Here is a 140,000-nt window from a genome sequence, read left to right on the forward strand (position 1 = left end):
CGACTTTCAAACATTAGGCCTCACCGAGGCAATGAGTAGTGACCGAGACCTTTGGAAATATGCAGTGCATGAGAAGATCCGGCAAGCCAAGTGAGACCATAATCCGAGACCCCTGCCAGGGGTGTAGCCAGCCCACTTATGTGTACCTTTCCATCATTGGACACTAAACTCCGCTTGCGAAGACCTGTTGAGGCAAGTGAAATCGAAATCGAACCAAATTTGACAACTGGCTCCTATGCCACTCTCCTTCATTGGACACTAAACTCGGCTTGCAAAGACGTTTTGGGGCAAGTGAAATCGAAATCGTGATTGAACCAAATTTGATGACTGGCACCTGTGTCAGTGGAGCGCTAAAAGCACCATCCGAGTGTGATCATTGCCAGAGCGGCTGTCTGGCTTGCATGCCAATGGCACGTAAATAGCACCATTTGAGTGTGATTGTTACCAGCGTCGCCCTACTGGCACTTGTGCTGGTGGCACATGAAAAAAGATTCAAGCGAGGTTGTTACCAGTACTGCTGGACTGGCTCCTGTGCAGGTGGCACGTAAAAAAACACTATTTTGAGCGTGGCCATTGCCAGTACCGCCTGACTGGCCCTCATGCCGGTGGCACGTAAAAGTACCCACTACACTCTCGGAGTGGTTGGCGTTAGGAAGGGCATCCATTTGTAGAAACTCTACCAGATGAGATTGGAGCCTGGTGCAGCTATCTGGTTCGCCATTCCTCAGTCAAATCGTCAAACCCATGCTAGCATGGAATGCGGACGTTAAACGATGATGATGATGATTTATATATGTACCTCTGTGTGTGTGTGTGGTGTATTTATATATATATATATATATATATATATATATATATATAATTTTGCTTAAAAGAGTTCCAACACTGTCTGTTTTTTATGTTTTATTTATATTCCTGCAGAACTAATGTGGGGTATAGAATATGGAATATACAATATATAATATGCAATATAAAATAAAATAAAATAAAAATGGATGGCACCATGAAAGAAAGTATTGAATGTAGATGAAATATTGAGTGTTCAATATAAAGGATCAAATATATAAATATATAAAGGCGACTCGAGTTTCAGGGCTATTTCCCTTCGTCATGGCTGGTATGACAGACTTTAACAGTCTGTTAAAGTCTGTCATACCGGCCATGACGAAGGGAAATAGCCCTGAAACTCGAGTCGCCTTTATATATATATATTTATATTTATATATTTATATATTTGATCCTTTATATTGAACACTCAATATTTCATCTACATTCAATACTTTCTTTCATGGTGCCATCCATTTTTATTTTATTTTATTTTATATTGTATATTGTATATCATATTATATATTGTATATTCCATATTCTATACCCCACATTAGTTCTGCAGGAATATAAATGAAACATAAAAAACAGACAGTGTTGGAACTCTTTTAAGCAAAATAATATATACATACATATACACTTTGGGTATGGTAGATGAGTTCAGCAAAAATTTAGATTCAGATGAATATGGTACTTAGGTTGAGGCACCAGAATTTAGTACGGTATTATCCATGCAATTTCAAAGTAAGGATATCCTTGTTGCTTATTTTGATTATATATATATATATATATATATATATATATATATATATATATATATAGCTCATGAAGCCAGTATGCTCCGTTGGATGTGTAATGTCAATGTGAATACCCGTCAGAGTGTAAGTATCTTGAGAGAAAAGCTGAACATTAGAAGCATCAGTTGTGGCGTGCAAGAGAGACGATTGCGCTGGTATGGACATGTGGTGAGAATGGAGGAGGATAGCTGCGTGAAAAAGTGCCACACCCTAACAGTTGAGGGAACCCGTGGAAGAGGTAGGCCCAGGAAGACCTGGGCTGAGGTGGTGAGGCAAGACCTTCGTACATTGGGCCTCACCGAGGCGATGACTACGGACCGAGACCTTTGGAAATGGGCTGTGCGTGAGAAGACCCGGCAAGCCAAGTAAGATCGTTGCCAGTGCCCCTGGACTGGTTCTTGTGCGGGTGGCACATGAGATGCACCATTTTGAGCGTGGCCGTTGCCAGTACCGCCTGACTGGCTCCTGTAGGATTTTCGAGCGAGATCGTTGCCAGTGCCCCTGGACTGGCTTGTGCGGGTGGCACATAAAAGACACCATTTCGAGCGTGGCCGTTTTCGTGCGGGTGACACGTAAAAGCACCCACTACACTCTCTGAGTGGTTGGCGTTAGGAAGGGCATCCAGCTGTAGAAACTCTGCCAAATCAGACTGGAGCCTGGTGTTGCCATCCGGTTTCACCAGTCCTCAGTCAAATCGTCCAACCCATGCTAGCATGGAAAGCGGACGTTAAACGATGATGATGATGATGATGATGAATGTCTGAGAATTTTATGCATTGGCACTTATCAAGCTAGTGTGTACATGAGACTACATCTATAGAAAGTTTATAGATATATGCTCAAACACACATGTATAGGTCTTTCTTCCTGTCCCATATATAGGTATTTTCACTCTTAGACCCTTGCAATTAAAGAAACTCTCTTATGTGTTCACTTGTAGATCATTACAAACTTATATCTCTCTTTCTGTCTATCTCTCTATCACTCTCCTCACCTCAATCTCTCTCTAAATATGTACTGGAGGAAACAACAGAATAAAGATATCTCAAAATTGGATAAGCGCAGAATTGAAATTATTTGTTATTTGATAAGTGTCAATGCATGAAATTCTTGGACTGTTTTTTTGTTTTTTTTTTGCTAAATATTTATAAAAATATACGTGCACTCATATTTTAAGTTTTATTTTTCCTGTTTGCATCACCATACCTATATATATATATATATATATATATATATATATATATATATATATATATATATATATATATATATATACACATATATATACATATATATATAAGTGAGTTTGGAGGGATATGCTATCCAGATGCAAACCATATTGGCTCTCAGTCGAGTTCCAGTTAACAGCTAACCACTTCAATCAGTATATAATATTATTAATAATAAAGAGTATAGAGACTCATTCATGAGCAAAATTTATTTTATAATTTTATAAAGTTATTAGCAAATGCTCCCATCCATTGGACGGTTTGTATAGATGAAGAGGGTTAACTTGGACGGTGTTAAGCTGTAGAGATGCTTCGTGATTGTATGAGGTTGTTACTTTTGGTTAGGACATTAAAGATTCCTGAGACATTAAAACTGTTGACTGTCTCTTCTAAATAAGGAAAATTGATTAATAGTGAATCTTAACACAGTGAACCTTTTCAAAATTGTCATGAGGCCAATAAAATGAAGGAAAGCTGTTCAGCCCACAATATATACAACAATGTGCAATAAAATAACATAAGCCATGTTCTTTGCAAATCAATTTTATCTCAAATGCCACTTATTTTTTTAAGTTGGATGAGAAACAATAGGCAAGGTTTTAGATGTAAAAAGGATAAGAAAGTTTAACTTTCTTACCAAGTTTCAAGTTAATATTTTAAAATTATACATACTTTTCGTAAATATGAAGAAATATTGCTGATGAGAGTCATACATGGAAAATTTAGATTAAATTAATTTTTAAAAATTAATTTATTTAATTTGAACATTTAACTCGAAACTATAGTCCACTGTAATTTTGAAAAGAACTTTTATTCATCTCACCTGCTTTACAGCTATTTCGTATCAAGGCTATTATTTTGTATGTTCATTGGAGCATCTATTTTTCAACATGTAAGGAAGTTACTACCTTCCTCTCTCATTCTCTTTCTATATCTATATATATATATATATCATCATCATCATCATCATCATCGTTTAACATCCGCTTTCCATGCTAGCATGGGTTGGACGATTTGACTGAGGACTGGTGAAACCGGATGGCAACACCAGGCTCCAATCTAATTTGGCAGAGTTTCTACAGCTGGATGCCCTTCCTAACGCCAACCACTCAGAGAGTGTAGTGGGTGCTTTTACGTGTCACCAGCACGAAATCGGCCACGCTCGAAATGGTGTCTTTTATGTGCCACCCGCACAAGCCAGTCCAGGGGCACTGGCAACGATCTCACTCGAAAATCCTACGGGAGCCAGTCAGGCGGTACTGGCAACGGCCACGCTCAAAATGGTGCATCTCATGTGCCACCCGCACAAGAGCCAGTCCAGGAGCACTGGTAACAATCTTACTTGGCTTGCCGGGTCTTCTCACGCACAGCACATTTCCAAAGGTCTCGGTCAGTAGTCATCGCCTCGGTGAGGCCCAATGTACGAAGGTCTTGCCTCACCACCTCAGCCCAGGTCTTCCTGGGCCTACCTCTTCCACGGGTTCCCTCAAATGTTAGGGTGTGGCACTTTTTCACGCAGCTATCCTCATCCATTCTCACCACATGTCCATACCAGCGCAATCGTCTCTCTTGCACACCACAACTGATGCTTCTAATGTTCAGCTTTTCTCTCAAGATACTTACACTCTGACGGGTATTCACATTGACATTACACATCCAACGGAGCATACTGGCTTCATTCCTTGTGAGCTTACGTATGTCCTCAGCAGTTACAGCCCATGTTTCACTGCCATGTAGCATGGCTGTTCGTACGCATGCGTCATACAGTCTGCCTTTTACTCTGAGTGAGAGTCCCTTTGTCACCAGCAGGGGTAAGAGCTCTCTAAACTTTGCTCAGGCTATTCTTATTCTAGCAGCTACACTTTCAGCGCACCCACCCCCACTACTAACTTGGTCGTCCAGATAGCGGAAGCTATCGACTACCTCTAGTTTTTCACCCTGGAATGAGATAGAAGTTGTTTCCTGTTTGTTTACAGTCTTTATTGCACCTGAACATCTGCCACAAACAAAAACTAACTTGCTAGTTAACCTGCCTTTGATGTTGCTGCACCTCTTATGTGTCCATAGCTTGCACCGGGTACATCTTATAGAGTTACTACCTACTCCTTTTCTACATACTGAGCAGGGCCATCTACCTGAAGGGGTTTGTGTTTTATCTACCTTCCTACTTATTAGGATTTTGGTTTTAGCTAGGTTGACTCTAAGGCCCTTCAATTCTAGACCTTGCTTCCACACCTGAAACTTCTCCTCTAGTTCTGATAGTGAATCCGCAATTAGGGCAAGGTCATCAGCATAGAGGAGCTCCCAGGGGCAACCTGTCTTGAACTCCTCTGTGATTGCCTGGAGGACTATGATAAATAAGAGGGGGCTGAGGACGGAACCTTCGTGGACCCCTACCTCTACCCGGAATTCATTGCTGTACTCATTTCCTACCCTCATCTTACTGGCAGCATCTCTGTACATGGCTCGCACAGCTCTCACTAACCATTCTTCTATCCCAAGTTTCCTCATTGACCACCAGATAAGGGATCGGGGGACCTTGTCAAAGGCTTTCTCCATGTCAACGAAAGCCAGGTACAGAGGTTTATCCTTAGCTAGGTATTTCTCCTGCAGCTGTCTCACTAGAAATAAGGCATCAGTAGTGCTTTTACCTGGCACGAACCCAAACTGCACCTCATCTAAATTGATTCGCTCCCTAATTAGTTGGGCTATGACCCTCTCTGTAACTTTCATAACCTGATCTAACAGCTTGATGCCTCTGTAATTATTTGTATCTAAAGCGTCACCTTTACCTTTGTAGCAGTTGACTATGATGCTGCTACACCAGTCATTGGGTATGACTCCTTCATGTATCCCCTGGTTCGTAATACGGGTGACTAGGCTATAGCCAACACTGCCAGATATTTTGAGCATTTCTGCAGTGATTCCTGATGGGCCGGGGGCTTTCCCGGTCTTCATACTCTTAATTGCTTTATCTACCGCGGTACTATCAACTCGGATAGCTGGTCCCTCTATTGGGTCGACATACGGCAGGCTCTCTTCCTCCCATTCATTCCCTTTATTAAGCAATCTATCGTAGTGGCATCTCCAGACCTCTTTCTTTGCATCCTCATTTAATGCAAGCGTACCATCATCCATGCGAACACATTTCTCTCCTACAACATCACTATTCTCTCTCCTACAATATATATATATTTGCTGCCTGAAACTCGGTAAGAAAGTTAAAATTTCTTATCCTCTAACCTTTTCGAATATATATATATATGTCTCCAAGATGCAGATAAGATAGAGATTTTTATTTATTTACGGCCTCAAACATCTCATACCTTCGCGCTTTAGTCTGCCCTCTATTATTTATCTTGTTTCTCTCCATGAAATTCAATTGAATTCAGTTTTTGTCTTAAATTCATACTTATTCATTTTCTAAGCTTCCTAAATTCATGCTACGTATATATTCTATTCACCTAGATTTCATTGCTCTTTTAAAAATTACGATTTATGCATTGTTGTCTCTCAAATATTTAAAATCTACGATTAAGAGCCCTATCTCCTCGCTGATGGTACACCCGCACTCCCACCCCCTCCACCGGAAGTGCATTCCTCTGTCATCCTGTCATCCTCGGCTGTCTCCCAGAACCCATCTAGTGGCCTTGGCCATCCTCTCCCCTACCTTTGGGTAGCGCATTAAGTTTGAGTAATGTTTGCAGGTTGTAGGTACTGTTTTGCTTATGAATTCTTCCAATTGCAAGTTTTCTTTTCAGGTACACGACACTGCTTTTCCCCTTCCCAGGCTACAGGCCCACACCCCCAACACCCATACTGTTAGGATTGGCACTCTCAACGTCGGCACGCTGAAAGGTAGATCTGGTGAAATTGTTGAGATGCTTGAACGGAGACGCGTAGATATGTGCTGCATCCAGGAAGTAAGATGGAGAGGAGGTTCTGCGAGGTTCCTCACAGGCAAAGAACACAGGTACAAGATTTTCTGGGCAGGGAACACTGACGGGGTCGGGGGCGTAGGAATACTTCTAGCGGAGAAATGGGTGGATAAGGTAATCGAGGTCGTTAGAGTAAGTGACAGAGTACTTAAGATCAGACTAGTGCTTCATCATAGATTAGCTACTGTCATCTCAGCCTATGCACCTCAACCGGGGCTACCAGATGGTCTGAAAGACCAATTCTATGACACCCTCTTGCAAACTACCTCGTCGACGAGTGACAGGGACCTTCTCTTTGTGGCTGGAGACTTCAACGGTCATGTCGGACGTCGTGCTGGAGGCTTCCATGGCATACATGGAGGCTATGGCTTCGGTTCCCGCAACGAGGAGGGAACCAGACTGCTGGAGTTCTGTGATGCAACCGATCTTATGGTCTGCAATACCAACTTCAGGAAACCTGCCAGTCACCTAGTCACCTACCGCTCCGGCAGACACTCTAGCCAAATCGACTACATCCTCACCAGAAATAGGGAAAGAGGGCGGCTTATAAATGGCAAAACCTACCCTGGCGAAGAATGTACCCCACAACATAGATTAGTAGTTAGCGACTTTGGGATCAAGGCAAAATGGGTGCCCAGAATTAGACAGGCTTGGAGGAGAAGGGTGTGGAAGCTTAAAGACCCTGCAAACGGACAGAGACTTAGAGACAAGTTACTTGAAGCATTTAACGAAATAGAAGGGGATATAGCATCATACAACGTGGAAGACAATTGGAGATTTCTGCGGGACAACCTGTTGAAAGCCACCGACCAGATTTGTGGGTGGTGTAAGGTCCCCTCCCGACCCAGAGTAACGTGGTGGTGGAACAAGGAGGTAGACAGGGCTATTAGACAAAAGAAACAGGCTTGGAAGGACTGGAAGAACGGTGGTAGCAGGGAATTGTACCAATGTGCCAGAAGGGAGGCTAGGCGACAGGTTTATTTAGCCAGAGGGGAAGCAGATAAGGAAAGATTTGCCAATGTTCTGCGCCGTGAGGACCAAAGACTCGAGGTATTTCGTGTTGCAAGACAGTGTAGGAGAGAGAATAGTGATGTTGTAGGAGAGAAATGTGTTCGCATGGATGATGGTACGCTTGCATTAAATGAGGATGCAAAGAAAGAGGTCTGGAGATGCCACTACGATAGATTGCTTAATAAAGAGAATGAATGGGAGAAAGAGAGCCTGCCGTATGTCGACCCAATAGAGGGACCAGCTATCCGAGTTGATAGTACCAGGGTAGATAAAGCAATTAAGAGTATGAAGACTGGGAAAGCCCCTGGCCCATCAGGAATCACTGCAGAGATGCTCAAAATATCTGGCAGTGTTGGCTATAGCCTAGTCACCCGTATTACAAACCAGATGATACACGAAGGAGTCATACCCAATGACTGATGTAGCAGCATCATAGTCAACTGCTACAAAGGTAAAGGTGACGCTTTAGATACAAATAATTACAGAGGCATCAAGCTGTTAGATCAGGTTATGAAAGTTACAGAGAGGGTCATAGCCCAACTAATTAGGGAGCGAATCAATTTAGATGAGATGCAGTTTGGGTTCGTGCCAGGTAAAAGCACTACTGATGCCTTATTTCTAGTGAGACAGTTGCAGGAGAAATACCTAGCTAAGGATAAACCTCTGTACCTGGCTTTCGTTGACATGGAGAAAGCCTTTGACAGGGTCCCCTGATCCCTTATCTGGTGGTCAATGAGGAAACTTGGGATAGAAGAATGGTTAGTGAGAGCTGTGCGAGCCATGTACAGAGATGCTGCCAGTAAGGTGAGGGTTGGAAATGAGTACAGCAATGAATTCCGGGTAGAGGTAGGGGTCCACCAAGGTTCCGTCCTCAGCCCCCCCTCTTATTTATCATAGTCCTCCAGGCAATCACAGAGGAGTTCAAGACAGGTTGCCCCTGGGAGCTCCTCTATGCTGATGACCTTGCCCTAATTGCGGAGTCACTATCAGAACTAGAGGAGAAGTTTCAGGTGTGGAAGCAAGGTCTAGAATTGAAGGTCCTTAGAGTCAACCTAGCTAAAACCAAAATCCTAATAAGTAGGAAGGTAGATAAAACACAAACCCCTTCAGGTAGATGGCCCTGCTCAGTATGTAGAAAAGGAGTAGGTAGTAACTCTATAAGATGTACCCGGTGCAAGCTATGGACACATAAGAGGTGCAGCAACATCAAAGGCAGGTTAACTAGCAAGTTAGTTTTTGTTTGTGGCAGATGTTCAGGTGCAATAAAGACTGTAAACAAACAGGAAACAACTTCTATCTCATTCCAGGGTGAAAAACTAGAGGTAGTCGATAGCTTCCGCTATCTGGGCGACCAAGTTAGTAGTGGGGGTGGGTGCGCTGAAAGTGTAGCTGCTAGAATAAGAATAGCCTGGGCAAAGTTTAGAGAGCTCTTACCCCTGCTGGCGACAAAGGGACTCTCACTCAGAGTAAAAGGCAGACTGTATGACGCATGCATACAAACAGCCATGCTACATGGCAGTGAAACATGGGCTGTAACTGCTGAGGACATACGTAAGCTCGCAAGGAATGAAGCCAGTATGCTCCGTTGGATGTGTAATGTCAATGTGAATACCCGTCAGAGTGTAAGTATCTTGAGAGAAAAGCTGAACATTAGAAGCATCAGTTGTGGTGTGCAAGAGAGACGATTGCGCTGGTATGGACATGTGGTGAGAATGGATGAGGATAGCTGCGTGAAAAAGTGCCACACGTTAACAGTTGAGGGAACCCGTGGAAGAGGTAGGCCCAGGAAGACCTGGGCTGAGGTGGTGAGGCAAGACCTTCGTACATTGGGCCTCACCGAGGCGATGACTACTGACCGAGACCTTTGGAAATGTGCTGTGCGTGAGAAGACCCGGCAAGCCAAGTAAGATCGTTGCCAGTGCCCCTGGACTGGTTCTTGTGCGGGTGGCACATGAGATGCACCATTTTGAGCGTGGCCGTTGCCAGTACCGCCTGACTGGCTCCCGTAGGATTTTCGAGCGAGATCGTTGCCAGTGCCCCTGGACTGGCTTGTGCGTGTGGCACATAAAAGACACCATTTCGAGCGTGGCCGTTTTCGTGCGGGTGACACGTAAAAGCACCCACTATACTCTCTGAGTGGTTGGCGTTAGGAAGGGCATCCAGCTGTAGAAACTCTGCCAAATTTGACTGGAACCTGGTGTTGCCATCCGGTTTCACCAGTCCTCAGTCAAATCGTCCAACCCATGCTAGCATGGAAAGCGGACGTTAAACGATGATGATGATGATGATGATGATGATGATGATGATATATATATATATATATATATATATATATATATTTATAAATTTAATCACAATATATGGATTCAACTAACCCAGTGGTACTCATAAAAGAGCTCCTTAATATATCATTCCGCAAAACATAGACTATATAGTACAATACAAGGGAAAACCATTTATTTTATTACTAGCTGGCCCCATGCTCTCAAAAATGATGGCTAATTGTAGTATTTTATATATAAATATGGATGGTAAACCAAATTAGTACACTAATTTTTTTTTGAGATGTGACATCAACCATTGTTTTTTACTGAAAGAACGCTGATTCACACATACAAACATTCACATACTTCCCTTGTACATGCACACACATACTCACATAGAGCTGAAAAGCTGTTTGATTTTTTTGTCAGTGTTGAATATTCACCATCCCACTTCCATCACACACACACACAAACATTCACATACCTCCCTTATATACAATATCTTAAAATATTAACTTTGCATTCTTGAAACAAAATGTTGTGGGAATATTATTTAACATGGACATATGTATATAAACTCATCCACAACCATATATACATTTGCAAAAGGAATGGTAGAATATAATAAAAAAAATCATAAATGCATTCATAGCTATATATACATAAAGAGCTGTATGAGCATACAGACAATCTGCAAAATGAAATATAATACTTAAGAAATAATGTATATTTTTATATTCACAAATATGTGTAAGTATTTGTATACATACACACACACACACAAAACACTGATAACATATGCAGGGCAGTGTATTGAAGTGCTTTCAGCTATGACATTAGTTCCAATTAGTTACATGTAATATATTTAATTTGGCAACATTGTCGAGGAAGGAGGAGTAATTAACATACATGACAGGTGGTAGGGGAGGGGAGGCGAAAGTAGACAACTGTTGGGTATTTTCAAAATTGAGAGAGTTGGAAGGAAGGGTGTTACATATGTAATAAGACGTCTATGCAAAATGTAAAATTGAAAATAAAAAAAATAACGAGTATAAACCTATGCTTATATTCACATGTATATGCACTTGCAAAAATGTATATCTCTATTCATATACATATATCGAGCAGCATCAGACAAGAGTAGGAAAAAATTTTCTGTTGGAACCACTATACTTCTTAGTAAATCATTGATGATCTGAGCATGACTGTGACAGTTAGAGCTGATTTGAGTGGCAAACAGTTTATTAAGAACATTTTTTGAGGATTTTTACTGATCAGTAAGTGCATTAACACTTCCAGTTATGGTGTCTAGGTGATGAGACGTTGAACGTACAGCTCTGGGTGCCGAATTAAATAATCTACTTCTGACGAAAAGATGAGCTCAAGGGAACAAAAATCCCAATCCAAATCAGTGGTTCCCAGTATAAAATCGGACCTAATAGTGTGATGGACACAGATTTACCAGGAGACACAATCAGTGATTCGAAGTCGGCAGACACCATGTTGATCTCGAATTATATCAAAGAATTCATTCAATCACAAACAGTGGAAATCCTCAACTCATTTGCCTCTGTAAAAGCTGATTTGGAACAACTGAACATTCAATCGAAATGGAACAAGCCATTGATTTTAACAACATAGCGGAAACACAAAGTAAGTTTGATGATAAATTCATGGAGTTTGAACTTTACTCTCACAGATCAAACATCCTCATCTGTGGAATGAAACATATTGGCAATAATGAATCTCCAAGCCATCTTGAACTGTTTATTTTTGCTCTTAAAATTGATGAGAACAAAGCCAAAGAGATGTTGCTTGCAAACATGCACTGTCTACCTCAAAGAAAAACAGAGCTGGATAAGCCAGATCCAATCATAGTCAAGTTTGTCAGTGTAAGTGATTGAAATTTTTTACTGGTCTTTTTTACTACTCATAAATCCTTCAAAGTTCTATCAGAGAGGAAAGTTGGAATTCACAACAACCTCCCACAAGTTCTGAAACAATTTAGAGCCAAACTGGTACATCAAGACTGTTACCTCAGAAATACCTACCCTGTCCAGACAAGCATTTTCGAGAAAGGCATCACACTATCTCTACAATTCCAAAGAAGCATAGATCACCCATGGAAAACTGTTGGAATTGAGGAAATAAACAAATAAAAATATGTGCCACGGATATCAACTTGGATTTCCATTTGTATTTTTTCTTGCTGAAAAAAGGTGGGAAACCTACTTTGTTTTTTTCTTCTTCTTCACTGGGTATAATTGCTGTGCTTTTGGGATTTTGAGGAAGTGAAGAGGTTTATTTGTGTTAAAATATTTGTTTGGAACTCTGAATTTCTGTTGAGATTTTAAAAAACTGTTATATATCCTAAATGGATGACTTGAATATACCTATATGTTCAGTCAACTGTAGGGGCCTTAATGATTATGCAAAAAGAAATGTTGTTTTGCATTTTTTGAGAGCCAAAGAATATAAAATCTATTTATTGCAAGATGCCCATTTTTATGAAAGAAAAAGAACTTTTTATGAGAAATGAATGGGGTTCTGAAGTGCTATTTAATAGTTATAATGGGCAGTCAAGGGGAGTTGCCATTTTGTTTTCTAATGATATTGGTTATAAGGTACGTGACAGTTTCAGGGATGGCAAGGGCAATCTTCTGATATTGAATATTACTATTTGTGAGAAAAAAATAACTTTAGTCAACTTCTATGGCTCAAATGCAGATGAACCAGTGTTTTATGCTGTGGTGATGGATAAAATCAAAGTCTTTGGAAACTCACATTGTATTATAGCTGGGGATTTTAATCTTTGTCTACAGCAGTCTTTAGATACTTTTAACTATCAATATATAAACAACCTTAATGCTAGAAAGCAAGTGATTGATATGATAGGGGACCTCGACCTTGTAGATGTTGGAGAGATCATAACCCAGAAATACAGGGCTATACATGGAGACATCCAAATCCTATTAGACAAGCAAGGCTAGATTTCTTTCTGGTGTCGCAGAATTTATATTCATTTATTTACCAGTCATCTATAAATGTTGGGTACAAATCAGTTCGTTCTCTTGTCGACATCAAAATAAAATTTCTCGAGAAAGATGACCATAAAAGCACATATTGGAAATCTGATAACTCGCTTTCAAGAGATCCAAAATATGTTTCATCTGTTTAGGAAACTATTTGCAGCATTGTCAAGCAATATACCCACCTCTTTGGAACATAGAGATATTAGTACAGTTAATTTGTCTCAGATTGAATTTGTTGTAAATGATCAATTATTTTTGGAAACTCTATTAATGAAAATTAGAGGAAAATCTATTTCATATTCTTCATTTTAAAACAAATTTAGAGTCAAAATGGAGATTCATAAAGCAAAAATGGGTAGGGGAGCATTATTAGTCGCACAAGGGCCAAAATGAAGGGGAGAAGGTTAGCCATTATTTTTACAATCTAGAAAATAGGAATTTTGTAAGTAAAGGCATGTCCCAGTTAGAGTTGGATGATGGGTCTACTGTAGAAAGTACAAATGATATTGTTCTTGAAGTAACGTCATTTTATGAAGGATTATCTTCTTTCAAGGAACGTGTTGAAAGATTGTGACCTTGATGAACTTTTTTCTGAAGGGGATTTGTATAGGCTTAGTAAGGGAGATTCTGATTCATTGGAAGTCCCAGTGGCTCATGACGAACTTTTGAAATGTTTGAAAAAGGCAAAGGACAATAAAAGTCCAGGATCAAATGGATTCACTTATGAGTTCTATAAATTCTTTTGGGAAGATTTATCTCCATTCCTGTTGAGGTCATTCAATTATAGCTTTGCTAATGGTTATCTGTCAGTGACACAGAAGCAAGGTATCATTATTTGTATTCCAAAAGGAGATAAGTCCAAGCATTTCTCGAAGAACTGGAGACCTAGTTCACTTCTCAATACTGCCTATAAACTTCTTTCATCTGTTATTGCTGAGAAGTTCAAAAGTATTCTCCCAAAGTTGGTCTGTACTGATCAAACAGGATTCATGTCTAACAGATACATTGGTGATAACATAAGACTGGTATACGATTTGATGAATTACACAGAACCCAATGATATACTGGGAATGTTGTTTTTAATTGATTTCAAGAAGGCATTTGGTTCTGTTTCATGGTCATTTATAAACAAGGCATTATCATTTCATTTTTTGGCTTTGGTGAGGACATCCATAAGTGGTTCAATATTCTTTACAATGATGCTAGATCTTGTTTGAGTATTAATGGTACATTTCTCCTTGATTTCCTATTGAGGAGGGCTGTAAGCAGGGTGATCCTCTCTCTCCATATATTTTCATCCTCTGTGTCAAGGTCCTGGCTGGTCTTATAAGAAAGAACAATGATATTAAGGGAATTACAGTTGACAATGGGGAGTATTTGTTGATGCAGTATGCAGATGATACAGAGTTCATTTTAGATGGTTCGCAAAAGTCTTTCAAAGCTACAGTTGACACTTTGAATTTTCTCGTTGATATATCCAGACTTAAAATTAACTATGATAAGTTTCAGGTGATGTGGATAGGTGCAAGAAGCGATAGCCCAGTCAGATACTTACCTTGTTTAAACATACAATGGAACCCAGATTATTTCAAGCTTCTGGGTGTAATATTTTCAACAGATTTATGTTATAGCTAAAAAGAATTTTGAAAATAGATTATTTGAGATCAATAGAAGAATCACACCACCTGGTAGAATTGCTGTTATAAAGTCATTGCTCATTTCAAAATTGAATTATCTCTTCCTTACCCTCCCAAATCCACCTGGCAAATTTCTTCAAGAATTAAACAAAATGTTATTTAAATTTCTCTGGAGTGGAAAACCCGATAAGATCAAGAGAGTTGTTGCTGTTAAAGGGGGCAGACTTGGTATGGTGGAAGCTTCTGCTTATGTCAGTTCTTTAAAGTTATCGTGAATGAATAAGCTGTTGGATGTTAATTATAAATTCAAATGGAAACATTTGTGCTATACCTCCTCCCCAAAACTGCAAAGTTTAGTTGTATTTGGTAACATTTTTCCAAATAAACTCTCCAAGGATATTAAGAATGATTTTTGGCATGATTGTATCTCTGCTTTTGATAAGTTTACAAATAAGACAGAGCCTAGTTCATTTGATGAATTCATAACAGAACCAATCTATCATAATAAGCACTTAAAAATTGGTAAAGAGGTAATCTTTTGTTGTGAGAGGGGTGTTAGTCAGATTCGTGATTTTATCAACTTAGATGGATCATATCGTACCCTTGAAGAATTCCAGAGTACTTTTGAACTTGATATCAATTTTCTTTATTATAATGGTCTTATCATGGCTATTAAAAGCTACCAAACAAGGTTAAAAATAAGCAAACCTACTTCTTTTCAACAATTAGATGATAATGCTGCTGTTCGAAAACTCATGTCTGTTGAGATAGGAGCTAAGTGTTATTATTATATTTTTAGCGCATCTGATATTTGTTCAAAATTCCAACATAAATGGGAAGAGTATGTGAACTAAAATAGGAAAATATATTTGTACAACCTATAAAGACGGCAAGGGATACTAAATTGTGATGGTTTCAGTTTACAATTATACATAGTATTTTAACAACTAAATCTCTCCTTTTTAAGATCAGATTAGCTGAAAACAACTTCTGCACTTTTTGTCAATGTGAAGTTGAGACAATAACACACCTTTTTTGGTATTGTGAACATGCACAAGCTTTTTGGCAACACTTTCTTATATTGCTGTATGGAAAATGCTTGCATGTTCACAACATGAACTTTGACCTACAGCTTATTGTGTTTGGGTTGAGAAAGAATATACATACTGAAGGTGTTTTTGACTTACTATTATTGTTAGCTAAATTTTTTTTATATATAAGTAAAGTATTAAAAACTACTCTTAGCTTCAAACATTTTAGACACTTTTTACATGATAGGTATCTTATTGAAAAGAACATATCTTTTAATAAAAGTGAGCAAGATATTTTTATAAAAAGCGGATGCTCTACCATGATTTTGCAAATGTTAAGTAATCCTTTTCGTGTTGTAACTTCTTGCCTCTTCATAATCATATTACTAGTTTTAACTACATGGAACCCCAAGAACTTATTGTAATTGTCTGAAAATTTTAGGAGCGATTGGTGAGTGAATGTGTTGTAGTTTGTAGTCCTGACTTCTTTTTTGTTTTTTAAAAAAGTCCTGTTTTCTACTTCTTCATCTACATCTTATAACAACTTTGTACAAGATTTCACAGTCCCCTGGCTGTGCTGTCTTCAACTGTAACAAGAACAGGAAATAAATTTTTAATTATAAAAAAAATAAGTACATTAACAATTTTTTGTCATCAGCTGTGTTTGCACTAAGCATGTCAACATATTTTCGGCATGTAGATTGAGATGGCAGTGGCATATCGATAGAATAAAAAAGACTTCTCAAACTTGGATTAGTGAGTTTATGCAAAGGAATGTTGGCCTCAAGAAATGCTTTGGTCACCATTGCACCCCAAGATTTATTGTTTTTGGTAAATGAAAATGATTTGATAGGTAGCTGTTCACTTTTAGTAGTCTATTTAAGATGATTTTTGCTCATTCTATGGGACTCAAGAAAATGCCTTTTGTTGCATTTGACATCAACAAGGCACAGTCTACAGTGTAACTGGTTACTGTGAGTCTACAAGTTCTTTTGAGAATTTATCTGTAAATTTTTTTGCCGCATGACTTCTTTTCAGCTTTGGCATCTAAGTTAAAAATAAGAAAATCCTAATAATCAAACTTAAAATTACTTAAAACAAGAAAAAGCAGCTCAATAAGGTAGTGACAAATGACTCTACAATCGACTTCAAAAAGATCCAGCAACACAACAGTGAGAGAAAATGATTCAGTTCAATTAACCTTGGATAAAAATTTACATGATAGTTAAGAACAAAATGATACATAAAAAATATATATCGAAATATTATTAAGAAACAGCTAGCATACTGTACATTTACATATAGTGAAAAGAATGGCAAAAAGTACTTACTTCGGATGGTAAATTTAAAATTCCTAAATAACATGTGCAAAGAATTAAAACTGTAAGTAAATACATTTACAATTGGATGGTAGTAAATAACTCTATTCTTGAAGAGGCCTGATTCATGAATGGGACAAAAATATGCAAATAATATTAGTAGTTGGTATCGATTACCAATAACTAATATTGGTAAAAGTACCTTGAAGATGGAAGTTTGTCTTACAGAAAAATTATACAGACATGCTAGACATTTGGTTGTATTCAAATGACTGAATGCACATGATGTCAAATAATTTTTAATATCAAAGAGTAAGACAAGTCATAGGAAGTGCTAAAAATAGCTCCAACGTGGTAGTCCAATACAACAGTTCTACTAAAAACTAGCAGAAATATATATCAAATTTAGGTTTAATCAATACATGAAAATATATATCAGCGATATTTTCTTTTTTTCAGTAGCTAGTCAAAAAAAATTTTTCTTTCTAATAAAATTATATTTTTTTAAACCTTATTTCAACCTTATTGCACAATTTTAACTTCAAATTCAAAAGTGATTAATTACAATAATTAATCATTAAAAAAAAAGTCTTTAACCTTGAAATGAACATTTTTATAAATTTTAACTTTTTAGCAAAAAATTGCCTTACTTATCACTATCACCAAAAAATAATTATATTGATTTAAAGTTTTCATTACAACATAAGCTCATCTATTGTGCAAGTTAACTTGGACAGTAGATGTAATTTACTATGTCTGAAATATGCCTCACACTTACAACTGGAAAGTTGAGCAACATTTAGTTTTCATGTTTAATGCATATCTCTAACTTATAAGCTTTAAAAAAAAATTTAGTAAAAATACATATTTTACTTCAATAAATACATTATATGTAAAGTTTGATGGGGAAAATACAAACTCCTCACCAGTTCTTTGGCTATAGTCTTGGTTTTTATTTCCCATAGTATATCAATTTGAGAAATCTACAACCTCCAACATTTACTTAATGAAAATACTTTACTTTTCTCAATTTGAAATATTCAAAGATAAATAAATAAAAACAAAATGTAGGGAAAAAAAGACCCATAGATCCAAAATCCTCCTCCTGATTTTCTATATTACTTGTATGGATGTATAAAAAATGTAAAATATTTATTTTCTGTTTTATTTAGAACTGGAAAGAAATGCTGAATGATGGACTTCATTTATCAAACAAAGGTTCCTGTTTTCTGTTCTCTCTGTTACTCCCTTTGGTAGAGGAACTGACAAAGAATTTGCCATTTATACTCCCTTACTGGGCAGATGTTGACCCAAACAACCTTGAGATGTTACTTGATGGTATTAAATAAAGTTGTACCACAGGCATTTAACTACAGTTATTACTGAAGGAATTTGGGGATCTTTTTATTTTTGTTATTTGTGCCCATTTTGGGGATTCCAAGCTACTTTATGTCTTTCATTCTTTTCATTCTTTCCTTTTTATACACATCTCTTTCACTCTTTCTTGAATTGTGCGTGTATATATATATATATATATATATATATATATATATATATATATATATATATATATATATATATATATATATATATATTTATATATATATATATTTGTTGTGTGCAACAGAAGCATTATTAATTTGAAATATCATACTTAATGCAGACATCATTGAAAGCTTAATTAACAGTGGTATTCATCCTGAGATGATATCTCATAAATGTACTGTATTAAAAAACCACAAAAACCATCAGTAGCAGTGCTAGTAGCATATAGTGGTACAGTTCTATATTTAAGAGATGAGGAATTATGTATATTATTTACATTTGACGGGTATTTGTCCTCATATTTTTCGTTGTTAACACAACATTTCAGGTGTCTTTGGGAAATTTCAAACCTGGGTTCTCATTCCTAAGGTATTTTTCGATGTTGTTGTTGTTGTTGTTATTATTATTATTATTCAGGTCACTGCCTGGAATCGAACTTGGAATCTTGGGGTTAGTAGCCCGCGCTCTTAACTACTACGCCATATGCCCATGTAGTGGTTAACGGACATGTGGTGTAGTGGTTAAGAGCGCAGGCTACTAACCCCAAGATTCCAAGTTCAATTCCAGGCAGTGACCTGAATAATAATAATGGCATCGCAAAATACCTTAGAAATGAGAACCCAGGTTCGAAATTTCCCCAAGACACCTGATGAAGGCTGGAGGGTATATCAGCCGAAACATTATGTTAACAACAAACAAGATGAGGCCAAATATCCGTCAAACGTAAATAATGTGCATGTAGTGGTGTCACTATATGTAAATAGAATACACTGTACATCTATAAGAGATACTAACTCAGAACAAATACCACAGTTAGACTTTCGGGGATGTATCTACTTTAAGTATGATACACTGATCTCTCTCTCTCTCTCTCTCTCTCTCTCTCTCTCTCTTTCTCTCTCTCTCTCTTTCTCTCTCTCTCTCTCTCTCTCTCTCTCTCTTTCTCTCTCTCTCTCTCTCTCTCTCTGTATATATATATATATATATATGTATGCATGTATATAGACATATACATACAGACATATACACATATATAGATAGATAGATATACATGCATATATTATACATATGCATGTAATATGGATCAAAACAGTCTGGTTCAAATTCATTGGTACTCTGAGTTTCAAGCATGATGCTAATCTTCAGTCATTAGGAATTTGAATACATATAATAAGATATATATATATATATAGATAGATAGATAGATAGATAGATAGATAGATAGATAAATAGATAAAACTTACTTGGAAGAGGATGCATGGTGTTCAATCATATAATTATAATATATATATATATATATATGCATATATACATACGTATATGTACATACATTTATATGTCTATATATATGCATGCGTGGGCACAGGACATCATGAAACATGTACAACAAAAAAATACGAAGTATGAATACATGGATTATGAACTATTTTTTCGAACAACGAAAGACACAAATGGAAAACAAGACAAACAACATAAAGAATAGCCCTTCATCAGTTGTTGGCTGTTTTTCTACTTTCGTATTTTGAACATTTAACCACAATATACGCTCCACCTGCATCTAACAAAAAAGACTACTTCACTGGCCTAGGCTGCTGACTATCCTACTGGATGCTAGCTCCTGGTCAATCTTATGGAGTCAATTTGCAAGTATTTACCACTGTAAATGCCCTAGACCAGTTCAACTTTCATAGGTACCCCCAACAAATCAACATCTCTCAAGCCAAACTCTCAGCCTGCCATTGTTTCTGGCACCATGAGGGACTCATCATCAAACCAACTGACAAGGGTGGAGCTGTAGTTGTGTGGTGTGCAAACTTCTAGGGGGTCAAGGCACTCTGCTAACATCAAGACACCTTTTATCATTCTCTGCCCTCTGACCCTATGCCACACAACCAACAAGTCATTTCTTTCACAATCCACGATCTTATTTCCTCCTCCCTCCTATCCCGTACCACCTCAAACCTCATTGTCTGGACCCTACGCACCCCTATCATTTACTTCCTTCCCAAGATTTTTAAACCCAGTAATTTCAGCCACTCCATTGTCTCTGCTGGCAATTACCCTATGGAATTAATCTCCTAATACTTCAACTTCATCCTTGCACCCATAATGGCTTCCCTCACCTCTCACATTCACAACACCACAAGAATAGGGTGGAGAAAGTTCAGAGAGCTCTGTTGGCTACAAGACATCTCTCTCTCTCTCTCTCTCTCTCTCTCTCTCTCTCTCTCTCTCCCTCGCTCTCTCTCTCTCTCTCTCTCTCTCTCTCTCTGAGGTTGTATGATGCTTGTGTACAAACAAGAATGCTACATGGTAGTAAAATACCACACTCTTCATCTTTTCAATTCTCATTCCCTCCCAGACCTTCTTGACTTTTGTTCTCCTTTGACATGAAGTCTCTTTACATTCCTCACACTCAAATATTTCTTTGACTTACATCATGACCCCCAGCCTAGTACTCCTATTCCTCTGAAGTTGGCCGAACTGGTTCTGCCTTTGGATTGCTTTTCTTTCACACGAGAATTTTACCAATGCGTCTCAGAGTGACTATGGGAATGAGAATGAGCCCCACTGTGTAAAACTCATTGTCAGCTTTGCTGAGGTCTAGATATTCATCAGTCCTATTCCAGAGCTGTACAGTCAGTACATCAATGACTACTCGTGTGATCTCACTCCTCTGCAAACAACTCAACTTCTTTCTCTCTTCTATCCAGTCCTTCCTTCTGCCCTTGAATTCTCCTTCTCTCTTTCCACCACCTCTGTTAACTTCATTGATGTTTCCATTGCCATCAACTACTCACTCCTCTCTTATCACCTTTCATTACAAGCCTTCTGACTCTCACGTCTACCTCAACTTCTCTTCCTCCCAGCAACCCACACCAAACTGTTCATCCCTACTCTCAGTTCCTCCATTTCGATTTGCTCTGTAGTGACAAACATGACTTCAAGACACAGTCCCAACTCATGGTGCACCACTTCACCAAATGGGGATACACCCCATTATTATCCGAGCTGCCCTCACCTGCCCTTAGTCTGTCAACTGCACATCAGCAATCACTTTCTGTACCATCCCACTCTTACCTATCTTCCCTTTCCCCTTACTATTCCTTCACTCTATCCCTCCACTTCCCACATCTTTCCCACACCACCTTTTCTTTAAGAAATTTTTCCTCCTATCTATGACCTACTGGTCCATACATCTCTCCCCACTCTTTATACTTAACATGACTCCTTCCCTTGTTCTTGCCCATACTGCAGCACTTGTCCTTTTCTCTCTAACACCACTGTTTTCACCAGTATCAAAAATTACTCCTTCCACATCACTGACTCCTTCACTTGTGCCTTCTGTATCTGATTTATTGCATCCTCTGCTCTCTTTGCCACTCCCCATATAATGGCCAAACTGGTCAACATCTGGCTGATTACTTTGCCAAACATTTTTAGGACATCAAACTCAATAATGATATCCTGGTCTTTCCCTTCAACATCTATCTGTGTTTGGACTGGCCTTGCACAGTGACCACCCTGATTCCCATCTCTGCCTGGAGCAGAGATTACTTTTCTTTCTCCATACTTCAGACCCACATGGTCTAAATTCTCCACTCCTTTTTATTTAAGCCCCACTTTCACAAACACTTACACACACCACCTACCTTTTACTTTCCCACTGTCCTCTCAACTTCTTCCCCATCCCTACACTTTACTGTTGGACGAATTACCCAACACCACACACACCAACACATTCAACCAGCATATACACACATTCCTTCATACTTCACACACTCTAGCACCCACACTTCCATTAGTCACCCATATTTGCAGTAGCAAATATATAATACACCTACATTTCCCAAACACCTGAATTTGCTACCTCTATTCTACTGAATACCATTATCTAGTATGGCAAACATATGCACATTTACACACACATAGACACACACAATATACATACAATAGCTTCATACATATACATGCATAAACATATATATACAGACATACAAACATGCAAACACACAGTATACACACACATGCATGCTCACACATACACATTTTTCAGGTTCACAGTTATTCTTCAAACCATCCACACCTCAAGTCACCCTTCACAGTTGTCCCTCTTGCCACTCATGCCTCTAGCAACCTCTTCCTACTTCTAGTCATTTCAGCATGGTGATCATCTAATTGAGACATGTTTGTTCTGATAGGGAAGAGGTGGTATTTAGAAGAAAGAAGGATAGGGATGGCCAAAGTACCCACTACACTCCCGGAATGGTTGGCATTAAGAAGGGCACCCAGCTGTAGAAACATTGCCAGATCAACCTATGCCAGCATGGAAAACAGACATTAAATGATGATGATGATGATATTAAAGGGGAATATAGTGAAAAAACAAAGGGATAAGTAATACAAACTTTAGGGGTAGAATTTAGAATCAAAGGATAAGGGAGGTAGTAAAATATAACTTTAAAAATTTATAATATTAAAGTGAGAAAATTTTAATCAAAATGTAGAAGAAGGATAGAAATTAAATTTAAAACCTAATAATGAAATACTTTAATATATAAGAAAAAATATTAAGATTTTTCTTAAACATAGTGTATAGATCATGATAAAAGCATTCTATAATGAATGTATAACGGAATTAAATTATCATATGAATAGAAATTCATAGTACATTTTAAACTAATATAAGAACTATTCCCATCATTATGGGTGGATAAATATAAGATATCATAAAAAATGGTATCCAATATATAGGGTAATTGAATTAGAGGTATACTAAATGTATAAGGGAGTACATTCAGATACAATACTTAAACCAATTTGGGTATGTAAACACTTAGTGAATATATTGCATGACTAAAAAATATAATAAAGTTAGAATTCCCATATCCAGTAAATTATATAAAAGAACTTATAAAAAAAAAATAATTTATAAATTATAACCACTAAGAAAGTATATAAAAGGATATACAAATGTATAAAAATATCAAATATAAAATATAATGCATAATTACAAATATAAAAAATATATTATACAGTGAGTTTTATGAAAAGAAATTATAAACTGTCAAATCTTTTATAAGCTATAGAAGCTACACAAATGTATAAGAGGCTATATAAATACATAAAAATTTAATAATATGAAATATAAAAATTTTATGAGGTATTTTTTACAGAATGATATAAGAGGTATAAAAGAGATATAAATAAGGATTTAGAATTTAAAAAAATAGAATAAGGATTATTTTATAAATTATATTGGTATATTGAAAAAAATTCCTACACATGTTATTAATACAATATAAAATATATGTATCAGATATTAATGGAAATAAAAATACCTTTGGAAATGGGTTTATAACATATTTTTAAAATACATCAAAGACACTGATCTAGGTAGAATATAACAGATCTTAGGCAGTATACTTTATACTTAGGAGAGGTGTGAGATTTAGTGATCCAGTGTAAAATTTATGTTATACTATGAGGTAAGAGATTCCCAATACTGAAGTGGTAAATATATAATATAATAATTGGAAATTTATAGATCAAAGGAGTTAAGAGTTATTAGAAAACATTATTGAATAGATTTTGAGATAATAGAGGGTAGGCTATGAATGATATGACACCCTGGATAACTCCTGCTCCCAAAATATAAATGAAGTACTTAATATTAAAAGTATATTTAAAGGTACGGGTAATCCTATGAACACATGACACTTTAAGATCTAATTCATTATTAATTAGGTTTTGTTTACCTCTGTATTTGAATATCTCATATATCTCCATACAACTTAGTTCACATTAATACTGGCTATTTGTGTATGACAGCTCTTTTTTTTTAATATATTTACAGAGCACCCGTTTAAATTAAGTTATTAGTTTCTGTTATTACTGCACATTTGTATATAATATTACCTGCCAAACACTCAGCAAATCCATTCTGATTATGGTCTTACCCCTTATAATTCCTAAATTCTCTCTTAAATACTCATGAAGTAATACACTGGTTCATATCTATTGAAAATGTAAGTAAATACAATAATCCCTCGATTATTGCAGATGTTACATTCCAAAACCCCCTGTGATAGGTGAAAATCCCCAAAATAGAAAATGTACTGTACTGTATATTTTTTTTTATAATCTGTATATATTTATTTTATTATAAATGCAAAACAACACCATGGAAGAATTGATGTAAGCTTAGATAATAAACGACAATATGGCAAGGGATTACTGTACTTCTTTATATAGTTTGATATCAACAGTTAATATTCTAGCATCTCCCCTATTTTCTTATGTAGGTCCCTGGTTTTCACTAAAGGGCTCTCTCTTATAACCTGGGATAAAAACGATATTCTCTTAGCTAGGAAAACCATTATAGAATATGAGGGTAGACTGTGGACGAGATGTGACACACCTGATAATTTTGATATTGAGTGACTCAGCCCGAGTTACTGATTTGGTTGATGCATACCTCCTAAATTGTCTTAGTAGCCAACTCCCTGAACTATAGGGTGGTCTATATAAGGATGATTCATTATACCTAGTAATAGTAAAACCATCATAGAAAGAATGAGGAAGAAAATCAGAAAATTCATCAAAAGCTTTCACCTAGGACTCACTTTTGAATATGACACTGAGGTAGTTAACTTCTTAGATGTTACACTAAATCTTAACTCTGGTTTGTATTACACCTATAGAAAACCAGATGAGGTAACTATGTGAACAGAACCTCTAATCATCCCCCAAATGTATTAAAATCATTAGTAACAGGAATTTCAAGCAGAATTACACAATTATCAGCTAATATTGATATATTTAACTCATACTCCCACTGCTATAACTCTACTCTACTTAAGGCAGGATACAATCAGGAGATTGCATTCCTTAATTCAGAAAGTTTGAAATCAACTAAACAATCAAGAAAATGAAAATGTGAAAAAGGTTCATCTTATCTAGCATATAGATCTACCATAATTGCCCATAACATTCCTATTAAAATAAAGAATAAGATGTATAACAATAATAAAATAGATACTAAGGATGGTAAAATATCTTGCATGCATAATAATACCAATGAGAAGAATGGAGTCAATTCTAACAATAACATAAATGCTGATAATAATAACATTATTAATCTAACTAGAGGTTCAAAAGATGGCAGAGGACTGAATAAGATCCGTTTTCATAAACATGAGAATACTAAGAATAATGATATGGTCTAGTATAGCCTTTCTTTCAATTGCGCAATGTCTACTAATATATATAATAAATTTATGGTGATTTTGGAGAAAAACTTCCCAGCTTCACATTGATATAGCAAACTCTTCTCTTGTAGGAGAATCAGAGTCTCATACTCTACCCTTTCAAATCTAGGTACAATTATAGCCCTCTTGAACAGAAAAAATATAAACTTAGCCTGCAACATTAATAATTATAATAGTAATAGTGGATTAACCCATATTAATGATTCTAATAGCAGTAAGAATCAATAGTGTCAAGTATAATACTGATGACCCACGCTCAGCTTGTAACAATGCAGTCAGCAAAGCTAATATTAATGGAGCCAATAAACCACAAATGAAACACCAAGAAGTACCCCAAATGCAACCATTACAGGTTGATGGCATAATATCTAATGATACAATTCAAGGCAGTAGGGTTAATAAATATAAGTAATAATACCTATTGTAATAACTCTAATAATGGTGACATAACACTTGATAATACACAAAATTTGAGTGGTACCCCAAATGATGACACTATAAATATTAATAATAGGATAAGTAATGCTAATAATAATAATAATCGCAGTTGCAATTGTAGGGAAAGATCCCAATGCCTGCTATTAGGTCAGTGTTTGGCTGGTAATCTATAATATAAATTTGACATGGGCGAACGTTGTATTATTTCTTGTCTTGAGGTTCACAGTCAAATAGCTGGGTGGATTCGCATGAAAAATGGCACACGTGGAGACTGGTGCATAGATTGGAATGCAGTTTGTATTTTTTCCTAGCCACTGCAGTTACCGACAAAATTGATTAAAACAACCTGTATGCATGTGTGTGTGTGTCACTGAAGTCATTCATACATACATGCATACATAACCACTCTCTCTCTCTCTTTGTCAATCACTCACTACAAAAACTGAATAAAAAAATTTCAGTTATCTCTCTCTCATATACACACCATCAACATTACTCTCTCTGTCTCTTCACACACACTCACAAAAGCAATTCATATACACACCACACATTCTGTCTTGCACATCCCATCAAACACACACACACACGCACACACATCAATTCTTCCGTCTCATGCAACTTCAAAAGAACTTCACTCATACAACCACGCTCTCTCTGTCTTTTGCTTTCACGCCGACTTCAAAAGATCCCCTTTTTTCCCCAACCACATTAAAAAAATATTTTCACTTGTCCGGGCATTGCTATTACAGACAAATTCACAACAATTCGACTCAAGAGATAAACACAAACAGCCTCGGGCTGACTGCAAAACTCCTACCAAATTATCTGCAAAGACACACACATACACACACACACGTTCATTTCATATATCTTCTTTCAATTTCTGCTCTCTGATTAGACAAACATCTAATACAATAACTCTCACCTACATTTTATTCTCTAAAAAGGTATGTGTCTATTTTTTCTATAAGCATATAACAATGACTTATTCCATACTTCTCAACTTAGCTTTTATCATCACTTTTCTTAAATCGGATACATCTGCTGTTAAGTTGCAGAACTTTGGCAGTACAGTTACAAATCATTTCTGCTTTACTTCTTACATACAATTTCCCCATAAATTCTTACAGTTTTATTTTTTGGTGATGATTGAAATGTCAAACATTTTCTAACTGTTAAAGCAATTCTTCACGTCAACTTCTTAATGCCTCTTCTATTTTTTCCTAGTCCCCATACTTACCGAGAAAATCGATTAAAACTATTTCTAATGCAAATCCCCTCTTTGTTCCACCATTAAAACAACCAGTTGCTCACACAGCAACAAGGGGACTTCAGCCAAAACTTTCACTATGCTGTCTCTCTTCTTTCACCTCTTTGTGGGGTTAATTATTTTCATCTTTAGTTACAGTTTCCCATTCAAACTACATAGTATGCAGAATTGTCACATTAATACATTAGGGTGTTTTGAGGGAGATTTGGCTGCTATTTCTATCAGGTCTACCTACCATGTAGAGGTCTGAACTTAATTTTTATTCACAGATTTGCATTTCAAAAATTTAACATCTTTTCCAGAAATCAAGTATCGTAAAAATTTTCTACCATGACCTCACATTTTTCTATGTATGTGTGTGTACCTACCATGACCTCACATTTTCTATGTATATGTGCGTACCTTAAAAGATGTGATTAGACAGAGGTCCAATAGAATAGTTCTCAGAAACAGACTATGTACAAATTCTTTCTTCACAACTCCTTGAAGCTGTTTTCTGTGAAGATATTTTGGAAAGACTTCCCTCCCCCATTTTCTCCCAAATGTGTTTAATTAAAAAAATTTTTTTGCCAAAAATCCCTGTTTTCGGATACGGAGGTTCGGGAAAATTGCCAAAAATCAGCATTGTGAAATTTTCCCCCTTTCCCCGCACCAACTTCTTCAATTTTGTCTTTTTTCCCCAACACTAGCCCTAACCCTGACCCGAAAACTGTAACTGTAAGTACAGAAATGTTTTGAAATTTTTGTCCGGATCATAATGTCCGTATTTTTCCGCATATTTAGAAAAAAATATTTTATGAAGATTTTTGGAAATTTTTTTCAGAATCATAATCGTATTTTTCCACAAATTTTGAAAAAAAAATGCTGAAAAATGTTCAAAATGAAGGAAGTGGGGGTGAGGATAATTTAGAAATGTTGATTTTTGCCAATTTTTTTGCAGATTCATATTCCCTATAGCCGAAAAGGAGGGGGATTATGTTGGAAAAAAACAATTTTAAGAAAGGGTGGTTTTTGGGGGTGTGGAACGGGCGAAGCTGTTTTCTGACGGTGGTGGTGGGGGGTTTTATACAGCTGGAGGCTCCAATCGAAATGATAAGGTTGAGAAATACTGTTTGAGATTATGCCTAACCAAAAACGATCACTGCTACATCATCCAAACAGACTGGGTGAAACCGGGCTCAGCTGCTAGTATTATATATAAATGTACAGTATTAACAGAAACTTATAATTTCATTTACATTGAGTGCTCTGTAAATATGAAAAAACACTTGAATAAGCATTTTTCATCCTTTAGACCTAGGCATAAAGCCAGCAGTACCTCATTATCTATGAAAATCTGGGAACTCAAAGATAATAATATTAAATTCAGCCTAAAGTGGGATATAGTCCATAGAGCTCAGCCATATACAAATAGCCAGTATGGATGTAAACTATGTTGTATGGAGATATATGAAATATTCAAATTTAGAGATAAACAAAACCTAATTAATAATAAATTAGATTTTAAAGTGTCATGTGTTCATGGGATTACTCATACCTTTAAATACCTTATAAGCAGGTAATAAGTATTCATTCTGTACTTTGGTAGCATGAGTTATCCAGGGTGTCATATCATTCATAGCCTACCCTCTATTATCTCAAAATCTATTCAGTAATGTTTTCTAATAACTCTTAACCCCTTTAATCTATAAACTTCCAATAATTATATTATATATTTACCCCTTCAGTGTTGGGAGTCTCTTCCCTCATAGTTAGTATATCATATAAATTTTACAATGGGTCACTAAATCTTGCACCTCCCCTATTTATAAAGTATACCATCTAAGATCTGTTATTATTCTACCTAGATCAGTGTCTTTGATGTATTTTAGAAATATGTTATAAACCCATTTCCATTAATATTTGATACATATATTTTATTTTATATTGTATTAATAATAACATGTGTAGGAATTCTTTTCAATATACCAATATAATTTATAAAATAATTCTTACTTTATTTTACTCTATATCCTTATTTATAACTCTTTTATATCATTCTGCAAAAAATATTTCATAAAATTTTTATATTTTATATTAAATTTTTATGTATTTGTATACCCTCTTATACAATTGTGTAGCTTCTATAGCTTATAAAAGGTTTGACAGTTTATAATTTCTTTTCATAAATTTCACTGTATAATATAATATAATATTTTTTTATATTTGTAATTACACATTATATTCTATATTTGATATCTTTCTACATTTGTATATCCTTTTATATACTTTCTTAGTGCTTATAGTTTATAAATAATTTTTTTTTGACAATTCATAAGGTCTTTTATATAATTTACTGGATATAAGAATTCTTATTTTATTATATTTTTTAATCATACAATATATTCATTAAGTGTTTACATACCCAAATTATTGTATCTGAATGTACTCCCTTATACATTTAGTATACCTCCAATTCAATTACCCATATATTGGATACCATTTTTTACGATATCTTGGATACCATTTCTTACGATATCTTATATTTATCCACCCGTAATGAAGGGAATAGTTCTTATATTAGTTTAAAATATACTATGAATTTCTATTCATTTGATAATTTAATTCCGTTATACATTCATTATAGAATACTTTTATCATGATCTATACACTATGTTTAAGAAAAATCTTAATATTTTTTCTTATATATTAAAGTGTTTCATTATTAGGTTTTAAATTTAATTTCTATCCTTCTACATTTTGATTAAAATTTTCTCACTTTAATATTATAAATTTTTAAAGTTATATTTTACTACCTCCCTTATCCTTTGATTCTAAATTCTACCCCTAAAGTTTATATTACTTATCCCTTTGTTTTTTTTTTTTCATTATATTCCCCTTTAATATGATAATCAAAATAAGTATTGGCCATCCCTATCTTTCTTTTTTTTCTTCCAATTATCATCCTTTCCCCATCAATTATTCCCTTACTGCTAACCCTATACCCTATCCTTTTGTGTAGATAAAGCTAGAGATATGTTTCCAATACATTGAGAGTCTAGAAGATTGTCTGACATTAATAGATTTATCATTATTAACTAGAATACAGTTGACAACTCCCAATGGATTTGACTCTAAATGGTTGAAGACTACATTCTACATAAAGTCTTCTAAGTGTAAGTAATTTGGTCACCATTCTTTTTATCCTGACCCCCACTATTTTCTCTGCTACTCTCTAAATTATAGTAGACTTGATAAGGTATGCATTATTTTCTAAACTCATTCTGTCACAGATGACAAAAGAAACAATGTAAATATTTTGAGTTCCATTATTGATATGAATATGTTAAGGAAATGGTTGTATCCTTTATATCTTAAGTTTATGCAGTCATCTGATGAAAACAGTTTCTTTCAAATGATGTAATGTTTTCATTAATCAATTAAAGGAGTTGCATTGTCTGCAAATACAGCAGGTATATCAGATACAAACACTTCTGCACAGAGTCTTGGTATTCAATATTCAGTTAATATTATTTGGGTGTGCAGATTATACTGACCTAGTTAAGGTGCCTCAATTTAAGTACCTAATTCAACAGAATCTTAATTGTATATATATATATGTATATATATATATATATATATATATATATATATATATATATATATATATATATATATATATATATATATATATATATATATATATGCATACATATGCAGATTTTATGTGTACAAATAAATGTACAACTGCTACTGTTTAGTCGATGTAGATTATCATCATTCAGTCTGCTTCCAGTATAGTAGTTTATACTTGATAGGCTACTAATTATGATATACTGAGGAAATGTAGGAGAAATTACAGCAAACACAAGTTTATGTCATTTGCTCCTATTTTAGTAGTATAGTTCTTTAGAACTTTCTTCTAGATGTTTGAAGTACAACTGAATACTTAACCAAAACAGAACTTCAGGGAACACTTAATTGCATTATGTTAGAGAGAGCTAAAGGCTCTTGCTCTCAGTAACATAACACAATAAAGTGTTCCCTGATTATATATATTGTAACATTATACTATAACTTGTACTGTAATTTGATATATTGCTTTCGATTAATTTAATTTTGAGCACTTTAAAAAATACACATAATGGGAAAAAATGCTTTCTGTTGCTAATCAACCAAATGCTCTTCCTTCTGCTCATTTACATTTCTTTGGTTATGTCCATGTTAGAAACCATTTGTTATTGGTACATTGACTAATTTACTATTATTAACACTAATTCCTTTATTTTGAAAGGCATTTACTGTATATCCTGACTTTTTCTTTTTTTATAATCATTATGAAATACAACTCCTAGTGCAAAATTTGACACTATGTTGGGCTTTTTTTTATGTCATTTAAGGATATTTCTTTGCTAATAAAATCAAATCTTTTATCAGATTGTAATGTAAACCATGAGACAATGCTGATTTGTGTCTTTTTTGTAAGAGTTTTATCACACTAGATGTGTTTTAGTATCTATCTTTATTTGTAATTTTGTTTTCCAACCAGCTAAAAAAAAAAACATGATCAAAATGGTTTCCAAAAAGGAAATCAAAATTCTTTAAGTTTTTGTGTAATGGTAAGCTAGCATTGTTTGTTAACTACTGGACTTAAGAAAAGTTTTATGTATTTTCAAATGCCTCTATTAAATGTCTCAAATTACTCAATGTTTTTTAACGTTTTGACTTAGATTCTTAAGTTCATCCACGCACACAAATGTGTGTGAGAGTCTGTATTAATACAGGTAGACTTGGTAGCAAAGAAGACAGACATTAAATGATGGTGATATAATGATAATATATCGTTATATATGTACTTTTTTAATTGTAAGTTATCCTTGTGTGTATATAAATATATATATATTAATATATATATTAAATCTATCATCATCATCATCATCATCGTTTAACGTCCGCTTTCCATGCTAGCATGGGTTGGACGATTTGACTGAGGACTGGTGAAGCCGGATGGCAACACCAGGCTCCAATCTAATTTGGCAGAGTTTCTACAGCTGGATGCCCTTCCTAACGCCAACCACTCAGAGAGTGTAGTGGGTGCTTTTACGTGTCACCCGCACGAAAACGGCCACGCTCGAAATGGTGTCTTTTATGTGCCACCCGCACAAGCCAGTCCAGGGGCACTGGCAACGATCTCGCTCGAAAATCCTACGGGAGCCAGTCAGGCGGTACTGGCAACGGCCACGCTCAAAATGGTGCATCTCATGTGCCACCCGCACAAGAACCAGTCCAGGGGCACTGGCAACGATCTTACTTGGCTTACTGGGTCTTCTCACGCACAGCACATTTCCAAAGGTCTCGGTCAGTAGTCATCGCCTCGGTGAGGCCCAATGTACGAAGGTCTTGCCTCACCACCTCAGCCCAGGTCTTCCTGGGCCTACCTCTTCCACGGGTTCCCTCAACTGTTAGGGTGTGGCACTTTTTCACGCAGCTATCCTCATCCATTCTCACCACATGTCCATACCAGCGCAATCGTCTCTCTTGCACACCACAACTGATGCTTATATATATATATATATATATATATATACATATATATATATATATATATATGGCTTTTTCTTCCACTAAGTCCTTGGACTGGGGCCATGCTGGGACACTGCTTTGAAAGGCTTAATTAAACAACTCAACCCCAGTACTTATTCTATCAGTTTAGTCTCTTTTATTGAACTGTTCAGTTATGGGGGCATGAATAAATCAAAAGCATGATAAAAATGGTTTCCAAAAAGGTTGTCAAGTGGTGATAGGGAAAAACATAAAAACAATGATACACACACACACACACACACACACACACACACACACACACACACACACATACAAACATATGACAGGCTTCCACACAATTTCTATCCACCAAATTCGCTTAACAGGGCATAGTTTAACCTGGGGCTATAGTAGAAGACACTTGCCCAAGGTGCTGCACAATGGCACTGAATCCGAAACTTCACAGTTGGAAAGTAAGCTTTTTAACCACACATGCATATATGGATATTCTTATGCCTCTGTGTGTGTGTGTGTGAATATACATAACTGTTTAGTGTTGACTAGAAAAAGAGTGCTTGATACCATAGGAGGGATAAATTATGTTTTATTTTGGTCAAGACTGTTCCCATCAAGAAAAGTAGATCTAGAGTCAGAAAGTGATATGATTTAATGCACCCAACAGTATCAACATATCAACCAATGTTGCCAGGCACTTGCTTTCTCTCAGGAAAGCACTTCTCCAGTGAGCTCTTATAACAAAATATTCAACAAGACCACAGTTAAGCTGCCTTGGAAATATAGAGTCACAGAAATCTGCATACCCTAATAATTTAAATTTAGCCGTAAAGTTTTAATTTCAGAAATAGTTTACACTGTCCACAGGAAAATAAAGACCTCTCAAAGGAGTTCATCTACGAAGCCAAAGTTTAAAAAAATGGCAATACCAGGAAACACTTTTAAAGCCCACTTCACTTCTCACAACTTCTTTACACAATTTGAAACAGTGGAATAAGTATATTTCACACCTGAAGGATAATGGTATAAGCAACTCTACCATTAATTAGAGCACTTTAACAAAAACACAAATATTTGTGGTCAATCAAGTAGTCATTAACAGCTGATGATGCTTTGGTGATACAGACTTTAGCTTTGTCTCTTCTTCACACAAAGATGTAGTCAATTAAATGCCAGTGATATGATCTAAGTTGTTTTGTATTGAGACTTCAGCCTAAATTATTGTTATTAATGTTAGCTGCAGTGCTGCTGTCACCATTGTTGTCATCAGTATATAACAGCAGAATCAGTAGAGTGCCAAACAAGATCCCTTACAATATTTAGCTACAGTTTTTGTCTGATTTCAAACATTTACTAGAACTGACTTTGTTTTTCTTTCAGATTCATTAAAAAAAATATCAGTCAAGTACTGGAGTAAATTTAATTCACTCATATATTTATATTTTTGGCCTCATACAAATATTAGAAATCATTGTTACTGTATTGTGTCTTCTGTACTGTTCTGATTGTTGTTTAGGCTTTTTTGGCCATTAAATAATTTACTATTATTATCGTTGTTATTAAGGTGGTGTGCTGGCAGAATTGTTAGTGTGCTGGACAATTGCTTTGTGGCATGTCTTCTGGCTCTTTATGTTCTGAGATGAAATCCCGCTGAAGTCATCTTTACCTTACATCTTTCAGAGTTGCTAAAATAAAGTACCAGTCAAGTACTGGGGTTGATGTAATCAGTTTTTCCCCACCCCTAAAAATTGCTAGCCTTGTACTTATATTAGGAAAACATTTTTAATGACTGTGCTTCTCAACCACATGGTTTCGGGTCCAGTCCTACTGCATGGCACTTTGGGCAAGAGTCTTCTACTATAGCTGACCAAAGCTTTGTGAGCAGATTTGATAGATGGAATCTGAAAGAAGCTCATCATGTGTATGGGTCTGTGTTTGTCCCCCGTCATCACTTGACAACCGGTGTTGGTGTATTTATGTCCCTGTGGTTTGGCAAAAGATACTGATAGAATCTTAGAAATTAATAAGTACTGGGGTTGATACATTCGACTAAAAATTCTTCAAGGCAGTGCCCCAGCATGGCCACAGTCTAGTGACTGAAAGAAGTAAAAGACAAAAAGATTATCATTATTAAACCTGGGAATTGTCCAATAAAGGACAAAATATTTGGCAGTAATTGGTTACTTGTCTTTATATACAGTGTTCAAATCTTGCTGGAGTTGACTTTGTTTGTTTTAGCCTTTGTGGGGCTGATAAAAAAATTACAAACCAAATACTTGGGTTTTATCTAATTAACCAATGCCTATGATAAAAATTATTATTGAAGTTAATAAGAATGTAAACTCTTGTTTATTAATGTGTTGTTGATATTTATGAAAATTAATAAGATCTCATTTTTTCATCCTTAAGTTTGCTTCATAGATTTATTGTAACTTGTAGCCTTAAATAGGCCTTAAATATATCTATAGAAATTCCCCATGTTTCAACAGTAGATATTTTGTAGATATATTTTGTAGATATATTATCTTCTGCTGGTTAATTTTTCTGGCCAGCAATGAACTTCCAATAAGTTCATATGATATTTTATAAATATACAGGTATACTTCACTTTCTCCCTTTCTTTCATTCTTTGTTTCTTTCCTTTCTGCCTTCTTTCTTTCTTTCTTTCTTTCTTTCTTTCTTTCTTTTCAGTTCATCAAAGTTTTCTCACCTGTGGAATCACACACAGGGGAAAGAATGAGTGGTGAAGTGAGTCATCAGCTTGCTTCCAACTAAAATATAAAACTCTGTGTTGAGTGTTTTTTCTACTGTTTGTTCATCAAAAAGTGTGTGTGTGTGTATATATATATATATATATATATATATATATATATATATATATATACACACACACACACAGGCAGCAGTAAGCAATGTGTTCCATAAAGGAAAACTACAACCGTCATTAAATATGATCGAAGGTGTTAGAGACACCTACATTGCTAGAAATAAAGACTAAACACTAATGCTGCAGTTAAAGCACATAATTGTATACATACATGGTGACAGACCTTAATCGCCTAAAAAGCAGTGGTTGAGATATTCACATGCACACATCTCAAAAGTATATAGACACCATTTTGAAGGTGGAGAATTTATTGCCTAGAAACAAAATAACCTCAATTGATGCAATTAGATAATTAATCTAATATTTAGTACATGTGCTTTATGTTGTTTTTAATGTTTTAACCCATTTGGACATCATACTAACTAGTATTTTCCACACAGATAAAATGGTATAATGAGGAGTGTCTATTTACTTTTGAACTCTCTCTCCCCCCTCTCTCTCTCCCCCCTCCCCCCTCTCTCTGTATGTATTTAAGTATGCATGTATATACATATATGAAGTGAACAATCATTGAAGGTGACAGTTTTCCATTTGAATATTTACCTACCATGTATTGAAAATTATTTTATTGTTCTTTTTAACTTTGTAGATGGATAAACTCATATTTATCATTAGCTAGTATTTTTATGCACTGTTACTTTCACGAAAGATTATTTACACTTGAAATTGAATCAATATGATATATGAATTAACTACTTTTATTTTCATTTTATATATATATATATATATAATCTATTAAATATACAGTCTATTTTACATGCATGCATGCATATATACATATATACATCAAACATACATATGTGCATTCATGCATACATAACTGATACATGAATATAATTACTTACTTGCCGGCTACAATCATAATGTAGTTACAAGAAGGAAAAGCTGCTATGTTAAAAGCAGATAAAATATGTAAATGAATGGAGGCAGTGCCTATAGTAGGAAAGCTATTTAAAGCTACTGCGATGAAACATGCTATATGGAATGATTGTATACAAGGCCAGCTCCAAAATTCCTAGCACTCTAGTACCAGTAATTGGTACCTTTATGATATATGTAGGTATGAGTCTAATTTCGACAGTAATTTTCTATGATTACCATTGGTTAGGACTGTAACTATATGTACTTGTACTTAAGGTTAGTATTTATAGAGAGTATATTTCTTCACTTATAAACTACCTAATATTATGGTACAACATATTCCTTCCCTAGCTTTAATCTGAACATGATATTAGGTTAAATATTAAGATTACTTTTGTTATAATGTATATTCTCCATGTGAACACTAAGCGAAGCTAATCTTTTTCTAAATCACAAAATCTTTCTAATTTTCATAGTGTTAAGTGGATGAAAGAGATATCTCCCTGTGAATAGGATGTTATTCTACTGTACTCAGTCTTTCCACACTGCAAGAAGGGAAGTCAGTATTGCAAATTTTACATCTGTTCTACAGTGATAACCATGTGTCTTGGCATGGACATAATATATTGTCAGTGTCAGAATATGACCTGGCAAGTACCTGAATACTTTCTGTTAGCCTGTCAACTTGGTTATTCATTCTCTTCCAAGGTACTAACCAAAACCCACTATTGTTACTCTCTAGAATGTATTTCTCAGTTTATCATAATTCTAAATTTATTTCAAACAACTTCTATACCTTGTTGTTTTAAAATTTCAGTCAGATTTATAATGAAACCATTGGCAGTCTTTTCTTGAGTTAACCCAGAGTGTACAACAAGTACTGTATGCTTAAAATTAATGAGAAAATATCTGGGATAACTTAATGTTAGTGAGAAGATCTGAAAGCATAAATGGTCAGATAACTCCCTGGCTCCATAAAAATGGATTGCTAACTAGAAAAAAAATACAGTTGAACTATACCATATGCATTAATATTATATATCCTACTATATGTTGTCATGGAACCTGATATATATAAATGTATGTGCTGGAAAATAACTCAATACTTTGAAAATTGTCTCCAGTATTCTATATTTTAAGCAGCTATTGCTTATTTTTCTATGTATCAATGGCAGCTTCAAATGTTTTGTTTTATCAAGAAAAAAAAAAGAATATATATTTTGCACCAATGAATATAATGCAAAGAAGAGATGAGATTTCATTGAATTGTCTGAAAAATTCTTAACACTTCAAATTTGAAAGTTATCCTTTTTACATATTTTTTTTGTCATTTATTTTAACTATATGCAAAAGCAAGAGCCTGAGGTTTTTATTGTAAAATTTGATATGAAGTTTACATTCACTTTTTTATTGTTTATGTAAGGCAGCTATTTTACGAGCATGATTCATGAGCAATGAATATGCTGAAAGACAAGAAGAGATATTTCATATTTTGAAGGGTAACTTAGGGACACAAAGTCCTTTGAGAATGTCAATATGTTACCCATTTCTGGGATTTTTAAATCCATTTCTACATGTGTTATATGTATCTTCTCTCATCTGAAATTGCCTTCTTTATTCTCAATATTCACTTGCATGCACACAAACACACACACTTGTGTATATTAGATTATAGAAATTGTTGAGAAACAGGTCTCTGTAAAAAGTTGATTTATAATGTGTGATGTTTGAATTTTCAAATGAACCATCGTTAAAGCATTTGTCTATTAAAATGTATGGAGGTAGAATAGTATGAATGGAATTGTTAAAGAATTGTCTATTTTTAGTGTATGTTCTAACTTCAATCTGTCCTCCCTTGTCAATGTAGTGTTATTAAATACAAAATTGAATTTAGTCAGTAGATTAATGAAAACAGGCTAATTCAGTTAACCAAAACTACAAATACAGATAATAAATTGAGTTGATGATCTGGATTTTACAGAAACTGTTTTTATTTTTTGTTTGTTTTCTTTTACAGCTTATATCTAATTTGCCTTGAGTATAATTTTGGGAGTATCCCCCCAAAAATATATATTTATCTTTTTTTATTCTTTTTATATCCATTTTGCTACCATGATTTGGTTTTGTGGTATTTTGTGCCAGTCTAAAATGACATGAAAAATGTATTAAAGTATTTCTTTTGGCAGCTGAATATCAAAGCTTGTATATAACATACCTGGTCTGTTTGACAATGAAAATTCAATATCATAAAACAGGACTTTTATATACTCAAAGGCATTATTGTATCAAGCTATAGATCTTGTTTATAGAGTTTTCTTGCCTTGAATGGGATATTAAAGTAAAACTACATTTATGCTTGCCATTTTTATAATTTTTTCTGCACAACTGCATAATATAGTTTATTTCTATTTTTGTAAATTATGCCAGTTAAAGTTATGTTGTGTTAGTGAAAAAAATATCAATATCAGATGTTACTTTACTTTATAAAAAAATATGATAATCTTTATTATTCACCCCAAATAATGATAGATTTTTATCTTGCAATTCTTCATTTCACTCAAATCATTCCATTTCTTCAGAAGTAGGCATGCTATTTTATCATGGTATATATATCTTCTTATATACAAATGACACTTGTCTCTTATCACCCACTGCCACAAAGTTTGATTGTTCAATATTGTTATCAACAAGCCACTTTGCAATGTTCAGGTTTTACTAGTCAGACAATATGATGTTACAGAGTGTAGGTATGCTCATGGTGATCCAAACTTGCAATACAGTTTTAAAAAATAGTTGTTATATTTCTCATAATGTGTTCCTTGAGAAAGCTATAAATATTGTACAATCTCATTTTCCTGTAAGTCAAAATCTTAAATATTTTACCTATGAAACAAATTGAATATTCTTGAGAAATTCAAAAGTTACTATCTAGTTTAACAATAAAATAGCAATGGAAATGAGTTAGGTAAATATTTTTTAGCTATTCTGAGTATAAAGTCCATTGGATATAGATATAAGCAATTAGTGGCTTGTTTCAAAATGTTTTATTTTATCTGGAATTATCTGATGTATGTTCAGATTAAATAATTCTTAACTTTTCTCTTTTTCTTTTAGAAATAAAATTCTTAAAACTATTTTGTTTGTGAAGTTAAATGCATGAAGTATTGAAAGTTGTGAACAATGTTTAATTTTATTTACCCATTCATGATTTAAATATTTTTTTCAATATTATATCAATAAACTGGCAAAAGTAAAACTTCATTTACAATATTTAATCTCTTTAATTCTGGTGGGAATATATGTACTTTTACAAATCGTATTCTGTTGTTAGACTCATAAACTCTTTCACACATGCAATCCATTTACTTGAACTCCACCATCCAAAATATCACCTGTCTTTCTTTCTTTTCCAAGTAATGCTATTTTAACTATTAGTAAACCACTAGGTCTTTGATTATTTAAGCTACTTTTGCTGGTTATATCATGGAGTACTGGGCTTTGAAACAGTCCTGTTACACTGATTACAATACTCTCAACAAAGGACACAATGATAGTTTTGACACAGTTAGACATGTTTTTATTATTTTAACATATAAATGTGTTTAAATATTAATGTTAATCAATGTGGCGACCCTTGGCAGTGAGCACTCGTGTAGTCGAAGCCCTTCCTTGTGCTGACAGAAAACTTCAGATCATCGACGTTGCTGTGGTGGACCTTGCAGGCCTTACCCTCAAGATATGCCCACATGCTGTAGTCGAGAGGGTTGAGGTCAGGCAACTGCAGCAGCCAAAAGGCCTTCGACCAGAAGTTCATGTTCAACTCCAACCACTCTTGCACAGCCTTGACTGTGTGGGCTGGGGTAACATCCTGCTGAAAGATGTAATCCACCTTCATGATCTTTCTCTCTCAGCGCAGGTCTTTTGTGACCAAGATGTCCCTGTAGTTGGCTGCGGTGAGCCTGTAACCAGCTGCAAACCACATTGGCAGCATGTTCTCGCCATTTGAAGTCATGACATGGAGCATCATCACAGAGGGCCGGTGCTTGGTCATGGACACATAGCAGACTTTAGAGATGTCCTGGCCGAAGCTGAACACACAGTCATTCTGCTTGTTGATGACTGAATCAACCTTGAAGGTTTTTTCATCAGAATAAATGAGAATTCAATTGCCATGACATTTCAAGTCATTGGGAAGGTGATGACTACACTCCAGATGTTGTACTCACATATGGTCGGTGAACAGAGGCTTTTCCACGCACCTCAAGCTCTCACTGCCCTCTTCCTTGATGGCCCTGAACACTGTGGGCACCAAGATGTTGTTGTTCTTCGTGAGTGCAGTCATTTTGGGCTTCAGATCACTTTTCAAGGACTTTCTAACAACCAAATGGTTGACAACTTGAGGTTTGCCTGATTGAGGTCAATCTTTGAGCTCTTTCCATTCTTGAGTCTCTCCATGTTTCTATGGACAGTCATCCAGCTGACATTGAGCCACTTGGTGATGTCCAACTTGTTGTGGCCCTCACATAGGAGAGCAAAGATCTCAATTCTTTTTGGTTTTATCTCAATCATCAGCTCCAGCTCGTATCCAAGCATTGGGTTCTTCAGTCTCCATCCAGTCTCCTCAGCAGATGTTTGTGCCAAATGTGACTTTGGAGTCCAAGTTGGTGGTGAAAGAGTCATGGGCAGAATTCGCATAGGATAGTTGGTGTGGGTCGAGGATGTTGAAGATACTCCTTTCTTCTGTGTTTTACCTCCTCATTCTGTTGTCTGTTCTGCTTGAAGGAGCTGGCTCCATTTCAGATGGCGGTCATCGAGGCTGTCTTATCCATGGCAATCTGTTCCCATGAGGATGGCTGGATGTTAGTTTGAACCAGAGTCCGTTTCAGCTGGTCTTTAAAACGGAATTTCGGGCCACCTCTGGGTCTTGTTCTGATTGCAAGTTCTCTGTAGAGCATGATTCTTGGGAGACGAGAGGGCTCCATATGTTGGATGTGACCTGCCCAGCAGAGATGATGGCAAAGAATGGTGGCTTTGATGCTTGGTAGTGAGGCATAGCGAAGAACCTCATTGTTGGTAATATGATCTTCCCTTTGAATATTGAGGATCTGTTGTAGCTGAGATTGCTGGAAGCATTCAAGGTGCAGCATCCAAGTCTCAAGTGTAGAGAAGAGTTGACAGGACAATAGCACAGAAAACAATGATTTTTGTCGGGATGGTCAGTGCGTGATTGAAGAATACACGTGGCTTAGTCTACCAAAAGCAGAGTGGGCTGCCCTGTTCTGGTTTTCCCAGTCCTTTTCACACATGGGGGTCTTTGAAAGAATACACCCAAGCTATGAGAAGTGTTCAACTTCTAGGAGTTGGCCATTGATGCTAATGTTCATTGGTGGACTTTTCTGGCCTGGTGCAGGTTGGATCAGAGTCTTGGTCTTTAATATGTTTACCTGCATCCCAAAAAGCATTCATAAGCCACGTTGTAAAGATTGGTCATCTATAGTCTGGCTTGGAGTGGCATTGTCATCGGCATACTGCATCTCACACACTGAGATGGCGAAGGTGCTTGTCTTTGCGCGGAGACATGTGAGATTGAATAGTCCGCCATCCAAACGATAGTGCATGTTGATGGAAAGTGAGTCTAATGGGACTTCATTGAACATGGCGGCCATGTACAAAGAGAAACAGGTTGGTGCCAGGATACATCCTTGCTTAAGACCCCCAGTGAAGGGAAACGAGTCTGTGAGGACATTTTGATGGCATACCCTACCCACCATGCCGTTGTAAAGGGAGCAGACCAGGGCAATGAAGTCCTCTGGACATCCAAACCATGCAAGACAGGGAACCTTGTTAAAGGCTTTCTTTAGATCCCAGAAGATGAACATTGCAGGCTGTTGTTGTTCTTGACACTTCTCCTGCAGTGGGCAGACACAAAAGATCATGTCGATTGTGCCTTGAGAGGACGGAAAGCCACACTGGGACTCAAGGAGGACATCTTCCGCAAGGATGAGGAGGTGATTGAGTAGGATATGAGCGAAGATCTTGCTTGCAATACTCAGGAGTAAGATGCCCCGATAATTCTTGCAATCCTCTCAGTCTCCCTTCTTGTAGATGATGATGATAGTTGCATTGCAGAAGTCATTCGGGAGGGTCTTGCTTTCCCAGATCTTGAGGATAAGGAGTGTCAGATGATTTCTCAGCTCGGACCTTTATGCGTGAAAATCTCAAACAGGATGTCTGGTCCTGGAGCTTTGCCCTGTTTCATGCACTTGAATGCCTTTGTTGAACTTATGGGGTGAGGGCGACAGGCACATCCAGTGGTGGATAGGGAGCTGTGGAGTGTTTTGGGGGAAATCGTCTGAAGTGCATGAGTGGTCATTAAGCAGGCTCTCGAAATGGGAATTCCAGCAGTTGAGGATTCCCTGGGTGTTAGTTATTGTAGAGCCAGCTGCGTTCTTCAGGCCACCCTCTGATGACCTTGTGGGGCCAAAGATCTCCTTAGTTGCGGCATAAAAGCAGTGCCAGTCTCAGTCTACATAGTTTTGCATCTCCTTTGCTTTTCTCTGTCACCAGATGTTCTGAACTCCTCTAATTCCTCGCTGGCATTCCACTGATGCTTGCTGGTGTTTTCGTTTGTTCTCCACAGTGGCATGGCTCTTGAAGGTGAGGCGCATCTGGAGTTTAGCTTTTATGAGATGGGAGATGGTTTCATCATTCTTGTCAAACCAGTCTTGGTTCATCTTCCGAGCAAAGCTGATCGTCTCTTCAGCGGCAGTGGTCATGGCATCACGAAGGCTGGTCCAGCGATCCTCAATGGAGGTCGGCTCTGGGAGGTCCATCAAGTGTCTCTCAATGGATTCCCTGAAGTCTTGGGATGCCTCTGAGTTCTGGAGTTTGGCACAGTTGAAGCGTTGGCAAGGTGTGTTTGCTGAGACCTGCTTTGGTGGACGGTGGATCTTGATGTCAAGGCAAGAAATAAGAAGGCGGTGACCCATCCACCAGGCATGGAGCAGGTGATGTGTACATCTCATCTGTCCTTGGATCTTGTCAGAATGTAGTTGAGGATGTGCCAGTGTTTAGACCGTGGGTGTTTCCAGGTCGTCTTTTGTCGGGCAGGGAGACAAAATAGGGAGTTGGTGATGACGAGTTCATACTCAGCACAAAGGCCCAGGAGGAGCTGGCCATTGATATTGCATTTCCCAATGCCGAGATGACTAAGAATGCCGTTCCACAGACAATGGTCACTGCTGACTCTGCCATTAAAGCCCCCTAACAGGACAAGTTTGTCATGCATGGGGACTGTCTGGATGGTGTGGTCCAGTAGATTGTAGAACAAAGCCTTGACGTCATCTTCAGAAATCAGTGTAAGGTATCAGGCATTCGCTGACAGCAGTTGGGACGAGTCTGTGTTGATCTACGAGTTTCATTTTGATGGCAAAGCCAACTCCATGGATGCATGGTTTGTTAGGATTCTTCCCCTTCCAAAAAAATGGTGTATCTGCGAAGCCTAGTCTCGCTTGAGGCTGCCACATTGATGTTAAAACAGGCAAGTTCCTTGCAGACAAGGGCTGTACGTTGCTCCGGACGATTAATGTCACGCTGTCCTGGAAAGTGCGGATGTTCCAGACCCCAAAAGTGAGAGGTTGTGAAACAAAGGATTTAGTAGTCGATGATGGACTCCAGACAGCATCGCTCTCAGAATCATTGGGGCACACAAGCTCTTCCACCATGGCAAAGAATGACTATTGGAGAAGTTACTGGCCGAGTGTGTGCACGTGGCCATTGCGCAGCCTCAATAACCTCAAACAATTCACTCAGTGACTGGCTTCATCTTTCTACTCTTTGAGTCTCAAAAAGAAAAAAAAGCCCAATGCCAATGGTATTGCTAGTGCCAGAGGCAGGTCTAGAAAGCTGGAAGCCTCTAGTCTGTGACCACACATTGGTCGCTCTCCAAAGAATAGCTGTAACATTCGAACTCAGCAGCTGGACTCATGACTGGGCTGACCTCTTTAAGATTACTGCAACCCACCCCTTAAGGGAGAGCCCCTAGAAAAGGTGGGGTAAATATCAGACACGGCAACTCGATCTGGCCAGCATACTGCGGCTGACGGACCTCCCACTCAGTGGTCAGAACTCTACTTCTGCTCATCCATCATTGACTACTAAATCCTTTGTTTCACCACCTCTCACTTTTGGGGTCTAGAACGTCCGCACTCTCCAGGACAAATGTGACGTTAATCATCCAGAGTGATGTACAGCCCTTGTCTGCAAGGAACTTACCCATTTCAACATCAATGTGGTAGCCTCGAGTGAGACTAGGCTTCCCTGATAAGGCAGCATCAGAGAAGCTGGTTCCAAATACACCATTTTTTGGAAGGGGAAAAATCCTAACAAACCACACATCCATGGAGTTGGCCTTGCCATCAAAACGAAACTTGTGGATCAACACAGACTTGTCCCCCTATCTCAATGGAAAAGACATTTTAATGACACATGCTGGAAAAATAGAACTTTAAGTATGTTTGGCAGCACTTTTTCTATTACACACATTAACCTTTCGAACAATCAGAACTGAGTGTAACAGGACTCTTGCAAAGCCCATTGGTGATCAAAGATTCCAAAGTTTGGAACTTATGTGTTTCAGACTACCTCCCTCCATTTGAGGTTGAGAAATAGTAGTTATTGAATTAGTTGTTTGGTATTTGGTTATCAACCGTATAGTAATCATTTCTATAGCTTCTTTTTCTGTGAATTGGAGTTATTTCACAACACTGTTGGATTTAAGCTTAATTCTGCTCCTCACTGCAAAGGAATATAGCTTATTTTTTATAAGATTCTTTCCTTAGGACCTGTATGACATAGTTTGATATGTCAAAAGTAATGATCCTAGCCAGGATAACTCCTGGAATCAAACTACTCAAACTACAAAATTACCCACACCCGCAAAATAATTTAATATTTAATAATAATATTTTTCCTTACAAAAAATCTATGCAAAAGTTTTTAGGTTTGTCTAATGTTGATCTAGTGACAATCTTAATGTTGTGTTTGTGTTATACAATAAATAAGATTACTACTTGGAGTTGTTAGTTATTCTAGTAATTAATTTTGCCAGCATTGAACTTTTCATTGGACATTTCTCTTTCTGTAATATATGTAATATGTGTGTGTGTGTGTGTTTGTTTTTATGTCCAGTTATAATAAAAATAATTATTCATTAATCTGATGGGTTACTCTATACTTTTGTCATAGAGTACAAATTTATTATTCTTATACAAGAATTTTGTTGACAGTGACTTCATAGTTTTGGCTAGCAAAATATATATATTATTCTTGTATAAGAATAATATATGTTGAAAAAGAAAAGGAAAATATAGAAAGTTTCTAACAATACAGAAAGTTTTACAAAAAGCTTTATATTTCAGGTGCAAAGGTCCATCCTCAGAAGGAAGCAGTCCAAGAAACGTCTAGTTACATTGATTTCATTATTTTATTTAAATTGCTCAGCTTTTGGGTTAGTAGCAATAGCATCAACTCTTTAATTGTTGGTCGTTGTGACATATTTTCACATGGTGGGGAAAAATGATGTTAGTGGTGTTTGTTATGATTTTGGTCACAGTTGCTGTGATGTCTTCATAAAAGTCACCAGCCCATCTCCGGTTGATTGTTAATTTTCAGGTTGAGGCAGTGGATCAGTATAGCCTCCTTAATACAAAAATTTCCAATGTTCCTCTCGAAGGACAGTATGATGGCATCTGTCTCTTTGGTAAGTTACCACATTTTCCCAGGTGTTTGTGGAAGGAAGACACATCAGTAGTGAAGTGCTCCTTTATTCGGACATGGAGTGACTGGACTGTGCTACCAATGTAACAGTTGTTGCATTAGGAGCATTATATCTAGTATACTACATATGTGTATAGACACATGTTAGTGTTGTGAATAGGGCAGTTCACCAGTATGCAGGGCGCATGGCCACCTCATTGATGGGTGTTTACATAGAAACAGTCTTGAATGGGTCAGTAGGATGTGGAGGCTTTCTCTGTGGATGGCTTTGTAAATACATCACAATGACCAACGGTTGGATAGTTTTTTGCACCAGTTGTTGCTACTGCTGCTAACCCAAAAGCTGAGTAGTTTAAATAAAATAAAGAAATAAGCATACTGAAAATGAATGGGTTATTTTCCTTGGAAGCTTAAAAATCATTACTCCTACTGTTCACTCACACCCAAATGTTATTCCTTCCGCCATTTACTCGAGCATTTTTTCAAAATCAATTTATACTTAAAACCTCCCCAGACACATAAGCAATGTGTGTGTGAAGTTTAAGAAAAATTGGCCGAGCCATTTTGGCGCAAAACGCGGACATACCGATACACACACACACACTTTTAGTTTTAATATGTAAGATATATATATCAGGTTGAGTGAAAAGTAAGCAACGTTTTGAACCATGAAGAGTTTGCACCAGATTTTTGCAGAGTTTTAAATTGTTTTTAGACATTTTTTGCAATTATCTGATAATACAGACATTGACTTGCACAAATGCATCAATAAATTAACAGTGATATTTTTTTCACTGTTGTTACTACCATCTGAAATGGAACTGTCAAAGCACGATATTCGATCAATTTTGCTATTCAACTTCAAAAAAGGATGTAAAGCAGCTGAAACTGCTTGTGATATCAATGAAACATTTGGTGAGGAAATGACCAGTGAGTGGTCACCTTGAAAATGGTTTAAACGATTTCCCACTGGAGACCTGAGCCTTGAAGATCATGGGCATAGCAGACACCTATCTGTAATCGATGACAGTCAATTGAAGACCATCATTGAAAAAGATCCACGTAAAACCACTCCAGAACTGGCTTTTTCCTTTCCTTATACTTTATTTATTGATTTTTCAAATAGTGAATATATATCTATATATATTCTTTACTTGGATTGTACCGGTGGACTTGGATGTTTGACATCCATTTTATTATTGTTTTGCTACTTCGGTAGTCCTGTGTTATTTGTTCAACCTGGTAGAATGGAAAAGATTGCTGTTGACGTATCTATGAAGGATATTCCAATTCCATCTAAGAAAGAATTTTTGAAAGACCTGGTAATTAAAACTACTGAATTTATTCATTGACTCAGATGGAAAACATTTTATTTCGATAGAAGGACTGAGTTGCCAGATATTGATCAAGGAGCTGTTAATGAAAATATATATAAGAAAATTTTTAAAACTATGAAATTTCCGCCTTTGAATAGTCATCTTACTTGTTTTGAAAATGAATTATGGGACATCATTAAGAATGTTAAGTCTAAAAAATTCCCCATTAAGGGTCAAAGTCATTTATTGAAATTGAAATCAATTGTTTCTGACCGGAAACTTATATAATCGTGACATTAATCTTTATCACAAGCTATTAAAAAAAGGAAATTACCAAAGCATACAAATAGCTGATCAGAATGTTTTGAGGACGAATAATTTAATTGCTAAAAGTATTATGGAAGATTATCATTTGGAGGATTACCATTTCTTCCTAAAAGACCTAGATTCCTTTTAAAAGGCTAAAAGGATAATTTTTATTGTAACCCCACAATGCACCTGATTTGCCCAGGGAAATCAGATTTGGGGAGACTCAGTAAAGCCATTTTAGACAAGTATATTCCAATTCTTGAGGTTAAAATAACGTTGCATCTTTGGTCTAACTCTTATGAAGTTATTGATTGGTTTAATAAAGTCGAGAATAAGGGTAGGAATAGATTTATTCAAATAGATATTAACAATTATTATTCTTCGATTAATCAAGTTGTTTTAAACAAGGCCCTAATATTTGCTAAGAGTAATTCTGACCTAAGTATGGATGAAATTAAGATCCTTTTAGTGGCTAGATGATCTGTTATTGTATTTGGGAATAGGTTTTGGGTTAGAAAAGATAGTTATGACAGGTTATAAAATTTTTATAAAACTTTTATAAAAATTTTCTTACAGTAAAGCTTTTATATTGGTAACTTTTATAAAATTTTCTTACAGTAAAGCCAATGTTGCATTTATTTGTAATAAAGGTTGTTTTTTTTTTCCTCAGCTTGTAGCAACGAGAAAGTTGCAGTCTTAGATAAAGTCTTGACTGAGACTGGCAATGTGGAATAGTTCAAACACACAAAATGGTCCACTGGCATGATCATGCAGTTAGTAGCAGAAATGAGCCAGCATTCTGTAGAGAATTAGTGGACAACATAATTGACAAAATGCTTGGAGTGTTAGTTGTTGATAAAGACACATTTAGAAAGCTCTTACAAAGGACTTTCAGATTGAAGATTATAAGCAACTTCCAGAATTCTATGGCTGTTCCAGACAAGATGTACAAGTATAGCAGTTTGAACTGCAGTCTTATCTCAGATGTAGTTGAAGCATACCTGCTCTCATCAACTGACTGTAAATTCTTCCCTGTGGGCCTACATCAAACAGCTACTGGATCATGTAGGATGAATACAATGCCACGTATCTCCATAGTAAAATTTATGTAGTTTTCTTGTAACAAGAAGGTGGCTATGACAAAAAGAGGGGTGGAGGGCACAAAATGTTTGAGAACTGTTCTTTTCTTTTCCAATAAAGTAAAAGAGGGTAAGAGTAGAAAGTAAGCTTTATGAAAGGAGGATGAAAATTGCAAGTATTTGATGGAGTGGGATCAATGTTTAAGATTTGTTTACAGGAGTGTTTTGCTTTAGTAAGTTGGTGGGGGGGGGGGGGAGAATCAGGCTCTATGTTGAGTATCTTGATTTATTCTACGTAGTTTTCCGTTTTGGATTAATTATCATATCTTGTATTTATAATTATAATTTTGCCTTTGTAATTTTTATTATTATCCGATATAAATCGCGTCTATGTATTTGTCTCTTCAATCAGTGTTGTAGCGGAAAAAAAAGAAGATTATTACAATAATACCATGTGTGTCTTGAGTAACAGTGCTGTGCAATACGAATCTAAAAGTGCAATACGAATCTAAAAGTTTAGCTCCGCACGTTTTTAGCATTCGTCTTCTATATCAACAGAATGGCTCATGAATCTGATTTGACGCTTATGTTTGCTTCTTTCCAAAAATATTTGGATTCTGAACGTGAAATTCGAGAGGTAAAAGGAAGTTAACTAATAATTTGTTATTTTTATTTTGTATGCATTAGTTGTGTATATGTCATAGCTCTAGTGTCTGGCATGTATTTCTCTCTCCACTGTTTTTACTTCCAAACGCAGCGCCTACACGTTTTGATATGCAAACAAAACATGTACTAAATACATGAAGTAGTAGAATTTATTTATTCCTTCGAAGCTGATTTTTCACTCCGCTGTTTCTATGAATTTCTTACTATGTACGATCCTTCAAGTTACAAAAAGATAGTCTTTTTGTTTAAGTAACTATGGCGTGAATGATCCTCTTCGAACGAATGTAAAAATGACAAGGTTCTAAAAAGTGTACATGTTTATATATTATATATGGAAATAAAAATTGATTCTGTATATTTTGGCACTTGATGTAATTGATGTATTTTTACACCCATCTCCTACAAAAAAAAAAAGGCACTTTTTCGTTTAAGCGTGACAGCTTGACCGAGGCGAGAGTTGCTAGATTAAGGCTACGGATCAATGTAAACTGACAATTTCGAGACAGCTAAAATATTATTTAATAAGAAATGAAAATTTAAGCGTGACAGCTAAAATATATTTAATAAGAAATGAACATTAAAACAAAAATACTCAGACCAATCAAAATTATAGATTGTTAACATATCTCACACCAATCAACAGATTCTGGAACGGATCATCATTTATTGTTAAAAATATTTTAGCTGTCACGCTTAAATTTTCATTTCTTATTAAATATGTTTTATCTTTTTACGGAGATGTACTTGCATAGCAAGTGACCTGATCTGAGCTCGTGTACTGAAACAAAAACAATTGCAGCGTGGAGGGTGTTTATAAGCCATTTAAAAACACGCAAAATCCGTTAGATTCACTTCAACATTTAAATTTAATTTGCCAAAATATTTTCGTCGCCATCCACATGCTAGAAATAACAGCCAAATCTCACAAAACTGCGATAACATAATGCAATCAATCTATTCACCTTTCTGCAAAGATTTCTTTCAGAGTAATTTCCCGCAGTAATATGACAAAGTATTCATGCGAAATTAAAGTGTTTTTTTTTTCTCTCAAACTTTCTTTTTTAAACTTTTTTCAAAAACATTTTTGAATTTTTTCCCCATCAATCTACGCGGGAAAATACGGAGATTAAGAATATGGAAAAAAATAAACACAAGTTCAAATTTTAATGAAAAACTTCGACCCCAAATCCCCCCAGCCACCCAGCTGTCTAAATGTGAAAATGAATGGTTGTTTTGTCTGTTTCTGTGTGGGTTCTAGTAAAAGACCTGAGTGTATATATAACCAGCCGAAATTAAAAAGATAATCTGGAACTCGAATGAAGAAAGAAAACTCTGAATGCTCTGTCCTTGTTATCCTTGTATTGTCTGTCTGGATATTTTGTTGTCCCTTTTTTGTTTCACCTCTTGTCCCATTTTTGTATTTGTTTATATGTAAAATATAGCGGCGTACGTACACTTTAGTCTCTTATATGTAAGTATATATATATCTAAATTTTGTACGACTCTATTATTCTTTGTATTCTGTCATTCTTGCCTTCTTTTATCAGCCCTTTCACACTTCGTTCATTCCACTCTTTGTTCTTTCGTTCCCCCTCTCTCACATTTCCTGGCCTTCTCTTCATGCTCACTTTCCCTCCTTCACTTCACTGTGTCTCTTTCATTTTTTTCTCGCCCCTCTTTAATTCTTCTATCCCTCTGCCTCTACCTCTCTCTCTTCTCTCCCTATGTGACCAGTGTTCGGTCAGGCCTGACCTTTCTTTCTTGGTTCCACTACCATCCGTGCAACATCTATATTCCCTTCCGTGCCTGTCAAATCCTATGTCCCTGCCGTAAGGCTTTACTTCCCCACACGCCAGCTTAATTTAATTCGTCCTTAGTCGAAAGACACCTGTTGTTATGTCCTGTTAATTCCATTTGTATTTGTGTAACACTTCTCCGTTTTTTTCCGTCCCTGCTTTCGTATACATTCGCTGCTTTCTTCCAAGGAATCTAATGCTCTTAGCTTATTTTTTCCTTGGGACTGGCAAGATTGAAGCAATCTCGAGTATAACCAGCCAAAATTGCAAATGAGGATAGGAATCTCTGAATGATCTGTCCTTGTTATCCTTGTATTGTCTGTCTGGATATTTTGTTCTCCCTTTTTTGTTTCGCCTAACTATCTGGATATTTTGCATTCTTGTCCTATTTTTGTATGTATATATATATATGTGTGTGTGTGTGTTTTTATTTTAAATTTGAAATTTTACAAACCAATTTTTTTTCAGAATCGTAATCTTCATATTTTTCTACATATTTTGCAAAAAAAAAAAAAAAAAAAAATATTCCGGGAAAAGTGAAAAGTGAGGGGGAATTGAAATTTGAAAATGCGATTTTTTGAAAATTGTTTTTTCAGAATCCGATCCTCCATAACCAAAAACGTGGGATTCTGTAAAAAAGATCAATATATATCCATTATACTAGAAGTTTTGATGCATGTTTTTTTTTTCATTTTTGTTTTCCACATACTTGTTAACACCCTCCAGGCTAGTTAGTTTTTTTTTCCCCCCGGGTGAGGATCTTTATATTGACCACAAAAAAATTGGAAAAATCCCTGTCAAAACGGAGAAAATCTAACTTAGTGGGCGTCCTGATTCCAAACGCTGTCAAAGAAAGAATGTTCATGGCTGGAATATCTTTCATCATAGGCTCAGAGCTGAACAAGGCTAAGCAATACTATTACAGAGTTGATGAGAAAGCATAAATGTGGTCACTCAATCTACAGAAATAGCACCATGCCCTAAATAAAGGACACACTGAGCAATGTAATCCTTTATATATAAAGCGGCTAGATTGCCAGAATTAGAACACCTTCAATATTAGGTCCGCTCGGTCAGGTCTGTCAAAGAGCTAAAGTAACAAGTATACTTGCATGCACATTCCAATGGAAATTAAAGAGAAACTTCGGTAGGAAGTATTTTACAGCGAAAGAAATCAGGTGGACTCGCATATAGGTAAACACATGCATACATATATCAACACTCAAATGGTATGTGTGTGTGTGTGTACATAGGCGTAGGCGTGGCTGTTTGGTAAGAAGCTTGCTTTGCAACCAAAGCCTTGTGAGCGGATTTGACAGAACTAATTATAATTTAGGGTGCTGGAGGGACAACTGCATATATACATATATCATCATCATCATCGTTTAATGTCCGCTTTCCATGCTAGCATGGGTTGGACGATTTGACTGAGGACTGGTGAACCAGATGGCTACACCAGGCTCCAATCTGATTTGGCAGAGTTTCTACAGCTGGATGCCCTTCCTAACGCCAACCACTCTGAGAGTGTAGTGGGTGCTTTTACGTGCCACCAGCATGAAGGCCAGTTAGGCGGTACTGGCAACAGCCATGATAAAAATGGTGTATTTTATGTGCCACCTGCAAAGGAGCCAGTCCAGCGGCACTGGCAACGATCTTGCTCGAATGTCTTTACACGTGTCACTTGCACAAGTGCCAGGAAGGCGACGCTGGGCACAGGTGCCATCACGATTTCGCTTTTGCTTGCCCCAACAGGTCTTCGCAAGCCGAGTTTCGTGTCCAATGAAGGAGACAACGTTGGCATGGGTGCCAGTCGTCGATATTTCTGTATCTCCCAACACTTTACCTTCTTTCCCCCCACCCCACCCTATATAAACTAGCTCATAGAGATTCCGCTACATTATATTTTAATACCTTGCCACACAGAGTAGAAATCAGATGTTCAGATATGCAACCTAGTTTTCCAACCTAGCACACATCTAAGACCTCTTTTTCAGCACAAATTATAATTTCTTTATTATTTCATTTCGTTATTTATCTATTTCATTATCTATCTATGTAAACACAGTTTCTTCCATGCAGTATGTTTAGAGAAAAAACTTAAGATCCCTTCACTCAATCCAACTCTCCCTCTCTCACCCCCTCTTTCACGCTCATTTATTATTGTCATTTATTCATTCATTTACCTAATTTTATCACAGTTTGGCTGACTGAAAACTATGTTATAGTTCTGGTTAAAAATTCAAATGCCCAATTCTATCTCATTATTATCATTAATATTCTCTCACACCGGCAGCCTAAGTTTTTACTGTTTCGCAGTGCGCTTGCCCTTCTCACTCCCACCACCTGTACTGGAAGTCTCTATCCTCTGACCTCTATCAGATATCTCTCCCATGAACACCTCCAATGGTTTAATGTTCCCCCATCCCTACTTAGGGTTTATCTTCTATGTAATGTAGTGATTATGTAGCACATAAAATAATGGTGTAGTGTATGCCAGATGAAGGCATAGGAGGATCTATGCCAAATTTGTCAAGGAAATGACGTCACACACTCCATATGTTCTTCAAGTAATCCTGAATGCGCTCAACACATTGCTCTTTGGAGATTGAAATACATTTGTTTGGAAATTTCTGTGCTACCCCATATTGTTTTTGCCAATCTTTTATCCAGCTTTTTGTTGCTTTTTGAAAAACAAAGCTTTTCCTCAGTTGGTGTGTCTGGGTGTTGGCAAATCCACTCATAAAATTTCTCATCCTGTAATAGGAAAAGAGCTTGTGGTAATCTCGCATGCAGCGATGTTACTACCTCCTCCAGCGACTCTTAAACGTTTCTTTGGATTTTTTCAGCACTGTCAAGTTTGCCTTTTAGATATTTTTCATAGCACTGTTTGGCTACTTTAACTGCAAAATCAAATCAGAGTTTTTGACACCAACCAAATTCAAGTAAAACAAACAAACGCTGTTTCAAGGTGTCTGGGGGCATTTCCTTTTAGCATTCCAATGAGTTTTCTCTTTCATTTGCTCTAATTCAGAATTATACTCCTCTTTGCATTTGTTCACTACAATAGCAATTGTTTGCTTTTCTTCTATAGAATAATTTCCATACGTTACACCACGAAATACTCGTTTTTCTGCCATGATGTTATGAAAAGAAGTTCAAAGAGAAAGTACTTGAGTCGTGTTGATGTTGTTAAATCCTTATTCCGTAAAAAGCTTGCCCTGTAAAGATAAACAGTTCGTCATTGAAGTTCTTAGTTTGCGTGGAATTTGTGTTGGCAATTAGTAGAGAAATTGAAAATGAAGTTGAAAATTAGTAGAGAAATTGAAAATGAAGATTTGTTGACTACAGTGTGGAGTAGCAGTAAAATCGTATGTATGTTACAGACTGGGGCAGTTGTCCAGTCTCAAGTTTTTATAAACTCTGGCTGGTTGTAAAGCATATTTTCTGACAGCAATTTCCTTGTTTTCTATGTGACTGGAAGCAGGTGTGTTGTGTCTCTAAATGCTTGATCTTTTTAGGGTTGAAGGTTATCAGTACCCTAAAATGTTGAAGGCTTACTCACATGAACATTGGCTACATATACTATGGATAAATATTTTTCTTTCATTCGTTATGAAAACAAATAGAACACTCTAGGTTTCCTTCCCATTCCTGTCATCTGTTTTTTTTTTTTTTTGTCATGCTGATTCACAATTTGTGTCAGTCAAAAAAAAATCTGGAAAATTAATTAACAGGGGGAGTGGGAAATAAAAGCAGGTGTGTGTGTGTGTGTGTGTGTAAAAATCTGAAAAATTAATAAGTGGGGGGGGGGGGATTATTCAAGACCCCAGAGTATTTACAACACTACATATTATTTTATTTGACTTTACTTTATTCTTTACTTTTTTACATTATTATTCATTGTAGTTGATAGATTCTGTTACCTAGGTGATCAAGTCAGTAGTGGAGGTGGATGCTCTGAGAGTGTAGCTGCTAGAATAAGAATAGCCTGGGCAAAATTCAGAAAGCTCCTACCTCTGCTGTCAAAGGGCCTCTCACTCAGAGTAAAAGGTAGACTGTATGATGCATGTGTGCGAACTGCCATGCTACATGGCAGTGAAACATGGGCCATGACTGCTGAGGACATGCGTAAGCTTGCAAGGAATGAAGCTAGTATGCTCCGCTGGATGTGTAATGTCAGTGTGCATACACGACAGAGTGTATGCACCCTGAGAGAAAAGTTGGATTTAAGAAACATCAGATGTGGTGTGCAAGAGAGATGACTGTGCTGGTATGGTCATGTGTTGTGTATGGATGAGGATAATTGTGTGAATAAGTGTCACACCCTAGCAGTAGAGGGAACCTGTGGAAGAGGTAGACCCAGGAAGACCTTAAGTCTCATGGAGGTGACGATGAGTGACCAAGACCTTTGGAGAGATGCTGTGCTTGAGAAGACCCGGCAAGCCAAGTGAGACCGTAACTGTAGCCTATGTCAGTGCAGCATAACCGGCCCATTTAAGAGTACCCTGCAATCATTGGGTAATAAACTGTGCTTGTGAAGGCCTGTTGAGTCAAGTGAAATCATTGTCGTGGCCGATGCCAGTACCATCTGACTGGCACCTATGCTGGTGGTACATAAAAAGCACCATTCAAGTGTGGTCGATGCCAGTGCTGCCTGACTGGCTCCCGTGCCAGTGGCATGTAAAAAGCATCATTTAAATGTGGTCGTTGCCAGTGCCGCCTGACTGGCTCCTGTGCCGGTGGCATGTAAAAAAGCACCATTCAAGCATGGTCAATGCCAGTACCGCTTGACTGGCCCTCATGCCAGTGACAAGTAAAAAGCACCCACTACACTCTTGGAGTGATTGGCATTAGGAAGGGCATCCAGTTGTAGAAACTTTGCCTGATCAGATTGGAGTCTGGTACAGCCTTCTGGCTTGTCAATCCTTAGTCAAACCATCCAACCCATGCTAGCATAGAAAGCAGACTTTAAATGACGATGATGATGAATCTTTCTCTTTTGGCTCTATACTAGTTTATCTTGGACCTATTTTAATTTTACTCTATTTCATTCTCAGCAAAAACAACAATGATAGGAATCTTAATCTTTGTGTTTTAAATCAAATCTTAAATTTGGGGGGACATTTTTTGCATTACCTCAGCAGTTCGGATGAAGCAAAAAGAATTGAAGTAGTTAACGAGTCTTTGTCATATTTCTTTTAGGTGTGAACATTTTCAGTACATTAGACAATCAAAAATAAGCACTGGTGTCACCCTGTTTGGCTAAGCCCTCAAGGTGGTGCCCTAGCAAGGCCACTGAAACAAGTAAAAGAATAAAACTGATAACAATAGTATCATCCACATTGATCAGCCTTCATTTTTTATTCATGAAAGAGCTCATGTACTTAAAAAAATATCTCTTTGTATTAATATTTGTTAGTGGAAATTTACCCAATTTCACTTTGTAAAAAAGTCATAGGTAAAGATAAATAAAAAAGTATGTTTCCTAAATATGAAGTATATTACCACTAGCTGATAAGGAATCTTCAAGTCTTTGAAAAAAAGCTAAAAGCCTTCTTTGTGGAACTTGTTTTTTCTTTTAAAGCGTTCACTCGTTACAAGGTCATTAGACCACTGAAAATGTAAGAGCTAGTAGAATAAAATGGATGCTAGACAGAAGTCAGTAGGTGATGATGTACATTACACTTAAAAACTAGAGGTCATATTGAAGAGGGAAACAAAACTGTGGAAGGGATTTCCAAAGTTCGGAGGTGCGAAGGAAGAAACTGGTACTGTAAAGTGCTTTACAACACTTAGGAGGTTGCACAGTATATTGATGAGAACTGGATGCAGGTCTCGTTGATTGCTGATAAGTTCTTAAAGGAGGAACCAGAGAAAAGAACTCAGCTGAACAATGTCCATGAAAATACTTCTAGAAATGAGACAAGAAAGCCACCCGATGACGATGAGAGAGGGAATCCAATTTAGAAGATAGATCAGGACCAATAGCATTACAAATACAGTGTTGAATGCAGTCCAACAGAGTTAAACAATCCGCAGGAGCACCTGCCCATATGTGACAACAGTACTCAATGCAGGGGTGAATGGTGGACTTATAAAGGTAAAGCATAGTCTCAGGAGTGAGATAACTCCTTGAGCAAAGGAGTGGGCCTACCTTCATTGCAGCTGATCTGGCAGTAGATTCAATGTAAGTAATCCATGAAAAATCATTACAGAAAGTCACTCTTAGGAGACGAAGAGAATGACTCTCGGGTAAGTCAATACCAACCATCGAAACCGATGGCAAGAAAGGATGTTTAGACAGAAGTTTAGATTACAATGGATTAACTGTTACAAGCCATTTCCTACCCCACTCAACAATAAATCGAAGAGCATTCTCAAGGTTAGCAGTGATCTCAACCTTATCAGACAAGTTGTCAGATTTGTCCAAACAAGGGTACAAAGTAGAGTTATCAGCATAGGTTACTAGCTGACAAGTGATATGATCAGGCAGATCATTGATAAAAAAAAGAGAGTTGGGCCCAGGACAGATCCTTGAGTAACCCCAACATTAATAAATTAACTAGATGAAGATTGACCATCAAGGACTACCTTGATCCTACGGTTATAAAGGAAAGAGGAGATGATGTTCAGCATGAAACCTGACACATCAAAAGATTGGAGCTTCCATAGAAGCCCAGCATGCCAAACTCTATCATATGCCTTAGAGATATTAAAAGCTACTGCCCTAGCTTGACCAGGTACATTCAAAGTACGATAAACACGCTTGGATATAACAGTGAGAAGATCAGCAGTAGACCATATTGAGAATAAACAATTTGAGTCAAGATATTTTACAAGAGAGATATTAATCAAGGACTCAAAAACCTTATTGATGATTGGTAGTAGACTAATTGGCCTATAATTATGACGATTAGATCAATCACCATAATTCTTAACGACAGGAACAACAGTTGGGAATTTCCACAAAGAAGGAAAACAAGATTCTGAGATACACTTTCAGCAGAGCCTAGATAAGACAGAAGACAACTCAGGAGAGCACTTCTGAAGAACAATGACTGAAATACCATCAGGTCCAGTTGCTTTTCATGGATCCAACTGTGCCACAATGGCTGCAACCTTAGCAAAAGTAATATGACAACTGTGTAACAGTTTATCAGTTTTGAGAAAAACATCAGGAAGTGGATGACCAGAGTTGTCAAGAATAAAGTGAGAACTAAACAGTTGAGCAAAGAGCTCTACTTTATCATTAGATGTTGTCAAGACTTCAGGTCCGTTGAATATAGAAGGAATAGAAGACTTATTGTTACCTCTAACACTTTTAATAATTCTCCAGAAGTCATGAGAGCCTACTTTCTAGGATGATATACGATTATGAATGCACTGCTCGTAGTCTGATTTAGCATTATGAATGACAGCCCTACAGTGATTGTGAGCATTGGTGAGTTTATTCACTGCAGAATTATCTCGCTGAAACTGGTGGAAAAAATGATTACGATGGGCGATAGCAGCAGCACAAGCAGGAGAAAACTAAGGTGAGGAATGCAGTTTCAGCTGGTATTTGTGAGATGGTATGGAGGTGTTATTACCAGCGGAAATCCAAGTAGTAACTTCCCCAGCACAGGCCTCAGCAGGTTTAGCAAACATATTGGTCCAAGGAATGTCATGAAGAAAGTCACGAAATTTATCTCAGTCACCAGGATCATAGTTGAATAGAGTACACTGAATCGGGGACTCTTTGGCAGCAAAACAATTCAGTGAAACAACAACATGATCAGATCCTCCGAGTGGAGAATCTTGATAAGCCTTACAGATATCAGGATTTGATGCCAAAAAGAGATCAAGGAAGGAGGAAGATTGGTCATCACAATCAGGAGTGCAAGTGGGAAAGTGAACGAGTTGTGTGAGTGATTGAGAAAGTGCAAAATTATACTTTTCAATGCCAGATGCACTAGTGCTGTGAGAAAACCTAAGCTACTCTTCATGGTGAATATTAAAATCACCAAAGATGAATATATTCGCAGAGTTATGAAACAAGAGAACCTTATCAATGCTGTCAGAAACAGACTGTATAACAGAACAATTTTGAAAAGATGGCGAATGATAGAGAAAGAACAAGTAGCTAGTTGAGTGCAGAAGAGGAAGTTGAAAATACATGAAAAACTGTGGAGGAACCTCAAGATCTTCCTTACAAATGATGGGAAGACTGACACAAGCAAAGATGCCCAAGCAATGCATATGATTGTGAGAGTCCTTCTGGTAAAGAGGAAGAAGAGAAAGAGAAGCAATATCTTTCAATAATGTACAACTATACAGTTAATATTTAGATTGGCAGAGTAGTCATTTGTTTGTGTAGTTTACTTTATAAATGCATGGTTCTGGATTTGATTCCACTGTGTTGGTATTTGGCAAAGTATCTTTTACCACAGGCTTGGGTCAGCCTATATCTTTTGAGTGAAATTTTGTAAACAGAAACTGGAAACTCACCATAGGGTCTCTTTCTCTTGGCTGGTAACCTATCATCTGGTTTAAAACGATCGCCTGGTCTTCGAGTATCTTTAGCAGATTCCATTCTGTTGCAAGCATTCCAACCAGGTCTCAAGTTATTTTATAACTTATCCCCTTCTTCCTTCCAGTGTAAGAGACTCTAAAATGGGGTTACAAATCCTACTCTTCCCCCTTTATGAAAGCAAAAAATGAAAATGAAAAATGTGTATAATGTTTCAATATCAACTCCATGAAATTTTTGAGAAAAGGCCTTGCTCAATTGAAATTTGTGTTATTGCTTTCTACAGAAAATCAGAGAAGCTGTGAATGACCTGGAAGATACAGCTCGAGAAGTGCTAACTTTACTACAATCAATTCATCAGGTTGAGAACCATGAAAGAGGTATGTTGTCACATTTTCCAAATTATATTTCCAAAAGACACCACAAATGTTTGTTATATATTTTGTACCAGTTTACATCTAGTTCTCCCATATTGTGCCTATAGATTTCTATTTCACAAAGTAAACCTAGCAATACACCAAAGCCAGTACTCTTGGAAGCATTTACATATCAGTAAGGCCATAAACACAATAGTTAGAAATAATGGAAGAACTAGTCAGCAGGAATATATATATATATATATATATATATATATATATATATATATATATATATATATATATAGGTGCAGCATGGCTGTATGGTAAGATGCTTGCTTCCCAACCACATGGTTTTGGCTTCAGTCCCACTGCATGGCACCTTTGGCCAGTGTCTTCTATAGCCTTGAGCTGACCAAAGCCTTGTGAGTGGATTCAAGAGATGGATACTGAAAGAAGCCCATATATATATGTGTGTTTGTGTGTGTGTGTAGTTTTGTGTATGTTTGTGTTTCTCCCCCACCATCGCTTGACAACTGATGCTGGTGTGTTTATGTCCCCGCAACTTAGCGGTTGGGCAAAAGAGACCAATAGAAAAAATACTATGCTTACAAAGAATAAGTCCTGGGGTCAATTTGTTCAACTAAAGTTGGTGCTCCAGCATGGCTGCAGTCAAATGACTGAAACAAGTAAAAGAATAAAAGAATATATACATATATATATATATATATATATATATATATATAGTCAAAATAAGCAACAAGGCTATCCAAAGTTAATGCAGTACGATCATTTCATTCGACTCCATTTAATTAAGCAATGTGAATATTACATCAAATATTAAATGCAGAGTAATCCTCAGCTGCATAAAGATAGAAATTTAATGAAATTACATTTAAACAGAAGGACAGATTTTCATAACTACATCTAAACTCTCCTAGTAGAAAGGAAGAATACAAAAAACCATTTTGACTTAGCCAGACCATATTTCGTGTTGCAAGACAGTGTGTGAGAGAGAATTGTGATGTCGTGGGAGAGAAATGTGTTCGCATGGATGATGGTACGCTTGCACTAAACGAGGCTGCAAAGAAAGAGGTTTGGAGACCCCACGGCGAAAGATTGCTCAATAAGGAGAATGAAAGGGAGAAAGAGAGTCTGCCGAATGTCGAACCAACAGAGGGACCAGCTATCCGAGTTGACAGTACCATGGTAGATAAAGCAATTAAGAGTATGAAGACAGGGAAGGCCCCCGGCCCATCTGGAATCAGTGCAGAGATGCTCAAAATATCTGGCAGTGTCGGCTATAGCCTAGTCACCTGTATTGTTAACCAAGTGATACACGGAGTCATACCCAATGACTGGTGTAGCAGCACCATAGTCAACTGCTACAAAGGTAAAGGTGATGCTTTAGATACAAATAATTACAGAGGTATCAAGCTTTTAGATCAGGTAATGAAAGTCACGGAGAGGGTCATAGCCCAACTACTTAGGGAGTGAGTCAGTTTAGATGAGATGCAGTTTGGGTTCGTGCCTGCGAAAAGCACCACTGATGCTATATTTCTGGTAAGAGAGCTTCAGGAGAAATACCTAGCCAAGGATGAACGTCTGTACCTGGCTTTTGTTGACATGGAGAAAGCCTCTGACAGTGTCCCCCAATCCCTCATCTGGTAGTCAATGAGGAAACTAGGGATAGAAGAATGGTTAGTGAGAGCTGTGCGAGCCATGTTCAGAGACACTGTTAGTAAGGTGAGGGTTGGCAATGAGTACAGTGAAGAATTCCGGGTAGAGGTAGGGTCCACTAAGGTTCTGTCCTCAGCCCCATCCTATTTATCATAGTCCTCCAGGCGATCACAGAGGAATTCAAGACAGGTTGCCCCTGAGAGCTCCTCTAAGCTGATGACCTTGCACTAATTGTGGAAATGAGAACAGCAATGAATTCCGGGTGGAGGTAGGGGTCCACCAAGGTTCTGTCCTCAACCCCCTCCTATTTATCATAGTCCACCAGGCTATAACAGAGGAATTCAATACAGGATGCTCCTCTATGCTGATGACCTTCCACTAATTGCTGAGTCACTATCAGAACTAGAGGAGAAGTTTATGGTGTGGAAGCAAGGACTAGAATCGAAGGGCCTTAGAGTCAACCTAGCTAAAACCAAAGTCCTAATAAGTAGGAAGGTAGACAAAACACAAACCCCTTCAGGTAGATGGCCCTGCTTGATCTGTAGAAAGGCGTAGGTAGTAACTCTATAAGATGCACCCAGTGTAAGCTATGGACACATAAGAGGTGCAGCAATATCAAAGGAAGGTTAACTAGGAAGTTAATTTTCGCTTGTAGCAGATGTTCAGGAGCTATAAACACTGTAAATGTGCAGAAAACAACTTCTGCCACATTCCAGGGAGTAAAACTAGAAGTGGTTGATAGCTTCCGCTATCTTGGTGACCAAGTTAGTAGTGGGGGAGGATGTGCTGAAAGTGTAGCTACTAGAATGAGAATAGCCTGGGCAAAGTTCAGAGAGCTCTTACCTCTGTTGGTGACAAGGGGACTGTCACTCAGAGTAAAAGGCAGACTGTATGATGCATGTGTACAAACAGCCATACTACATGGCAGTGGAACATGGGCTGTAACTGCTGAGGACATGCGTAGGCTCATAAGGAATGAAGCCAGTATGCTCCAATGGATGTGTAATGCCAGTGTGTATACTAGACAGAGTGTAAGTACCTTGAGAGAAAAGTTGAACCTAAGAAGCATCAGTTGTGGTGTGCAAGAGAGACGATTGCGCTGGTATGGGCATGTGGCAAGAATGGATGAGGATAGCTGTGTGAAAAAGTGCCACACCCTAACAGTTGAGGGAACCTGTGGAAGAGGTCGACCCAGGAAGACCTGGGATGAGGTGGTGAAGCATGACCTTCGAACATGAGGCCTCATTGAGGCAATGACTGGTGACCGAGACCTTTGGAAAAATGCTGTATGTGAGAATACCCGGCAAGACAAGTGAGACCATAACCCATGGCCTTTACCAGAGGTGTAGTCAGCCCACTTATGTGTACCTTTCTTTCTTTGGACACAAAACCCTGCTTGTGAAGACGTGTTGAGGCAAGTGAAATCGAAATCGAACCAAATTCGACAACTGGAACCCATACCAACCTTCCTTCATTGGACACTAAACTCTGCTTGCGAAGACCTGTTGGGGCAAGTGAAATCAAAATTGAACCAAATTCGATAACTGGCACCCGTACCAGTGGAACGCTAACAGCACCCTCCGAGCATTATCACTGCCAGAGCAACTGTCTGGCTTCCGTGCCAGTGGCACATAAAAAGTACCATTTGAGCATGATCGTTACCAGCGTTGCCCTACTGGCACTTGTGCCGGTGGCACGTAAACAAAACATTCAAGTGAGGTTGTTGCCAGTGCTGCTGGACTGACTCCTGTGCAGGTAGCATGTAAAAAATACCATTTGAGCGTGGCCGTTGCCAGTAACGTGTGACTGGCCCTCGTGCCAGTGGCTCGTAAAAGCAACCATTAGTCTCTCGGAGTGGTTGGCATTAGGAAGGGCATCCAGCTGTAGAAACTCTGCCAGATCAGATTGGAACGTGGTGCAGCCATCTGGTTTTCCAGTCCTTAGTCAAATTGTCCAAACCATGCTAGCATGGAAAGCAGACGTTAAATGATGATGATATATATATATTGTTATATATACATATATATATCAATTATATATGTAAATATATATATAGCTATATATAGAGGCATCAAGATGTTAGATCAGGTTATGAAAGTTACAGAGAGGGTCATAGCCCAACTAATTAGGGAGCGAATCAATTTAGATGAGATGCAGTTTGGGTTTGTGCCAGGTAAAAGCACTACTGATGCCTTATTTCTAGTAAGACAGCTGCAGGAGAAATACCTAGCCAAGGATAAACCTCTGTACCTGGCTTTCGTTGACATGGAGAAAGCCTTTGACAGGGTCCCCCGATCCCTTATCTGGTGGTCAATGGGGAAACTTGGGATAGAAAAATGGTTAGTGAGAGCTGTGCGAGCCATGTACAGAGATGCTGCCAGTAAGGTGAGGGTTGGAAATGAGTACAGCAATGAATTCCGGGTAGAGGTAGGGGTCCACCAAGGTTCCGTCCTCAGCCCCCTCTTATTTATCATAGTCCTCCAGGCAATCACAGAGGAGTTCAAGACAGGTTGCCCCTGGGAGCTCCTCTATGCTGATGACCTTGCCCTAATTGCGGAGTCACTATCAGAACTAGAGGAGAAGTTTCAGGTGTGGAAGCAAGGTCTAGAATTGAAGGGTCTTAGAGTCAACCTAGCTAAAACCAAAATCCTAATAAGTAGGAAGGTAGATAAAACACAAACCCCTTCAGGTAGATGGCCCTGCTCAGTATGTAGAAAAGGAGTAGGTAGTAACTCTATAAGATGTACCCGGTGCAAGCTATAGACACATAAGAGGTGCAGCAACATCAAAGGCAGGTTAACTAGGAAGTTAGTTTTTGTTTGTGGCAGATGTTCAAGTGCAATAAAGACTGTAAACAAACAGGAAACAACTTCTATCTCATTCCAGGGTGAAAAACTAGAGGTAGTCGATAGCTTTCGCTATCTGGGCGACCAAGTTAGAAGTGGGGGTGGGTGCGCTGAAAGTGTAGCTGCTAGAATAAGAATAGCCTGGGCAAAGTTTAGAGAGCTCTTACCCCTGCTGGCGACAAAGGGACTCTCACTCAGAGTAAAAGGCAGACTGTATGATGCATGCGTACGAACAGCCATGCTACATGGCAGTGAAACATGGGCTGTAACTGCTGAGGACATACGTAAGCTCACAAGGAATGAAGCCAGTATGCTCCGTTGGATGTGTAATGTCAATGTGAATACCCGTCAGAGTGTAAGTATCTTGAGAGAAAAGCTGAACATTAGAAGCATCAGTTGTGGTGTGCAAGAGAGACGATTGCGCTGGTATGGACATGTGGTGAGAATGGATGAGGATAGCTGCGTGAAAAAGTGCCACACCCTAACAGTTGAGGGAACCCGTGGAAGAGGTAGGCCCAGGAAGACCTGGGCTGAGGTGGTGAGGCAAGAGCCTCGTACATTGGGCCTCACCGAGGCGATGACTACTGACCGAGACCTTTGGAAATGTGCTGTGCGTGAGAAGACCCGGCAAGCCAAGTAAGATCGTTGCCAGTGCCCCTGGACTGGCTCTTGTGCGGGTGGCACACAAGATGCACCATTTTGAGCGTGGCCGTTGCCAGTACCGCCTGACTGGCTTCTGTAGGATTTTCAAGCGAGATCGTTGCCAGTGCCCCTGGACTGATTGTGCGGGTGGCACATAAAAGACACCATTTCGAGCGTGGCCGTTGCCAGTATCGCCTGACTGGCCTTCGTGCAGGTGACACGTAAAAGCACCTACTACACTCTCTGAGTGGTTGGCGTTAGGAAGGGCATCCAGCTGTAGAAACTCTGCCAAATCTAGATTGGAGCCTGGTGTTGCCATCCGGTTTCACCAGTCCTCAGTCAAGTCGTCCAACCCATGCTAGCATGGAAAGCGGACGTTAAATGATGATATATATATATATATATATATATATATATATATATATATATATATATATATATATATAGTTTTATATATAAATTTAGTAAATGGAGTAAAACGCATATGTTAACTGCATACTTTTATTTCCAACATATGTTTCGAAGATTACAGATTATACCTTCCATAGGAATAGGTGATGTTGATAAGAATGTAATCTTCTCTTCAGGGAAATGCATGGGAACCAGCTTAAGCGTAAAACATTTTAACTGATATTCGGTTAAAATAGATTTTTATATATAAATTATATATATATATAAAAATTATATCTGTAAATAATAATTATTTACAGATAAATTTTTATATATAAATTATATATATATAAATTATATCTGTAAATAATATTATTTACAGATAAATTCCTCTATTTACATAATATCGAGGTCTCTTTCTTTTGTTGTCTTACCTTTTCTATCAATATATAAATTATGTACATAAATTATATACATATATATATATAAATCATATATAGGCGGAGGAGTGGCTGTATGGTAAGTAGCTTGCTTACCAACCACATGGTCCCGGGTTCAGTCCCACTGCGTGGCATCTTGGGCAAGTGTCTTCTACTATAGCCTCAGGCCGACCAAAGCCTTGTGAGTGGATTTGGTAGACGGAAACTGAAAGAAGCCCGTCGTATATATGTATATGTATATATATATATATATATGTATATATATATATATATATATATATATATATATATATATTCAATTTTTTTTCTCCGTGTTTTTCTCCTTGTCTCCGTATTCTTTCTGTTGAAGAGCGTAGCTCGAAACGTCAAAGACTTTCCGTATTCCCGAGCGTCATACTAATATATACTTTTGTTATTTACACCACCTGTCCTCGTCTGTTGTTATTTTTTGTATATTCTCCCATATATATATATATATATATATATATGTATGTATGTGTGTATGTTTGTGTGTCTGTGCTTGTCACCCCAACATCGCTTGACAACCGATGCTGGTGTGTTTATGTCCCCGTAAATTAGCGGTTCGGCAATAGAGACTGATAGAATAAGTACTAGGCTTCTAAAGAATAAGTCCTGGGTTCGATTTGCTCGCCTAAAGGCAGTGCTCCAGCATGGCCACAGTCAAAAGACTGAAACAAGTAAAAAGTATATATATATATATATATATATATATATATATATATATATATATATATATACAAGCAATGTTAATTCTCTAAATGAAGTATTAACAGTAACTGCACGATAAAGTGTAGTACATTGCCACTTAAGTGTGGATGACCCCTAGGGGTGGATGTTACTGTTGATTTTAGCCCCAGGAGGACATCTCCTCCAGCTGGCTTATCGACACACGACTGTGTCCTGTTTGCCAAGGGAAGTTATCCGTCTCACCATGATCTGTAGCACGAACGGATCCGGATTTCAGGGTTATTTCCCTTCGTCGGCGTTCGACAGCCACTGACCCTGGTGAGAGAGACAAAATCCTGGTAATCTTATATCTCCTTTTCCAGTGAAATTCTTCACTGATATCGAAAAGGTGAAAACAAGCAATGTTAATTCTCTAAATGAAGTATTAACAGTAACTGCACGATAAAGTGAGTGAGAGGGATAACTTCCCTTGGCAAACAGGACACAGTCGTGTGTCGATAAGCCAGCTGGAGGGGATGTCCTCCTGGGGCTAAAAGCAACAGTAACATCCACCCCTAGGGTTCAGCCACACTTAAGTGGCAATATACTACACTTTATCGTGCAGTTACTGTTAATACTTCATTTAGAGAATTAACATTGCTTGTTTTCACCTTTTCGATATCAGTGAAGAATTTTACTGGAAAAGTAGATATAAGATTGCCAGGATTTTGTCTCTCTCACCAGGGTCAGTGGCTGTCGAACGCTGACGAAGGGAAATAACCCTGAAATCCGGATCCGTTCGTGCTACAGATCATGGTGAGAGGGATAACTTCCCTTGGCAAACAAGACACAGTCGTGTGTCGATAAGCCAGCTGGAGGAGATGTCCTCCTGGGGCTAAAAGCAACAGTAACATCCACCCCTAGGGGTCAGCCACACTTAAGTGGCAATATACTACACTTTATCGTGCAGTTACTGTTAATACTTCATTTAGAGAATTAACATTGCTTGTTTTCACCTTTTCGATATCAGTGAAGAATTTCACTGGAAAAGTAGATATAAGATTGCCAGGATTTTGTCTCTCTCACCAGGGTCAGTGGCTGTCGAACGCCGACGAAGGGAAATAACCCTGAAATCCAGATCCGTTCGTGCTACAGATCATGGTGAGAGGGATAACTTCCCTTGGCAAACAGGACACAGTCGTGTGTCGATAAGCCAGCTGGAGGAGATGTCCTCCTGGGGCTAAAAGCAACAGTAACATCCACCCTTAGGGGTCAGCCACACTTAAGTGGCAATATACTACACTTTATCGTGCAGTTACTGTTAATACTTCATTTAGAGAATTAACATTGCTTGTTTTCACCTTTTCGATATCAGTGAAGAATTTCACTGGAAAAGTAGATATAAGATTGTGAGGATTTTGTCTCTCTCACCAGGGTCAGTGGCTGTCGAACGCCGATGAAGGGAAATAACCCTGAAATCCGGATCCGTTCGTGCTACAGATCATGGTGAGAGGGATAACTTCCCTTGGCAAACAGGACACAGTTGTGTGTCGATAAGCCAGCTGGAAGAGATGTCCTCCTGGGGCTAAAAGCAACAGTAACATCCACCCCTAGGGGTCAGCCACACTTAAGTGGCAATATACTACACTTTATCGTGCAGTTACTGTTAATACTTCATTTAGAGAATTAACATTGCTTGTTTTCACCTTTTCGATATCAGTGAAGAATTTCCCTGGAAAAGTAGATATAAGATTGCCAGGATTTTGTCTCTCTCACCAGGGTCAGTGGCTGTCGAACGCCGATGAAGGGAAATAACCCTGAAATCCGGATCCGTTCGTGCTACAGATCATGGTGAGAGGGATAACTTCCCTTGGCAAACAGGACACAGTTGTGTGTCGATAAGCCAGCTGGAGGAGATGTCCTCCTGGGGCTAAAATCAACAGTAACATCCACCCCTAGGGGTCAGCCACACTTAAGTGGCAATATACTACACTTTATCGTGCAGTTACTGTTAATACTTCATTTAGAGAATTAACATTGCTTGTTTTCACCTTTTCGATATCAGTGAAGAATTTCACTGGAAAAGTAGATATAAGATTGTCAGGATTTTGTCTCTCTCACCAGGGTCAGTGGCTGTCGAACGCCGATGAAGGGAAATAACCCTGAAATCCGGATCCGTTCGTGCTACAGATCATGGTGAGAGGGATAACTTCCCTTGGCAAACAGGACACAGTTGTGTGTCGATAAACCAGCTGGAGGAGATGTCCTCCTGGGGCTAAAAGCAACAGTAACATCCACCCCTAGGGGTCAGCCACACTTAAGTGGCGATATACTACACTTTATCGTGCAGTTACTGTTAATACTTCATTTAGAGAATTAACATTGCTTGTTTTCACCTTTTCGATATCAGTGAAGAATTTCACTGGAAAAGTAGATATAAGATTGCCAGGATTTTGTCTCTCTCACCAGGGTCAGTGGCTGTCGAACGCCGATGAAGGGAAATAACCCTGAAATCCGGATCCGTTCGTGCTACAGATCATGGTGAGAGGTAGTTTGCAAGAGGGTGTCATAGAATTGGTCTTTCAGACCATCTGGTAGCCCCGGTTGAGGTGCATAGGCTGAGATGACAGTAGCTAATCTATGATGAAGCACTAGTCTGATCTTAAGTACTCTGTCACTTACTCTAACGACCTCGATTACCTTATCCACCCATTTCCCCGCTAGAAGTATTCCTACGCCCCCGACCCCGTCAGTGTTCCCTGCCCAGAAAATCTTGTACCTGTGTTCTTTGCCTGTGAGAAACCTCGCAGAACCTCCTCTCCATCTTACTTCCTGGATGCAGCACATATCTACGCGTCTCCGTTCAAGCATCTCAACAATTTCACCAGATCTACCTTTCAGCGTGCCGACGTTGAGAGTGCCAATCCTAACAGTATGGGTGTTGGGGGTGTGGGCCTGTAGTCTGGGAAGGGGAAAAGCAGTGTCGTGTACCTGAAAAGAAAACTTGCAATTGGAAGAATTCATAAGCAAAACAGTACCTACAACCTGCAAACATTACTCAAACTTAATGCGCTACCCAAAGGTAGGGGAGAGGATGGCCAAGGCCACTAGATGGGTTCTGGGAGACAGCCGAGGATGACAGGATGACAGAGGAATGCACTTCCGGTGGAGGGGGTGGGAGGGCGGTTGTACCATCAGCGAGGAGATAGGCCTCTTAATCGTAGATTTTAAATATTTGAGAGACAACAATGCATAAATCGTAATTTTTAAAAGAGCAATGAAACCTAGGTGAATAGAATATATAGGTAGCATGAATTTAGGAAGCTTAGAAAATGAATAAGTATGAATTTAAGACAAAAACTGAATTCAATTGAATTTCATGGAGAGAAACAAGATAAATAATAGAGGGCAGACTAAAGCGCGAAAGGTATGAGATGTTGAGGCCGTAAATAAATAAAAATCTCTATCTTATCTGCATCTTGGAGACTTCGTCGTAGTATGTCAGCGGAGAAGAGATTGAGATAATTTAGAATGGATTTCTCATTTATATATACCCAGAACCTGAAAACCTTAAGGGAAAAACTACAAGAGAGAGAGAGAGGGACTGATTTAGAGAGGGATGGAGGGGTAGACAGAGGCATGGCGGGAGAAAGTTCATCATCATCATATATATATATATATATATATATAAAGAGAGAGAGAGGGGAGACCAGTCAAGCAGCACATCACGCTGTAATTCTTGGGCTGAGAAATCAACACTTAAAAGCCATAATTTTAAAGGAGCGATAAGAATTTTTGAATAAAGGAAAATGGGTAGGGGTGGGTAGGTACCATCAGCCAGGAGATAGGCCTCTTAATCGTAGATTTTAAATATTTGAGAGACAACAATGCATAAATCGTATTTTTTAAAAGAGCAATGAAACCTAGGTGAATAGAATATATAGGTAGCATGAATTTAGGAAGCTTAGAAAATGAATAAGTATGAATTTAAGACAAAAACTGAATTCAATTGAATTTCATGGAGAGAAACAAGATAAATAATAGAGGGCAGACTAAAGCACGAAAGGTATGAGATGTTGAGGTCGTAAATAAATAAAAATCTCTATCTTATCTGCATCTTGAAACATCCCCAGTACTAAATAGTAAATATACATACCCCACTACTGACAGTTTATATAGTCACACAAACCCATACACAGACATACCCAAACATGCACACACGAAGAGATAGAGGTGCACAAACACAAACACACACACACAAATATACACACACAAACATGAACACACAAGCACTTGGATATGCAGAATACATACACTCAGACATGCACACATGCATACATATATATATGCATACACACACATACATGCATACATACATATATACATACATACATACATACATATGTGTATGTGCATGCACACTGATGCATGTGCACAAACAAACAGAAAGAAAAGAATGCAGTTCCAATAATTGACAGAATCAACAACTATTGAAAAGCTTGCATGTCACACTGAAAATTTTACTAAAAAATAAGTAAATAAGTGGAAATCAGACCAGTGCATGTTTTAAATTAATAAGGCACTAAAAGGGAATGACTTTCCCCAGACAATAAATTACTCAAAATTTATAAAGATCACTGCACTTGTAGTATTATGTATTTGGAACAGTACAACCCTTACCACCATACTTGTTTTCTCTTACAAGTTATCTTTCTTTATATAATAATGGTGTCTAACATAGGTTGGTATGGAAAAGTGTTGATAGTTAAATTGAACTAAGTACTTAACTGGTACTGATCCTGAAATGATGGAAGGCAAAGTTGGCCTTACGGTATCTAAACTCAGATCATAAAGGATTATAACTTTAGTATGATATTGATGGTTTTCTAGAAACTACAGTTATTTTTTATGCGAGCTTAATTCATTTGTTATAAATATTGAATGGCAATCTTTATATCATACTTAATGTGGATTTATTATTAGAATGACAAATACTATGGTATTCACCTTGAGAGATCCTTTCACATAAGTGTATGGTGTTACGGTCACAGTCATAGGAGGGTGGGCTGAAGAGCTCTTAGTTCAGAGGCCAATTATGAAGAAGTGACGCTAAAGCTGTGAAATCTTGCAAGCAGTAAATTTCGATTCTTATTATTAATAACTGTAGGTAATCTGACATCTGATTGTTTAAAGAAGACTTCAAAAGTAACTAGAAGTGATTTCTCTCGAAAATGGACAAAATTTGGCATCATGGTATTATCAAGTGCCTGCAGAAAAAGGGTTTAGCACTCAAGGACATTCATGCTGACATGGTTGCTCCATTAGGGGATTGACACTCCAGCTTTATCAACAGTGCAAAAGTGGGCAGCTAAATTTAGGATAGAAAAGGAGAGTCTTGAAGATGTCCAAGGTCTGGATGTCTTGCAACTGCCAAGGAAAACATTGATCATCTTCACCACATGGTGATGGATAACAGACAATTGACTATAAATCAAATAACCAATGCTATTAGTATATTCTATGAGAGAGTTGAAAATATTCTGCATAATGAACTTGGCATGACAAAGGTTTCTGCTCTCCTTTTCAAAAGCACACCAAGCTGATCACATCACAGGAAAATCTGACATTGTTTGTGGTGGATCCAGCTGGTTTCCTTGAATGTTTCCTCATTCAGGATAAGTGTTCAGTTAATCACTTTGAGTCAGAGCAAAGAAATAATCCATGCAGTGGAAACACCCCTCTTCACCTGCTCCAAAGAAGGCTAAGATTGTTTTATCTGTAGGGAAGGTGATGACCTCAGCTTTTTGGGATGCAAAAGAAGGACAATGCTCCAGCACACAAGTCCTTGTTATCAATGGTTGCTGTGCATAACTGTGGCTTTGAACTGGTTGATTAGTCTCCTTATTCTCTTGATTTGGCCCCATCTGACTATCATCTGTTCCCCAACATGAAAGAAACACTTGATTGGGAACCACTATTGTAGTGATGATGGTGTCATATCTGCTGTTGATAACTTTTTTGAGCGACAGGATGAAAATGTCTTCACTAATGGGATTGAAGCAGATGAGAACCAGCTGGTGTGGGCTTTGGAACTGCCAGACTACATGATTCCAGTGCACTGCCACTGGTATCCTATATATTGTCGGCAGTCAGATTTGGCTGGTATGAGGCAAGCAGATGCCTGCTACTGAGGAAGGGCAGTATGCTGATATCATGTGATCTGACACCCATGCCAGATGGTTCTCGTGAGTGGATGCCTGCCATTTAGGAAGCACATTACACTGAAATCACATGATCTGGCAGTTCTCATACTCATGCTAGACAGTTCTCAGCTGTTGTCAATGTATATCTGTGCTCTTAGCACCAGTCACTCATGTGAAAGAATCTCTCATGGCGAATACTGTGGGTTTTGGCATTCATCCATGTTAAGTAGGATATAAAGGTTGCCATATGGTATTAATACTGCTTCTATTGCAAATATTTATTGTTTTAAAAATATTGTTTTGAATCAATGTTCATTAAAAAATCAATAATATTAATACGCTAACTTTTAGTTTTTGTATGTACCTGTGTTGTGTGTCACACTTCAAAGAAGTGGCAAAGCGAGAGAGTGGAGGAGAGAGGAAGTAAGAGAGAAAAAGAGAGAGGGAGTCAGAGTGAAAGAGACAGTGAGTGGTGATGGTGTTCGTTTTGTTGTTTTAAATTTTTCAGAGAGGAAGTAAGAGAGAATGAAAGAGATAGTGATTGGTGATGGCATTCACTTTGTCTTTTTAAATGTTTCAGAGTGGGCCGAAGTGAGAGAGAAAGAGACAGTGAGTGGTGACTTCATCGCAAGAGAAGTAGATACATAGATATGTGTACACATTGTTAAACCAAAAGTGGGAGAGAAGAGGGACACAAAGGAAGTGAAAGAGAGAGAGAGAGAGAGAGAGAGATATAGATAGACTCTTCGAAACGCTTAGTTTTAGAATGGTGGCAGCTGATGAAGGAAATGTTTTCTATGTGGCCTGTGTGTTTTCTATACTCTGTTTATCATTTTGTCCACGTTTTTTTGCAACGTCCTGTACCCAGATATGGCATCTATATATACAGGTAGATGTAGGTATGTACATACATGTACATACTCATTTATTATTTGTATTAAGTCAGTAGATACTTACACACAGTAAATATTGGATGTCAGTTTCACTTTTGAAGACAACTAAAACAATTCCAGTCAGTGGCAAAGCAACAGGTAAGAAGAGAGAGAGAGAGAGAGAGAGAGAGAGAGAGAGAGAGAGACAGACAGACAGACAGAGAGGTGAAAACTTTGTTGTGGTCTATCTGACACTTACTGTCTGTCTGTCTGCCTCTCTCTCTTAGGTATGTGTTTGTGTATATGTGTGCATGTATGTGTGGCCCGCTGGACCTCTCTCCGCATACCAGCAAACCACAAAATCGAACCAGCCAGCATCACCACCACCGCCAAGCCCATCATATATATATATATATATGTATGTGGGAGAATGTACGAAAAAAAAAACAGACGAGGACAGGTGGTGTAAACAACAAAAGGATGTATTAGTTTGACGCTCGGGAATACAGAAATATATGTATGTATGTGTGTGTGTGTGTGTGTGTGTGTGTGTGTGTGTGTTTGTCCCACCACCACCATTGTTTCACACCGATGTTGGTGCGTTTGCGTCTCTATAATTTAGCTGTTCAGCAGAAGAGACTGATAGAATAAGCACCAAGATTACAGGGAATAAGTCCAAGGGTCAATTTATTTGACTAACGGGTGGTGCTCTAGCATGGCCACTGTTACAGACTGAAACAAGTAAAAGAATACCAGAAAAACGTTCCATACCACTAAACCAAGAAGGTTCTTTGAATATGTACGATGTATTTTAAGGTTAAATAGTAATTGCGTTTGTGTAACTGAGATATTTTGGTTGGATTATATAGTCATTGGTGTTACATTACTTTCTATATTCTGTAACTGTCACAATATACTTTTTCTAGGCCTGAAATTTTTGTGGGGAGTGGGGCAGTTGATTAGATCGACCCCAGTACACAACTGGTACTTAATTTATCGAGCCACAAAGGACGAAAGGCAAAGTCAACCTTGGCAGAATTTGAACACAGAACGTAAAGACAGACGGTTATAATATACAAACATTTCTCATGGCACCAGTACACTGTTTACAAATGCTTACATTTTTTATGTTTTCCGTGAATTTTTCATGGGTCCAGCTAGTAAAAAATTAATGTTATAATTCAGTATTGCTTCACTGTTTTACTATTCTGTTTCAGTCCCAGAAATTTGTGAAAAAGCCAAAGGTTATTTTAGCAAAATTAAGGAACAATATGCAAACATTGCAAGTAAAGTGCCTGATAACCAATTCTACAGGTAATGTCTATGTTAAATTTTTTGCATGTTTCAACATTTTATTTGAAAGATTAACTACTTAAATTTTTTTGGTATTTTAATGTAATATTTTTCAATACTATCATTAATTTGATATTGATTTTCACTGATGTGAATCTTGCTGATCTTACTGAAATATTCTTCCATACTATCTTCATCAGATGAATATATAGTACTTACTCTCTCTGTTCTATATATGAGATCTTTATGCTCAATTATATTTAACCCTATATATTACTATATTTAATATCAGTCATTTATGTATATAGCAACTACATAAAATGTGTTTTTCATCATTATCATCAGCAACGTTTTAAAATTTTTACCATGTGTGCATGGGTCAGATGAGAGTATGTTGGGACATACTTTTCTATGGCCAGCTGCCCTTCCTGATGCTGTTTCCAGATAAGGTAATAATCTCCCAGTTTGTTGAAGAACAAACAGACTTCAGCATGTTTAAGTGGAGAATCGGAAACCAATGACTCTGAAATGAGTTTTTTGTTTACAAAGATTGTGCATCATGTCAAGACATGTCAAGAAACCTGGACATGTTTTTAAAGTGGGTTACAAACTAACAAACAAACATCTATAGACTTCAGAAATACAGACTAACTTTCACAAATGTACACGCATACACAACACGCACACACACACACATACACACACACACACTCACACACATAATCATGTGTACAAATATATATGTAATATCATGTCTAATGACAATTAGTGCTCAAGGCTGACTCAAAGCCTAATACTCCAACTTGAACTGCAACTAAGAGCAGTGATGTTATAGCTGCATAATGAAGATTAGCTATAGGTACTTTATCAATTGAGCATGTACAAGCATAAAAGGATAAAAGTACATAAACAGGCAAAACAACTGGTATCAGGTTAGATTATGACATATCTTTAAACATGATGTTACATGAGTAAGAAAGTCTCTTACAACTGTTTCAAGAACTGATGCATAGATAGTTCATATTGTGCAAAATAAGCTGTAGCACTCCATATATCAGTTAGCTATTCCATCACTGGAGGGAGAATGAGATGTAGCAGTGATCTGTTCCATTGCTGGAAAGAGAATGAGAACTATAGTAGAAATGAGGCAAAGAAAGTAAGGTCATACTAAGATGAAGATAGATAGAAGCTAACAATCATATCAAAGGATGGATATATAAATTATAAGGTTTAGGTGAAGATCTATAAAGAGGAATGGCCTGTGACAATATGGGTAGGGGGAGGGGATACTAGGTGGTCTGTTGTGAAGGAATCCATACATGTAAGTGGTTACAGAGGTGAGGTACATGATAAAGAATACTTGCTTTGGTATGGTAGTCAGCTCACTGTGTGTAGGATAGGAAGGGTAATTTTAAGTATAGGGAGTTGAGAAGTGCTTTTAATGTAAGGTTATAAATCATCTAACCTCAGATTGGTTCAGATGCTATTGGATACAACTGAGATGTCTATGTTCCTTGATAGTTACCAGAATATAAACATTGTTTATTGTAACAATAGGAATATTTAATTTTAAGTTTATTGAAAGGAATGCATATGTTTAGGTATGTGTGCAGATGGTGAAATTAAGTGAACACATAATGATCTTAAATCTTGTTTATTAGCAGAGAAGATCCAAAGTATAATCTTTAAATACTATGTGGTCACCAAAGAATAGTATTTAGTTAAATGGTTGCAATACAATTTCAGTAATGGATAGTGAAATTTAAAATTATGGAATATGGTATCTTACAGAGTTTAAGAAAGTGGTAAATATAGAATTGGAGAAGTGAGCAAAGATGTTAGAAAGAAAGATAAAGTGAGTCAATATGAAAAGTATTGAGATTAGATGGAAAGAGCTAAGTAGGTGTAATTTTATGTGGGTAAGATCTTTATAGAGATTCAAATTACTCCATATAGATTTGTATTATAAGCTAAATTAAATTACCAGTGAGTGGTATATCCACTTTATGTGGGTGAAATTTGTGTTGAGACTCAATATACACATTTAAATTTGTGATATAGGTTAAATTAGATTTAAGTCAGATCAGCGTAAAAAGTGAATTCAATGTATGTGAGAGATTCAAAGTACTACATTTAGATTTGTTTAAAAAAATGTGGACACATGTAGCGAACACTTTGTTTTGTTTATTCAATAGCAGTAGTGGATTATATAAGAGGATCTGTTTACATTCTTTTAAGCATAACCAGCATGGGGCATTTTTTCCTGATGTGGTGTACAATATCTATGATAGATCAAGTAATATTATATGATACATTGCTTAAGCCAAATACCTGTGCTTATAATTAACTATGGCTTCAATGTATATCTTGATAGAATTTTGTTGAGTGTTAAGGACAATACACTTATAAACAACATTAAATTTTCTGCATTTGCCCTGTAATTGACTTTTATCATGAGATTTACAGTTGTGTCCTTTTCTTTTAGTATCACTTGTATTATGTCTATTTGGGGTAAAAGGTGATCTGTCAGATTTGTCCCCCTCATATATGCTACATTCTAGAGTTTCTAGAACACTGTTAGTGTTATATATTTCACTGTTATTATTATTATTATTATTATTATTGTAGTAGTAGTAGTAGTATGTACTATGGTAGAAGTATTAGCAGTAGAAAGAATGTTCTCAGTGAGGTTACTTTGGCTGTCCACATTCTCACTTTCATCTTCATATTTAGTCAATTTGTGGTGTTATCAATTTCAAAATGCATTATGCTGGTACCAATGTTAGGGTTGCTTGTATTGGAAGTACTATTTCTACTTTTATAAATACTGTTTCCATCACTATTATTATCATCCATGAGGGCACATGACTTAATGGTTAGGATGTTGCACTTGTGGTTTCAATTCCTAGACCAGATATGCATTGTGTTCTTGAGCAAAATACTTCATCACATGTTGCTCTGATTATTTTGACACCTGATGCATAATACGCCATGCACCTGGTCAGGCAATGTCGATTTGATAGAGGGAGTGAGCTCATGTCTAGCACATACATTTAATCACTATAAACATATAATTTGTGCAGGCTATTTGGCAAAAGCTGAACAGGAGAGTCCATTATCATCATCATCATTATTATTACAGTTGTTGCTGTTGTTTGTAGCATGTCTGTACTAGCATTAGTTAACACATACATTTTTAATCTCAAGTAGGCTCAAACACCACTAAGTTTACAGCTATATTTAGTCTGTGATTGGCTGAATAAACAGACTCCCTCTGACAGGCTCTCTTTACTACATCCAATTGTCACTTATATAATGTGGTTGTGGCCATATCTAATTGAGTTCCTTTACTTTGTTTCTCTTCGGATTCGCAGATGGTAGTTTGGTTCTATCGCATTTGTGCTGGCGTCTCTCACACAAACACAACTCTTCGTCTACATTCGCTAGCAGTATCAACCAAACTCAATGCCGTCATCTCCCATGTTTTCTAGAAACACCTCTATCAAGTCTCTTTCTGTAACGTCCTCATGCATTCATTCATTCACCGCTACCTCGCTACAGACATCTCTATAAAACAACTTCTTTACAGAAATCTTAACATTGTACGTAACCCACTGTTGTGAATAAACTTTGCTATTGAACAAGTTGAGTTTTGTCTCTGTATACCAATTACTATTGAACGAACACACAGACACATGTATTCTTTCATGCATTTTCTACCTTTGATGCTTGGTCAACACCAAATTTCTTGCATGTTGGAACTTCTTTCTTTTGCTGCCATCTTCATGGCTTGACTCACTTCATTAATATCTTGCATTGCTACTTCTGTGAGATTATTGCCTGGCTTCTATTAGTCACTGTTGCTTTCTAGACTTCTTGTCTCTGCAAAGTTTTTCGAAGGCAAAACCTTGGCACTGTTACTTTCCATGGCAGTCAACGGTATATCTCTTTGCCCCTCTGCTTGCAGTTAATCTTGGATCTGCTATTGTCACAACAGCCAACATCCTTCTCTCGTGTACTTTAATTTTTGCATCCTGTGATTTCCAATTTGCTGGATGTGTGTCATCATGCTTGCACATCAAGTTTTACTGGCTACATGACTTTCTTCATCTCTCTTTGCACTTTAGACTTTTGCAAGACCTATTGGAGGTCAGACAGCATGATGAAAGTTCTTTCGCACTTTCATGCATTACTCACTCGAAGCACAGTGCTCTTGTGCCTATTTCTTTATCCTTCCTTCCATGCCACATTTCTTTCATTTGTATTTTCATTTCACCTCTGGGAGTGGCTCTTTAGCATGTCTGTACTAGCATTAGTTAACACATACATTTTTAATCTCAAGTAGGCTCAAACGCCACTATAAGTTTACAACTGTATTCGGTCTGTGATTGGCTGAATAAACAGGCTCCCTCTTACAGGCTCTTTCTACTACGTCCAATTGTCACTTATATAAATGTGGCTACATTCATGTTTAATTGAGTTCCTTTATTTCGTTTCTCTAAGGACTCGCGGCTGGTAGTTTGGTTTTATCGTGTTTGCGCTGGCATTTCTCACACAAACACAACTCTTTGTCTACATGGGCTAGCAGTATCAACCAAACTCAATGTTTTCCAGAAGCACTTCTATCAAGTTTCTTTCTATATACACAAAGTACATCTAATGTCCTCACACATTCATTCGTTCACAGCTACCATACTACAAACATCTCTATAAAACACAACTTACTTCTTTACAGAAATCTTATACAAGGCATTAACATTGTACGTAACCCAGTGCTGTGAATAAACTTTGCTATTGAACAAGTTGAGTTTTGTCCATCTGTCTCTGTACATCAATTACTATTGAACAAACACACAGACACAGTGTCAACAAGCTGCTACTGCTGACATCACTTCAACCAGACTGTGAACACTCTATTGGGCAAGAGTATGGGTCACCAAACTGCTTTTGTTTTTTCTTCACCCATTGTTATGGCTACTTAGAAGAGAAAGGTTGATGATGAATGTCACATTTTCAATAAAGAATGGGGAGAAAAGTACTTCTTTGGGGGAACAAACGACCAGAATGCTAGTTGCCTAATATGCAATGAAAGTGTTGCTGTTATGAAAGAGTACAATATTCGTCGTCACTACGAAGCAAAACATCTCTCAACACATTCTAAATATTCTGGAAAATTGCGGTCCGAGAAATTTGAATCTATGAAACGTAGTTTGGAATCTCAAGAATTTCTTTATGAAAAAGTTTGTTGAAAATGAATCTATCACTCGTGTAAGTTGCAAAATAGTGAATAAGTTGGCAAAGCAAGGAAAACCATTTACTGATGGAAACTTTATAAAAGAGTGCATGATGGAAGCAGCAAATAACTTGTGTCCTGAAAAAGCTAACATGTTTGGCTGTATCAGCTTTTCAGCAAGTTCAGTTGTGTGGAGAATAGAAGAACTTGGAGAGAATATACAGTTACAGATACATGAGAAAGCTAAGAAATTTTTGTGGTATTCTCTTGTAATGGATGAGTCTACTGATCTCTCTAGTATGTCATGTCTTGTGCTCATTCGTGGTGTAAATTGCAACTTTGAGATTATAGAAGAAATGGTATCCATTTGCAGTACCTTCGCGCTTTAGTCTGCCCTCTATTATTTATCTTGTTTCTCTCCATGAAATTCAATTGGATTCAGTTTTTGTCTTAAATTCATACTTATTCATTTTCTAAGCTTCCTAAATTCATGCTACGTATATATTCTATTCACCTAGATTTCATTGCTCTTTTAAAAATTACGATTTATGCATTGTTGTCTCTCAAATATTTAAAATCTACAATTAAGAGCCCTATCTACTCGCTGACGGTACCTACCCACCCCTACCCATTTTCCTTTATTCAAAAATTCTTATCGCTCCTTAAAATTATGGCTTTTAAGTGTTGATTTCTCAGCCCAAGAATTACAGCGTGATGTGCTGCTTGACTGGTCCCCCCCTCTCTCTCTCTTTATATATATATATATATATATATATATATGATGGTGATGATGATCTTTTCTCCCCCCATCCCTCTGTCTACCCCTCCATCCTCTCTAAATCAGTCCCTCTCTCTCTCTCTCTCTCTCTCTTAGTTTTTCCTTAAGGTCTTCAGGTTCTGGCTATATATAAATGAGAAATCCATTCTAAATTATCTCAATCTCTTCTCCGCTGACATACTACGACGAAGTCTCCAAGATGCAGATAAGATAAAGATTTTTATTTATTTACGGCCTCAGACATCTCATACCTTCGCGCTTTAGTCTGCCCTCTATTATTTATCTTGTTTCTCTCCATGAAATTCAATTGGATTCAGTTTTTGTCTTAAATTCATACTTATTCATTTTCTAAGCTTCCTAAATTCATGCTACGTATATATTCTATTCACCTAGATTTCATTGCTCTTTTAAAAATTACGATTTATGCATTGTTGTCTCTCAAATATTTAAAATCTACGATTAAGAGCCCTATCTCCTCGCTGATGGTACACCCGCACTCCCACCCCCTCCACCGGAAGTGCATTCCTCTGTCATCCTGTCATCCTCGGCTGTCTCCTGGAACCCATCTAGTGGCCTTGGCCATCCTCTCCCCTACCTTTGGGTAGCGCATTAAGTTTGAGTAATGTTTGCAGGTTGTAGGTACTGTTTTGCTTATGAATTCTTCCAATTGCAAGTTTTCTTTTCAGGTACACGACACTGCTTTTCCCCTTCTCAGGCTACAGGCCCACACCCCCATCACCCATACTGTTAGGATTGGCACACTCAACGTCGGCACGCTGAAAGGTAGATCTGGTGAAATTGTTGAGATGCTTGAACGGAGACGCGTAGATATGTGCTGCATCCAGGAAGTAAGATGGAGAGGAGGTTCTGCGAGGTTCCTCACAGGCAAAGAACACAGGTACAAGATTTTCTGAGCAGGGAACACTGACGGGGTCGGGGGCGTAGGAATACTTCTAGCGGAGAAATGGGTGGATAAGGTAATCGAGGTCGTTAGAGTAAGTGACAGAGTACTTAAGATCAGACTAGTGCTTCATCATAGATTAGCTACTGTCATCTCAGCCTATGCACCTCAACCGGGGCTACCAGATGGTCTGAAAGACCAATTCTATGACACCCTCTTGCAAACTACCTCGTCGACGAGTGACAGGGACCTTCTCTTTGTGGCTGGAGACTTCAACGGTCATGTCGGACGTCGTGCTGGAGGCTTCCATGGCATACATGGAGGCTATGGCTTCGGTTCCCGCAACGAGGAGGGAACCAGACTGCTGGAGTTCTGTGATGCAACCGATCTTATGGTCTGCAATACCAGCTTCAGGAAACCTGCCAGTCACCTAGTCACCTACCGCTCCGGCAGACACTCTAGCCAAATCGACTACATCCTCGCCAGAAATAGGGAAAGAGGGCGGCTTATAAATGCCAAAACCTACCCTGGCGAAGAATGTACCCCACAACATAGATTAGTAGTTAGCGACTTTGGGATCAAGGCAAAATGGGTGCCCAGAATTAGACAGGCTTGGAGGAGAAGGGTGTGGAAGCTTAAAGACCCTGCAAACGGACAGAGACTTAGAGACAAGTTACTTGAAGCATTTAACGAAATAGAAGGGGATATAGCATCATACAATGTGGAAGACAATTGGAGATTTCTGCGGGACAACCTGTTGAAAGCCACCGACCAGATTTGTGGGTGGTGTAAGGTCCCCTCCCGACCCAGAGTAACGTGGTGGTGGAACAAGGAGGTAGACAGGGCTATTAGACAAAAGAAACAGGCTTGGAAGGACTGGAAGAACAGTGGTAGCAGAGAATTGTACCAATGTGCCAGAAGGGAGGCTAGGCGACAGGTTTATTTAGCCAGAGGGGAAGCAGATAAGGAAAGATTTGCCAATGTTCTGCGCCGTGAGGACCAAAGACTCGAGGTATTTCGTGTTGCAAGACAGTGTAGGAGAGAGAATAGTGATGTTGTAGGAGAGAAATGTGTTCACACGGATGATGGTACGCTTGCATTAAATGAGAATGAATATATCCATTAAATGAGGATGCAAAGAAAGAGGTCTGGAGATGCCACTACGATAGATTGCTTAATAAAGAGAATGAATGGGAGAAAGAGAGCCTGCCGTATGTCGACCCAATAGAGGGACCAGCTATCCGAGTTGATAGTACCAGGGTAGATAAAGCAATTAAGAGTATGAAGACCGGGAAAGCCCCAGGCCCATCAGGAATCACTGCAGAGATGCTCAAAATATCTGGCAGTGTTGGCTATAGCCTAGTCACCCGTATTACGAACCAGGTGATACACGAAGGAGTCATACCCAATGACTGGTGTAGCAGCATCATAGTCAACTGCTACAAAGGTAAAGGTGACGCTTTAGATACAAATAATTACAGAGGCATCAAGCTGTTAGATCAGGTTATGAAAGTTACAGAGAGGGTCATAGCCCAACTAATTAGGGAGCGAATCAATTTAGATGAGATGCAGTTTGGGTTCGTGCCAGGTAAAAGCACTACTGATGCCTTATTTCTAGTGAGACAGTTGCAGGAGAAATACCTAGCCAAGGATAAACCTCTGTACCTGGCTTTCGTTGACATGGTGAAAGCCTTTGACAGGGTCCCCCGATCCCTTATCTGGTGGTCAATGAGGAAACTTGGGATAGAAGAATGGTTAGTGAGAGCTGTGCGAGCCATGTACAGAGATGCTGCCAGTAAGGTGAGGGTTGGAAATGAGAACAGCAATGAATTCCGGGTAGAGGTAGGGGTCCACCAAGGTTCCGTCCTCAGCCCCCTCTTATTTATCATAGTCCTCCAGGCAATCACAGAGGAGTTCAAGACAGGTTGCCCCTGGGAGCTCCTCTATGCTGATGACCTTACCCTAATTGCGGAGTCACTATCAGAACTAGAGGAGAAGTTTCAGGTGTGGAAGCAAGGTCTAGAATTGAAGGGCCTTAGAGTCAACCTAGCTAAAACCAAAATCCTAATAAGTAGGAAGGTAGATAAAACACAAACCCCTTCAGGTAGATGGCCCTGCTCAGTATGTAGAAAAGGAGTAGGTAGTAACTCTATAAGATGTACCCGGTGCAAGCTATGGACACATAAGAGGTGCAGCAACATCAAAGGCAGGTTAACTAGCAAGTTAGCTTTTGTTTGTGGCAGATGTTCAGGTGCAATAAAGACTGTAAACAAACAGGAAACAACTTCTATCTCATTCCAGGGTGAAAAACTAGAGGTAGTCAATAGCTTCCGCTATCTGGGCGACCAAGTTAGTAGTGGGGGTGGGTGCGCTGAAAGTGTAGCTGCTAGAATAAGAATAGCCTGGGCAAAGTTTAGAGAGCTCTTACCCCTGCTGGCGACAAAGGGACTCTCACTCAGAGTAAAAGGCAGACTGTATGACGCATGCGTACGAACAGCCATGCTACATGGCAGTGAAACATGGGCTGTAACTGCTGAGGACATACGTAAGCTCGCAAGGAATGAAGCCAGTATGCTCCGTTGGATGTGTAATGTCAATGTGAATACCCGTCAGAGTGTAAGTATCTTGAGAGAAAAGCTGAACATTAGAAGCATCAGTTGTGGTGTGCAAGAGAGACGATTGCGCTGGTATGGACATGTGGTGAGAATGGATGAGGATAGCTGCGTGAAAAAGTGCCACACCCTAACAGTTGAGGGAACCCGTGGAAGAGGTAGGCCCAGGAAGACCTGGGCTGAGGTGGCGAGGCAAGACCATCGTACATTGGGCCTCACCGAGGCGATGACTACTGACCGAGACCTTTGGAAATGTGCTGTGCGTGAGAAGACCCGGCAAGCCAAGTAAGATCATTGCCAGTGCCCCTGGACTGGTTCTTGTGCGGGTGGCACATGAGATGCACCATTTTGAGCGTGGCCGTTGCCAGTACCGCCTGACTGGCTCCCGTAGGATTTTCGAGCGAGATCGTTGCCAGTGCCCCTGGACTGGCTTGTGCGGGTGGCACATAAAAGACACCATTTCGAGCGTGGCCGTTTTCGTGCAGGTGACACGTAAAAGCACCCACTACACTCTCTGAGTGGTTGGCGTTAGGAAGGGCATCCAGCTGTAGAAACTCTGCCAAATTAGACTGGAGCCTGGTGTTGCCATCCGGTTTCACCAGTCCTCAGTCAAATCGTCCAACCCATGCTAGCATGGAAAGCGGACATTAAATGATGATGATGATGATGATGATGGAACAACTGGAGAAGATATTTTCATAGAGGTGCAAAAAACTTTGCAAAACTATAACCTTCAGTGGAATCGGCTTCGGTGTGTTACAGTCAATGGAGGAAAAAATATGGCAGGAGTGAGGAAGGGTTTGGTAGGGTGGATCCAGACCAAGTTGGAGGAGCTTTAACTTCAGCAAGTGCTCTGCAGAAAACACTTAGATATTTCTTGCGTACTAAAACCTGTTACGACTGTGGTGAACTTTATTCGGAATCATGGGCTTAATCATCAACAGTTTCAGGCTTTCCTTGAAGAAATGGATTCTAATTTCTGTGACTTGCCTTGCTACACAGAAATAAGATTATTCAGTTGCGGTAAAGTCCTGCTCCGTTTTTATAAGCTCTGAAGAGAAATAGATTTTTTTCTCATTGAAAAGAATAGAGCTGATTCACAGTATAGGCACAGGAATGGCTATGTGCTAAGTAGCTTGCTTACCAACCACATAGTTCCGGGTTCAGTCCCACTGCATGGCACCTTGGGCAAGTGTCTTTTACTATAGCCTCAGGCTGACGAAAGCCTTGTAAATGGATTTGGTAGACGGAAACTGAAAGAAGCCCATTGTATATATGTATGTGTGTGTATATGTTTGTGTGTCTGTGTTTGCCCCTCCTCCCATCGCTTGACAATTGATGCACGTCCCTGTAGCTTAGCAGTTCGGCAAAAAGTGACCGATAGAATAAGTAGTAGGCTTACAAAGAATAAGCCCTGGGGTCGATTTTCTTGACTAAAGGCGGTGCTCCAACATGGCCGCAGTCAAATGACTGAAATGAGTAAATGAGCTATCAGATCCGTTATGGTTATCAAACTTGTCATTTTTAGTTGACGTCACTTCTCATATGAATGAATTGAACTTAAAACTGCAAGGAAAGAATAACCTTATCTGTGATCTCTACAGAATTATTACAGCATTTCGGGGGAAGTCTATCATTGTTTGAAGCACAACTTGAAGGAGGAAACTTCTCTCATTTTCAGTGTTTTCAAGAGTTTTGCACAGAAAATGTGGAACATGTTAACCTCGAGTTTCAGAAAAAAATTATTCGGGTCTTAAATAAGCATTTTTCTCAAAGATTTTCAGAGCTTGACAGAATTGAGAATAAAATTCTTTTGTTTGACAATCCCTTTGGCTGTTATTTTGATAACATGCCAACTGAACTAGAGCTTATTGACTTGCAAGCTAATACCTTGTTGAAAGAGAAGCACAGAGAAGGAAAACTCATTGAATTTTATCGCTGCTTGCCTCCTGATGAGTTTTCAAAATTGAAAAAATATTTGCCTCAGGTATGGCATCAGTTTTTGGAACAACTTATGTTTGTGAGCAAACTTTTTCAAAAGTGAAGTGTGTGAAGTCAATACATCGAACAAGGCTCACTGATGAACATTTCAGATGTTCATCTTATGGTTGGCTGCAGCAATCATAAAGCAAACATTGATATTTTGCAAGCAAAATGCCAGTTTCATTAACTTCTGTGCTGTTTACTTTTTATGCAATTCAGCTATGTGTGCACGTTTTCTAAAAATTCTAACTTGGTAATATTTTGGTATTATTAAAATGTTTATTGTTTTTATTATTTTGTGTATTTTATGTATTGATAAATAAGTAGGACGACCGTCTTTATTTTTTGTGTACATTCAGTGTATTCTATACTGTACTGAATTGAACAAAATATTTATCTGGCCCACGCTTGGCATTCTTTTAGTTATATCTGGCCTACTATGAAAAATGTTTGGTGACCCCTGGGCTATAGCTACACATTAGCTATGAAGATAGTGAACTCACCATACTAGTGACCCCTTCACTAGACTGGTGTTACCTTCATTAAAGTGATGACCCCTTGGTTATATGTTAATACTGTTGTTAGTATTGTTACTATTTTCACAGTTACTGAAGCTATTGCTTTCATTACCAATCATACTATTAGGCTAGCTGGTATGACCCACCCTAGCTCCCATGCATTATAGATGAAAGTATTATTATCATATCATCATCATCCTTATTTTGTAGTGTGCAAATTATATCTATTAATTTTGCGTCTATTTAATGTTGCTTTAATTGATTCAATACTGGAAGTAGTTGAGTATTCTAATTTAAAAGTGAATGAGTTAAAGATTGAATGGTACTTATGCTGTGGGGGATGGGGGTAGAGACTGGACTTGATAATGCTAAAAAAACTGCTTAGGTAAATCTAAGGAGAAGTTGGGTGTATAGAAAAAGTGTATTCTATTTTATTAGGTAATTTTGGGACAGTATTATTCAGGTTTCAGGTGGATATCTGTCTGGCCTCTAGTTTCTTTCTCCAGGATTATCTATCATGTGTGGTCTTGCATTTAGGATTATGCTGGTGGATATATTCAGTGAAGTCATTATTAGGGGAAAGAAGTTGGTGAGCTGGCAGAATTGTTAGCATGCTGGGCAAAATGCTTAGCGATATTTTGTCTGCAGCTACATTTTGGGTTCAACTTCCACTGAGGTCAACTTTGCCTTTAATCCTTTTGGGGTCGATAAATTAAGTACCAGTCAAGTACTGGAGTTGATGTGATTGACTATCCCCCTCCCACCAAATTTCAGGTCTTGTGCCTATAGAAAAAAAGGATTGTTTTTGCCTTTTATACTTTTATTCTTTTATTTGTATATATATATATATATATATATATATATATGTATGTGTACGCACACATACATACGTGCATTGGTCAGATATTGAAATTTTTGAGATGACTTGCCGATGTATCATCAATGACACCAAGAAGTTTTGCAAACAACTCTAATTTGTTACTGTACCAATTAGTAGTAGTAATCAACAGCCTATAACATTCATGCCAGAAGTATCAAGGCAAAATGTCATAGTTTGAAACATAGATTAAGAAGATAGAAGCAGTAAATTAGAATCGCTCAGAAAAAAACAAAGAAAGACAACTCAAGTCTTTCAACTGTTAAAGTCATTTCTTTTTGTTGTGATACAAGCAATAGCTGAATTGTTATTAAAGAACATAAGACAGATTGGTTTTATATCTGAAGCAAAAGTGTTCACTTTTATACACTCAACAATAGATAAACACACCTTATTAATGCAATATATATTACATCACTTACAGTTTGTTTTCATTTCTGCTAGTTATGCACCAGTGTAAACTAATCCACTAGTCTGATAATGGCAAAGTTAATTATTTTACTTAGTCCCCAAGTGATTACTTTCAGAATCAATTGGAACATTTAAGTCAGTTTGTTTTATTGGGGAAGTGGTCATGAAAGAGCTATGGGAACTGAAATTTGTGTAGCTTCATCTCAGTTTTGAGTGCATTACTTCTGTTTCTTCAAAAGTTGGATATAATTATTATTGATTCATTGGCTAATTTCCTCACAAGCTGCAACTTGGTTTGCATAATCTCTCTATATGATGTATGTGCATCCTGCAGAGTTGTAAAGAATTACATGAAGCAAAGTATACTGAGCCACCAGAGACACACATGTTTGTTTCAATGAAATTGTTTGATAAAATGTTCTAAAAGTTATTTCACTCCTCTGTTATATTCCAACTGAATGAAGTTTGTCATATAATACTATATCATATGGCTAGTCATGCACTTCAAATACCTTTCCATCTATTTTAAAATTATACATTGTTAAATAGTTCAAACTTAGCTAATAGCAAAATACATTAGTGTGTGTGTGTGAATAGGATTTAAGGGCAAGTCAAAATGTGATAAAATTTTGTTATAAAATTGAAGATAATTTAATATATTAAAATGTTTCATTTTTGTTTTAGATTCCATGATCATTGGAGATTCGTCACACAAAGGCTTTCATTCTTGGCTGCATTTTTATTCTACCTTCAATATCATGGTTTAATATGTTATGAAGACACTGCTGAGATGTTAGGGTGTAAGTTGTTTCTTCTGATTTTTCTTTTGACTTGCATAAATTCAATATTTACTTGGTCGGTAGCTACAGTTTGTAAGCACAACAATTTTTCCAAACTTCACAGGAATTTAATGAGGATAGGTAAGGGTGATGGTAAAGAAGTACCAGGAATTGTTAAAGATCTTGGATAAAGTGAAGGCATCTTATTAAAAACACAAAGTGATCTCTGTGTGTGTGTGTGTGCTTGAGTATCTACATATGCTATGACTTATTATGCATATAACTTACTTTCAGTTATTTTTAACTCCAGGTGCATTGTGAATGGATTCTCTTACACCTAAAGTGCAGCCAACCAATGATTTAACAACACCCACACACCTTGTGTATCATCATCATCTTTGTTTATATGCCATGAGCTGCTTCTAATTTGTATTTGAATTATTTCCGTGGCATGAAACATTGGTAGTGCCACTAGATGGTTTTTAAACCATTTAGCATATAGTCATAGTCAGTGATATAGCTTGCAGCAGACCATGTTTGGTATGTGGCATTGAAAAGTCACAACAGTGATGAAACGTCAATGTCTGTCACTCTGGAAAGGGACCTGATGTGAGTTGTCTTGCTTGCCTATGACTTACTTGCATGTGTTTTTAACACCAAGCGCATTGAGAATATATTCTCTTATGCCTAAAACGCAGCCAGCACATGAACTAACAATACACACACCTTGTGTATGTGTGTTTGTTTTTGTGTATATATAATCATCATCATCCTTTAACGTCCGTTTTCCATGCTGGCATGAGTTGGATGGTTTGACTGGAGCTGGCAAGGTGGAGAGCTACACCAGGTTCCAGTCTGATTTGGCTTGGTTTCTATAGCTGGATGCCCTTCCTAATGCCAACCACTTAATAGTGTGTGTAGGGTGCTTTTAACGTGACATTGGCATAAGTGCCCCTTATGTGGCACTGCTTTTTACATTGCACTAGCACAGGACTCTTGCAGGCCAATCTTCTTCACCAGAGGATGTGGCCTTAACACTTCTACTGTGAAGGATGGGTCTTCTTGAGTATAGCAATGTGCCAGGTATCTTGATCTCTTGTTATCTCATCTGAAAGGTTCAGCATTCTGAGGTCGTCCTTCACTACTATATATGAGTGGACAAATGAAAGTGGGATACAACACATTTGATAGGAATTACATATATTATTTAATAACAGTATGATTCACGTCCATGCAACTGAAAGTTTCTTAGGCTTGTTTTACAAGCCTATGAAACTTTAAGTTGCATGGAGCCAAACCAAATTGTTACTAAAATATATATACACCTTCTCCTCGACTTACGACCAAGTTCCATTCCAACTGACAGGTTGTAAGTTGATCTGGTCATATGTCGGATTTATATTTTTCAACATTATTTTCATTCATGCAAAATGCTTGAAAGTGACTGAGAGACAGTGGCAGGCAGTGGATGCCTGGGTCTGGGGGAGGCCTGCATTGGCAGATGCTGCCATAGTTATCATACGTGCAGCTGCCCAGAAAATCTATTTTATTTGTGTATTTTTTTATTCCTTTTTTGTGGTCGCAAGTGCAGATGGTTGTAAGTTGCATAGATCATAAGTCAAGAGAAAGTGTATTTATATACATGTATATTCATGGTATGAATTATATATTTGTACATTATTTCTATCTCTCACATTTTCTGTTTATAGGGAGTCTGTGTAGTCGTTTGGACTCATTATCTTGGAAAACACTGCATTACCCCATGCTGGAAAAAGTCTAATCAATAGACCTGCTCAGTCAGAGTCATCTGGAGTTAAACAACATTATATTTTCTGTTTGTCCAAACATGGTAAAAAACAGGCATTCAAATGAAGATGATATATTGAAGACTCTTCATGGTGATCCGAAACTAAGTCTAATAGTATTTTCTAAAGAATGGTACATTTGGATGGTTTTCTTCACTTTTCCTACTAGGCACAAATCTTAAGAATGATATTAAAAGATTTGGTCACTATTTCTATCAGTTAAGTGCAACTAGATCTGTGCTTAAAAAGAGTGTTGGCTATGTGATTAAGAAAAGCACAGGTATGGTTGAGTGCTTAAAAAGAGTGCAGGTGCTGCTGTGTGGTTAAGAATTTTACTTTACAACTATAGAGTTCTAGTTTCCATCCTGCTGCATAGCACTTGATCAAATGTCCTCTACTATAGCTTTCGGTTAACCAATACATTAACTAAAATTCAGCAAATGGAAGCTGTGTGAAAAATCCATCATGTATGTGTGTGTGTGTGTGTGTGTGTGTGTATATACATATATATTTTCTTTTATTCTTTTACTTGTTTCAGTCATTTGACTGTGGCCATGCTGGAGCACCGCCTTTAGTTGAGAAAATTGACCCCAAGACTTATTCTTTGTAAGCCTAGTACCTATTCTGTCGGTGTGTTTTGCTGAACTGCTAGGTTGAGGGGATGTAAACACATGGTTGCCAAGCGATGTTGGTGGGGACAAACACAGACACAGATGCACACACACACACACACACAACGGGCTTCTTTCAGTTTCTGTCTACCAAATCCACTCATAAGGCTTTGGTCGGCCCGTGGGTATAGTAGAAGACACTTACCCAAAGTGTCACACAGTGGTACCGAACCCAGAACAATGTGGTTGGTATAACCATTCATGTGCATATATATAGAGAGAGAGGGAGAGAGAGAGAGAAGGTGAGGAGAGAGAATTGATCCAGCACCAGACTCATTATCTATTGATGAAATGTAAAGTTGATAGGCAAGGCGTTCTATCCAATGCTCTAACGATTCTGCCAATTCACCTGTGTGTGTATGTGTGAGAGAAAGAGAGGGTGGCATTAAACAAAAATCTGACAAGTAAAAATATATCTGGTGATGGTTACTGCTGCACGAGTTACCTCCCTTTACAATAAGGTTACCCTTGCCGTTTGTTTCTGAGGGAACGGATAAATGGAGTTTCAGATGAAGTATTGCATTCAGTATAATGGACAAAAAAAAAAAGAAAAAAACATGTTGGTGGCAGTGTCAGTCCAATGACCAAAGCCATTTAAAGTAAATGCATCATTTCCTGAAACAAATAATCTGTAGTTGCTTTGAAGTCATAATATAGCAGTTGGTTATGTTCAATAACTTATTGACTTTGCCAGTCTGCTTCAACTTACAGTAAAAGAGGCTGGTATAATACAGGAGATCTAGAACACATAAATTGCATAGGAAACTAAAGAAAGCTGTTATCATAAGTGTATATGTCGTAAGAAGGCCATTTTCACAGGAATATATGTTGTAAATGAGTACAAAATCTAAAACCATAAAAATGTTGATGATTGAGTTGCAATGTTTTTTTTTACAAGGTTTATGTCATGTTTTGCTTTGAAATGGTTGTTAAAGAAAATGTTATTTTATCTGAAGACTATTAGTAATTTTTCCCTTTTTATTTTGTGCTTTTAGTAAGAGTGGATAGAAAACATGGTTTTCACTTGGATCTTGAAGATTTCCTTATGGGCCTTTTACAATTGGCAACAGAACTTGTAAGTGATAAATCCTGTTAGAATCATCATCATCATCGTCATCATCATTATTTAATGTCTGTCTTCCATGCTGGCATAGGTTGGATATCTTGACAGGATCCAGTAAACCAGAGGACTATGTTGAGCTCCAGTGTCTGTTTTGGCATGGCTACTGTGGCTGGATGCCATTCATAATGCTAACAACTTTCCAGAATGTACTGTGTGCTTTTTTTGATACCAGCACTAGTGAGGTCACCTTGTGACTTGTAGGACAAAGAAAAGACCTTGGGGTTATATTAGGGTTAGGGGTGGCATTATGCTAGGTATTGAGAAGTTAATACATGGCAGTATATAAGAATGTATAGATGTAACTGGAAAGAAGATAATAATGGTTAAGATGAGATGTCAGCACATACTCTCAAGATACAAGAAGGTTGGTATAAGGATTGGGAATGATGGATGGATAAGTTCATTGGAATGTAAGAGGTGAGTGACAGATGGCTAGAGTTGGATGTTGAGGTGAGTGAAAGTGTGGTTGCTGATAAATATCAAATTAGTTGAAAGAAGGTGAGAGCAACAGTATAATAGATCTGTAAGTAGATCAGAAAATGTGTAAATGATGTGTGGTGTGGGAGAGTAGGAGTGAGTGGGGAGAAATGTATACTGGTAGATGGATGTCACAGGTATGTAGGGGTGGCTAAAGTGGTGGACAAAGGTAGGAGGAAAAGTGGTTGTCAATGACAGATATACCAGGGTGATGAGATTGATAACAGATAAGAGATGGTGTTAACAATAAGGTAATGGCAGTTCTAAGATGAATCCTGGAAGCATAGAAAAGGGAGATTGGTGGAAAATAAAGTGGGAAGGGATGATGTTAAAAATGTGGGATTGATTTGAAACGGAAGTGGTTTCACGGGCAGGGGAGGTAACTGCTAGTACAAAGGTGGGTGAAATGTGTGCGTATTCTACTCATGGTTATAGGAGCTGTATAGCGCTGTAGTTAGAAGAGTGGAGGGATAGGTTGAAGGTAGATGAGAGGTACAGAAAGCTTGTTGAGAACAGTTTGGGTGCAGTGACAGGGCTCAGACATAAACATACTGCTTTTAGGACCTAATTTTTATTGAGATGGATAGGTTTTCTTGAGCATAGTGAATTGTTAGTCATCCCAATCCTTTGTCATCTCCTCCACGTGGCTTAACATCATGAGATCAGTTTTCACTGCGCATCCCATGCCTTCCTGGGTCTCCTTTGTTTTACAAGTTCCATTACATTTAGTGATTAATACTCATTTATACAACTGTTCTCATCCATATGAATCACATAGTTATATCAGCACACTCTCCCCTCTTGCACATTACATCTGGTTCTGCTTATGTCCAATTTTTCTCTCAACACATTTGCACTTTGGACTACATGAACATTTACATTGCTCATCAAACAGATCATATTAGCTTCATTTCTTTCTAGTCTTTGCATGTCCTCTGCATTCAAGGCCAACTTTCACTACCTTGTAGCATTGCTGTTTGTATATAAACATCATACAATCTTTCACTCTTAACAGAAAACCTTTTGTCACTTACAGAGGTAATAGCTCTCTGAACTTTCTCCATCCTTTTCTTATTGTAGCAACTATACTTTATGAACATCATCCTCAATACCACTTAGGTCACCTAAGTAACAGAAACTATTTACTACCTTTAGGGAACCTCCTGGGTATTTCAGAAAATCTATTTTCTGTGTGTTCTTAGTATTTATTGCTCCTGCACATCTGCCACATACAAAGTCTGCTTTATCCTTTAACCTTCCTGTGATCCCACTGCATCTCTTGTGTCTCCATAGTTTGTCTGAGTACACATTATAGAATTTCTAACTACATCTTTCCTACATATTAAGTAGGGCATTTTCATGATGGGATTAGAATCCTGTCTGTTTATTACATGTGTCTACAGATTTTTCTGTTTGTTTTCCTAACTAGAATTTTGGGTTTGTTAAGTTAACTTTAATGCTCTTTGATTCCAGGTTTTACTTTCACATCTTGGATTTCATTTCTGAATCTACTACAGATTCTACAATAAAAATAAGGTCATCAGCATATAGTAGCTCCTAGAGGCATCCAATCTTAAATTCTTTTGTTATGGTCTGGAGAACGATGATGAATAGGAGGGGACTAAGAACTGAGTTTCATACATTAAATTCATTGCTGTACTCCTTATTAACTCTCATCTTACTGACAGCATCTCTGTACATAGCTTGTATGACTCTCACAAGCCATTTGTCTACACACAGCTTCCTTAGGGACCAATGATTCTTGATGAACCAGAAGCTTTCTCTAACACATTTTTATAACATATTGTTTAATTGTATTTGATGGTTTTTCAAGTACTTGTAAACGAAAACACTTACTGTTTTCATTTACTTTCATAATATATCTAATAATTCTTAAAATTAATCTCTTCCTACTATTAGGAATCTTCTCTCTTCATTGCTGTGTATATCTCACTACTTTGCTTTACAATATGTAGGCCTCTGACATATACAGCATGCCCATTTTTTTTCTTTCTGCTTTGGAGAATTTCCTTTATCTGGCAAAACTGAAGCTCAGTATCTAGTTTTTACTCATTTAGATAATGATACCATCATAAGTAAGCAGGTAAGTGATGCAAGTTGTCTTCTAACTTCAGGAATCATCACTGCTTTTCATGGACTTTTTGTTTATGGTTATTATGTTGTTAGCAACAGCATCAAAACGAGGGAAGCAGAGAGAAGAGAGCTTCATTTGATGACCCCATACACTTGCTGGCGTCTGGTATGCAGAGTTCTTGACTGGTAGCACTTACATGTGCAAGTTGTTTGCAAAACATCTGTATTCAGTACACTTAAAACGTTAATACTTGAAATTATTCTGGTTATATAACTCTATATTTTCTCTATTGTTCCTACATAAGAACCTTCCTAAAAGATTTTAATTCTTCCCACAATCTTTAGTTAATTTCATTTCTGATCTCCAATTTTTCTACAGATCTTTTATAGATTCTGTCTCAAAACTTAGGCCCATTTGATAAAAAGATTATTTAACTGATTAACAAATGTTCACCTGCTGATATACTGCAGTTACTAGCCCTCTGTTTCTTCTCTATTTGCTTCTCTGCTACTCTGTTGGCTAACTCCTCTGAATTTGCAAACTGTGGAGTTGGCACTTCTCAAATCCCACCCAATGTACTGGCCACTTCTTTTATGCTTCCCCTGTTTCTTTCCTTAACTCTACCTTTTGAAATCCCTACCAATACCAACCCATTGAAGTTTAACTTCAGTGACCTCTGGGATCCTTCAAGGATCAAGGACACCATCCCTGTTTCTCCAACTAAATAATTTTAAAAGGAGAAAAAATCCTCTGTGATGTCTATCCTTTAATTACTTCTTTCAGATTTAAAGTCATTGTTTGAAAGCTCTGTTGGTGTGCAACTACTAAAATGCAATTTATCCAAGCATAATAACCTTAACTTCTAATTCATTTCTACTTCATGTGAATAACCATTGAAGTCAATTTGACTCCATCTTTTTTATGACTGTATGGTGTCATTTGAAGAAAACTTCTGTTTTTTTTTTGTAGTTCAAATGACCAAATAGAGACTTCTACATTTGTTTTTGTGTTAGGTTGACAAGACACTTCCATATTATTTCACTTGTGTTCTGCTAGAATCTTAATTGCTGATTGTATATAATTTTTTTTTTTCACTGAAATTAGACTCCTGAAGGTTAGCCTAGTATTTTATTTAGGGAGTCGACAAATTGCCATCTGATATAATAAATGTGAAAACTAATTCTTGTGTGTCAGTGTGTCACATTTTGACTCCCTCTCTCATTATTCATTGACACTCCTACTATTGCTCATATTGGGGTGAGAGTAATAGTAGGCATAGAGAGGGTAGTAGATTGACAGTTGTGATGGTAATGGGGTGATAGTTATAGTATGAGCTGTAGTTGTGATAGAGGCGGAGGCGATGGTGTGATGATGATGGTGGTGGTGGTGGTGGTGGTGGTAGCTGAAGCAGTCAGGGACAATGGTGATAGTAAACAATGTGAAAGACAGTGGTGATGGTGGTGGAGGGGAAGGCAGTGAAGTCAAAGGTATTGATAGTGCTGGCGTCAGATGTCTGAATGGAGTGTATGGCAGTTGTGGTACTGGTGATGGTGATGGTTGGAAACAATCAACAGAGAGAGAAAGAAAGAAGTTAGATCGAAAAAATTTGTACTGACCCCTGAATGGGAAGACAAAAAATGTTGTTTATCATGCAGCTTTGCAATGAGTTTCAAGTCAACAAATTATATCATTGTTTTGATGAAAATCGTTCATTGCTTGAAAACTATTGGTCAAGTTTAATAAAATTTAATATGTGTTCAATGCATGAAGTGTCATTTTGGGGCCCAAGGCCCAATGAAGAACCCTCCACAGGGCTAAATAAAATTAGGTCGGTTTCTAAGTTTTTGAACTTGTGAAATACGTTGGTTAAGAAAAAAAGAATTATTTGGATGCAAAATTTTGCCCGCTCATTGAGAAAGCAAGGGAGTGGCGCTGAAAATTTTGATAATAATTTTTGAGAAGTGGACTGGTTTTATCATTTGAGAACCACAAAGTTCACTAGTGATTGCTTAAGAAGATGTCCAAGACCCAGTTTACAGGAATCTGTTTGTAACATTTCTATTTGAGACAGGAACATTTTTTATCTTTGATTCCTGTTCCTTTTCAGTTAATTTATGCATCCTTCAGTAGACAGCATAAACTAAGTGTACAGCAATCCCTAGTGTTACAGAAAGGTTACATTTTTGAAAGTTTTGCTATAATGTGATGTATTTTTACTAAAATTTTTCAGGATAACCCCCTTCCAAAAAAAAAAAAATACAATTATTTTTGTAACTATAACTAGAGTATATTTAAGAGATTGTTTTTATTTTTATTTATAAGATCTGCTTCTGTTTTTAAAACAAATTTCTGTTGAATTTTTTGTTATACTTTTCAGACTCGCTTGGCTGTAAACTCTGTTACTGCCGGCAATTATCAAGAACCATTATTGATTAAGAAATCTGTCACACAACTGGATGCTGGATTTAGGTTGTTAAATTTGAAAAATGATTCTTTACGCAAACGATACGATGCTTTGAAATATGACTTGAAAAAAATTGAAGAAATAGTGTATGATTTATCAATTCGTGGACTCAGTAATAAAACAGAAAACCAGTGAATTTGGACAAATTAATGAGATGCAACTTTTTTTTTTGTAGGATCTGGATTTAAGAAAACATTTCAAATAATAAACCATCATCTCATATTGTTTTTAAAAGTTAACAACTTGATAATATATTGCATGTTTAGTGTACCACTTAATCATACAAAACTTTTTATGATAAAGAACATGAATTTTTAGAATTTTCTTCTATAAATCATAGGTGGAGGTGAATGATATGTGGTTAAGGAGATTGTTTCTTAACAGCATAGTTCTGAGTTTGATCTGTGTGGCACCTTTTTGTGTTTCTCTCATGAAAGTTTGAATTTTTCTTATGTAAATCTGAAATTGTTTTCATGAAAATCTGAATATCTCAGTTTTCTTTTGAAGTTTGAATGTTTTGAAAATCTGAATTTTTTTTCTCACAAAAATTTGATAGTCTTGCCTCTCATGAAAGTTTATGGCCACTTGCTTGTGTTGTAGCCACCCATTCCTGCCCTCACCATCTACATGGGAAATTTTCTTCCTTCTGTCCTTCTCCCATACTCCTCATTTATATTATCAACGTTATCACTATCACGACTATTATTATTGTTATCACTCTCATCATCACTATTCTTATTATTATTCAACATATGATGGTTGCAAATTTTTACTGCATCACTTGCTACACCTCCGTGTTGCAGAGGTAAGTGCAGCATTGTGTGTTCTTACCTTATTATTGTTATCGGTGAGCTGGCAGAACCTTTAGCATGCCAGTCAGAATGCTTAGCAGCATTTTGTCTGTCTCTATATTCTGAGTTCAAATTCTGCCAAAGTTGTCTTTGCTTTTCATCCTTTCGGGGTTGATAAAATAAGTACCATTCAAGTACTGGGGTTGATGTGATCGACTTACTCCCTACCCACAAATTTCAGACCTTATGCCTATAGTAGAATGGATTATTATTATTATTATTATTATTATTATTATTATAAGTCATGTGATAGAAAAAAGGGAAGAAAGACAGAAAAAATAAAAAAGTAAACAAATAAAATAAAGTGGGGAAAAAGGAAAGAAAATTCACAGCGACAATGCTCTTTTCAATATGTGTGACATTCCAGTTAAGACAATCTTTCACTTCCTGCATGGATGGTAAGCCAGAGATCATTCTTAAATAATTTTCAGTTCCCTTTTTTGATCATTCCAAGAGCTCTTACACTCACTGGTATTGTAACTGTCTTGAGATGTCACATCTTTTTGATTTTGATTAGCAAATTTTTATATTTTCTGAGCTTATCAAATTCATTTGTCGAGATATTATGGTCACAGGGTATGTTCATGTCAATCAATAAACAGACTTTATTGTTTTGGTCTTTCACAACAGTATCTGGTTTATTTGCTTTGACGGTCTGGTCTGTACATACTGGGAAGTCCCAAAGAATAGTTACATTTTCTCCCTCAGTTACAGCCTCAGGGTAGTGCTTGTACCATATGTCAGCAGTTTTGATTTTATAGTGCTGACACATTGTCCACTGTAGATATTGGCCAACTCTGTCATGTCTTAATTTGTTCACTGTAGGTGCTAAAATTTACATCCGGAAATTTGGTGGTCTACTGTTTCAATCCCATCATTGCAGTATTGGCACTTTGGGTCTAGACCATTTTTCATCATATTGGCTTCATAGTTCTGGGTCGATAATCTCTGATCTTGGGCAGTTAAGCCTTCACTCTCTGCCTTTAGCCCTGAGCTCTGTAGCCACTGATGGGTATGCTTTTGGTCTACATCAGCTTGTTTGCTATGGGCCATGTATTTGCCATGCAGAAGTTTTCGTTCCCACCTGTCAGCCAATTTTTCAAACGCAGTTTGCTTTGCTTTGATTTCACCTTCTTTGCAACTACAGTTGCTGCACTTTCATCATGCTGTTCAATCTGGGTATTATGCATAAACTCACTTAATAATTTTTTGCTCTCTTTCATAACAATGAAACTTCTTACATCTCTCGTGGTTTCAACAAACTTTAGCATCCAGTTGTTAGATGTTTCAAGATATTTTGCCAGTCCAATTGTGGTGGTTTTGTAGGATATTTCAAATTGGATCAAGCCTAGACCTCCTTGAGCTCTGGATAGGTAAAGACGATCTGCATCTGCCTTTGGGCGGTGCATCTTATTGCAAGTCAGCACCTTATGGATTTTCCTGTCAATCTTCCTTATTTTGCTCATATCCCAGCTCAACACATTGAAACTGTAAATAACAACTAGAAATGTTAAGGAATTTATAGCTAACACTGTGTTACGTACATTTAACTTAGATTTTAAAACTGCTCAAACTCTCCTGTAATACTCCTTCCTGATCTCTTTTGTACTTGCATGCTGAATGCCAGAGCCCTCATTTATTCCAAGGTATTTGTAAGTTTGTTCTTGCTTGAGTTCTTTTACAACTGTGTCAACATCCAACACCACTGAATGTGAGGTCTTCAATTTCCCTTTCTGGAAAGTTGCTTTGGCACATTTATCAAGACCAAATTTCGTCCCGATATCGTCACTGAATAACCCACATGAACAACTCTCATGAACAACAGGAACAACTCACATGCTCCACACTCATAACCAGTTTTTATCCTTCTTAGCATTAATGAAAGTGGAACCATACACAATAGAAAAAGATACCATGCCAGATTATTTTCCTCAAACTTCACACACAATTCACAACTAATGAGACCCCTTCTTCCTCTTTGTAGCACACAGCCTGTCCACATCAATTTTGTGGTGTAGAACCCCTTGTAGTGTCATCACTTTCCTGGTCTTTCTATCAAGCTCTTTAAGTTCATCATTTCTCCACTCTATTGCACCAGCATTATACCTTAGAGATGCAATGGCCCATGTATTGACAGCCAGTATCTTATTCTTTGTCTTTAACATCAGATTCAAGTTTCTGTTTATATTCCTTTGATATCAGTTTTTTCATTTTCTTCTCTTTCATTTGTTCTGTTTCCAGGATACCTTAGTACTTATACCCATTGTCTTCAATTTCCTCCATAACTTCCTTCCATCTTACCAATTCTGCCTCTCTTCAGTAGTAGCACCCTCACTTTTCTATACCAAATTCTATTCCTGTGTCCATGCTGAATGTATAAACTGACTGTACAAGGAGAGCAATCTGTTCTTAGGATTCACAAAGAGTGTTAGGTCATCCATGAACAGCAGGTAGTTTATCTTAAACTCACATACTCCACACTCGTAACCAGTTTTTGCCCTTCTCGATGCTAATGAAAGTGGAAACATGCACAATGCAAACAACAAAGTCGAAAGACTGTCTCCCTGGAATATTCATCTCTTGATTATTATTATTATTATTATTATTATTATTATTATTATTTAACATTTAGTAGTTTCAAGCAAATTTCTACTATATTACTTGCTACATCTCTGTTTTGCCAGGATGTGTGCAGCATTGTGTGCTCTTTTCTGTTGTTGGGGGAATGCAAATTCTTCATGATATTGTGTTGAGTCAATTTCTGTTGTTATGGGGTCTGGTATAATCTTTTGTTGTGTTAGTGTTTGTATTGTGTGTGTAATGCATTGGGTGTCCAGCCTGCTGTTGGTTGTTTATTTTGTTGGATATTTGTTTTATAAAGTGTGTCTTCTGTTTGTAGATTGATTTGCTTGGGTTGTATTATTAAATTGATAGTGTCTTGTGTAGGATGTGGCCTGTTCCTAGCTGGGCTATTTTTTGGATGGTGTGTAGTGTTACAGATCCAAGTATAGCTTCTACATTTTTATTCATATATATATTTTTTTTATCATGCCAAACGCTGTTGTTTTCACCTTCATGTCCCACATTTTGAATACTTCAATTTCAAAGTCTTTGTACTTTGACAATTTCTCCACTTCTTTTAGGGCAATATTTTGGTCAGAAGGGATTGCAATGTCTATCAATAAGTAAGTGTTTTTTTTTTTATCAATCCTATATTATTATGTGTGGGCAATTAGCTTTTATTTCTTTGTTAGTTTGAAAAGGCATGTTCCAGATGATTGTGGCTTGGTCATTGTCATGTACCTTGTTTGGCACATGTTTATACCATTTACTGTCAGTTTTTACGTTGTAGTGTTGGCATATTGTCCAGTGGATATGACTACTTAGTTATATCTGTATATATATATTCAGATTTGGCAAAGACTGGAAAGCCAGAGATGATGTCAACTGTCTCATTGTGCTGGTTGCACATTGTGCATTTGGTGTTAGAGCCTGTTTTCATTATTTTGCTTTTATAGTTTGTAGTCTGACAATCCAGAGCTTTTGAGTCATTGTTGGCTTTTACTTAGGCTTGCTTCTTCTCTGTTGAGCCTTGCAGAGTATTGGTCATGGAGTGATTTTTCTCTCTATTTCTTCTTTGGTATGTTTTATAGTTCTGTTTTCATGTTGTTTTTTTGTTTTTTTTTTGTCTCTTTGACCATTTCTGCAATATTGTTATCTTTTGTTGCCTCATTGTGTATTGAGTTTTCTTTTCTTCATGTTGCTTTACTACATGCAGTAGTCTTCCACCTTTTGTTTTTAGGTACTTTTCTAGCCTGACTGTGGTTATTTTATAGTAGTTTTCAATCAGTGTTAGGCCACAGCCTCCTTCTGAGCAGGGTAAATATATTCTGTCTGTATCTGCTTTTGGGTGGTGACTTCAGTATGCTGTTAGTAGTTTTCTGGTTTTTCTATCTAAGTTTCTCAATTCACTGACCTTCCAGTTTGTTATTTTGAAGCTGTAATTTATGACTGGTATGACTAGCATGTTTATTCCTATTATTTTATTTTTAGCATTGAGTTCAATGTTTAATATTAGTCTAACTCTCCTGTAATGCTCTCTCCTAATTTTCTCTTTCATTTCTGTGTGTTGTATTTCAGCTGTTTTGTCTATTTCTAAATTTTTGTATGGGTGATTGTGGTTTAATTCTTTGATTTCTGTGTCTATGTTGAGTGCAGTGTTTTCCGTACTGATTAATTTGCCTCTTCTCAGAGTCACTTTGGCAAATTTGTCCAGCCCCATGCTCTTATACTGATATCCTTGCTGGAACTAAGGATAATTTTTAGGTTTCTCTGTTCCATGGTATTTTTAGTGAAAATTTATAAATCATCCATGTACATAAGATTGCTTATTGTTTGTCCATAGCATCTATAATCCATGGTGGTTTCATTAAGCATGTTTGTTAGCGGGGGTCAGAGCAAGTAGCTATCATTATTATTATTATTATTATTCATATACACATGATAGTTCAGACTATTGGAAAAGAAAATATTCCTAACATTGGGCTACAACAAGTACAGTAATCCCTCACCATTATCATGGCTCATCTATCATGGTTTATTATTTAAGCTTATGTCAATTCCTCTGTGGTGTTGTTTTGCATTTATAATAAAATAAATATAAACAAATTATAAAAATAATTAAAAAAAATATACAGTACAGTACTGTTTCTATTTCATGGATTTTCACCTATTGCAGGGTTTTTTTGGAACATAACACCCGTGATAGTCGAGGGATTACTGTAACCTTAGATTCCAAGAACCCACTTAAGTATCCTAGCTCTCCTTAATAACTCTGTTATTCATCTGTTCAAATCCTCTATCCATCTGTTCAAATCTTTAGGAATAGTTTCTAATGCACCTATAACTACTGGGTTACATTTTACCCACACTTTCCAGTCTCTGTAATTCAATGGCTAGGTTTTGGTACTTGGCTATTTTCTCTATACTTCTCATATTGATTTTCTCATCATTTTAGACTGTAAGGTCAATCATCTGGCATTTTCTATTCTCTCTATTACTACTAAATCGGGCTATTCTGTTTATCTACTATTACTAAATTATTATTATTATTCAACATTTGGTAGTTTCAGGCAAATTTCTACTGCATCACTTGCTACACCTCCATGTTACTGGGGTGTGTGCAGCATTGTGTGTTCTTTTTTGCTGTTGGGAGTGCGCAAACTCTTCCCGGTATTGTAATGTGTCAGTTTCTTTTTATTATGGGGTGTAGTGCAGTTTTTGTTGTATTAGTGTTTGTGTTGTGTGTATAGTGCATTGGGTATCCAGATTTGTTTATTTTGTTTATTTGGCATCATTTGTTTATAGTTGGAAAGGTTTTTTGCTTCACCAGAGAAGAGGGGGAGCTCCAAATTATTTCCTAAAGGGCACAATTGAAATATTCATTTTACTTTCATTTGATTTTTCTCTGGTTCGAAATTATGATGGTGTTAATGTTTGAAAGAGGAGAAAGCAGGAGGTATTCACATTGTTTTCAGTTTCAACAGAGAGCAGAAGCTTCACAACAACAACAACATTAATAAAAGCAACAGAAGCAACTACAATTCCTGTAAAGGGAAGGAGAAAGCTACTATAGTTAGAGCTCAAAGTCCAACTCACATAACAGCAAATGAGATAAGCAGTAATAACAGCAACAACATCATTAAGAAATGCAGCAGCAGCAGCAATGGCAGCAACTAAAACAGCAACAACAACCACAAAGCAGTAATAGCAGCAATGACAATAACAACAATGGCAACTGTAGCAGCAAAAATAGCAACAACAACAATAACAAAAATAAGAACATGAATAATGAAGAAGATAGAGAAAGAGGTTGGAGATCTTATGGGCAGATAATCTTTTGCAAAATCAATGCAAATTTTAAAGCTCTCATTAAATGATAAAGAGACTTGACTCAGAGAAGCAAAAACAACTTGTGAAATTGAATGGGAGGAAGGCACAAGTTACTATTCTAACTGAGACCTTGGTAGCAACTGCCTGAAAGATGCTCTTCTGTTGCTATGTGTTGGCTAAAACCCGATGCTTGGAATTGACAAAGAAATATGAGCAAACATGGATCAAGTGTCAAAGGGCTACACAGTTCTGGACCATGAAGCACTCATACTGAATCACTCTACAGTTCCCATACATGACAGGGATTTTACCTTCAACCCAATATATTTAGGAAGAAGGACCTGTCATATTTAAATAGAGTCTCACCTAGGTTTGACATCCAGTAGTTGCTCTCATGTGTCAGTCTGGAGGTCTGAAAATCTTCCTGAAGTGAAGTGGAGAGGGAGTTTTGCTCTAGGACCAAAGTAGAAATCGTCCTCCAAATCAATACAGAGGTGGAAAAGATCCCAGGCCTAATCCATTTTCCCAACACCATATAGCTGTAAGTTGCGGTTGAGGGCAGAAAACTAAGATGCCAATTATTTGGTGCTGAAGGCCACTTCAACGTTTTCTGCTATCAACAACAACAACAACAACAAAAAAAGCCGATGAAAGGATTTCCCCATACTACTGCCTACATCAGTCCTAACAGCAACAGCAGTAGTTGAGCAATAAGAACAACTGTAGCAGTAACAACAGCAAGACCAACAACTACAACATCACAAACAACAGAACCAGGTGCTGCCACCCAGGAAAATAGCCAGCTCAACTCCTGCTCTATTACTGTCCTTCGTTTCCACGCTCTTCCAAACATAGACATACATGGGGAACATACCTCCTCCTCCTCCACTAGCACCCCTATCAGTTCCTTCTGACAAAGAAATATCATCTTGCAAGGAGGAGGTAAAAGAACAATAAAAGACATCACAATCATAACAGCAGCACTGAAACTTCACCCACATCAAATACAGATAAAGCCACATAAGCAACTTCAACTCCATCACTGCCAAGAAGTCCAACATTATCAAGACACACACACACAGAGGAGCAGAGAAAACACACCCACCCCAAACTTTGTTTTAATAAAAAGTAAAAAAAAGAACTGATGTCCTCCATTGAAGAGAAGGAGGGCATTGAAAAAGAGGGGGAGGTCTTCAGGTTCAGCACCTACAAAGTGCCACATAAACTGCAAATAATAAGGCAGGACTTGGAGATTTAAATTGTTGTGGAAGGATTTCCTCCATGGTGTGGGGAGTCCAAATGTAAAGGCTAGCAGTAAGTCCCTAAAAGACTTCCCAAAGGAAAGAAAATACCACCAAACGGTTAAGTAATTCGTTTCCTTCTTTTTCTTTACTTTTTGACCAACTTGGTGACTTTAAGAGTGAGTAACATAAATGCATGTTGTCTGGGGTCACCTTGGAAGCAGGGTTGCCTGTCCAATGACCTTGGTTGCTAGGTTTAGATGTGATAGCCATTAGTGAAACCAGGATGTTTGATGTAGGTGCCTTAACACCTATTTTTGGCAATTTTGAGATTTTTACATCTCTTATTCAATCCGGAATGAGGTGGGGGCAGTGCTATTCTGGAACAGCATAATCCTTGACATACGACCAATCTTCCCGGAGCTGGACGGTAATTCGGTAGTCCTGGATGTAAGCAGTGGCAAAAGTGGTACCTTTAGATTAGCCGCTGTGTATGCCCTAACTGGGGCAGAGCAGCTGGATTTCTTCTGGCATCTGGAGATATTCCTTTGGATGTCCCACTTTGTGGTGTCAATGGACAATCGAAGCATCATCTTGGATGCACATCTGGATTGTGTGGGGATAGCTGATAGGAGAGTGAGGTGTAAAAGTCTTGCAAATCTGTTCAGTTGTTTCAACTGGCTAACGAGTACTGACTGAATTTCCTGAATGCACCAATGGGCTAACAACATCGGGTCATCTAATTATATTTAGTTAGAATATTCTGTTGGCCTGTAGACAGGAGTAGCATAAATTGTTCACAATCCAAAGTTATTGGCTATACAAATAACATATTTGTGATCTGTACACTTACTGGAAACTGAACATGTCTTTCTCCACGTGTCAAGATTACAGGGACCTGATAAGAGGGAGTTGAGGAGGGCAATTGTCAACACCTGATGGTGGTTAGCCCTGAAAAGGGCTATTAGGTTACAACCAATAAGGAAATATAGTTTAAAAGAATTCTGGAGTAGACAGTGAACTAGTTAGAAAGATGCTTAGGAAAAAGCGACGACATTCTCGGGGAGACTCGTTGGACTGGGGCACATGAATAACTTGCAGAAATTCCAGGCCTGGCAGTACTATTGGGTTGGGGAACTACCTGTTCAAGATAAACTCTAAAGGCGTGGTAGTGCTGTCAGCTATGCTTGCCTGAGATGCACGCAGAAAGATGAAACCATTCTGCATGCACTTGTACAGTACTTGAGCATTGCTGTGGAGTTATATTGAACTTCTGCTGTTGTGTGTAAGATGGATCCAACTATTGCCGGACTTCATCGTGAAGATCATTCTTTTTCCTTCCTTTGGTCGGGAAGGTTTAGCAGTTTTTTTTCTGTCTGGTGGCTACAGCGTAAAAGGTTATATGATGGACACGACTGAAAGGGCACAAGCACTTCTCTCATTGGCCCAACCCTTATCTACTTTTAAAGGTTCCACTTGGAAGGAAAGTTAGGGTGAAGAGGGAGGTGGTGTTGCACAGTAAATTTGTCGAAAGATGGGTACATGTAACAAAAATGGCCTGAGCAAAAGCACACACTTTAGGCATGCACCTGTAGGCTGGAATTTACGGAGGAAAGAGGAGCGCTTACCATAGTGCATCTGGTGAGCAGAGTAACACCAGTTCTGTGGAGTTCCTTGGCTACCCCTGGATGGAACTCCTTCTTATTGGGGAATTTCATTGTTTATAATTGTATTGTTATTGTTTACTCTGTGTTCAGACAAGGCAAAACATGTTGAAACGCAGGTGTCCCAGAATGCTCTGCACCAATGAGATGCATGCATTTAACACGCCGTCATTGTAATAGGGAGAAGTTATTCTCTTAAGATAGGCGTCGGCAACCTAAACCAGGCCGCGGGCCGCACCCCCCTTCAAACCCGAAAAAATAAAGTTACGTTTATTCAATGTCAGTATCATGAAAGTAGGACACTGTTCTGGCTGGGGAGAAGACGGCCGCTGACTGGCTCTGTTAAATTTGCTGTCGGTTAAAAAAATCCCACCGGGTCGCGGGCCGCACCTAATGGAAATCCGGACAAGACGCTGCGGGCTGCATGGGAGGAGCTCGTGAGCCTCAGGTTGCCGACGCCTGTCCTATGATATACACAACAGTACTCAGCATATTTTGCGTCTCAACCTACCTAGATGTGTAAAGAATAAATATGCAAGTATTCATTGCAGATCTTGCTGTAGATGGTGCAAATAATAATTTTTTCTATCGGTTGGCAGATGCACTGAGCAGCAAACAATTTGTTCGCTGAAAGCATAAATAAAATCAGTGGCTTTGCTTAGTCTCAGAGCTCGATTACAGGCTGATGTGACAACTTGTTGGTGTCCCAGGATGCCATGTGCCAATGAGTTGAATGTGTTGAACATGTAAAAGGGGAAGTTATTCTCCTTTGACGTACTTAGCATATTTTGCATCTGTTTCTGCCTAGACGTATCAAAAATAAATATGCAAGCATTCATTCCAAATAGCACTGTGCACGGTGCAAATAATGATTATTATTTTTCTTATTCTTTTAACTCGAGTTTTGTTGGAACTTTGGATCTGTGCATGAGAGGCAGGTAGTAACCACAAAAGCAGCAGCAGCACTGGTAGAGGAAGCAACAATGGCGGTAGTAGCAGCACGAACATCATTAGTGGTAATAAAAGGATTGGAGACAGCAGTGACAGAAATAGCAACAGTGGAACAGTAGCAACAAGGCAAAACATGTAGTAAAGACTGTCCGCCAACGCAACATGGCAATCCTGGTTTAGGACAAATGTTGCTGTAATTTAGCCCCAGGAGACATCGTCTCCAGTTGGCTATACGGCACGATCTGTGTCCTTATATTTTCTAATTTATAGATCAGTGACTAGTTGTCACTTTGAAAACTATACATTTCGAACGGGAATTTGGCAGCGACACCTTTAGCCGAATTATTCTGTGCTGATGAAATCGCGATACACAGATATTGTTTTGAGCTGAGTCCGGGTACTAGATTCCCTTGTTCGAAAATATAAGGACACAGATTGTGTCTAATAGCCAGCTGGAGACGATGTCTCATGGGGCTAAATTACAGCAACATTCGTCCTTAACCAGGACTGCCATGTTGTGTTGGCGGACAATTATTACTACAAAATACTGTTGCTAAATATCTCACGTTGTGAGATTTAAAAATAGTAATTTTCTAAGGCAAAACATTTGGAAGCACGGGTGTCCCGGAATGCTGTGCACCAATGAGACAAGTGTATTTAACTCGCTGTCATTGTAAAAGGGAGAAATTATTCTATGACATACACAACAGTATTCAGCATATTTTGCTGTAACAGCATCGCCAACGGCAACAATAATAAAAAGAGACGATGAGCGATGGCTAGAAGAATACTGAGCTTTATTTGATAACCAGTTGGGTTATCAAACAACCTCACTGATATGAGGCCCGCCTCATATCAGTGAGGTGGGTGCGGTGCGCAATGATGCCGTCGAGAGGTAGGCCCTGAAACGGCGTGCATTCTCTCCTGATGACTCCATACACTTACTGGCTTCTGGTACGCAAAGCTTTCGACTGGTAGCACTGGCATGTGCAACTTCTTTGCAAAACATCTATCACTGGTGTGGTTGCCACAAAAGAACTTTTTACTCTCTCTATATCTCTCTCTCTTTCTCTCTCTCTCGGCAACAAAACCTCAAAATTGGTGGATGTAGCTCAATTTAGAAAAAATGAGGGAGAAGGGAAGACCTTGCTCATCCCCTTCTGAAACTCTTGCTGTAACTACCGAGAAAACTGTTCCATTCAAATGCATGTGTCTTAAATCCCAGCGATTGGAGACTTCCACAAATACCCAAATAGAAAGAACCCTCCTAAGATGTAAGTAGAACATCTAGGGCAAGATATTTCGGCGGAGTCATGGTCTTGTTTAAGATTGAGTTCCCTGCAATCCAGCACTCAGTGGCCGCCCGCTACAACGAGATTCTTGTTCTCTTTCCTGCTCATTTAGGAAGATGGGTAGTAAAGATAACTATACTGGGGTTTCCAACAAAATTAGACCTTTGGTGGATTCTTGAATGCATAGTCCTTGAGGGCAGTGATTCTCTCATGATGTTAAAAGAACAAGGAGGGATCGCAGGACTGGGACCACGCTGGAGGTTCTTTTTGAAAAGCCTAACCAGCTGGAGATTCCGGATTTGATCTCCCTGCCGAATAGAGCAGAGTAACGCCTTATTGGAGATAGCAGACAATCGAAATGCCACGTCTGTGAATGATGAAAAATCAACGAGCGTTTTACCCACACAACCAAAACAAGAAAGGGGAAAGGAAGACTAACTGCTGCAGACACCATCACGGACATAACAACAGAACAGTAGCAACAGCAATAAGAGCGAGATTGTGCAACAACTGAAGCAGTACCAGCTGTAGCAGCAAGGAGAAAAAATGATAAAATCTGGGTCAGCAAAACTCACAGTTGCAGCAGAGACAGTCGAAACAACAACAGCCGTAACACCAGCATCAAGTAACAACATCAATTCCATCCGTTGTAGCAACTGATGTGGCAGAGAATACTGACACTCAAAAGATAATTCCCCCCCCCCCCCCCCAGGGAATCCTAACCCTACTCTCTCTCCTTCTGTCCCTGTTTACCCCATACCTACACGCAAAACAAAAATATAATCACAAGAGAAAACATGCCCTTACATCCGAGGCAGAATCTTCCAATCATACATCATGTAAGGTGAATGGGGTGAGGGTGGAAGGGAAAAGCAAAAAAAATCTGGAGAAGGAAAGTAAAGCACAAAGAACATTGTTGATTCCAAACACCAAATACACTATGACCTCCACTAACAGCAACAAAAAGAAGATACACAAACAAAACAACAACAAACATACTAGAAGACAAACACAAGCTGAAACACATCCACAACAACAACAAATTGCAACTGTGTTAATAAAACGAACTACTTTCTTACATAGCACAAAGAGGAGACAGGGAGATTTTCAAAGACAACATAACCAATATCTGTTATAAGGAAATAAGAGAGAGCATTTCCTACATGACTTTGGGAACCCTAGCATCACGGCCTCGAAAAGGCTATTACAAGGTTTCCCCCAAGGAATTTCATATAGAAAATGAATTTTCACATATATGAGTGCCTACCAGAAAGCCTACAATCACTATACTAGCCTCCCTAACATTTTCCACATTTAACAGCTGACTAAAACACTCTGCCCATCTCCTTCGTACATCCTCACTTCCTTTCAACAAATTTCCATTTACATCCTTCACCCTTTCTTTCCTTCCTCCAACCACCTTTCTTTCCCTTTGTACCTCTTTCCAAAACATCTTTTTATTTCCAACAAAATTTTCGCTCAACTTTTTCCCGAACCTTTCACTCGCCTCCCATTTCGCCACCCTCACCACTTTCTTTACCCTCTTCTTCATTTCTCTGTAGCGATCATAAGTCTCTTCATCCCCTTTCTGCAACCACTCTTCAAATGCCCTTTTCTTCTCTGTCACCGCATCCCTTACCTGCGCATTCCACCACTCACTACCTTTCCTCACATCCATTCCAACCACTCGTGTACCACATACACAGGATCACATCTCATTACTGCCTCTCTAAAAGCCTCCCACTCCTCCACAATTCTTACCTCCCGTTTCTTAACATGTTCATATTCACCTCTCAATTTCTCTATATACAACTACTCCTTCTCTCTCCTATACAGCTCATTCACCTTCACAACTTCTCTCTTCCCTGTCACTCGTCTAGCATTCCATTTTGAGCATACCTTCAACTTATTCTGTACTAAGAAGGGATCTGACACTCCTCCACCTTCACCTCTCATTATATGCACATTCACCAACCTTCCTACCACTCTCTTATCCTATCACTCAATTAATATATAGTCCATCAAGATCCTATCCACTTCTGTTCCTCCCTCTACCCTCCACCCTCCACCACGTGAACTTATTCTTCTCCCACTTTTTGAAAAGAATATTCTCCACCACCAACTCCTACTCCACACACATTTCCAACAACCCCCTTTCACTCTCATTCTGACCAGGAACTCCATATTTTCCTACATTTTCTTCCTCATTTCCCACTCGCGTATTCAAATCACCACATAACCACCTCTTTCAATTCCCTCCAGAACTTCTCTACTTCTTCCAGACTCCTTTCACTCCTTGGACCATATGTACTAAAAAAAACACCCATATCTCGCCTCCCCACCTCATCTTAACCCACATTAATCTTAAAGACACTTCCCTCCACTTCACTAGACTCTTCACACGCTCACTCACCAGCAATGCCACGCCCTCGCGAGCCCTCCTCCTCCCAACACTCGTCTAGTCACATTCCCAAACTAATACTTACCATTTCTTTCATCTTAGTCTCGCTCAGTGCCAGCGCATCCATCCTTCTCCTCCTCATCACACTCCCTGTCTCTCTCCTCTTTATCTCACTTGTACTACACCCACGCACATTCCCTGACCCTAATACTTGGATAAGATTGGTGTTAACCTTCTCCCACCCCTTGTCTTTTTCTTACCGTCTTTTTAGGAACATGGATTTACTAGGAGAGGATTCCCAGTGCTCTCGCTCCTGCCTCTTTTAGTTGCCTCTTACGCCACTCAGGGAGTACGGCGGTGCATTCTACCGCCCCCCGCCCAGTCGCAGGTGGGGTTTGCTAGTTAACTCATAGCTGGGACCCTTACAGCTGCTACCACTCCGGGCAAGAGCAGACCAGCAATAGGTGGTCACTATTGCTTGCACCCAGCAATAGTGGCTAAGAGGTGATTCCACATTCCTCAAAGCCTGAAACCAGGGCCCCATAGCTACTTCTGGGGACGTGAAAGAGCACCCCACGTGAACTAGGCTGTACAGGAACAGTGTCGGGATGCATGGAGAGCGATACCTTAAAGTGTCAGCCGCCAGGCACACACGCCTGATCGGCACTTTTCTAAAGGAATGCGAGGTGGTGACAGAAAGAAAAATCAACCAAAGGAAGTCAGTATGGCATCTGAAAAGCCTGATTCATATCGTTCAGTAGCGTCATGGGACGCTGGATGGACGAACCAGTTAAATTGCTAGGGGTCTGGTTTGGCCCGGACTTGAAGATGAACAAGAACTGGGGGGAGGTGACGAGCAGGGTAACCAACCTCATCAGAAATGGGCAGAGGGAAAGCCTTTAGTGAAAGGTTGAGCAGAGGTGGTGAACGTACATATCATCTCCGTCATCGATTACCGCTTGACCTTCATGCCTTGCCTCAGTTCACGTCTGGCCATTCTGAAGAAGGGAACGTTCTGCTTCTCAGGCGCTTCATTTGCTGCTAACACTCGCTAAGTGGAGGACTGGGTATGCCGTAGCTAATGATGCGAGACATACGCTGACGCTACGACATCTTCAGCGTCGTTTCTTTGACAATAAACAGGTCAGGTTACTGTTGGTCAGACTCACATTTCCGCAGCTCGTCTCTTTGACTGGTTCGCAATCTTGGATAAAGCATAGACCAAGGCCTGGCCCCTAGAATGCTATCAGACACTCACAGTCCATTGCCAGTCGTGCAATGCGATTGGTGGAAATTCCACTTGGCCTTCTATAGTTTCGAGAAGGGCAAAGGTAACAATATTCACAGGGAGAGTCTTGGTGTCGATGAGAATCAACTGGCTGGTCTGTAATGGAAGACTTTTGGACCGGGGCCCATGAATAATTTCCAGAAGGCACTGGCCTCGCTGTGCTACCAGGGGGAACTGCCGGTTTGAGATAAACTCAACAGGCATAGAAATGCCATCATTAGGGCTTGCCCGAAATGCGCGCAGAGCGACGAAACTTCTGCCCGCACTTATCTCATGCCAGAGCATTGCTGACTTGTAGGCTTGTGTTAAACACCTGCTGTCGTGTGTAGTACGGATCTGACTTTCGGCTGAGTCCATTATGAAGGTCACCATGAAGCCTTGTTTTGGTCAAGAAGGACTGGCAGTATTTATTTGCCTGGTGGCTTTTGCGAAAGATGTTTTATGGTGGACCACATTGAAAGGGCTGAAGTCAGACACCTTCCTCTTCGGCCAAGCTCTCATCAATTTTACACTTGAAAAGGCAAGTGAGGGTGGGGAGGGAAGTGTTAAAAGGTGAGTGTATGTGGCTAGCATGGTCCGAGTGAACGGTCCTGTTCTGAGCATGTTAGACTCGTTCGATAGTCCCTTGGTTGATGTCTACCGCAATTAGCAGTGGAATGGGAGAATTCACAGTACTGTGAGCCTGTAACTGCTAAATACAGGTTACAAGATTTTTCTCCAGGGTGTTATCCACGACACTGGCGTTTGTCGTTGATAGACTGATCGGTGACGCACTAGATCAATTGAAAACCTCCGATAGAGTCGACCACCAATACTTGGCGGCTGTCCTCATGGCAGCCGGTTTCGATCCTATTTCTAGAGGTTTGATAGCTGCAATGCACAGCAACATCTCTTTGGTAAATGGGCACCTATCGGAATCATTCAGCATTGAACGTTCAGTCCGTCAAGGATGCCCATTCTCGCCCCTTCTGTACGTGCTGGCTCTGGAGCCATTTCTGCAGAAACTGGATATTTCGAGGGGCATCCTGCATGAACTAGAAGGCGGAAGATTCGTCAGTTTATGCGGACGACATCATCATAATAATGCCGGACATCTTGGAAATCGAAGTGATCGACACAACCCTGAGGGAGTACAAAGTGGTAACAAGAGGAAAGATTAACTGGAAGAAGTCAGTGGTCCTGCAGCTCCGCACCTGGTGCGGCAGGTCCGTGCCAGCCGATAGCGTCGTAGCGTGCTGGATGGAAGGACCGGTTAAATTTCTTGAGGTCTGGTTTGAGACCGGACCCCCAGGTGGACAAGAACTGTAGGGGTTGGCTAGTCTCATCCAGAAATGGGGCAAGAGGAAACTGTCCCTGGAGGAATGCTTAGATCGCATCTGATATCTACTACCGCTTGACTGATGACCCTTGCACTGTTTCGTTGTTGATCAAGCTGGAACACTTGATCTTTCACTTTCTGTGGAAAGAACCTGTTCCTCTCATCAGCTGAGAGGAGAACTGAGAATGCTATGACTAATGATTTGTAGACATGCACTGAGGATGTAACATCTTCAGCGTTTCCTTGACAGTGAGTAGATGTGGTCACCATTAGTCAGACTTGCTCTTTCGCAAAAAAGATTTTCCATAGCTCGTCTCATTGATGGAGCTACAGGCCTGGACCAAGTATAGACCTAGGCATGGTGCTTGCACCTGGAGTGTCGGCAAGCGCTCACAGTGCTTTCTGACAGTCAGACAATACAATTAGTGGAAGTTCTACAGGGGATTATATAGGGGATTAGTAGCGGACAAGAGCAACGGCGTCCCCTGGGAAACTCTGGGAATTGGGGGGAAAATCAATTAACTGGTCTTTTCCAGTAGACTTTCGGGCCGGGGTCTATGGACAATTTTCAGAAATCCTTGGCCTGGCAATACTTCCAGAGTGGAGAGGGATTCTGCCAATTCGAGATAAGCTCTACAGGCACAAAAGTGCTGTCAGATAGACCGGTCCGAGATTTGTGCAAAGCGAGGAAACCGTGCTAAATGCATTCGTCCAGTAGCCGAGCATTCCTGACTTATGGAGCTTTGTCAAAGAGCTGTTGTTGCATGTAGGGTGGATCCAGTTATCGGCCGAGTCCATCGCATACCACCGCCTTTTTTGGTCGGGAAGGGCATGCAATTTTCATTTGTCTGGTGGCTATGGTGAAAGAGTTAGTGTGGTGGACGAGGTTGAAAAGACTGAAAACAGATACTTTCCTTTTCGCCCGAGCTCTCATCGACTTTTTCAAGTTTCGCTTGAAAAGGAAAATGAGAGTGAAGAGGGAAGTGCTGCCCTCAGTATTTTTGTTGAAAGATGGGTGAGCGTGGCGAGGAAGGTCTGTGTGAAATGACCTATTGTGAACACGCGCCTGTAAGCCGGAGGGGATGAAAGGGATAGGGATACTTTCCTGGGGGGGGGGGGGGCTGCCCTTAGCGATCGGAGTAATCAAGATGTGGAGGCTTCCTTGGTTGTCCTGGATGAAATTGCACCCTTTTGGAGAATGTTATTGTTTAAATTTTGCAGCTAATTGTTTTTGGTTTTATTGTTTATATGTGTTTTTGTGTTCAGTTCAGCTTGAGCCTTGCTTTTGTAATGCCCCTTTTGTTTTATTTTCGGCCCTTCTGGCCACTAAAGAAAAGAATATTCCTGCCAGTTATATTCTAACATTATATTATTATGATGAGTAGTATGTCATTCTTGTTTCATCATTATCATTCTTTATTTGATTTCACATTATTTTTATTCATGAGTATTATCATTACTTGTAATAGTAGTATTAGCATTCTTAATTTTATCATTACTACTACTGCATTTTCATTTTGTTCTTTTTTTCTTCGTTTTCTTCTTCTGCTCATCATCATCATCATCATCATCATCATCATCATCTTCTTCTTCTTCTTCTTCTTCTTCTTCTTCTTCTTCTTCTTCTTCTTCTTCTTCTTCTTCTTCTTCTTCTAAAATTTGTATGATATCTTTGAGCTCATGTGCGTAAAAGTTGATGTATAGAATCTAGGATGGTGACCATCCATAGGGTAAACAGTCTAAAGTGGCACTCAACGTAGTCGCAGTCCTAGGACTAGAACCAGCTACACAATAAAAGAAAATATGTATGCATGTATGTGTGCGAGAGAGAGAGAGAAGGTAAAAGAAATTTCAGAAATTTGGAATAAATTTGACACAAACCAAGTTTTCTTAATAGAAGAATAGAAAAAATGAAAACTTGCTATACATTTGCTATCAATCCAGCAATTTTCACAGCTTAGGCGTCTGAGGAGTGAGTCGCTAATCCTCGGGGCATTAATAACCATCACATGCAGTTTATGGGGATTACGAGACACCAGAGACAGGAAAAAATAGTCTTGCCGACTGGAAAATATGTAGTTAAGCCTTAGCGAGTGGGACAGAAAAAAGGAAAAATAGCACTAGAGATTTTTGACAAAAACAAATAAGACAAAAACAAAACAACACAAGACACTAGTGCGAAGCTGGAAAAAAGCGGGATATAAGATTAGATGCTCACTGTGAACAGGGAGAAACGTATGTGTTTGCTGGGCGAACAAAAAGAACAAAGGAAGATGATTGACTAGAACAGAAGTAGGAAGACGTAAGCTTGTAAGCTTGAAGAGGAAGGTGGTAGATAAGAACGAGAGAAAGCATAGAGTGAGAAAGAGAGAGAGAGAAAAAAATTTCATACGTTGATATCTAAATAGACATTAAGCACAAACGATGAGTATATAAGAGAAAACTAAAGAAAAAAAGACATGAAATTAACTTTCGTTAGCTTTTCATCAAGGGATTTTTGCAGTTTCAGTCTCCGAAGGCAGAGTCACCAACCTTAGAGACGTCATCAACTATTGGATATGGTTGTCAGGGATTTGTTTTCAGGTGTCAAAATGTCAAAAATCTCTAGATGGACGGCAAATGAAGGATAATATTTCTTTTGGTCTCTATACTTTGTTTGCTATGTGCTCTCATCGTTTGTCCTATATTTTCCTATTTTGATATCATCGCACACAACCTTGTTTTCTTACCTAACATTATCTATCCATCTATCTATCATTCGCCATGTTGGACCATGCTTTTTTTCATTCTTTCTCTGTTTATTTCCTCTTAGTCTTATCTGTCGAAGAGCGTAGGCTCGAAACGTAAAAGGCTTCTCCATTTTTCTCGAGCGTCAAACTAATACACTTGTTTGTTGTTCCTACACCTGCCTTCGTTTTTGTTTTTCTATAAATTTCATCTATCTATCTATCTATCTATCTATCTATCTATCTATCTATCTAAATACATATGTATATATAGATGTATTAATATGTGTGTGTGTGTTTTGTTTCGAATTTATGTGAATGTGTATAGAATAGTATATCAGTTGCATAAAGTTAAAACAGTCTGGTTTTCACTTTTTATATTTAAAAAAAATTAGCGCTTTCATACATAGTGTATTCATCAGATTTCAAATGTGTTTAACTGACAGTTGAATTCTTGACAACTTTAGTACCTCTTAGAACGTTTCAGCCAGCTGAATTTTTAGAATACCTTTTTTGATCAATCCGCAAGCTCTTAAATATCACTGTTTTCCAGGCGTATCGATATTATGTAATTTATTTATATTTATTAATCCACATCATTAACCGGCTGTTGCATTATTGCTGTTATTTCCGTTCAGAACAGGTTTGAACATTTTAATAAACTGTTTTTCTTTTATCATTCTTCCAACCTCACTTGTGTCATGTAGTTTGTGGAAAGGAAAAAATTAGAAACATTTTCTGAGTACATGTCTCTACATGTTCACTCAATGGAATTTGGCGAACATTGGTGTTCCGGATTTGTTGTTTGTGGTCTTGTGAGCGTTCCGATAATGCATTCTCTGTCTCGCCTATATGTAATTCCTCACAATTCGGGCATTTAATGCAGTAGATCAAATTTCTGCTTTTTCAGTTCATATCTGCATTTGCAAAAATCTGTCCATTTTTTATTCTAATGGGTCTATCCGTATGCATGTATTGACACGTTCCGCATCTGTTACATTTACACTTGGATACTGTGAATGTTATCCAGTTTGTTCATGTTGAATTTTGCCTTTGTTAATAGTTTCTTTAGGTTATGTGGTTGCCTTTTGCTTAAGATAAGTGTTTGATTATTTATTATGTTTTTTTAATTTTTCACTTTGTTTTATGATTGGGAAATTTGTTTTGATGATGTTAAAAATGTTTTGGTGTTGCGTATTGTGTGTCACTAGAAATAGTATTGTGTTCCTTTGTTGGGTTCGTCTTTTTCGCGTTGCTCTAAGTTGTTCTATAGGTATCTCTTTTGCTCGTTGTATGCTATTTTCTATAAGTAGGAGAGGGTAATTATTCTTGAGCAGAAATCCTTTGAGTTCTATAAGTCGTGTGCTTCTGGTATTTGGATCATCGACTATAGTACAGATTTTCCTGGCTATGCAGTACGGGATGTTGCGTTTTGTGTGTGTTGGATGGCATGATTTGAAATTTAGGTACTAGTGTGTATCTGTGCTTTTGTAATAAATATCAGTTGTGATTGTTGTGTTGTTTTTAATTATCATTATGTTAAGAAATGGTAATTGTTGTGTTGCTCATTTCTCTTGTGAATTTAAGACTAGAGTGTAGATTATTGAGGAGGGTGGATTAATAAGTATAAACAAGTTACAGAATATCGGCACACCTGGAAAACCGTGATGTTTAAGAGTATCAAATTGATCAAAAAGGTACTCTAAAAATTCAGCTGATTGGAGCATTCTAAGAGGTACTAAAGTTGTCAAGAACTCAACTGTCAGTTAAACACATTTGAAATCTGATGAGTACACTATGTATGAAAGCGCTAATTTTGTCAAAACACCATAATAAAAAACGTGAAAACCAGACTATGTTTTAACTTTACACAATACAAAAAGCATTTTACGCCTACTTTCCTTGCAAAAACAGGGCTTAAACTTGCGTGCGTCATGACTGTTCCCTGTACTGCACTTTATTTTCGAAATCTTTTAAACCTCGTCCTCATTTCCTCCTCCATTATGTCATTTTTGGTTCACATCTTACTCAATTTCCTTACACATTAATTTCTCGCACTCCTTTTGTCAGTCATTTTCATTCTTCTTCAGTACATGATGTATATTCATCTCATTTCTCTTCACAACATCCATCACTAGTAAGTATTAGGGTGTTTGCGATCTTAAAGGACCAATACCTGCCTAAACTCCAAAAATAAAGCTTTAGAAGTTGCTCTCATATGAAAAGACACATAGCATACTAGGAAATGTAAAGCCCAACCGCCAGACCACAAACTACCTTTGGAAACAACTTTACTGTGAATGGCGTCTTCCTTTATGTTCTATTCCTCCTTCATTCGTCACTTTTCTTTCTCATTTCTTTTTCCCCCTATAATCATCTTCCTTAACCTTTTTAATATTCTTCCTTCCATTTTTCTTTCTAGTTTTCCTCTATATTTTGCCTCCCAAATTCACATTTTATCACACTTAAACTTCTATGTTTATGACTTTCAACCAGGAAATGTATGATTGTTAATTAACTGTTATACTGTCTAGTATTACCAGTTATTAGCTCCAGAGCAAATGAAAAAATATAAGGATAAATACAAGTTTATATTGAAGTTCCCGCGCACGCTCCATCATTACGATTGTTTGGAGCCCTGCGATAGAAGTTCCAAATTCATACAGATGCTCATATAGAACCACAACCGAACCTCCGGGAACACATTATTTTATCAAGTTACAGATAACTATGTCCAAAGTTGGATGGATGGCGAGGCAATTTATTATTTTAGTATGGAAGTAGTGAGAAAGCAAAAGAATAAAAAGGAAGTATCCTAGGTACAAGATAGAGATAGAGAGATAGAGAATACAACTAAATAAAGGGGATAAAAAGAGAAAGGAAGAAGAGAAAGAAAGAAGAGGAAATTAAAAGGGAAAAGGAAGAGAAAGAAGGGCATGCAGAACGAATAGAGTAGCTTATTCCCTGATGCAGAAGAGAATTATAATATATATGCAATAAAAATATCAAAATATCAAGCCATATAAACCATATAAAAATATAGAATTAAGATATCTAATTTTTAAAATATATATATAAAAATTATAAAATATGACCATATAAAATATAGATATAAATATGTATAATTCAAAATTATAATATAAGATAAAAATGAATCCATATAAATTAAAATCAGCAAAAAATGAATATTTAAATAGGTAAGTGAATGAAAACAGTTGTGAGATAGAGAAAGTAAATGAAGGAAAGACAACCTCTGGCTCCATAGCTACCAGACAAAGGAAAACTGCCTGCCGTTCTCGACCAAACAAAGACGGCGGAGCAATCTTCACGGTAGAGTTGGCCGATAACCGGATCCATTTTATACGTGATAATAGCTGTTCGACAGCACTCCGTAAGTCAGCAATGCTCGAGTACTGTATGAGCGTGGGCAGGACAGTTTCGTCACCCCCGCGCGTATCTCTGGAAAGCACGGCTGATGGCACTACTACGCTCTATAGTTTATCCTGAACCAACAATACAATTTTTGTGATATTTATTAAAGAAATTTTAGGAAAACTGGAGGAAGAAACAAAACTAAGATGGGCGCTGACTATGTCAAAAGTGAGGACAGACATCTCTATTAATCTAAATAAAGAGTCTCGATTCAAGACAAAATACGAAACGGTGGGCGCTTGTGCCTGATGGCCTTTATTATTGCTAAACAGTAATGAGAGCACGAGGTATGTTTTTGATTTTGCCGCAGTCTCAGCGAACATTTGTTTGTCCGTGGAGTGCTCCATCACCTGTTGTGTCGTCATTGTCGATGTTTTTGTTATTGCTGTTGCTGCTTTACAGCTGCCGATGACGCTATCATTGCTGTTGTTACTGTTCTCCCAACTGCTGTTGTTCTTGTTTCTGTTTTGTTTCTGATGTTGCTTTTGGCGTCCTTGCTTGTGTTGCTAAAAGCGTCTTTCAGTTGTTTTTGTTATTTTTGATGTTACTGTTGTTTTCGTGTATGTTTGTTAGTATGAGATTTTCGCGCTAGTTTTTGCTGAATATGAAATGTGTCACCACCACATTTCCAATCAAGTAAAAAACAAAAACCAGATGAAAAGAAATTAATATTACAAAAAAATTTTCTCCAAAGAATACAATGCTTCAATGCTCTCCTGTCGGAGCATAAACAACCAGCCACCAGTCTGTAAGTGCACATCCAGGACCACCAACTCAGCTTCTGGGTCCAGGAAGATGGCTCTTATCATGAGATCCAGACCTTTCTGGAGCAACACCACAGTTCCATCTTCATTCCTAGTTGACATGGAAGTAAGTAAATCTCGTATCAACCGAAAATTGGCACAAAAGCTTGTCAATTGGGAAGTCTGGTCATCTATTCTTAATAACCTGAGGTCATAGAGTAAACGGCTCTGTTAGTAAGCTGACTCCAGGCTGTGTGCATTTATACTGCCTAATCTGAGCATGGCCATGTTTGTTAGAGAGAAAGAGAGGGAAAAGTGAAGAGAATCCACTTACCCTCTTTCTGTGGATAGAAAGGGGTTTTGTCCTTCTGGCTATTTGTGGGTGTCTCCAGGACCGGATTTAAACCATGGGGATCCCGGGGCACTTCAAGTTCGGTGGACCCCTTATACACAAGAATTAAAACCTTAGAAAATTACCAAATTTAAACCTCAAAACCCATCTGTTTCAAATAATTGAATTTGATAAGTTAGCAGAGAAAGTTTAAATAAATGACTGAAAATGTCGCTTTATAGACAGACTTTTTCATAATTCAAGTTTTGCTTTTTACACATCCACTTGCGCTGTTTGACTTTTCCTTCATTGTGAACAGTACAATGAAAGAAGGAAGAGTTAGGTAAGATTTGTTTTCTTTTAATGTGAGTTACATGTTTCAGAATGTAGAATAAGATGACAGAAAATTACAAAAAAAGAAAAAAATCATTTTTGAGGTTGTTGCTGTTCCAAAGCCATGATGAATGTGTGTGTGTGAGTGTGTATGTGTGTGTGTGTGTGTGAGAGAGAGAGAGAGAGAGAGAGAGAGAGAGAGAGAGAGAGAGAGAGAGAGTAGAGATACCAACATTTAAAAGATGGATTTTAAAAATTCTTCTTTTAAAACGGCTTCCCTTCATTGTTTTGCAATGCATGAAAAAAAAAAAAAAGCAGGGAAACCCCGACAAAAACGGGGAAATTCAAACAGCTATTTCTGGAAGTCTGCTTTTCCAGTTCACGACCTTGCCAAAACTATATGAGCAAAGTAAAGACCTTCTAGAAACGCAGTAAAACCTATAACATATTCTGAACAGAAAATTATCACTGTTCTCTCTGAGCATATAAAAGACAAATTTAGGCGAGGTAAATGGGTAAGACAAGGTAAAGTTACTATGCCCTTCCAGTTCTCCAGAATTAAAGTTGAAAAGAGTCATACACAAACATCCTTCCATAGACATCGGAAAGATCAGAAATGCAGCAAAATTTTAAATATCTTGGTCAAATGAAAGAGGGCTATGAAAAAATTGCACAATATTAAATTAATAAAACTCAACTAAATCTAAAAGCGCACACTCATACACACACACACACACACACACACACACACACACACACACACACACACATACACACACACACACACACACACACACACATACACATACACATACACATACACTCACACACACACACACATATAGGGGTTGGACGAAATAATGAAAACACTTTAAAATTTCAAACAAATTTATTTTAATATGGAGTAGGACTGCCTTTGGCAATAATTACAGCTTGAATTCTATGAGGTATGGACTCGTACAAAGTTTGAATTGTTTCCAAAGGAATTTTTGTCCATTCTTCGCCTAAAATAGTCTCCAGTTGCAATGATGATGGTGGAGGGTATCGACTCCTTACTTGTTTTTCTAAAATGCACCATAAATGCTCAATAATATTGAGATCTGGTGACTGTGATGGTCAGATAAGATGTTCAACTTCACTAGAATGTTCCTCGTCCTATTCAGTGACAACTTTAGCTGTGTGAATTGGTGCATTATCATCCTGAAAGATAGCATTTCCCTCCGGAAACAGTTCCACAACCATAGGATGAATTTGATCAGATAAAATGCTTAAATAGTCTTGACTATTAATTCTGCTACGAAAGAAAACCATTGGGCCGGCAGATTGCCAAGATATAGCCCCCCCCCCCACCCGATCATCACAGATCCTCCTCCATGTTTAACAGTCGGAAGTAGGCAGTCTGGGTCAAATGCTTCTTTTGGCTGTCTCCACACGTATATTTGGCCGGTGGTCGAAAATAAGGTAAAGGATGACTCGCTCGAGAAAATAACATTCTTCCACTGCTCTAGGGAGTGGCTTGTGCTTTCAGGTGCTGGTGCCACTTAAAAAGTGCCCATGCCAGTGCTGTATTAAAGCACCCGTGCGGGTGCTGTGTAAACGTACCTATGCCAGTGGCATGTGAAAAGCGCCGCTTAAGTAGTTGGCATTAGGGAGGGCATCCAGTCATAAAAACCATACCACAACAGACAATTGTAGTCCAGACAGCTCCCTGCTAGCCAGCTCTATGTCAGACAGTTTGTTCTCCATGGAACATGAAGTGGGGGCTCTCTGTCATTGTACCAGCACCAGAGGCGTGTACTTTGTATACGGAAAATGTGAATGCAGAGAATACTCAGTAAACCAGGTATGTAGACAAAGGAGAATTGCAGAGTGTGTAGTGACAGCAGAGAGACCAGAAATGGTTTGTTGATCTGTGCTGGTATCTCTCAAAGGATGATTAATCCTCGTGTACGACAAGGAATAGCGAGAATCAAAATGATAACTTTATTCTTAATATGTTCTGGTATATTTGAATATTGAATATGCTAATCGATTACCATTTGGTAATAATGATACTTCTACAATTGAAGATAATTTTAATAAATAATTTGTATTATGGTATTTGATACTTGTCTTTTGTCTACATTGTTTATATAAATGTCGGTACCAGGCAGAGGTGATTTCCAGCAGTAACAACAGCAACGACAGCAGTAACAGAATCGTAAGAATAAATAAATGGAAATATGTCGGCGGAACAGGATAGTCCTTAAAGACCAGAGTTAGTAACCACAAGTTACCTCTTACAATCTCAGTGTTGTGATGAGAGTCAAGATACCCTCTTGTGAGGAATGTACTGAACCGAGAAAGCATATATGGTTCGTAGAAGTTCGTGTTATTTCATAGTGAAGTTGGAAAGTGTCGGTTGGTTTGCTCATTTGGAATATTTATTGTTGGCTCGTGAGAGATTGTTGTATTGTTACGATCGTATTGCTGTTGCATTATCTTGCTATTGTATAACACTGGTACCGTGTATCATAGGCCATTATCCCAATAGTGGTGGTACTACTATATTGGATACAAACCACGTTACAGCATCTGACGACGAGAGGTTCGAAGCTCACGTAGGTTGTATTTCACCTGCAAACCAAGCATTAAATCCTTTCTTACCAGATTGTCATTCTTATGAAATTCTCTTGTCAATGTTTTTCTTCTGCAGCCATCAACATGATATTATTCAAGATCAACTGTGTAAATCTTACCAGTTTTGAGTAGCCTGCAAAAACCAGAGGCATAGCTCTTGCCTTTCGTCTCAGAAGGAATGCAAAAGCCAAAGACACAGCCCCTTTGTCCAGCCAAATTGTTCAAATAAAACAGGAAAAACTAAAACAAAAAAGCAAAAAAAAACCAACCTCTGCTATTCCTGTGAATTAATAAGCTGTACACTATATCAAACTGAGCCCATATCATCATCTTTAACATGTCTTACAGCTAAAAACCTTGTACTAAATATTTTATCCAATCATTTCTCTCCAGAATGGCAACCTTTACAAGGAGTCACTTTTTCTTCAGACATTAGCTTACAGAAATTGAAAAAAAAAAATCTACATTCACATTAACAGTTTGGGAAAGCTGAACACCATTTTTGCTCTTGCTTGAACTATATAATAGTACTAACAAAAATTTCTAACAAAGGCACAAAGCAAGAAATTTTATAGGAGGACACAATTAGTCAACTATATTGACCCACTCCTTATCTAGTATTTTATTTTATTGCCCTCAGAAACATAGAAATGTGAAGTAAAGTGTGTTCACGTTGCTCACCATTTCATGACATAATTTCTGATAGGTAATTTGTTTCAATTAATCTTCAGTGCCCCTTTACCATACAGTATACGTGGCCATTTACGCTTTAGCATACTATCTAACTCTAATTCTAAACTATAGCTCTAACCCTAACCTAACCCATAACGAGGCATGGACACGATGTAAACAAAAGGAAAAACAATACAAACGGATAAAGATCAAATCAATTTCAGTGCAGGATATTACACTTTGAAATACACTGTAAGATTTCATGGCAGCACATACACAGTTCGGGTGGAGGTGCATATGAGATAATAATCGGGTAGATGTGCAACACATACAAAAGCAGGATACATTGAAAGATACAAGCAGAGATTAAATCAATTTGAATGCAGGATATCACACTTTGCAATGCACTGTAAGATTTCATGGCAGCAGCACAGTGCAGGCAGAGAAGCATAGAAAAGGCTGGAGTAATAATTGGAAATAAGCAAATGAAAAAGAAGAAAAAAAGCAGGCAGGTGTAACAAATAAATAGGCAGAGATACATCAACAAACACACATACACGAATACATTTAAACAAGATTTGAAAATCTTGTAATAACTTTTCGAAAAGATCACACTTTTCGTTACTTCTCCGCCACATAAGCTCGCAGAGATAGGGTAAATCATAGAACTGTCGCTTATTACTCCGTTTCACACAAAAATAAAAGCAGAGTAGTAATTACAAGCAAAAATATTCAAATACACAGCCAAGCTGAAGAACAAAGCGAATAAACTACACGCGGTTGAAAAATGAATTTACTATAGATGACCCAGAGTTGTTGTTTTTCGATTACTTTCACAAACTGCAGTAACTTTTTTCAGCTGAATACACGTCACTGATTGGTTAAAATTACCCAAATACGACAACTTTAACACGAAGTAACTTCTAAAATACAAACTTTTGTCAAAAACGTTAAAAGTATACCGTGTTCTACGTGACAAATCCAACCAGTATCCGAAGTTTCAAACTGTTTAGTTAAATAGAAAATTAATTAAAAAATCTGTGACTGAAATGGAATAGATCCTTCCTCCTAGTGGTTTTCCCAAACGGCTTTCCTCGTTAAACGAGTTTTCATTGTCGGAGAAATCTATGGCAGGGGAATAGGCATGTCTGCACAGTCGTGCATTTCTAAGCTGATGGTCTGGTCGACTGATGTGGGCAGGCATCTCTCGGTTGCGATGGTGCAAGTAATATAATTATTTTCTCTCGGGTGAGGTACCGGTGCATGATGCTGATATTGTTGAGTGGACCTCTCCTGCTGCTCATTCTGTTGATGCTGTTGTTATTTTGGATGCTGCTACTCGTGGCACTGGTGCTGTTGGTGTTGGTGTTGGTGGTGCTGCTACTGTTGCTTTTAATGTTGAGTTTGCTGTGTTAGAGGTGTCTGCAGTGGGGTTTCTTTTTTTTGCATGGGACAGAAAGCCTTTAATTGGTTTGCCTCACAAAAAATGTGGCATCTCGGGTTTCTATTTTCGACTGCTACGAAGAGCTGTGTACTAAAAAGGAAGTCGATCAAGTCAGGGATGACTTCTATAATTTTTTCCGATCGGTCAATGTTCATAGTTCTGTTCCTGTGCCTGACCAATTTTCTTTTCCTATTTTGTGCACTTGGAGAATTGTTATTGTATTCCCTATTCCATATAATACTACCTTCATTTGAACCATCTTCCAACTGGGGTATGTTGGAATTAGCCACAATCCCTCACTTTTTAGGGTTATCGTGGCACTTTTTTTACTTTTTCCTCATTGGGAATCTCACCCCAACTGTGCCAAAGCGTCTCCCGCGGGTGGTAAGATTTTATCCCCCAGACTGGTCTTAGGCATTTTTCAATCTGGGTCTGTGCCGCTCACTCTGGTCACCTGTTTTTTTTTATGAGATACACTTGTAAAAAATAGTATCTTGTGTTTCCTTTGGCTATTCTGTGTTAAGTGCACTTAAAAAAAGAATAGCAGAACAACTTTCTTCAGTTGACGATGTGTTTGTGCAGGACCATTTCCATTTTGTTTAGTGTTGTAGAAGGATTCCGACCTCCTCCACCAAGTAACTAAAGTTGGACTGACTCATTGTTATAAAATTTTAAAAAACTGTGAGCGATTGGCAATTCGGACTGGTAAGCAGTTCACTGTGAGCCGTTGGCAGAGAGCGTTGAGCCTCGTGTAATAGTAACAGTTGTGCGTCGTGTAAATACTTTCGTTTCCCATCTGCTTCGTTGAATTATTTATTCAACACCAGGATATAAAAATTGCGACGAGAATGAGATCCGAAGCTTGCGTTGGACGTTTAAAAAATCGTTCTAACATGGAAGATTTATTGGCCTTCGTGGTACAGTTACAACAACAACTGTAATAACAACAACTACAGTAACAGCAACTGCAGCAGCAACTACAACAACAATAACAACAAAATCAACCGTTGCTGGAGTTAACGTTGAAGAAGTCTGAAAATACTTCAGATTCCTACTTGCCAGACAGCGTAGCAAACTCAACTGAAGAATTTAGCTATAATCTAGAAGGGATTACCTTCTATGCATATTTTCGAAGATACGAAGAAATCTTCAAAGAAGTGTGTAAAAGTTGGTCTCACAAGAAAAAGGACGATTACTTTTAAAAACACCAAAAATATAGTAAACTATATTATCCCGAAGAAACCAGGTGAGATTTGTTTCAACGGAATAATTTTTTATTGCAAATTTTCAGTGAAAGAAGTTCCCTGTTCAATACTGGCTTGCAATGTTTAAATCCGGTCAAAAAAGATGCTGAAGATTTCGTTACCTATGCCGGAGAGGTTAACAGAGAGTGTGAGAAATTCAAATTGAATGAGTTGACTCCAGACATGTTCAAGTCTTTAGTTTTTGTTCAAGCGCTTACTGCAAGCAAAGATGCAGATATACGTTCCCGGATATTAAGAAAAGTAGAACAAGACCAAAATTTAACTCTGCAGACAGTAGCAGAAGAATGTCAGAGGATTATAAATTTATGCAGATAAAATTGAAGCGAAAGATTGCTCGCATGTTCAAGCGTGTCAACCGGTAACGAATAAGAAAAAAGAGAAAAAAATACGAAGTCCGAATCATGCTATGGGTGAAGTGGTCTACATTTTAAAGGTAACTGTCCATTTAAAAATATAAAATGCTTCAAGTGTGGTAAAATAGGCCTAAAGGGCGGTTCAACAAAAAAGATTACGTGAATGGGTTATCGGTGACAATACGAATCTCAAAGAAAGTTTGTGTGTGCAAAAATTAATAACACAAATGTAGAGGTACAATTGGATATGGGCAGCGATATCTCAATAATTAGCAGATATAGGGAAAAAAATGGGGAGGCCTAGGTTAAAAGAAACTTCAAAAATTCCCAGTGGTGTTTCAGTAAAAAGTTTTTGTTAAATAATACGTTAAATTTATTCAGAACTGATTGGATGGAATTATTTAACTCATGTGATCTCCCATAAATCTTTTCTGCGAAAATGTGAATAGTTTTTTCCCCCAGTACAAATAAGTCCTGAGATGAACTAAAAGAATTATTCTTTAATATTTTTCCGGAAGTTCAGTCTGATAAATTAAGTCTGTGCACCAAAATGAAGGTGAAGTTTCAAATAAAAGAAAACGCCATACTGATATTTAGACAAAAACGAACTGTACCGTCCGCAGCGTTAGAACAGATAAACTTAGAGAGACTAGAAAAAATTGGAGTTATCCACAAAGTGGAATATAGTCAATGGGCATCACCAACTGTGTACGCTAAGAAAAAGAATAATAAAATCAGAGTGTATGCTGATTTTTCCACTGGTTTAAATGAATGTCTTAAAATGGGCCACTATCCGCTACCTACTCCAGAATATATTTTTGCGAAATTAAGCGGTGTCAAAATATTTTCTAAACTGGATCTCTCTGACGCGTACCTACAAATTAGAGTAGACGATGAATGCTCTAACAACATACATAAAGGACTGTATAGATACAACATGTTACCATTTGTCTTAAAAGTTGCACCAGCGATTTTTCAACAGATTATGGATGCGGACTATGAATTCACAATGGACGTCGACCAGACCCGTCAAGAGCAGACACAAAAAAATATGCACCTCCCCAACAAACATTTTTAGGACTGGCAAATCATTACCAAAACTATATTACGAACATGCATAAGGTGAGTGTTCCACTGAATAATCTGCTAAAAAAAGATGTGAAGAGGAATTGGTCGGAAAATTGCCAAAAGACATTTGACGAAATAAACAAATAAAAAAATGTCAATATCTGATTCGTCGTTAGCACACTTCGATCCTGCAGCGGAGATTGTTGTAGCTTCAGATGTATTGGAGCAGTAATGCTACATAAATATAAAGGTGGTAACATGAAGGCGGTGATTCATGCCTCACGTTCTTTGATATCAGCAGAGAAAAATTACAGCCAAATCGAAAAAGAGGCTCTAGGGATTATTTTTGCCGTAAAAATATTCAGGTTTTTACCCGGTAGTTTTCGACTACAGACTAATAATCGTCCGTTATTATTGATATATGGGTCGAAGAAAGGAATCCCTACCTCTACTGCTTATAGGTTGCAACGCTGGGGTATAATATCATTAAACTATGATTTCAAGATGGAGTATATGCCATCCAAGAAGTTAGGTCATGCTGATTGTTTGTCAAGACTAATTTTTAAAAATGCGGAACCATTCGAAGATACCGTGGTTGCTGCTTTGCGAGCAGAACATGAAATTAAAAATGTTTTGTGTACCGTCATATGTGAACTACCTGTTACTTTACGAGACATAGAATTAAAATCGGAAAACGATAAATTCATTACAAAACGAAAGAAAGACTGAAAGCTAAAAGAGATAAAAATACGTGCAACACAAACGCGAACCATTTCTCACTGTATGACAATGTGTTGATGTATGCACAAAGAGTCGTAGTACCAGCCACATTACATAAGCGATTGTTAAAGAAATTTCATATTGATCACCCAGGGATTTCGAGAATGAAATCGTTAATGAGAAGTTATGTATATTGGCCAACAATGGACCGTAACACTGAATAATCAATAAAAGCATGCAGAGGCTGTGCCTTTGCTGCAAAGTGCCTATCACTAAATAGCAACCGTGGCCAAAAACAGATGTTCCATGGTCCAGATTGCATGTTGATTACGCAAATCCATTTAAGGGTGCATATTGCCTTCTTGTGGTGGACAATTTTTCAATGTGGCCGGAAGTGCATAAATGTAAAAAGCCGACATCTGCGGTTACAATAAATGTACACCATGTATGGTGTTCCTGATACCATGGTGTCTGATAATGGAACTCAATTTACGTCAGACGAGTTCAGAAAATTTTGTAAAACGTTCCTCATCGAACATGTCACCATTCCGCCGTATCATCTTAGGTCAAATGGACAAGCGGAGCGTTCTTTTGATACTTTCAAGAGGGTGTTGAAAAAGGCGAACAATGGAGTGATGAATGATTTTACATTTCGTGAATAATACCTAATCCGAATACACCGTCGAGAATGTCACTCGCAGAATCGATGTTTGCTAGAAAGGTCAGATACGTCTTTGATAAGCTGATATTGAGAAAAAATAGAAAAAAGGCGAACAACAAAAATATTTCAAAATTCTTCAAATTAGATGACGAAGTTTTTTTTTAAACCTACAGATATGGTAAAGAAAGCCGAGAGGACGGTGTAATCATTAAACAAATTGGAAGAATATTAGTTTTGGTAAAAGGAGAAAATGTCGAACATAAAAGACATATTAACCAACTTAAAAAAAAGATTCACGGAAAAACAGTCAGGTGAAATGAAGTCCCCATGGAAGTATTATTTGGCGTACCAACACCCAAACAATTTGAGACTATACGTTCTAGCACCAGAAAACGGGGAAAAAACGGAAACACTGGAATTGAACCCTAAGCGTAAGAGATATTAAAACTCTGAGCAGAGTTTAATTCTCAAAAGGGGAGAAGTGAGGTAAGATTTATTATAAAAAGGGGAGATATTGTGGAAGGATTCCCACCACCCTGGAAGAGACTAAACGTGGACTGACTCATTGTTATAAAGTAAAAAAGAACTTTCTCCACTACTTCGTGAAATTATATATCCAACACCCAGGATATAAAAGCATATGAGTTGTAGGTGTGATGAAATTGCGCTGATGATGTTTATATGCTTGAGTATGTTTTCCATTTGTGCTTTGTTGGTCGTGCTTATGGCAGTGTAGTTGATGATATTTAAATTTTGTTCGTGTTGGAATCTGTGCGTGTGAATTAGGTTGTGCTTCTAGTGATGGTGTCTGTGTTAGTGGTGGTGGTTGTGGTAGTGATGGGAATCATGTTGACAATGTTAGTGTTGGGAGTAGTATTTGAGCATTGTTGGTCAAAACCATCTTCTCCATTTGTTCGTATCTGTCAGTTTTTTGTGTTGGTATTGGTGTTCCTCTTTCTTTTCTCGGCCTTGAGACCGTTTGTCATTTAGACTCCTCATCGTCCCCTTCATTACAGGACATGACTGAGTGGTCCGAAGATGGGAGGGTTATGTCATGAAGAGGTTTGGGTGTTTTGTTGAAATAGCTGTTGTTGCTGTTTTAGGGAGTTCTAGTGTTGTTATGTTGTTTGGCTGCTGCTGTGGATGCTGCAGTAATTGTTATTGTTGCTGTTTTTCAGCTGTTATTTTCGATCCTGTCGTTGGTGATAATGTGGTCATCTACCTCTGTTGGTGCTGTTGCCGCCGTTTTTGCTGTTGCTTTTGTTGCTGTTGTGGTGGTGGTATTGGTGGTGGTGGCAATGTTGTCGGCTGGAGTGTTGGTTTCTTTTGCTGTGGGGGAAAAGGCTTTGAGGTGATTTGTGTCCCGCACAGGTAACACCTCGGCCTTCTGCCCTCAACAGCCACGTAAAGCTTTGTGCCATCTAGTAGGGTTATGAAGTTCATGATGGCCACGACACTTGGCCTATCCGCCTGTATTAAAAACAGCATAACCTGTCCTAACCAGTTCTGCTTCTGTATTCTTTATATCTGCAGAATATTGAATTTCTCGTCATTTCATGTCAAAGAGATGCTGATTTCTAGTGATATATTTAATATTCTTATTATGAACATCCTTCGGCCAAGGTAAATGGAGATGAAGATGAGTTTATCACTCATTAGGGTGGTCGTTGAGTGCTTTTTGGCTTCTTCCTCTGAGGTGAACCTTACTTCGACAGTTCCATATATTTTTCCTTCTGACTATATACGTTTTACTCTTTCACATTATTCGCAGATATTTTTCGTTCTGCTGATGTGTTGCCTGCTTTATTCTTCTACTAGTTTTGTATAGAACTGTTTGCAAATTAGTTTCTTGTTGGAAAGATTTAGATACATTCAGTGTCACATTTCTCCTACATTTCTCCAACATACATTTTTCACTTTTAAATTAATTTTACATTAATAAAGATGTCTTCCCTCATTTGCCGCATCGCGTCGACCAACCGCTAACAGCAAATTTGCCTGGTACATTTTCCTTGTGCTTGTTTCTTTTTTTGCTTTGTTAACGATGTTGGTGGTGGTGGGTTTGCTGTTGCTGCTGGTGGTAGTGGTGGAGATGGCAGTGTTCTCACTAGTAATGCTGTTGCTTTTTGTTGTCATTGACCTTTTATGCTATTCCTGTGATGGTGATGGTGGAGTTGAAATTTTTAGCAGAGAAAAGTTACTTCCATATATTTCCCGTGCTGTATTGTTGTTACTACTGCTGCTGCAGTTACCGTCACTTATTTTTTTACAATTCCGCTGTTCTGTTCTGCGGATAACTGGCTCTTCTTTTCAGCGAACAAGCAATCCCTGTCCGCCAGCTTTCACCTTTAAAATTGAGTGGCAGGTTTGTTAGTCAAATCCCAGTGTATCCCCTAAGAGATACAGGGGGAGAAAATAACCAGCTCCCTAAGATCCTGGTTAGTTTATCTAGAAAATGATGACAAATGTTCAATAAAGGCGGTGCTCCAGCATGGTCACAGCCAAGTGACTGAAACAAGTAAAAGAATAAAAGGATTAAAGAAAATAACTTAGTGTAACAAAAGAAATAATAATGAAACTAATAGGAGCGATGTGCAATACGTGTAGATAGACGAACAATATCAAAAATAATCCTTTCTATTATTGGCACAAGGCCTGAAATTTGGGGTAGGGGGACAGTCGATTACATCGACTCCAGTGTTTCACTGGTACTTATTTTATCGACTCCGAAAGGATTAAAGGCAAAGTCGACCTTGGCGGAATTTGAACTCAGAACGTTAAGACGGACGAAATGCTGCTAAGCATTTTGCCCGGTGTGCTAATGATTCTGCCAGCTCCCCGCCTTAGTAATAATAATCCTTTCTACTATAGGCACAAGGCCTGAAATTTTGTGGGAGGGGACCAGTCGATTGCACCGACCCCAATGCTTCACTGGTACTCGATTTATCGACCCTGAAAAGATGAAAGGCAAAGTCGACCTCGGTGGAATTTGAACTCAGGATGTGCAGACAGGCGAAGTGCCGCAAACCATTTCGCCTGGCGTGCTAACGATTCTGACAACAACAACAACAACAACAACAACAACAACAACAACAACAACAACAACAACAACAACAACAACAACAACAACAACAACAACAACAACAACAACAACAACAACAACAACAACAACAACAACAACAACAACAACAACAACAACAACAACAACAACAACAACAACAACAACAACAACAACAACAACAACAACAACAACAACAACAACAACAACAACAACAACAACAACAACAACAACAACAACAACAACAACAACAACAACAACAACAACAACAACAACAACAACAACAACAACAACAACAACAACAACAACAACAACAACAACAACAACAACAACAACAACAACAACAACAACAACAACAACAACAACAACAACAACAACAACAACAACAATAGTAATAATAATAATAGTAATAATAATAATAATAGTAATAATAATAGTAGTAATAATAATAATAAGAAGAAGAATGATGATTTCAAATTTTGGCACAAGGCCAGCAATTTCGAGGAAAGGTAAGTCGGTTAGATCGACCCCAGTGCTTAATTGGTACTTATTTTATCGACCTCGAAAGGATGATAAGGCAAAGTCGTCCTCGGCGGAATTTGAACTCAGAACGTAAAGACGGACGAAATGCCACTACGCATTTTGCCCGGCGTGCTAACGATTCTGCTAGCTCGCCGCCTTAAATAACAACAACAATAATAATAATCCTTTCTGCTGAAGACACAAGGCCTGAAATATTTTTGGAGAGAGGACTAGTCGATTATATCGACTACAGTGTATCCCTGATACTTAATTTATCGACCGATGCCGAAAGGGTGAAAAGCAAAGTCGACCTCGGCGGAATTTGAACTCAGAATGTATCAACGGGCGAAATACCGCTAAGTATTTCGTCCTGCGTGCTAACGATTCTTCCAGCTCGCCGCCTTAAACAACAATTACAATAATAAGAATAGTGATGCCGAAAACAACTTTAAAAAAAGCATTATCAATAAGAAAAAGGATTTTTATATTAAGGAGAAACTAAGGCAAGAATGCACTAAAGGGAGTATTGAAATAAAGAGATGTGACATGGGGTGCTAAGCTGTTCTGAATATGAATATAATATCACTTCCCAATAAGTTTCATAGATCTAATAAAAGACAATTAGCCGCCGATAAAGCTCTTAGAAGAGATATATCTGATCTTGATTCACTGAAGCTTGTTTTTCACTTACTTGTCAGTGCGATAGAATATTTTGACGAAAGTCTGACGTAGATTACTAAAAATAATAGGATTAATAAAAATCATAGCATTGATATTCTACATTATGTTAAGATTCCCAGATATAAACTGTTAGTGAATAAGAAAAGTAAGTGAATATATAAACTCAGTCCTTCAATACGACTTAATTAATCAGTTGACATGTTAATGAATTAATGAGCAACGAAATACTCAGTTGATGAATTTAACTCATGTATGGGAAGAAGTGTAGCATCCTGAGATATACTACAAAGAATTTCATAATAGAGGGCACGACTAACGTTATTCAAGATATAGTAGCGAATAAACACTCCCTACCCCACCAAGAGATATTAATTGTAGTCACAGAATTGGAGAAAAAATGAGAAATAATCTAATGATGAAAGGCAAAGGAATTCGAGAAGTGAGTACTAAGTATTAAATTATCTGTTATACAAGTACAAACCATAAGCCAACTGGTAACAAGAGGAAGCGCTAAGGACACATCTCGATCTGGTTAGAAACCCTATTTCAGATATGAGTAAGGAAATTACATAATAATAGTAACAGCTTGTTATTGATTAAAGGCAACGAGAATAACAGAATATAAGCAGATGGGGAACATGATGATGATGATGATGATGATGATGATGTCGTGATCGCCGGAAATAATGGCAAATATGGAAAGACATGGGTTATGAAACAGAGAGGGAATATTGTAAAAATTTAAAGCAAGTGAGCGTCGAGGATTACAAATTTTTAGAGAGAGAGGGGGGAGGGAGAGGGAGAAAGAGAGGAAGAGCGAGAGGACAGAGGGCGAGAGGGAGAGAGAGAGAGAGGACAGAGGGCGAGAGGACAGAGGGCGAGAGGGAGAGGGAGAGAGAGAGGACAGAGGGCGAGAGGGAGAGAGAGAGGGGGAGAGAGAGAGAGGGAGAGAGAGAGAGAGAGGGAGAGAGAGAGAGAGAGGGAGAGAGAGAGAGAGAGAGGGGGAGGGAGAGAGAAACTTGAAAGACTTGATCGCCGGAGAAGTCATGGCAAATTATGGAAACACATGGGTTATGAAACAGGGAGAGAATATTGTAAAAATTAAAGCAAGCCAGCGCCGAGAGTTACGAATTTTGAAAGTTAATTTAAATCAGATTACGACATGTTAGTATTACGATTTAGATTAATGATGTGCGATTAAGACAAGAGAAATTTTCTTAGCTGGACATTATTCGTGAAATAATAATAACAGTAGCGAAGCAAGCAATGTGAAATTATGGCAAAAATATGTGCGAAAAGCTTTTTATAGTTCCCAGCAGGATGTGATAAAGAATAAAGACTGAAATTGGTAAATCTGGAACTCAATGAAATAACTAAATCATAGTTCAAATTGAATCTTGAAATTAAACTTAAAACTTAAAATTTAAAGTTAGAAATTACAAGTTAAAAATAATAGGAAAATAAAATAAAAACGAAAAGAGAAAAATTAAGCATTAAAAATTTAGGACGTTAAGATATTAAAAGGATTAAAACATTAAAAAAAATTAGAAATATTAAAAAGAGAAACATTCGAAAATTAAAAGTGACCAAAAAATTTTTTAAAAGAAATATTAAAAAGACTTTAAAAATCTAAAAACATCGCAGTGTTTGATTCTGAGTAGAACAAAGATAAACTTCAGTTTAGATATTAAAGTTTATCAAGTTTAGATATTAAAGTCTAGATATTAAAGTTTAAGTATAAAATTAAAAATTTACAGTCTAACAAAGGTTTTTTTATCATAAAATATATTTAAACAAAAGTTGTAAAATTTATAAACATTATACTGGATTTAAGAATCAGGTAATGCAGGGAGCACAAATATTTTCAGAGATAAGACTATAAATACAAGAACATAAATATATTAGTCTACTGTAGGTGTCTGAAAAAGAGATGCAAGGACATTTTTGAGCTCAAGTTAGCTAAAGAACAGTCTGGCTTCCATTCTCGACGCACAGCTGGTCTACGACATGTCTTCGAGAAATCGTGAAGAAGTGCACGCTAGCTTTGCATACCTTTGAAGGGTATTCCAACTGCTTATGTCACCATGGAACTTATTAAATGGCCGATTGTCGTACTACGGCAAAGGCTTTCATCTATATAGCTTCCAACAGAATTTATTTAGACTTTATTTTGATTTACTTTTAGACCGAATGTATTAATCTCGTCATTCAAAAGGTCAACGATTTCATTAGGAGACTAAGATGGATTGCATTTCATTTTGACAACGCTTCTGCTAACCATAACTCTCGCGATGAATTTTAATGTCTAAACGTAAATTTAAATTTAGGAAGAACCCACCTCACAACCCTCAGCTGGATGAATTTGAAGGTGATCTCATTGATATGATTTTCTCTATAAAATTCTATAGAAACCCAACGAGAAATAGTCATCGGAAAAAAACTCAAGAATATTATTGAAAAACTGAAAAATTCTGCCGGAATACATGTACACTGGGACAAGACTGGAAATTTTTGCAATCATGAAATTGAGGATTATAAATTATATTAACGAATTCCAGAAAAGATATTAAACCGAACCGGACTCTATCTTAGGAAATATTAACAGAAAGTTCCGGATAATAGCGTGTGAACTATGGATCGTACGGTGCCAACTATACCGAAACACCCTACGATTAATTTGAAGAACCATAAGCCGAACCTCAGTGAAATTGATTTGTCCATCAAAATCGGGCATAAACAAGAAACTAAGATAATTTTAGATAGAATTATTCCTGAACTTATAGCTAAGGTGGAATTGTGTTCATGGTCTAGAACAACTAATGTCATAGAATAATTCTAAAAGATACATGATAAATCTAAATGCATCTTCCTTCAGGTCGATATTGGCAACTACTACTCAAGCATAAGCCCTATATTTTTAAATAAATTTTTAATCATCGCTGGTAGAAACTCGAATTTATGATCTTCGCAGATAGAAGAACGCTCATTAGTTTTGAGGGGCACTTCTGGACTAGAAAAGATAGATTGAATTACTCAATCTTTTCGTCTATTGTCAGACGTGCAACGTCTTATACCGGCGGCGAGGGGCACTAAGTACTGTAGAGAGGTGCTCGCTATTATGAACTGTAAAAGCATCCTGATTAATAAATTTCACAAGGTTAATATCAGGTAACCGACTCTCATTAAGAATAATTTTATTTACAATACGTATTAACTATAATTACATCTTAGATCGTGAGCTGTGCTTTCCACCCCTTATTTTCTTTTGATTCAAGATTACATATCAAACCATAGGCTGTTTCCTTTGGATTGGGATTTCTCAAATATTTTTTACATTATACTTTTTCTTTACCTCTTTTACTTTAGTCCTATATTCTTTACAAGTTTTCTTTAGATTGTGGGTTTCTTAAATGTCTTTTACATTATATCTTTTTCTTTTTTATTCACCTATAATTTTATAAAAAATATTTCTTTTTTATTCACCTATAGTTTTATAAAAAATATTTCTGTACAACGTTTTTTGAAAAAGACAGACTATCGACTACAATTTTCCTTCTATTAGAAATTCCTTAATTATCTCCTTTTCTCTCAATTTATGGCATCATGTATTTCATACAACATTCTTTACATTCACTTTTACCTTATCTTGTATTCTATATTTTTATATAATTTATTTTTGTTTCATATTATTTGATTTTACTGGAAATTTCATTTTTTATATTTTAAGACGAATATTTATGTTATTTATATTTATATTCTATATTTTATTATTCATAACAGCTATTGAATGCATATCTATTACTTGCTATTATCTTTATCATCGTTATCTGATACGAATAACTATGCTCAATAGAATTACTGCCGTCTACCTAGTTTTGTGTAATTTCCTTATAAACGCATATTACTACATTATATATTATTACTTTTTGAGTTATTCTCTAAACCGTTATATTTCATTTTTTCTTTCTCTCTTTATGCCATCTAACATCGTTA

The 140,000-nt window shown here is 37.8% G+C and overlaps 2 protein-coding genes across 7 annotated transcripts in view; both read left to right on the forward strand.

The window, feature by feature from the left end:
- The window catches only part of LOC106881399 (isoamyl acetate-hydrolyzing esterase 1 homolog), a 214,722-nt gene extending 196,274 nt beyond the window's left edge, over window positions 1–18,448 (forward strand). For all 5 annotated transcript variants that reach the window (XR_008264422.2, XR_016242282.1, XR_016242283.1 and 2 more), the window contains one exon: window positions 18,256–18,448. Coding sequence is in view for 2 of the 5 variants with exons in the window: in XM_052968750.2 (XP_052824710.1) it covers window positions 18,256–18,432 (177 nt within the window). In the remaining 3 variants the exon portion in view is untranslated. The remainder of the gene's footprint in view (window positions 1–18,255) is intronic.
- A 31,404-nt stretch (window positions 18,449–49,852) lies between these two features.
- Window positions 49,853–98,708, forward strand: LOC106869460 (translin). Of its 2 annotated transcripts, XM_089353960.1 has the most exons (7): window positions 49,875–50,011; window positions 54,928–55,204; window positions 60,632–60,725; window positions 75,679–75,775; window positions 89,752–89,867; window positions 93,318–93,397; window positions 98,395–98,708. In XM_089353960.1, the coding sequence occupies exons 2-7, from the start codon at window positions 55,133–55,135 to the stop codon at window positions 98,614–98,616; spliced, it is 681 nt and encodes a 226-aa protein (XP_089210086.1). In that variant the 5' UTR covers window positions 49,875–50,011; window positions 54,928–55,132; the 3' UTR covers window positions 98,617–98,708. The 2 variants fall into 2 exon arrangements, with proteins under 2 accessions (XP_089210085.1, XP_089210086.1); XM_089353959.1 differs by lacking the exon at window positions 54,928–55,204 and having other exon boundaries at window positions 49,853–50,011.
- The last annotated feature ends 41,292 nt before the right edge of the window (window positions 98,709–140,000 follow it).

The sequence above is a fragment of the Octopus bimaculoides genome, chromosome 6, assembly GCF_046866305.1.
Source record: "Octopus bimaculoides isolate indiv1 chromosome 6, ASM4686630v1, whole genome shotgun sequence".
In the NCBI taxonomy this organism is placed as follows: Eukaryota; Metazoa; Mollusca; class Cephalopoda; order Octopoda; family Octopodidae; genus Octopus; species Octopus bimaculoides.

Bases quoted from the DNA above. Each gene is read 5' to 3' on its own strand.
- LOC106869460 (XM_089353959.1), top strand. From the start codon at position 49,934: ATGGCTCATGAATCTGATTTGACGCTTATGTTTGCTTCTTTCCAAAAA. The intron at 50,012-60,631 runs GTAAAAGGAAGT...TGCTTTCTACAG, and splicing joins CTGAACGTGAAATTCGAGAG to AAAATCAGAGAAGCTGTGAA. The intron at 89,868-93,317 runs GTAAGTTGTTTC...TTGTGCTTTTAG, and splicing joins CACTGCTGAGATGTTAGGGT to TAAGAGTGGATAGAAAACAT.